Source organism: Cydia splendana, chromosome 27 (genome assembly GCF_910591565.1).
Source record: "Cydia splendana chromosome 27, ilCydSple1.2, whole genome shotgun sequence".
Classification (NCBI taxonomy): Eukaryota; Metazoa; Arthropoda; class Insecta; order Lepidoptera; family Tortricidae; genus Cydia; species Cydia splendana.
In genome coordinates this window covers 8,500,420-8,641,641 of record NC_085986.1, presented here as the reverse complement: position 1 = coordinate 8,641,641, position 141,222 = coordinate 8,500,420, and the positions used below count along the sequence as shown (strand labels likewise).

The following is a 141,222-nucleotide window of genomic DNA, read 5'->3' as shown; positions in this document are numbered from 1 at the left end:
AATACTAATAAAAACAGTAGGTATGAATAGTATAAATAGAGTTATTTTGAATTACCTAATAAAATCACTTGAAAAATCATCTAAATGGATTATTAAATTTATCCTTAAGTACATATATCATAGTTTTTGTACTAGTACCGGTTAAACTAAAAAAAAAAAAAAAAAAAAAAAAAATAAGTTTATTGCGCACAAAACAGGCAGTACAGTACATAAATTGTTGTGACATCGGGTGGGTGCATAGCATGGTTAAATATAGTACCGAATTTCCAGGGGTCCCCGCACTAGGCTAGGCCTGTACCGCGGGAGACCAAGTATGCATTTGTATGTCATGAGTGACAGTTGGAATAATAGAGAGAATAAATAAATTATAAACTAAAAGTACATTGTTTATAACATAGTACATTGGATTGAGGAGTAGCGCGTTGAGTGAGTGGTTCGTTTTTAGGTTATATTTCCTTAAATAAAACAACTTTCCTTGTTTACTAATCAGGTGGTGGTATATTTAAATATAATACTGTAGGTTAATCCTATAGGCGTTTAGATGGATGGTAACGAGAAGGAGAAGCCTCCAGACGAGGCTGATAATGACATGAACTGGGAGATAGTCTCACGTAAACGTAACTTGGATTTGTCACCGACCAAGCTGGAGCCTTCTCCTAAAAAAATTGTAATCGACCCGTCAGAGGTCGCCAATCAATCGGGTAATACAATTAATACAGTAGAGTCGAACAACAGTATTGTGGTTGAGTTAAACAAAAATGATCCAGCCGAGACAAGTCAAATTAATACAGTTGATTTAAACAAAAATAATTCAGATGAGTTCAACCCACATTTATACAAACACCCCAGTCTAGACAGCAAACACCGAGAGTACAATGCCGAAGATGATGGACCATTTATAGTTCATGTCTCTAGAGAGTCTGCACCATCTTCCAATGCCTCTCTAAAACCCATCAATGTAGGCCTTTTGCTTACTCAAGCAAATGTTCATAATATCCAGAAAGAAGGTGGTATTAAATCAGTAGGTCGCAACAGAGTAGCAGTAACTTTCTCCACAGCAGCTGATGCAAATAGTTTCCTAAAACACCCGCTACTAGACAAACATAAGTTTATAGCTGATATTCCTTCATACCATGTGTCGCGTATGGGAGTTGTGCGAGGAGTTCCTTCGGATTGGTCGATGGAGGAGTTAGTCAACGGCACAAACCTCAAAGAAGGTAAAGGAAAAATCCTTAAGGCTCGACGACTGCAACGAAGGGTGACAAAAGATGATGGCTCCTCATCCTGGGTACCAACCCAGTCAGTGGTGGTTACTTTTGAAGGGCAATCTTTACCATCAAAAATCTTCGCATACTACACCTCACTAGTTGTAGAAGTGTATCAACTGCCAATTATTCAATGTAGGAAGTGCCTTAGGTTCGGACATATTCAAACACAGTGCCGGTCTGATGCCAGATGCTATAAGTGTGCACAAAAACACCCCGGTGATGGATGCAATGTAGCTCCAGAACATGTGACATGTATATTTTGTTCCGGCAGACACTTTGCTACAGAAAAAGTATGCAATGAATATGGTCGACAAAAGGCCATTAAACTTGCCATGTCTGAACAGAATATCTCATACGCAGAAGCAGCAGCACAGTTCTCAGCGGTTCGCAGGCCATATTCAGATGTAGCAAGAGTCATGTTTGAGCCGGTTACAGACTCTTCACGATCTTCCCAGTCCCCATGCCACCCTGATACTTTCATGCCAACCCCTCCGCCCACCACTTCATATCGTAAGACCGTATATCGAGCGCCCCGGACGAGGGTCTCCCTCTCCCCCGGTTATGATAGAGTAGCTCACAACAATATTGTCCGAACTCCCCCACCTCAACTGCCCAATGGCCAAGCTCTGAAAGATTCTTCTGCTTACAATAGAATCACTCCTAATGAAGACCTAATGGAGCTCTGTCTAAAATTCTTGACAAACATAATCGCTAAGTGGAGCGATTGCCTACCAGACGACGTTGCACCCTTAATGATCACACTCGCGGAAAGACTTACATTCCATAACGGCCCCCCCGGTCACATTTCTTCAGTGGAATAGTCGAAGCATTATACCAAAGAAACCTGACCTTATTCAGCTCATCAACAATCATGCTGTGACTGTTGCGGCCATTTCGGAGACATGGTTACGCCCAGGCTCCTTTTTCAGAGTGCCGGGCTTCTCATGTCTCCGGGAAGACCGCAATGATGGACGCGCCGGATGTGCGTTGTTCATCAAACGCGGTTACCCTTTCGCCCAAATTTCTATTCCCCCTCATTCGGATGGGATTAATGCCGTAGCTGCCAAGGTTATGGGCATTAATTTCATCTCTATATACATTCCCCATCCTGAAGTAGTTGATATATATGAATTAAAATCTATTCTCAAATCGGTTCCACCTCCTCTTATGATTTTAGGGGACTTCAATTGTCACAATATGTCATGGGGGTCATACCATTCGGATGCATTTTCATCAGCCCTGTTGGATTTATTCGATGAAATCAATGTGGGAGTTATTAATGACGGTACTCCCACGCATCGGGTATACCCAGGACAGAACCCCCAGTCAGTCCTCGATCTATCTGTGTGTTCTCCTAGTTTGTCTTCTTTATTATCCTGGAGGGTATTACGCCAGTCGTTCGGCAGTGACCATTTCCCAATTATTATCACGAAGCCTTCTTCTATTCTTCCAATTCCGTCCCCTGAACCTCTTTTAAAACACAAAATTCAATCAGCAGACTGGCCCAATTACGCATTATTTGTAGAGGAAAGTATGAAAGAGTGGGACACGAGCGAAATGGGTCAAGATGAAAAATATTTAAAATTTAAAAATGTGTTAATAGAGTCCGCCGATAAATTTATACCAAAAAAGAAACCTGCTAGACTTAAAATCCCTTCACCCCCGTGGTGGAACGCAGACTGTACGGCAGCCGTTAAGGAAAGGGATGCCGCTGAAAAAACTTTTAACAATTCCGGAAATTTAGATGATTACATTTCTTTTAAAAAAATCTCGGCACGTACAAAGCGCTTCCTAGCAAAGGCTAAAAAGGGGGGATGGAAGGGATTCTGTGAGAGCTTATCTCCTAGAACCCCTCCATCACTTGTATGGCGGAACATAAAGAGGTTCAGGGGTTCATTTCATCCAGAGTCTATGCCCACCACAGATGCTCCTTGGCTGGCCGACTTTGCAGATAGACTTGCCCCGTCAACTGTCCCTGAAGCATCCTGCTTGTTACTTCCCCCGCTGTCAGGCACCTTGAGCTCACTGGACATGCCTTTCTCATATTCAGAACTCAGTCTAGTGCTTAGTGGATTGAGAAATACTACACCTGGAGAGGATGGCATACCATACTGTTTCCTGTCTAAGCTCAATTCATCTTCACAGGAGTATCTGCTCGGTATTCTAAACCATGCCTTTGACACGGGAGAGATCCCAGTTGACTGGAAGACCCAAGTTATTATCCCAATCCTAAAACCGTCTAAAAACCCAGACGAAGCTAGCTCATATCGCCCGATTGCTCTTTCCGCGACAATGGGAAAGATATTAGAGCATCTGGTTAAAAATAGATTGGAATGGTTTGTGGAAAACAAGGGTATTCTAGCTGACACGCAGTTTGGCTTCCGAAAGGGTCGTAGTACAATGGACAGCTTAAATATCTTAGCAACTGATATCCGACTAACCCTTTCAAAAAACGAATATCTGCTGGGATGTTTTCTAGATATCTCTGCGGCCTACGACAATGTCCTTCTTCCGGTGCTCAGGGCAAAAATGCTACATCTGAGCATTCCCGCGAAGATTGTACATATTGTCACCAAATTGTTCATGGGTAGGTCAATTAAAATTAGGAATGGTAATTCCTATTACCCACCTCGAACTTTGTGGCGTGGTCTCCCGCAAGGATCGGTACTCAGCCCCCTGCTTTACAGTATCTACACCTACGACTTGGAGCAATCTGTCCTATCCTTCTGTAATATCTTGCAGTATGCTGATGACCTAGTCTTATACACCTCAGCAAAGTCAATGGACAAAGCCACTGCTAGTCTTAATACAGCTTTGGGTTACCTCAAGGATTGGCTTGATGAACATGGTTTGACCCTATCGCCAACAAAAAGCTGTGTAGTGACTTTCAGTCGCAGAAGGACCATGCCTGACGCAGATGTCCGTTATGGTGGTGTGATGATTCCAAATAAAGAGTCAGTAAAATTTCTAGGTGTTATTTTAGATCATAAAATGTCTGGCACCTCACACCACAAATATGTACTGGGTAAATGTGAGAAAAATATTAATATTCTTCGAGCATTGTCGGGTGTCTGGTGGGGTTCCCATCCTTATTGCCAGAAGCTACTATACAATGCCATCATACGTAGCCATATAGACTATGGGGCATTTTTAATGGAACCCTGTAATAAGGATGGTCTAGATAAATTAGATCTTATACAGGCTAAATGTTTAAGGATCATACTAGGTGCTATGCTTCCCTCTCCCAAAAATGGCATGCAGGTGGAAGGTGTTGAACCGCCGTTGGCTCTACGCAGACAATACCTCGCCGACAGGTTCTTGATCAAAGCCAGCTCTTACAACAACCACTTGCTGCTCCCACGCTTGCAGGCGCTGGCACTGGAGGTCACTGAAAGTAGATATTGGACATATAAAGCCTTTCCCAGAATAGTAATTTCTTTTTCAAAATTAATTAATATCCACCCCACTTTATATCAATCTGGTGCTAACCCATTATTTGAAGTGGCGTTTGAGACCCTAATTTACTCACCAAAGGTCATATTAGACATAGGAATTTTCAAAGATGATCCAGGAGCAAACAATAAATTTAATAAATTTTTAGATAAATGGCAAGATTACTTACCGGTTTTTACTGACGCTTCTAAGGTGGATCCTGCAAGATGTGTGGGAGCAGCGGTGTGGATTCCACGGTACAATATCGTCCTTCCATTTAAATGTCCTCCTCAAGCGTCCATTTTCACAGGTGAGGCAGTTGCTATTCTTGAGGCTGTCAAATATGCAGACACACATAACATTAAAAAAACAATTATCTTTTCTGACAGTAGGAGTTGCCTGCAGGCAATAGTAGGCAATCAATTAAAATTTAAAGCCAAATTTCCTTTGATTCTTGAAATTAAAGCTGTGCTACGTAGGTGTGAATCGAGGGGCCTACATATTGTTCTCAGATGGGTTCCAAGCCACTGTGGTATTAGAGGCAATGAGGTGGCTGATATATGGGCAAAACGGGCGATTGAGATTGGTTCACTAAAACGGGAAACTTACAGTACTGACCTGTTGAGTTGTGCACTATCTGATATGTTTAATACATGGCAGAGGCAATGGGATATCTCTAGATTGGAGACTGGTAAACATTATGGCTGTGTACAACCTCGAATTACTCGAAAACCATGGTTCTATCGATTCCGTACTTCTCCAAAGTGGGTAATATCCACCATTTGCCGTTTACGCTTAGGCAAAGTATGTACTCCGTTATTTCTGGCTATGATTGGTGTCCGTGCGAACTCATTGTGTGAATGTGGGTTGGATGAGGGCAACTTGGACCACATCTTCTTTGCTTGTACAAAATGTAGCTACTCACTATACGATGTACTACCCGAAAATGTTCCACGACCTATATGCTTTAGCTCGCTTCTTTGCCACATGGATACTAAGCTAACTTCTATTCTAATTAAATATTTACAAACAAATAACATAAAACTCTAAATATTGTCTTATCTCTTCTAATTTAATGCGTATAATTCATGTCAATCTATACTCGTTTTATTCTAAACTCTATATTTCTATATTATATATATCGTTTTCTTCTCTTCCACTTCCTTCATGTTGGCACTACTAACGTTCTGTCATCCGCTTCCCGCTTTTTTGCTAATCGTTGTATTCGTCATGTGTTTGTCTGTGATGTTCATAACAATTATTTGTTTTTAGGTTTCCCCGACTACATCCTCCCAAAAATGCAAAATTATTATACCGAACATTCTCCTCACGTGTGAAAGTCAACACCGACATTGGCAAATCCACCCTGTGCAAAATTCCAGGGAGTAAGCCAGAAAAAAAAAAAAAAAAAAAAAAGTACATTGTTTGATTTGTTTGTTAGTGAAATAAATAACATTACATTACAGTTTTACAGAAACTACCTTCCTAGAGAACACAAAATTAGATAGACTACAGAGTTATTATATATAGAGTTGTATAGAGTTAACCTTAAACTACCCTTAAAAGTAGATTTTCAGTCTCCTGGTAGTCCAGTGATAATAACCATTTAAAAAGGAACCGTTTAGCCTCCGATACCGTGCAACGTATCTGACTGTTTCAATATTTTTGGTCGCTTTTAAGGGAGTTTACTAAAACACTAATCGACTTATAATTATTTATTAAATTACTCTATATATTTACACTACACTATTTATAGTGTTTTTATTAGTATTTAACTCTAACAAAATTTTGGTGGTAACTACCGGGAATTTTTATTCCCAGTAGTTACCAGTGGTAAAAGGTGGGAAAAAAATTCCCAGTAGTTACCACTGGTAACAACTTGGTGGTAACTAGTGGGAATAACCCGACGCCTTTGATGTTTGCGTACAGGCCGACACCGCACAAGAACACAGTAGGGTTGTCACAGACTTACATAACTGCCCAAAAAACTGCACATTTCAAATAAGACACGCGAGCCCTGTAAGTAGTACCGAGCTACTAACAATGGCGATGTATGCAGCTCGGGTGCGCTCGACCCACCCTGCACGATTGCCCTGCGACGACGGCTTTGTCGAATGACTATTGTTTTATAGACGTGCTTCTGCCCTTGGGATGATGATGATTGTTAAAAACTATCCTATGTCCTTCTGTGGGCCTCAAACTATTTCCTTACCAAATTTCATCTAAATCGGGTCAGCGGTTTAAGTTCAGTACAGTCACCGATAAAAACTTGTATCATAAACCGGACAATGCGAGTCGGACTCGCCCGTCGAGGGTTCCGTACTTTTTAGTATTTGTTATAGCGGCAACAGAAATACATCATCTGTGAAAATTACAACTGTCTAGCTATCATAGTTCATGAGATACAGCCTGGCAGACAGACTGACAGTGGAGTCTTAGTAATAGGGTTTTTACCATTTGGGTACGGAACCCTAAAAATGATATTTTTGACAAAGACCTTACTTCAAGATTATTTGTATGGACGAAAAGATGGCGCTTCAAAATCAAAAGATTACAAAAACATAAATAAAACAATTTTGTAAGATATGTGACCTTTAATCTCCGTGACTTAATACTCAATAAATTAGATCTATCAATTTAACACTTATACAAAAAATCTACAAGTAATATTCGATAGTTTCACTTTATGAATACATATTTACATTTCATCAAAAACAAGACAAATCCTTAGCAAATCGAGAATAATAAAATAGGAATACAAATGTATGTAATCGTATGTTAGATGCCACATTGTTTGCGTTACTTAACCCTCTAGACACTAAGACAGTAGTTGTACCCATAGCAACAAGTTGTAGCAGCGTTTGCTGTAAATGTAACCTTCATGCTTTAAAATAAGGTTCATATTGGCTCGCTTGTGTCCATGATGTTGGCATGTGAGTAACATTTTTATTTATGATATAGCCTGTAGCAGGCGTGGCTCACTCCGCGATTTCGTCCCTTTGCTACAGGTAGCTAAAAGTACATCCGTTCCACACCAATTTTGGGGAAAGCCATAAGCCGCGCGTGGCGCTGTCGCCACCTAGCGGCCATATCTGTGCTGATCGTAACAGACGCGTTTTGTTAGAGAGTGAGTCTTCTGTACCTAGTGCTATTATTTATTCTGTGCCTGTAGCAGAATTCATGCAGTACATCTAAACTATTTTACCCATGATTTATTGATTGAAAATGTATTATTATAAAAATATCAAATATCTTAGGGGTCATCCATTAATTACGTCACACGTTTAGGGGGAGGGAGGGGGTCAAGAAAATGTGACATATTGTGACATGGGGGAGGGGGGAGACACAAACTTTGTGACGTCACTTTAACTTCATCAGTAACCGAATTTTTTTTTTTAATTATTTTATTCGCTGTACATTTATATAACAAGTTTTTAAAACGATAATCGTTTTTATTCTTTTAATTTTCTTTCCTAAGCAGTTTTGGGTTATAAAATTACTAATATTTATATCGTCAAAAATATTTTGATAAAATATTAATAATACTTAGGTACTTACTTAATTCGATTTGGCGATTTCGTAGAAAAAATGTGACGTCACACTAGGGGGGAGGGGTTTGGCAAATGTGACCAAATTTGACAAGGGGGGGGGGGGGTCAAAAACCTAGAAATTCGTGTGACGTAATTAATGGATGACCCCTTAAGGCTATGTCTTTTATAAGAGTATAACAAAAAATAAAAAATATATTCAAATATACATAAAAATACAATGAAACAACAATTAACGCTATACAAATAGACCGTATTTTCACGATTATTAAACATTATTAAACTACACAACGGGACTTAATCGTGGTCTCACGGGGACAACGCCGTCCTCGAAACGTCGGAGGTAAATCTTAAAACTTAAATTCGCAATTAAGTCCCGTTGTGTAGTTTGATAAGACCGTATTTTCTTAGAAAAAGTTGAAATTTACTACATTTTCAAATACAACATTAATAATTAATAACTATGCTTCAAAAACGATTTTATATTACATTTCATACTACTTAGTTCTTACTTATGTCATTATTTAATAGTAAAAATTATGAAAACTGTGTTTTACATCCCAGATATACTAGAGTCGGACCAAAAAAAGTCTGCAGCGGATTTGATAGCCCACGCAGTGCAATTGTTATTTATACGTCATAATTTCATAGAAGTTGGACGTTTGAAATTACACTTGCACTGCGTGGGCTATCAAATCCGCTGCAGACTATTTTTGGTCTGACTCTAAGTAACTAGCGACGTAGCGACCCGGCCCGGCTTCGCGCGGGTTAGGGGCTGTCCATAAATTACGTCATCGATTTTTGACCCCCCCCCCCCCCTATAATCATCCAAAAATCATGCTTCAAATAACCCAATTCCTCCTACTTCATGCTACCATCATCCGATGTCCAGACCCCCCCCCCCCCCTAATTTGAAATGACGTAATTTATAAAACACAAATCCTTAACAAATTATACACCTAAACCTTCCTCAAGAATCACTCTATTGATAGGTGAAAACTGCATGAAAAGCCGTTAAGTAGTTTTTGAGTTTATCGCGAACATACATACAGACAGACGCGGCGGGGACTTTGCTTTATAAGGTGTAGTGAAATGTTAGTTTGGTCCGCCGATATCGAATAAGGTTAGCCTAATATGTCTGGTTTGTTACTAATATGACAGTGGTATAGGGGGTATTACTGCAATGTTCTGCCGCCAGAGTGCAGCACTAAGCTAGCTAGTAAACCATAGAGTAACTTATACATGCTATTGATACTGTGCCTTGAACTGTTTTTGACAAGTTTTCACAGACATTGATGCATGAAGGCGGTTTGTTAACAAGGGCATACCGGGAAACGCGAAAATCGAAATTTAGTTATCTGCCTCTTTGTCGCTCGAATACGCAAGAGTGATAGAGAGGTTAGATAACGAAATTTCGGTTTTCTTGTTTCGCGTAGTGGTAGTGGCGCCCCCTACGCAGAGTTTCGCGTAATATTCCCTATTAGTCCAGATTGGCCGATCAAACTGTCATTTTAGTATCGAGATTTAAAACAGAAATTAAATATTTTTTGTCTGTACACATGGTTATTTAATGTATGTACATAAAAATAATATTATAAATACATAAAGGCGGTCTTATCACTTAAAATAAATCTATCACATATAAAATAGGCTGAAGAATTAACAATAATTTTTTGTCATCGATTTAACGTTTTGGTTTTTTATACCACGACGGTGGCAAACGAGCGTACGGTCCGCTTTACGTAAAGCGGCTACTGCAGACTATTTTTGAGATTTCTTCATCATCTTCCTCGCGTTGTCCCGGCATATTGCCACGGCTCATGGGAGCCTGGGGTCCGCTTGACAACTAATCCCAAGAATTGACATAGGCACTAGTTTTTACGAAAGCGACTGCCATCTGACCTTCCAACCCAGAGGGGAAACTAGGCCTTATTAGGATTAGTCCGGTTTCCTCACGATGTTTTCCTTCACCGAAAAGCGACTGGTAAATATCAAATGATATTTCGTACATAAGTTCCGTACTCATTGGTACAAGCCGGGGTTTGAACCCGCGACCTCCGGATTGAAAGTCGCACGCTCTTACCGCTAGGCCACCAGCGCTTCAGCGCTTTTTTTTGAGATTTCTTATTATAAATTAATTCGTTTTACCTACCTTAAACTTACAGATTTCATAATATATATATTTACGTTATATTTATATACATCTTTCGGTCGGAGCCTAGCGCACTAAAATACTATACGAAATTGGATTACAATTTACTTGTAACGATCAATTTTAAAACAAAACATAATCATTACAATCAACTTTATATTCTACATTTCAGCAGACATTTTTCATGTATGCCGAGCCATGAGATGATAAACATAAAATAATACTTATATTTTCTAAATTTGAATTTATTTAATCTTACATGTCATCAACGTTTTCGTAACCACCGTTTTAAAATCGACTGTATATCGAATGGGGTTATTTATAACATCTGTCAAATCTCACAAGCTGCATCAGCAGCAACCATTCGGTCTTAACCATCATTTTAACATTTATTTTTACTAGCAAGAACCAAGCTTCAGACAAGAGTCTCTAAATTTTTATGGTCAACCATTTTAGCACGAAAACCTAGAAAACGACTAACACAACGAGTAATTACTTTTAACAGTGTTTTTTACCCAATTTCTCTCTTCCCTGTATGTTTCTGCAGCTCTTTAAGCACGCTGTACGCGGGCAGCGGGCACAGCGTACAGTTGCCATCAGATATATCGGAGCGGCCAAGGCGCTCATAAATATCTGAACACGCCTCTATTGTCAAGGCGCTAGAGTGCGTGTTCAGATATCTTTGAGCACCGCGGCCACTTCGACGTCTCTGATTGCGACTGTACTAACAAAGCTCTTAAGTCACCATTATGAACCTTATATTTTTGCAATAAGGCCTATTTTGCAAGTGTGCACTTGTGCGCGAACGCGGTGCCTCAGAGCACTGTGGTAACCGACTATTGCTCTTATTGCGACGAGATAAGGTCTATCGATGTTCAGCCAATATTGCACGAAAACCTCGAAAACGACTAACATGACACTTCTTATTAATTGCTGTCATATTAAAATATAGCCAGTTTGAAATGTGTTTTGTGATTACCCTATTTCTCCTCTATCTCTCTCCTCCTTATGCGTCTTCCCTATATGTCTCTGTAGCTCCTTAAGGGCAGTGTACTGTCTTGAACAGAGCTTGCACTTGTGAGGGTGTTAACTGACTATCCACCTTATTTAGCACGATAGGCCAAAAAACCTAGAAAACGACTAAAATGCCAAATGTAATAATGACTTTCACAGTGTCTTTTTTTACCCTATTTCTCCTCTATCTCTCTCCTCCTTATGCGTCTTCCCTATATGTCTCTGCAGCTCCTTCAGCGCGCTATACTGCCTCGGGCACAGCGCGCACTTGTGCGGGAAGGCGGACGCGTCGCCGTGCGCGCGCGCCGTGTGCCGCGCGCGAGTTGTGCTAGACGCGAAGCTGCGGTGGCATGTTTCGCAGGTATAGGGTTTTGAGGTGCTGTGAGACTGAAAATTAAGGGTTAATTAGGTCCTTATTATATCTCTCGGGTCAAATGATAGTCCCTATGACAGTTATTTAAGTCTCTTTAGGTGGGGCTTAGTTTAAAAAATAATTGTGGCATTTTCAACCAAAAGAGTACTTTATCATCGGTTGTCAATAAGACGCTATTTCCATATAGCTTCAATTTGAAATCAACCTTATCGAGAACCTACAATGTGGTGCCTTTTGGTTGAAAACGTCACAATAAAAGAAATGTTTTTTTTTTTCGTATTTTTATTACTTAAGTGTTTCTAAAAATTGACACAATGTAGTGCATGATTGTTTTCCATCGTACTTTCTCGGAAACGTTCGTATTTGTCATGCTACTTCAGTCAACCTCAGTACTTTTTGTACCGACTCACTGAAATAGCAAGACACGTTCGTACGTTTCCGTGAAAAAATTATGGAAAATAATTATGCACTACATCTGTACTCCATATTAGAATGAACTGTGATAGGGACCATCATTCGAGGCGCAAAAAGATAGTTTGGTCATCTTATTTTACAGTGCTTGCAGGCGTATGGTTGCCTGTGCATAATAAAATTAATAAACTTATACCAGGCGTGGCTCACTCCGCGATTTCGTCGCTTAGCAACAAGTAGCTACAAGTACATCCATTCCACACCAATTTTGGTGGCTAGCCATAAGCCGCGCGTGGCGCTGTCGCCGCCTAGCGGTCATATCTGTCCTGATCGTATCGTAACAGACGCGTTTTGTTAGAGAGTGAATCTTCTGTACCTAGTACTATTATATATATATATATATATATATATATACAGGGTGGAAAGGCACGACGATCCTTCCCGGAAGTATTAGGTCGTTTAAGTGATACAGAGACGATTGGTAATGGTAAGAATCGTTAATTGAGTAATAAATAAAAATAGCAAATTTACTACTTTTTAACTGTGGTGACAACCCTATAGCATGTGCACATCACGGCTATAGATTAAGGATCTCAGTCGGGAAAGCTCGGGACTTTACACTTTTTTCCGATCGTTGACAGAATCGCAATGATGTATGAATGACGCATAAATGTCAAATAAATCAAATGAATGCAAAAATATTACAAAAAAATTTATTACTTTCTTAGATAATTACTTTTTGCCAATATTTAACACTATCTTCTCTTCACATACGGTGTTCAAATGTACCTCCGTGTCTTACAACGCCGCCGCAGCCCGTGCCCGAGTATGTCGATGCACATGCGATAGTGTATGCTCTTCGTCATTTTTCCTCCGCAGAAAGCACCAATTAGCCTTTGTCTCATTTCGTCGCAGTTTCACATTCCGTTTGGTACACCATATCTTTTACACAGCCCCACAAATTTAAATAGCCACGAGCATCTAACAACGGCATTTTTATTTGAAGAATATGACATTAAAGTAAAGTTCAATGAAAATTTAATTTCAAACATCAGACGTCTTGTCTATTTCCTACCACGCAAGAAGGTTTGTTAGTTTGGTATTTAAGAAGTATTTATTCTTGATTTATTCTTAGTATTTCATTTTTGCAAGTTCATTTGGTGCATCTAACACAACCTACTTGTAATTTTTTATTATTTTAGATAGTTTCCAATTATTCGAAAATAATTTTGTGAAACGTGTTAAGAAACTAAAACCTTTTTATCAGTCAAGGAAATCATAGCTATTTATAAAACGATTGCATACTTTTGAGTGGTTCTCAATGTCACCATTTGAACTGTCGTTGTAAACAATGTTGTGGTTTATAATATTATTAATATTAGAATAAAATAACTACTTCATTCAAGTATTGACCAAGTGGAACCACTAAGAAAGCGAAAATCCTGTAACGATTCTTACCGTGTTGTAAGCAGACCTAAAAATGGTTAGATGGCAACAAATTAGCATAATTTCCTGTCGTATACTGATTATTTACAAGTAAGTTCAGTGACCCTGTCACCTGTTAGGGTTAGAACAAAGTAGTTTTTTGCATGGATGTTTAAAAGGCCATAATTTAGAAACGGTTTCCCATATTAACATAGTTTCTATGCAGAAAATATATAGCTTAGGCTAAACTATCTCCCATTTCCGGAAAGGATCGTCGTGCCTTTCCACCCTGTATATATATATACATATATATATAATTATATTATATGTAATATATGTTTAGTATTTATGTATGAAGCATGTATTTTATTTTATAATATTATTGATGTATTTTATTTACTTTTGGACATTTTGGTTAGTTTACTTTTAAAATGTTACTGTGCATTCCGTAAGTTTGTCTATCTAATTTGAATTCTCCCCTCATCTACTCGAAGGTTAGCTGGAAGAGATCCCTTACAGGGATAAGTTCGCCTTTGTACCTTTATTTCTGTAAATATTATGTAAACCTGTGTTGTGTACAATAATGTGATTACTACTACTACTACTACTATTACTATTATTCTGAGCTTGTACTCACAACTTTGAGGTGCCGCTTGAGACTAGAATTGGTCCCGAAGCTGGTCTTGCAAATGTCGCAAGTGAATGGGCGTTCGTTGCGATGTGTCCTCTCGTGCACCTGTCAAAAAATGTACTGGTAAATAATTGTGCATAGGGGCTATTCATAAATTACGTCATTTCAAATTAGGGGGGGGGGGGGGGGGGGTCTGGACATCGGATGACGGTAGCATGAAGTAGGAGGAAATGGGGCCATTTGAAGCATGATTTTTGGATGATTATAGGGGGGGGGTCAAAAATCGATGACGTAATTTCTGGACAGCCCCATATCAGACTACCTATTACGAGTAAGTAAGTTGCACATATGAGCAAAGAGAATTTATACTAGAGGAATATTGTCAAAGTAAATTAAACATCTAGTCAGTACATTTACTGCCATCTTTCGACACAAATGATTAACACTTTTAGAATGCCATTTGACTTTGATCTTTATTTTTTTACAGATATGTGTTAAATTTGTTAAATGTCAAACAGTATCGCCATCTACTCGACAATAGGCCAAAGGTATGGCGCCATGTGTTTGACGATCTTATTCTTAGTATTAAATTTGATCTGTATAATAATCCAATGTTACTATGGAATAATATTAACTTCAATAAATTGCTCTGATAATTAGATTAAGATAATATAATTATTATTATGTAAAACGTTCATAAGTGCTTGCTACTAGGCCTACATGAATAAAGTATTTACTTTTTATAGCGATACGATTTTGAACTTTAATCTATCTTATACCTTAAGACGATTTCGATGAAATTTGCTATATGGGGGTTTTCGGGGGCGAAAATGGATCTAGCTACGTCTTATCTCTGGGAAAACGCGCTTTTTAGAGTTTTTTATATGTTTTCCGAGCAAAGAAGTGTCCCAGATATTTACAGTAATTAGTAGAACAGTTTTGGTAAAATATGCATGTCGTTTTTTGCGACCGAATACTATACACCACTTTACAAAACAACACTTATGTAATTTAGAATTAAGTATTCATGCAAATAAAAAATCTTATAGTGTGTATCTTTAGGTATTTAAATAAAAATAAACAAAATCTTCCCCTCAAATGGTTCGTTAAGCCAGTTGAGGGTAGATGGAAACATTACATGATCAAATAATGTAGGTGTTCGATAGCGAAAATGGACTGTATTTAACGAAAAAAAAGGGGGGCGAAAGTAAGGTGAAATTTAGGGCCGATGGAGCAAGAAAGTTGGGATAAGTCGAGATAAATAGTATGAAAGTTAAACCTAAAGTGTGTATATGTGTAGACGGAGTTACCTTTGATCCGGAGACTGTGGGAGCCAAATCGTTGGTCACCGTTGAAGACCGCTGGTGGTGATTCTGGCTTTCTGTCGCAAGCTAGAGGAAGCGTAAAATCGTTACCTGCAGTCGCCCAACTTAGACCTCTGATTTTCCCTTCCACGGATGAGTTCGGCTTCCTCCGGTACACAACACTGATACTAATGAATTAATGTCCTAAATGGTAGTAGTGCTTTGAATAAAGTGCGAAAATAAGCGAGAGCAACGAGAGTAGATGTGAACTGGTGGTAGGTTTTTGACACACTGGCTCTGTCAACTGTATGACAGAGCAACAGTTTATTTTTTTAAATGTTTGAATTTTAACTGTGACAAAGTGTTGCCACAGTGAACGCAACAACTATTCTAAAGGTACGAATGGCATAATTGAACATTCCGCCCACCAAAATACACTAGTATTTTGACTAGACGAAAACAAAGACGATAGAAGTAAACTTAGAAAAAATAATACTAAGACTATACAAAAATAGACGACACAATGGTAGCGCTCGAAGAGCGATTAAACGGGTAAGGGGCACAGCTTGACCACGGGTCGTTTGTACAGTCCGGTAGCTGTGCGCACCGTCACCACACGACAAATCCCGTCGGACCCGGGATGAGTGTCGACAATGCGACCCAGAGGCCACTTCATGGGCCCTGTCTGCTCGCTGACTACGAGCACGAGAGTACCGATTTGGACGTCAGTTTGTTTGTCGTGCCACTTCATTCGCTGCTGCAGAGTATGCATGTATTCTTTTGACCACTTGGTCCAAAAGTCTTGGTGCATTTTCTGCAGCAACTTCCACCGTTGAAGTGGGCCCAGCCGAACATCCGAGAGATCTTCCTCGGGTACGACAGATAAGGGCTCCGTCGTGAGAAAATGGCCCGGAGTGAGGGCCGATAAGTCATTAGGATCGGTACTAAGAGGAGTCAGGGGTCTTGAATTAAGAAGAGCCTCAACCTGAGTCAAGATTGTTAGGAACTCCTCGTACGTCAACCTCTGGCTACCGATGACTCGAGCTAAATGTGTTTTGACAGCCTTGATACCGGCCTCAGCGAGACCTGAGAAGTGAGGGCTGCCTGGCGGATTAAACTCGAATTTAATCTCGCTATGCGTAGCAGCATCTCCTACGAGACGTTGCAGAATATTGCTCGCACCGACAAAATTCTTCCCCTGGTCGGACACCAACCGATTACACCGACCACGACGCGCGACGAAGCGGCGAAGCGCGGCGAGAAACGCGTCTGAGGACAGCTCAGTGACGAGCTCCGTGTGTACAGCCTTCGTCGAGGTGCACACGAAAACGCAAATGTAACCCTTGTAGGTCTTATTGCCTCGCCCGCGACCCAGAGCTATGTCAAAAGGTCCACCGAAGTCGACAGCAGCACTCAAGAACGCTTTGAGCTGGGCTACCCGATAAGACGGCAAGTCGCCCATGAACGGCGCAGGAGCACCGAGTGGTCGAACACGGAAGCATTTCATGCATTTTGACGTGACTGCGTGGATAGCTCGCTTTGGGGACAGTATCCAGAAATGCTGCGCCAGCAAATTATGAAGCGTTTGGACGCCTGGGTGCATGAAACGCTTATGGTACTCGTCGATCAAGAGGGAGGTAAGACGATCGTCGCGAGGTAGCAACAGGGGATGTTTAACATCGAATTCGAGAGAAGCTCGCGACAGGCGTCCGCCCACCCTCAAGAGACCCGCGTCATCGAGGAATGGAGACAATTTCTTAAATGCCTTCGGGAGAGAGTTCAAAAGATTGTTTTTCACTTTCTCGATCTCCGAAGCAAAGTGGTGTTGTTGAACAGAACGCACGAGGAACATGAGCGCCTGTTTAATCTCCAGGGGTGTTAAAGGGCCGTCCAACAAGTTGTTGGGCGTCTTTCGATTTCTCACGTTGTGCACGAAACGAAGACAATAGGCGAGGACACGTTGGAGTGTCGTCAGTGCCGAGAACTTAGTCATAAGGTTGTCTGTCCACGTCTCCTGCACTGAGACAGTGAGGACTGTCACCTTACGCTCTTCATGTAGAACATCCACGTCGACTAACAACGTTGACTTAGGCCAGTCAGGCTTGTCCAGCACGAGCCAAGATGGACCCTTCCACCAGTTACTATGGTGGACCAGGTCGTCCGGCAAGAGCCCCCGCGACCCACAGTCGGCTGGGTTGTCGCCAGTCCTCACGTGTCGCCAACAATCGGGAGGAATAATTTCCTGAATGTGGCTCACGCGGTTAGCCACGAAAGTTTTCCACTTTGAAGGGCAAGACTTTATCCAAGTCAACGCAACGCTAGAGTCAGACCACGCCTGTACCTTATCGATTTTGTGGAGAGGCTCCAGAGCTGTTGCGACCGACTCCACCAGGTCTGCAAGCAGTACCGCGGCCAGCAACTCCAGACGCGGTATCGACAACTTACGCAGGGGTGCCACTCTCGATTTACCACAGACCAACTGGACGTACTGCGTTCCGTCCTCGCCTGTCGTTCGGACGTAAACCACCGCGCAAAACCCTCGCTCTGAGGCATCGCAGAACCCGTGAACTTCGAGCGAAACGAAGTCCTTGACCATACGACGCGGGACCGACACAGACTTCAGAGAGGGCAGCTGCGCTTTGTACTCTCGCCATTCGGATGCAAGGTTCTCTGGCGCGTCGTCGTCCCATGAGACACCTGAGACCCACAGCAGCTGCATGAGGTACTTCGCGAAGAACGTCACAGGTGTGAGCAGGCCCAGAGGGTCAAAGATCCGAGCAATCTCTGAGAGGATGGTACGTTTAGTGCACCGACGATCTTCGACAGCGACTTGAAAGGTGAAGTCGTCCGCCTGAGGTAACCACGAGAGGCCAAGAATTTTTAGAGAGATGTCCCCAATGGAGTTGAACTCCCGAAAGTCCTCAGAATACAAGTCTGAGGAGGGGACACCGTCGAAGAACTCCTGGTGGTTCGACGTCCACTTCCGCAAATGGAAACCGCCAGAAGCTAATATCGTCGACAACTCCGAACGAAGCTTCCGTGCTTGTTCGACAGAATGCGCTCCAGATACCACGTCGTCGACATAGATGTCGCGGTCTAAAACTGCTGAACCAGAAGGATATTCTTCCCTCGATTCCCTCGCCAACTGGGCAATGGTGCGGAGAGCTTGGTAAGGAGCGGACGAAACGCCGTAAGTAACGGTCAGCAGCCGATAGTCCCGGACAGGCTCATTGACAGACGGACGCCACAGGATACGCTGATATTCAGCATCTTCCGGGGACACTAAAATTTGTCTATACATTTGCTTGACGTCGGCCGTGAATACAACATTATGCCACCGAAAACGAAGGAGCAAGTGGAAAATGTTGTTTTGCAGCTTCTGGCCTGGCAGTAGCGCATCATTTAGCGAGATGCCTCGGCTGTCCTTGGCACTGGCGTCAAAAACGACCCGGAGAGGAGTACTGGTTGACGAGGGCCTCAATACTCCATGGTGGGGAATGTAGAAGAACTTCCCCACATCCACCCCCGGAGGGTCACACTCCTCAAGGTGGCGACAGCTTTCGTAGTCCTTCATAAAGGCTACATAGTTTCTATAGAAGTCGGAGTTACTCAGTAACTTCCGCTCCAGCGACGAAAATCTCTTGAGAGCGATGGCTCGAGAGCCCGAAAAGGTGGGTTTATTGGAATGGTCAGCGAAAGGTAGAGGAACGACAAATCTACCTTCTTCTGTGCGACGAAAGTTAGCGAGAAAATATTCTTCGCACAGCTGATCCTCCTTCGACAAAATGACGGTGTTCGGAGAGCTGACATCTTCCAACTCCCAAAATCTCTTAATAGAGTCGTCAATCGATAACCTGCCCACGACCAGTTGACAATTGTTACCACGGAACCGAGGACGACAAATGTCCGTAGCACAGTCGCCTGCGTCACCCATCAAAATCCACCCGAAAATGGTGTTGAGGGCAGTCGCCTGGCCAGGGGCCCCATGGGTTAACCCAGGGCGCAACGAAGAAGCGAGAATGTTAACGTTCAGGAGCAAGTCAACAGGTCCTGGAATGTGCCAATGAGGGTCAGCCAACTCTAAGCCCCTGATATGGCGCCATGATGAGACATCAACATGATCCGTTGGCATTTCCGGACAAATTTTTGGCAACAAATAAGCCTCTACTGAAATAGCGGTATCAGAATTTCCAAGCCTGGACGAGACGGTACATGACAATGTGCCACCGGGCCTAGACACCACTTCACCAATACCAGTCACGACATGCTTTCCATATTCTGCCCGGAGACCAAGCTTCTTTGCACATGCCTCGCTTACAAAATTGCAAGCACTGGCACAGTCGAGCAAAGCCCTTACCTCTACCAAGCCGCCATGGGCATTCTTCACCAAAACCTTGGCAGTTGCAAACAAAGAAGAGGCCGCAACATTACTTGCCACCATTACCAGCGGATTAGATGTGTCAGACGGATGCTTCGAGCTATTTACATCCACAGCCGGGGAGGCAGGCACATTTGCATTATTGAAATGTAACAGCGTATGGTGGGAGAAACGACACTGCTCACACCGCTGCTTTGACTTGCAGGACTTGACAGAATGAGACCCCGACAAACATAGAATACACAACTTATTTTCTTTTACACATTTAAACCGATCAGCGGGGTCATATTTTAGAAAAGTTGGACAAGATACAAGGCTATGAGCCTGCTTACAGACTACACACGTTGGAGCAGTGACCACCAAGGCCATCTTTGGCTTACTAGAAGACTTACTACTACTAGGCTGAGGAGTACTAGCAACAAAGCCTGTTGACCCTGCAGCATCTAGCGCCCGGTATCTTTTTTCAACAAAATCCTGCAATTTACTGAACTCCGGGATATCATCTGAGTTATGCTCTAATTCAAACTGCTCCTTCGTGCCCCTATCCAGCTTTGACCACAGTAATTGAATGAGTAAGAAATTCTTATCCGGCAAGTCGAAACCTTTCAAAATGGACAGATTTTCAGTGAAAACCCGATGAACCCGCTGTAAGTCACTAGCCCGGGATGCCTTCACAGGTTCACACTGAACAAGCTTGTCATAATAAGTTGTAGCAATTAATCTAATTTTATTATATTGCTTGTACAGCGCCTCATATGCTACCTTATAATTGTCATCGGTGACAGGATAATTTTTTATAAGGTCATATGCCTCATTCTGCACACTCGACAGTAAATAGTGTAATTTTTCAACAGGGGCAATGTCTGTTCGCTTATCTACTAAAGAATTGAACAACTGTATGAATGTTACCCAGTTTTCAATTTTCCCATCGAAAGCTTTAATTTGTAACTTCGGCAACTTCGGCAAGACCGGCTGCGGCGTCCCCGACACCCCGGAAGCCGCAGCAAAAGCCTGCTTCCTATTCTGCAAACGCGATCTCACTGCCCTAACCTTCGAGTCGAACATCGCGGTATGGGAACAAATCTCGCGGTGCTCGCTTCGCGGAGCAGTACTTAAAAGCTTTATTTGAGCTTCATGAAAGTTTTTCGCAATTGTACACAATTCACTCTCGTCACACAAAGCTAATTCAGCATCCGACAACATTTGCAAATACTCTATTCTCATTACCTGATAATCACGAGCAATCATCACCGTGTCTACACCAGCATCATCTTTCTCTACAGACTTATCACCACCTCCCATATTAATAAACACAACACTACACAAAAATTGCAGTAATTACACAAAAAATGTTCAAAACAAACTGCAATTCACTTTCCACAACTTCAATGAGTTCAATGACAGACAGCTGACAGTTGACACTTGACAATTATGAAAAATGTTGCCAGCGCAATTAAATAAATGACCGAATGATTTTATTAAAGCACCACTACACGACCAACTTTCTTGCTTACCCTCAAACTTTTTATTAAGTCTACCCTAAATTTTGAATGTAAAAGATGACAACACAATTTCGACTAAGCAACTATGAGTACCAAAACGAGAAACGACAAACCATAGGTACTTTATCAAAATATGCGGATCGAAGGCCAAAATGTTCGATAGCGAAAATGGACTGTATTTAACGAAAAAAAAGGGGGCGAAAGTAAGGTGAAATTTAGGGCCGATGGAGCAAGAAAGTTGGGATAAGTCGAGATAAATAGTATGAAAGTTAAACCTAAAGTGTGTATATGTGTAGACGGAGTTACCTTTGATCCGGAGACTGTGGGAGCCAAATCGTTGGTCACCGTTGAAGACCGCTGGTGGTGATTCTGGCTTTCTGTCGCAAGCTAGAGGAAGCGTAAAATCGTTACCTGCAGTCGCCCAACTTAGACCTCTGATTTTCCCTTCCACGGATGAGTTCGGCTTCCTCCGGTACACAACACTGATACTAATGAATTAATGTCCTAAATGGTAGTAGTGCTTTGAATAAAGTGCGAAAATAAGCGAGAGCAACGAGAGTAGATGTGAACTGGTGGTAGGTTTTTGACACACTGGCTCTGTCAACTGTATGACAGAGCAACAGTTTATTTTTTTAAATGTTTGAATTTTAACTGTGACAAAGTGTTGCCACAGTGAACGCAACAACTATTCTAAAGGTACGAATGGCATAATTGAACAGTAGGTTAAAGTCAGGTAACCAATAAATGTTATAACTACAAAAAAAATACAAAAAATACAAAAATTTTATTTCGTTACCAGGTATAGATGTCACATAGGCTTAACAAAACAGTTTCACATAAAATATTACAATTTGGTTAGCAGTAGCCCTCACACTAGGTCAAGCCTGTGTCGTGAGGACTCTAGGAAATTCCAGTAGATTTATCAATAAGATGATGCGAAAAAAATACAGATAAAAAGCGAATTTACAAATATAAAACAGCTAATATAAATTAAACTATTTTTAAAAGCTAACAAACAATCTATGTTATTAACTTATTATTATAAACTTATGGTATAAGCTGTGCGACCGTGGTAGTGTGTGTGTGAGTGTGTTTGTGTGTGTGAGTGTGTACGTGAAAAAGAGATGTTGTGCTTACTGCAAAGGTTTCAATGTATCTTCTGTTGCCTGGTATGAGAGAGAGATTAACCACATACGAACAATGGTCTGAAATTCTTTGACTGTCATATCTTGTACATTGAAGCGTTTTGATATGTGGTTATAAATAAACGGGTGGAGGAATTGTGGGAAGCGTCTTGCATAAGGCGTTCTCGTCTTATTTTGAGGGACGCGGAAGATCCTTTTACTGCGGTACGATGCGAAACCGGGCGAATTTAATGTGTTTCGATGCATTATCGTGGCTCCGAAAATGTACAAATTGTTTGTTTACTTTTATTTAAATACCTAAAGATACAGACTTGTAGTAGGTATAGCACTGGTAGGTATAGTAGGTTTTTACCTGTAAATTGTAGCTCTCGAAGAAGCCTTTACCGCAGTAAGTGCACCTGTACGTGGCGCCCCTGGCGGCCCGCTCGTGGCATTTCATATGCATCTTCAATAACGCCTGCGACCCGAATTTTTTTGAGCATTGCTCGCAGCTTTGGGTTTTTTCCTGCAGAAAAAATGTAACCAAATGTTAACATGAAATTACATTTATACTTATACCTACTTATACCTACGAGTATTATATAGGGCATACGCGGTAAAGCGCTAGATTGGATGAAGTCATATCTCACGTCACGACAACAATATGTAGAAATAGAACACCTTGAAAACCAAACCAGAACATTACACAATATCCAATCCAATATACGATATATCGAGAACTCAATCCCACAAGGAAGTGTCATAGGGTGCATCCTATTCCTCATTTACATAAATGACCTTCCAAAATCCACTGAACACAAAGTTGTTATGTTTGCCGATGACATATCGATCTTATTCCAATGCCCAGATAACAATAGCAGCAGTTCCTACATACAACAAACTTTTAACTCAATAACTCATTGGCTCAACGATCACAACCTCATAATAAATAATGATAAATCAAAATTAATCCAATTCAGACCAAGACAAAAGCAACCGCTAAACCTCAACACTGTAATAAACAACCTAAATATTGAAGAAGTACCCGACTGCACCTTATTGGGCCTTACACTGGACAGCCATTTGACATGGAAAAAACATGTAGAAAAAATTATAAATAAACTTGCCCGATTTGTGTATGCACTTAGCGTATTGAAGTGTAGCACTACCTTAGAGTGTGCGCTGGCGGCGTATCACTCGCAAGCAGTCGCATGGCTACGCTACGGGCTTCTTTTGTGGGGCCACAGCACCGACATTCAAAACGTTTTCATCATGCAGAAAAAATGTATCAGGATCCTAGTAAATATACATCCACCCCACAGCTGTAGACCACACTTCAAAAATCTTAACTTACTGACCCTCCCCTCTCTGTACATTTTGGAAGTAGCTACATTTGTCGGAAAAAACTTACATTTATTCCAATTTTGTCAAAACCCTCGACGTCAACACTACATAAAACTCCCGGAGCCTAAACTAGAAATATACAAAAACGGACCATACTACAGAGCCATAAATGTTTATAATAAAATCCCCACATATTTAAAAACAGACTCAAACTTCATAAACCGCCTTAAAACTATGCTGATGGATAAATGTTACTACTCAATAGCCGAATTTATGGAGGATGATACTATGTAAATAAATAAATAGTAACTTGTACATATAATATAAATATAATGGTATTATATTATAACATATTTTATATTAATACAAACAGTAATAAGTACTTAAAACGTAATGTAGTAGTCCTTGTTTATAGGTAATAAGATTCAAGTATTCGTTAGAAGAGGCTGTTACAACTTAAAAGTGCAATTTAGAAAATGTATAAGTATTATAATATCGAAACCTAAGTATAAGTCAGTAGTAATAATAACCAAAACTGTGAAATTGTGAACCATAAATTTTTGCTACACCCTTTCTAGGGTCCATGTATATAACATCTGTACTATGGTACGCAAATAAAGATCTCTTATCTCTTAAATACCACTAACTGGCCACCGGCCAATAACTGGCCACCCTAAACTACAAATGAATTCTATTCAGCTATAAATAGAATTCATTTTAGTATAAGGTTTCAATAATTAGCCAGCCTTCAATAACTAGCCACCTTATACTGAAATGAATTCTGTTTATAGGTGAATGAATAGAATTCATTTTTAAATTAGGGTGGCCAGTTACTAACAGGTGGCCAGTTACAGGCGAATTACCCTATGTCTTCTGTCGCGCTCACTAGATTGTTACTTTTACAAGCTTTTTTTTTACTTGCAATGTACCTAACTATGTATGTACGGGTCAAATCTTGCAAGTTAAATTTGACCCACTTCCCGACTTCCAATGAAGCTGAAAAATTTCATAGGTACACATGTAAGTCGGGTGACAATGCAATATTATGATACCATCGAGCTGATCGGATGATGGAGACAGGAGGTGGCCATAGGAACTCTGTGATGTGATAAAACAACGCAACCAAATTGAGTTTGGGGTTATTAGAATAGGGTATTTTCCTACTAGTCAAATCAGTTACTTTTTAAGAACTGTCAAAACGATTTGCTAATATGGAATTTATATGAAACATTACATCGTGACGTCACCATCAACTCACCTACTTTTTATACTATATCCGATTTATTAAATAGAACTTGTGTTTAAAAATAACTCTTATCTGTGTTTTTCTAATAATTATCTGGTGCTTTATTTCATGCATGGTGTAAAATAATTTATTTTAAATACAGTATAATACCCTATTGTCTCGATGAGTATTAGTTGCCTGTGGAATGAAAAGTACAGTCAGCGACAAAAACTGGTACCATAAATGATTTTTTTGCCAAAAACTTATTATTTTTTGACTTACTAAGTGTGTGTCCCTGTGTTTGGCCAGAGAGTGCGCGTACTTGAACCGCTTGGGGCACTCGGGGCAGGCGAAGCCGGGCGCCGCGCCGGCCGCGTGCGCCGCCATGTGCGCGCGCAGCGCCATCCACCCCGTCACCGACGCTTTGCAGATCTTACACTCGCGGACTCTAGTCGGGTGGTATCTGGGGCAGAATAGATATAACTCCGTTGATGGATTCATGAATTTTTCAAGGATTGTCTGAGCTGCAAGTAGCTTATCATTCAAAACTGCACTTTGAAAATATAACTTTAAAGCTGGAAGCTATTCTATTAGCCTTTTTACTACTGGTAGTAGAGACAGCCATCTTGTCTGTGCGGGGTGTATAGTCTGTAGATTCGTAACAGACCCCGAACTGCTAATCCCTTGTCTATTGTTAAGTAAAACCGCACGTGCTACTTACCTGCAAAAAAGGGTCTTAATTATTCTAATTGGCACCTGAGCGTAGGCTAGCCCAACGCTAAAAAAAACCGGGCAAGTGCGAGTCGGACTCGCGCACGAAGGGTTCCGTACCATAATGCAAAAAAAAAACGAAAAAAAAAGCAAAATAAAAAACGGTCACCCATCCAAGTACTGACCACTCCCGACGTTGCTTAACTTTGGTCAAAAATCACGTTTGTTGTATGGGAGACCCATTTAAATCTTTATTTTATTCTGTTTTTAGTATTTGTTGTTATAGCGGCAACAGAAATACATCATCTGTGAAAATTTCAACTGTCTAGCTATCACGGTTCGTGAGATACAGCCTGGTGACAGACGGACGGACGGACGGACGGACAGCGAAGTCTTAGTAATAGGGTCCCGTTTTACCCTTTGGGTACGGAACCCTAAAAACCAGTGTAGGTGCGCCGATAACGCGCCTTTGTTACGCATCTGGATAGCACATTTTAGACTGGTTCGACTCGCCAGCACTCAGCAACCGTAAAGAATTACACGACCCTTTTTTTTACAGGTAGAGGCACGTGCGGTTTTACTTAACAATAGACTAAGGATTAGCGGCTCGGGGCCAGCTACAAATCTACAGACTATAACAGTCTATGAGGTTTCACATCCACAAAGCACTGGAATATGGTATTTTCCTACAAGTCAAATCAGTTACTTTTTTAGAACTGTCAAAACGATTTGCTAATATGGAATTTATATGAAACATTACATCGTGACGTCACGGTCAACTCGCCTACTTTTTATATTTCTATCCGATTTATTAAATAGAACTTGTGTTTAAAAATAACTTCTATCTGTGTTATTCTAATAATTATCTGGTGCTGTATTTCATGCATGGTGTAAAATAATTTATTTTAAATACAGTATAATACCCTATTCTTTGTAATTACCCTGACGTTCAGGGCTATTTTGTGATACATCAGGTACGGTCACGGAGCCATGACAAATCCTGAACTTAATTTATATCCCATCTGAACTAGAATTTGGCAACCATATAGAGCTCAATTCTTTTTCCGGGGAAGTCAACAACGACGCATACATATTCTTAATATTGAACTCAGCTCATTTCACATTTATGATTTTGATGGAATAAAGATAAGATAAAGATATTTTATTGTGTTAATAAAGGTGTTTAAACTACTTACATAATTTACTTAACTTACTAGTGTGAACTGTATCACGGTGGGTCAGGATTCGCCACTTTACTTTTACTTTTTTTTTTACTTAGGATATCATTACTTTTACAGAAATTATTAGTATTCATCATAGTTTATTTCGCAACTATTTTTTTTTCGCAAAGGCGATAGGCGCCTAGTGTATAAATCAAAACAGTTTTTTGGAAAATAATACAAATCACAAAATTAATGAACACTTACTTCTGCCGATGATTTTTGAGACTGTTCTTCACTGAGAACACCTTGTCGCAGTCCTTACACGGGTGCACTTCACCCTCTGCACCATCTTTCACTTCCTGGGCGTTCATTCTAAAAAATAATATTTTATTATACTCTGGCAACCCCAAATTGTCAGTAGAAAAAGGCGCAAAAAAAGGACAACCCTACGCGTCTATTTTTTTAATTTGCCGCCTTTTTATAGGGTAAATCGTCAATTACTGGCCACCAGCTAATAACTGGCCACCCTAAACTAAAAATGCATTCTCTCTCTCTCTGTGGCCGCTCCGTCATGACTGAAGATCGTGGCCATCGGTGGATGTGGATGAAAAATGAATTGTATTCATCTATAAACTGAATTCATTTTAGTATAAGGTTTCAATAACTTCAATAACTAGCCACCTTATACTAAAATGAATTCAGTTTATACTTATAGGTGAATAGAATTCATTTTTAGTTTAGGGTGGCCAGTCACTAAACAGTGGCCAGTTACTGACGAAATACCCTACTACACCGTGAACAGTTTTATGACAAGTTTACACAGATATTTTGTTACAAATAAATACGACATTGATGTAACAAAGGCTGTGTGTTTACTGTCTGTGGTAGCGGCGCCCCCTGATGATGATGATGATGATAAGCCTTGTTATTCTGAACTTCTCTTTTGTGTGAGTGCTAGACATGTTCTTGTTTGTTATAATATGTCACGAAGCTCAGTTTGCCTCTTGGCATAGGCCTCCTCTAACATTTTCCATTGTGACCTGTGGCGCCCCCTACGCATAGTTTAAAAGCACATAAATTACCTTTCAATAATCCTAGCTTCTCTCTTCATACTCTTCTTGAGCTCTCTCTCTTTCTCCATCCTGTGTCGCGTCTCACTGGTCAATCCGAATGTGTGCCATTTCGTGTGGACCAGGAACCGCTTCGGGTGTCTGAAGAGGAGGCTACAGTGGGAACATTCGAAGTAGGTCTTTGGATTTGAGCCTGGAATACAATAATTAATTTAATTAAAAAAACCGGCCAAGTGCGAGTCGGACTCGCGTTCCACGGGTTCCGTACATTAAGTCCGACTCACGCTTGACTGCACATTTCTAATAGGTTTTCCTCTCATCTATAGGTAAAGAACTATTTTGTGTATTTTTTTCAAAATTTTAGAGCCAGTAGTTTCGGAGATAAAGGGGGGCGAATGGTAAATTTTTGCCTATTTTCTAAAATAAATTCTAACCTATTTATTTATATTATAAAATATATATATATTTGAAATTGTCAAAATGAGCTCTTTCATTTGATTTATAACACGATATAGTTTGTAAAACTTTATTTTTTAACTTTCTCATTGTTCAATTATGCCATTCGTACCTTTAGAATAGTTGTTGCGTTCACTGTGGCAACACTTTGTCACAGTTAAAATTCAAACATTTAAAAAAAATAAACTGTTGCTCTGTCATACAGTTGACAGAGCGAGTGTGTCAAAAACCTACCACCAGTTCACATCTACTCTCGTTGATCTCGCTTATTTTCGCACTTTTATTCAAAGCACTACTACCATTTAGGACATTAATTCATTAGTATCAGTGTTGTGTACCGGAGGAAGCCGAACTCATCCGTGGAAGGGAAAATCAGAGGTCTAAGTTGGGCGACTGCAGGTAACGATTTTACGCTTCCTCTAGCTTGCGACAGAAAGCCAGAATCACCACCAGCGGTCTTCAACGGTGACCAACGATTTGGCTCCCACAGTCTCCGGATCAAAGGTAACTTCGTCTACACATATACACACTTTAGTTTTAACTTTCATACTATTTATCTCGACTTATCCCAACTTTCTTGCTCCATCGGCCCTAAATTTCACCTTACTTTCGCCCCTTTTTTCGTTAAATACAGTCCACCTTCGCTATCGAACATTTTGGCCTTCGATCCGCATATTTTGATAAAGTACCTATGGTTTGTCGTTTCTCGTTTTGGTACTCATAGTTGCTTAGTCGAAATTGTGTTGTCATCTTTTACATTCAAAATTTAGGGTAGACTTAATAAAAAGTTCGAGGGTAAGCAAGAAAGTTGGTCGTGTAGTGGTGCTTTAATAAAATCATTCGGTCATTTATTTAATTGCGCTGGCAACATTTTTCATAATTGTCAAGTGTCAACTGTCAGCTGTCTGTCATTGAACTCATTGAAGTTGTGGAAAGTGAATTGCAGTTTGTTTTGAACATTTTTTGTGTAATTACTGCAATTTTTGTGTAGTGTTGTGTTTATTAATATGGGAGGTGGTGATAAGTCTGTAGAGAAAGATGATGCTGGTGTAGACACGGTGATGATTGCTCGTGATTATCAGGTAATGAGAATAGAGTATTTGCAAATGTTGTCGGATGCTGAATTAGCTTTGTGTGACGAGAGTGAATTGTGTACAATTGCGAAAAACTTTCATGAAGCTCAAATAAAGCTTTTAAGTACTGCTCCGCGAAGCGAGCACCGCGAGATTTGTTCCCATACCGCGATGTTCGACTCGAAGGTTAGGGCAGTGAGATCGCGTTTGCAGAATAGGAAGCAGGCTTTTGCTGCGGCTTCCGGGGTGTCGGGGACGCCGCAGCCGGTCTTGCCGAAGTTGCCGAAGTTACAAATTAAAGCTTTCGATGGGAAAATTGAAAACTGGGTAACGTTCATACAGTTGTTCAATTCTTTAGTAGATAAGCGAACAGACATTGCCCCTGTTGAAAAATTACACTATTTACTGTCGAGTGTGCAGAATGAGGCATATGACCTTATAAAAAATTATCCTGTCACCGATGACAATTATAAGGTAGCATATGAGGCGCTGTACAAGCAATATAATAAAATTAGATTAATTGCTACAACTTATTATGACAAGCTTGTTCAGTGTGAACCTGTGAAGGCATCCCGGGCTAGTGACTTACAGCGGGTTCATCGGGTTTTCACTGAAAATCTGTCCATTTTGAAAGGTTTCGACTTACCGGATAAGAATTTCTTACTCATTCAATTACTGTGGTCAAAGCTGGATAGGGGCACGAAGGAGCAGTTTGAATTAGAGCATAACTCAGATGATATCCCGGAGTTCAGTAAATTGCAGGATTTTGTTGAAAAAAGATACCGGGCGCTAGATGCTGCAGGGTCAACAGGCTTTGTTGCTAGTACTCCTCAGCCTAGTAGTAGTAAGTCTTCTAGTAAGCCAAAGATGGCCTTGGTGGTCACTGCTCCAACGTGTGTAGTCTGTAAGCAGGCTCATAGCCTTGTATCTTGTCCAACTTTTCTAAAATATGACCCCGCTGATCGGTTTAAATGTGTAAAAGAAAATAAGTTGTGTATTCTATGTTTGTCGGGGTCTCATTCTGTCAAGTCCTGCAAGTCAAAGCAGCGGTGTGAGCAGTGTCGTTTCTCCCACCATACGCTGTTACATTTCAATAATGCAAATGTGCCTGCCTCCCCGGCTGTGGATGTAAATAGCTCGAAGCATCCGTCTGACACATCTAATCCGCTGGTAATGGTGGCAAGTAATGTTGCGGCCTCTTCTTTGTTTGCAACTGCCAAGGTTTTGGTGAAGAATGCCCATGGCGGCTTGGTAGAGGTAAGGGCTTTGCTCGACTGTGCCAGTGCTTGCAATTTTGTAAGCGAGGCATGTGCAAAGAAGCTTGGTCTCCGGGCAGAATATGGAAAGCATGTCGTGACTGGTATTGGTGAAGTGGTGTCTAGGCCCGGTGGCACATTGTCATGTGCCGTCTCGTCCAGGCTTGGAAATTCTGATACCGCTATTTCAGTAGAGGCTTATTTGTTGCCAAAAATTTGTCCGGAAATGCCAACGGATCATGTTGATGTCTCATCATGGCGCCATATCAGGGGCTTAGAGTTGGCTGACCCTCATTGGCACATTCCAGGACCTGTTGACTTGCTCCTGAACGTTAACATTCTCGCTTCTTCGTTGCGCCCTGGGTTAACCCATGGGGCCCCTGGCCAGGCGACTGCCCTCAACACCATTTTCGGGTGGATTTTGATGGGTGATGCAGGCGACTGTGCTACGGACATTTGTCGTCCTCGGTTCCGTGGTAACAATTGTCAACTGGTCGTGGGCAGGTTATCGATTGACGACTCTATTAAGAGGTTTTGGGAGTTGGAAGATGTCAGCTCTCCGAACACCGTCATTTTGTCGAAGGAGGATCAGCTGTGCGAAGAATATTTTCTCGCTAACTTTCGTCGCACAGAAGAAGGTAGATTTGTCGTTCCTCTACCTTTCGCTGACCATTCCAATAAACCCACCTTTTCGGGCTCTCGAGCCATCGCTCTCAAGAGATTTTCGTCGCTGGAGCGGAAGTTACTGAGTAACTCCGACTTCTATAGAAACTATGTAGCCTTTATGAAGGACTACGAAAGCTGTCGCCACCTTGAGGAGTGTGACCCTCCGGGGGTGGATGTGGGGAAGTTTTTCTACATTCCCCACCATGGAGTATTGAGGCCCTCGTCAACCAGTACTCCTCTCCGGGTCGTTTTTGACGCCAGTGCCAAGGACAGCCGAGGCATCTCGCTAAATGATGCGCTACTGCCAGGCCAGAAGCTGCAAAACAACATTTTCCACTTGCTCCTTCGTTTTCGGTGGCATAATGTTGTATTCACGGCCGACGTCAAGCAAATGTATAGACAAATTTTAGTGTCCCCGGAAGATGCTGAATATCAGCGTATCCTGTGGCGTCCGTCTGTCAATGAGCCTGTCCGGGACTATCGGCTGCTGACCGTTACTTACGGCGTTTCGTCCGCTCCTTACCAAGCTCTCCGCACCATTGCCCAGTTGGCGAGGGAATCGAGGGAAGAATATCCTTCTGGTTCAGCAGTTTTAGACCGCGACATCTATGTCGACGACGTGGTATCTGGAGCGCATTCTGTCGAACAAGCACGGAAGCTTCGTTCGGAGTTGTCGACGATATTAGCTTCTGGCGGTTTCCATTTGCGGAAGTGGACGTCGAACCACCAGGAGTTCTTCGACGGTGTCCCCTCCTCAGACTTGTATTCTGAGGACTTTCGGGAGTTCAACTCCATTGGGGACATCTCTCTAAAAATTCTTGGCCTCTCGTGGTTACCTCAGGCGGACGACTTCACCTTTCAAGTCGCTGTCGAAGATCGTCGGTGCACTAAACGTACCATCCTCTCAGAGATTGCTCGGATCTTTGACCCTCTGGGCCTGCTCTCACCTGTGACGTTCTTCGCGAAGTACCTCATGCAGCTGCTGTGGGTCTCAGGTGTCTCATGGGACGACGACGCGCCAGAGAACCTTGCATCCGAATGGCGAGAGTACAAAGCGCAGCTGCCCTCTCTGAAGTCTGTGTCGGTCCCGCGTCGTATGGTCAAGGACTTCGTTTCGCTCGAAGTTCACGGGTTCTGCGATGCCTCAGAGCGAGGGTTTTGCGCGGTGGTTTACGTCCGAACGACAGGCGAGGACGGAACGCAGTACGTCCAGTTGGTCTGTGGTAAATCGAGAGTGGCACCCCTGCGTAAGTTGTCGATACCGCGTCTGGAGTTGCTGGCCGCGGTACTGCTTGCAGACCTGGTGGAGTCGGTCGCAACAGCTCTGGAGCCTCTCCACAAAATCGATAAGGTACAGGCGTGGTCTGACTCTAGCGTTGCGTTGACTTGGATAAAGTCTTGCCCTTCAAAGTGGAAAACTTTCGTGGCTAACCGCGTGAGCCACATTCAGGAAATTATTCCTCCCGATTGTTGGCGACACGTGAGGACTGGCGACAACCCAGCCGACTGTGGGTCGCGGGGGCTCTTGCCGGACGACCTGGTCCACCATAGTAACTGGTGGAAGGGTCCATCTTGGCTCGTGCTGGACAAGCCTGACTGGCCTAAGTCAACGTTGTTAGTCGACGTGGATGTCCTACATGAAGAGCGTAAGGTGACAGTCCTCACTGTCTCAGTGCAGGAGACGTGGACAGACAACCTTATGACTAAGTTCTCGGCATTGACGACACTCCAACGTGTCCTCGCCTATTGTCTTCGTTTCGTGCACAACGTGAGAAATCGAAAGACGCCCAACAACTTGTTGGACGGCCCTTTAACACCCCTGGAGATTAAACAGGCGCTCATGTTCCTCGTGCGTTCTGTTCAACAACACCACTTTGCTTCGGAGATCGAGAAAGTGAAAAACAATCTTTTGAACTCTCTCCCGAAGGCATTTAAGAAATTGTCTCCATTCCTCGATGACGCGGGTCTCTTGAGGGTGGGCGGACGCCTGTCGCGAGCTTCTCTCGAATTCGATGTTAAACATCCCCTGTTGCTACCTCGCGACGACCGTCTTACCTCCCTCTTGATCGACGAGTACCATAAGCGTTTCATGCACCCAGGCGTCCAAACGCTTCATAATTTGCTGGCGCAGCATTTCTGGATACTGTCCCCAAAGCGAGCTATCCACGCAGTCACGTCAAAATGCATGAAATGCTTCCGTGTTCGACCACTCGGTGCTCCTGCGCCGTTCATGGGCGACTTGCCGTCTTATCGGGTAGCCCAGCTCAAAGCGTTCTTGAGTGCTGCTGTCGACTTCGGTGGACCTTTTGACATAGCTCTGGGTCGCGGGCGAGGCAACAAGACCTACAAGGGTTACATTTGCGTTTTCGTGTGCACCTCGACGAAGGCTGTACACACGGAGCTCGTCACTGAGCTGTCCTCAGACGCGTTTCTCGCCGCGCTTCGCCGCTTCGTCGCGCGTCGTGGTCGGTGTAATCGGTTGGTGTCCGACCAGGGGAAGAATTTTGTCGGTGCGAGCAATATTCTGCAACGTCTCGTAGGAGATGCTGCTACGCATAGCGAGATTAAATTCGAGTTTAATCCGCCAGGCAGCCCTCACTTCTCAGGTCTCGCTGAGGCCGGTATCAAGGCTGTCAAAACACATTTAGCTCGAGTCATCGGTAGCCAGAGGTTGACGTACGAGGAGTTCCTAACAATCTTGACTCAGGTTGAGGCTCTTCTTAATTCAAGACCCCTGACTCCTCTTAGTACCGATCCTAATGACTTATCGGCCCTCACTCCGGGCCATTTTCTCACGACGGAGCCCTTATCTGTCGTACCCGAGGAAGATCTCTCGGATGTTCGGCTGGGCCCACTTCAACGGTGGAAGTTGCTGCAGAAAATGCACCAAGACTTTTGGACCAAGTGGTCAAAAGAATACATGCATACTCTGCAGCAGCGAATGAAGTGGCACGACAAACAAACCGACGTCCAAATCGGTACTCTCGTGCTCGTAGTCAACGAGCAGACAGGGCCCATGAAGTGGCCTCTGGGTCGCATTGTCGACACTCATCCCGGGTCCGACGGGATTTGTCGTGTGGTGACGGTGCGCACAGCTACCGGACTGTACAAACGACCCGTGGTCAAGCTGTGCCCCTTACCCGTTTAATCGCTCTTCGAGCGCTACCATTGTGTCGTCTATTTTTGTATAGTCTTAGTATTATTTTTTCTAAGTTTACTTCTATCGTCTTTGTTTTCGTCTAGTCAAAATACTAGTGTATTTTGGTGGGCGGAATGTTCAATTATGCCATTCGTACCTTTAGAATAGTTGTTGCGTTCACTGTGGCAACACTTTGTCACAGTTAAAATTCAAACATTTAAAAAAAATAAACTGTTGCTCTGTCATACAGTTGACAGAGCGAGTGTGTCAAAAACCTACCACCAGTTCACATCTACTCTCGTTGATCTCGCTTATTTTCGCACTTTTATTCAAAGCACTACTACCATTTAGGACATTAATTCATTAGTATCAGTGTTGTGTACCGGAGGAAGCCGAACTCATCCGTGGAAGGGAAAATCAGAGGTCTAAGTTGGGCGACTGCAGGTAACGATTTTACGCTTCCTCTAGCTTGCGACAGAAAGCCAGAATCACCACCAGCGGTCTTCAACGGTGACCAACGATTTGGCTCCCACAGTCTCCGGATCAAAGGTAACTTCGTCTACACATATACACACTTTAGTTTTAACTTTCATACTATTTATCTCGACTTATCCCAACTTTCTTGCTCCATCGGCCCTAAATTTCACCTTACTTTCGCCCCTTTTTTCGTTAAATACAGTCCACCTTCGCTATCGAACACTCATTTACCCCCCAAAAGTGGCCCCAATGCTTAAAATTCATTTGTTTACGTTACATGTCCGTTTTTGGGTCACTAATTTACATATGTGTATCAAATTTCAACTTAATTGGTCCAGTAGTTTCCGAGAAAATAGGCTGTGACAGACGGACAGACGCACGAGTGATCCTATAAGGGTTTCGTTTTTTCTTTTTGAGTTACGGAACCCTAAAAAAAAATAAAGTAACCCCGCGTGTTCCTATCTCTCTCGCACGCGTATAATTATATTATTGTACCGCTCGCACAGTGGCATTGACCGCCGGCATCATGGGCGGGACAACAATATAATTACGCGCGTGCTGATAGTTCCACTACTTGACGTTAGATGTCGACTACGAACGAAATAACGCGCGCTTTGCTAAGAAAACTGATGTATGGAGTTACCACTCTTTCTTTACTTATATTACTCTATGCACACACGCGCGCACGCACGCAAGCCCGCACGCACGCACACACGCACGCACGCACCTACACTAATCTTACCCTTTTTCGCAGCTTCCTTTGCTACTGCAACATTATTCTCTTCAACTATAACAGCGTCCGCGTCTAAAACATCTCTTGGTATTGCGTTACTGTCTTTGAGGAACGGCGGACTCTCGCTTTCGTCGCATACCACCGGCTCCACCTTTAAGTAAGAAAATAACTAAGTGAATGTTTGAAATATTTATAGTTCATCTTTTCTAGTAGCAAGAAATTAAGAATTATAGAATTAGTAAAGTACAATATTTACGATTATAGAGATTATTTATAAATTCTTTGGGTAGTTTAGTGTTATTTACCAATATCTTTTTGACATTTTGCTGGGGCCAGCAGTGCAGCCCACCAACAACATCACCCAACGTTAAGGTACAAATAATGAATTTATATAAAAATTTTGCTTAACGCGTTAGTATTGCCATACAACGTGGCAATGCGGCCAGCCTTCTGGGCACACTGCCCATCGGCAGTGACTTGGGGGACGTTTTTTATTTATAGGCGTTTTATTTTAAGTTTATTTAGTTTAGAGATAGTTTGTATTATTATTTTTAAGCTAATTTAATGTTTTATATTTATTGAATCGTGTTGTAATAAATCTTTCTCCCCCATTTATAACGCGGTAGACACATTATTATCATTAAATATGTGTACACAGTTCGACACTTTAAAGCTCTTTAAAGTGTTTAAAGTAGGTGTGTGTTCTTTAAAGTGTTTGTGTTGTGTGAAATTGAATTGCTTAATTATGAGTAGCATAATTCGGCAGAAACTGGCCACTGTTAGTAATTGCCCACTGTTAGTAATTAGGCCTAAACTAAAAATGAATTCTATGCACCTATAAACAGAATTCATTTTAGTATAAGGTTTCAATAACTGGCCACCTTATACTAAAATGAATTCTGTTTATAGATGAATAGAATTCAGTTTTAGTTAAGGGTGGCCAATTACTAACAGTGGCTAGTTACTGGCGAATTACCCTATATTATTTGAAATAAACATATTTTCAAAAACTCATTCCAATTACAATTTTCTTATGTAAACAACACAAAAGCAAATTGAATAAGCTCAACAGTAAACTCAAGAAGGATAGTGTTGTAGTTACTTAAATAGGGTCATTGTGCTAGTTTTTGTCCACTTGACGAAAAAAATTGAATATAAACCTTCATTGTTGCACAAATTTGGACTTAATGCAATCCTTAATATCTAAACAATATCTACATAAAAAAATATATTTCGCAAGTAGCAAATTATAAATGAAATGTATTATTATACTGATTGTTATTAAACTGACACCGGACAGTAAACTGACACAATTACCCTACATTGTAGAAAACAAAATGCATGAAAAAGAGTACCTTTACTTGGATTACACCTTCAATAATCTCTTTCTTGATCTCAACTTCTGCTAGTAAGTCTTCTTTCTCTGAATCAGATCCATTGGACACTCTCCGTCTCTCCTCTTTTTCAGTCTGGTTATTATTCATAAGACTCCGTCTTAAAGGTGCACAATGAATTTCACTCTGTATTTTATGTAGTTCCGTTTCATTGTGTGTTTTACTTAAATCATCTGGCAATTCATTTATACCAGTTTTCTTTGTTTTAGTATGATCTTCCTCCAGATTTTGTAGTTTTGTATTTGAATCTATAGATTTTTTCGGGGAGATTTTGCTGGTCATTTTTAGACCATGGTCTGATTTCGTATCTTTCAGTTCCAATCGGGATCTTAGCAAAGTATTGGAATTAGTATCATGTGTGTTTATTTTATGACTTAAATTAATATTTGTGCTTTGTAAATCTTTACTATTATCTATTCCATGTGATTTCGTGTTTCTCATATCAAAACTTGATTTGTTTAATGCATTAATTAAAATAGATTCAGTATTTACATTTTTTAATTTTTTAGGTGTATTACTTATAAGTATATCCTCAATAAGTTTCACTGTATTCTCTAAGCTTTTTCGTCTATTACTGTCTATTATAGACTTTTCTGGTACTTTTGTTGAATCATGGCTGTAGAATGGATTTTCTTGTACTGTATTATACTGATCATGATTTGTATCCATTCCTAGATGTTTTTGGAAGGCTTTAGGATGTAATTGAGGTATATTTATTGGTACCTTCCGACTGAGACTCTCTCTGTAATGCAAGTTGTTTAAATCGAACTTTTTGCTTTCAGTATTATGGTAATTCATCAAACTAGGCCCGTGTTCGGTGTGTGTGTTTAAATTCATGGGCAGAATGTTATTTTCAAGACTGCCTGGTGTCGTATTATGTGGTAAATTAGGATTTGGATGGACATAGTTTGTTTGGTTCATTTGATGATAGTTTGGGAAAGGGCTCATGGGATGCCCCATATTTAAAGGCGAGTGACCGAATCGTCGATAATCCGGTATACCGTAGACCGGAGCAGCAGTTTCAGGCGCTTGTTGAGGCATTTTGGGCAAGTTACCCAAGTTATGCCCTAAATTCATTGGATTTGACATTTGAGTCATATTCACAGGGATTCCAATATTTATAGGTACATCGTTCGGCCCGAAAGGCCCACTGTTGTGTAACATAACTAGGTCAACACTCAAATAAACACACTATTTAGATTGAAACTCCATTTTGTGAGTTAAAATCGTAAAGTAAACACGACCGCAAACAGAGTAGAAAGCCATTTTGACATATTTCTCGTCCACCCAAAAACCGGTGATAAATAAGGGTTAAGGATTGACTTTGTACATATTATAGATTCCGGTTTATTAGAATCGATCGATTGGTTGGTTCGGCGTATTTCATAATTAAATATCATTCAAAAATGACTACGTGGATTGATTACTATGCTAAGCGTTATTTATGATGAAAACACAAAGTAAAAACTTGAACACATATAAATAACTTATGGGAATACGACATGACGTTTACCTCCAACCGGTAATGCATAGCACTGATGCGTCACTAGAACAATGTTGTTTTTTTTTTCCGGTTTTCATTTCAGTCATTGTCGCTTTGACATTTGTCAAAGATGGTCGTATTCGTAGTTTGTGTACTTTGAATTATTTACGCGTGATTCATTAACTGGATTACAAACATCCTTTAATTACCCAATTAAACTGATCAAAAATGGCGTTGAGCGCTAAAGCGGAAGATTACTTCCGTACAATGAACCCGCTGGCCGCAAAAATGTACGAAGACATTAGTGAAGCCAAAAATTCTTACGAAAACATCTGGGATACGCTTACTGAAAAGGAAAAGGTACGTTTATTTGCTTCCTTGTTTGCCATTTTCTATTATTTAACCTCTGTTTGCGTTCTTAAGTAACATTTATGTAAGAATATTGCACATTGCACCGATGCAGTATTTTCATATACATGAGGGCATTGCCCCGCGATTATAAATAACTCTACCTCGAGTGATAGTATGGAATTAAACTCACGTTAGTGAGCATTGAATAGCAGGGAAACACACGCCACTCAGTTTTAATTATCACTTATGATCTTAGAGATAACATTTTTTAAGCTTTTCTATTTTTGTCTACTTAATGAGTAGTAAGAGTTTAAAAATAAGTTTATGTCCGTTTTTCACGTTGTACAACATTAAAATAAACTGTGCTAATGTTGTCCTCTAGCTGATGACACAGAATAACAATAATGAACATAATTAAAAATAGTAAGAATCAGAATAATTTATTTTGCTAGAACATACACAGATGGTACAATTTGTCATGTCAGTAGATGGGTTACATGAATGCATGTTCTGCCACACTTGGCATGCAAAACTTACACTAAGTAATACATTTAGCCTAAGTTTACGATAACATTACATTTCTATAACTAATAATTTGATAATTCGGAAGCTAAGAAAATTATTATTATACAAATTTAAATAAAATTACAATTATGTATATGTACACATTATTAACCTTCTCAAATTGTTGTCTGATAGGTATAAACAGTTTAAAAAATGTTTCTTTTTTCAACAAGAAATAGTTTTTATTAGGGATGTACCGATTAGTCGGCGACTAGTCGGCAAAAATGGCCGATTAGTCGGCACATCATTAGTGAAAGAAAAACAGAAAAAAAAGAAATCAACTGCCAATATTTACTATATGTTTTACGTTTATTGTACTAAAATACCTATTCAGGGTGCATACGAAAACTTTTGTTCATATAATTGACCGTTTGATCGTTATCGTATGTTGGTGAGCTGGTGTTTTCCTCTACAGGTCGATCTCAACTGATTCTCGTGTAATTTCATGTGCAAGTTCTATACTATATATTTTTATGTCTTTCCCATCACGGAACAATGGTGTTCCGGACCTTTGGGAGGCGTGCGCGGAGCCGAAGCCAACACGTAGAGGCCCTTTTGACACGTTAATGAAATGTAAGGGGTACACCGAGCGGATGCTGCCCTTACCCGTGTCATGGGACGCACGCAGAGGCAGCACCCGCCAGGGTGTAAGGGCTATTGAGAGTTGATGGAATCTAAAATGAACTAGGTTATTGGGTGAAAGCGATGGACTAAGTACTGAGCTATGGGGTAAAAAACCGGACGCCTGCCTAATAAAACGGTATGCAATTTTATTTCCGGCAGACGGTGACTCGCCCTCACAAGATGGGCCCCCACAAAAAGCGACATCTAGGATGGCTCAAGGGCAACACCGGTGTGAGCGGCTCAGGGGTGTCGAGGTGTGCGCCGCTTTCTACCCAGTGGCTGTTAACAGCCACTGTGCCAACTCGCGTCTTATGCATATTTCACTTCCACCCCTGGAGCTTATAGCTCTAACGACTCCACTCTGGCCGGCTGGCTAAGGCAAGCCAGAGGCAGAGAATATTTTTTATTATTATTAAGTTTTTGTATTTTTTAAATGGTGGAGCCATGAGGAGTTCTATTAATGTTATTGCAAAATTTAGAGACTTAGTCAGGGCACGTTAAAAAAAAAAAAATTAAAAATTATTTATTCGTTATCTCAATTTAAATTACAATATTTGATCCGGTGCCTCTTTTTAAGTATTTTAAATACTTGTGTTAAGAGAACACCGCTCATGTTGTAGCTTAAAGTAGACGTTATATAATAAAAAGGTGGTTTATAGTAATTTTAAACATTTGGATTAGACGCGCTGAAGGCGTCAGTAAAAGGTTTACAACATAAAATAATAAGAAGAGGTAGAAAGGTAGAGGTACAGTAGGTACTCGTTGCTCGTAAAGACGCTGACCACAGGGGATAGGTTCTTAACTGGCGACTACGTACGGGAAATAAAGCCTTGGAAATACCTCCTACAAGCTGTACTGACGGTCTTCTCAGGTTCGCAAAATAAAAGAACTAAAGACAGAAATTGAACGAGGATTCTTGTGATAGGTCTTTGAACCTGTAGAGAATACCTTTTAGCCAAGCTAAATTATGATGATTAGCGCAACCAAAGGAGCAAAACTATTGTTTTTCACCTGAACTTATACGAAACTAATGATCTAGCCGACTAATCGGCCATTCGAGCGCCGATTAGTCGGCTAGTCGGCCAAATCAATAGTTGGTACATCACTAGTTTTTATTTAATTTTTTATCCGCCCGTAATGAGATCTAAGAAATAGTTGATTGATCCTTATATTTGTCTGCTTCTGTTTTAGTTATTATGATATACCTCGCTGAATATACCTTATTTGCCTGAAATAAAAACTATTGTTCCAGACTGAAATAATTAACGAATCAATCATAAAACCGGAAATCTCTCTCAAATACGCTCTACTTGACACGCTAGAGTTTGATTTAGACAACCCGCCGGTCCGCAAAGATGACCTCATGTCATTCTTCGGCCGAGACCACGGGCAGAGGATCATTCAGGATGAGAACACTTCGTATAGGGACGAGCATTCCGCTCCGTTCCTATATCAGACGAAGAGCCAGCTGAATCTTTGTGTATTGAGTGAACACAGGTACGTTTAATCACTACATCTTATAAAACAAAGTTACCCGGTGTCTGTCTATTTGTATGTTAGCAATTAACTCAAAAACTAGGTACTGAACATATTTTCATGCGGTTTTTCACCTATAGTACGTTTTTCACCTATAGTTCGTTTTTCACCTATAGTACGTTTTTCACCTATAGTTTGTTTTTCACCTATAGTACGTTTTTCACCTATAGTTCGTTTTTCACCTATAGTTCGTTTTTCACCTATAGTACGTTTTTCACCTATAGTTCGTTTTTCACCTATAGTACGTTTTTCACCTATAGTACGTTTTTCACCTATAGTACGTTTTTCACCTATAGTACGTTTTTCACCTATAGTACGTTTTTCACCTATAGTACGTTTTAGTTCGTTTTTTTAGCATTAGAAAAAAGGTAAACAATCTTGACTTGACGTGTCTTTTTATTGAAAAACACTTTTGAAAAATACCTAAGTCACGGCAAATATGTTACAATTATATGAATCATATACGATTATTTACATTATTTTGGTTTCATAAGTAATAGTTACTGATTTTTAAAAAGCGTTTTTCAATTAAGAGACACGTCAAGATCGCGTAGTCTTTATCTAAAGCTAAAAAAACGACCTATATCAATAGAGTGATTCTTGAGGAAGGTTTAAGTGTGTAATTTATTAAGGGTTAACCCGTGCGAAGCCAGGGCGGGTCGCTAGTTTTGAATAAAGTATAAACATCTTCAAAGGATATTACAAAGCTTGACATATATCTAAGGACGGGCCTGACGGTGACGGGCACTAAGAATGGTGCTAGTTCAGCGGTGTCACTCACGAATTCAAGCCGATCGTGCAGTCTAACGCAACTAGTTGCGACCAATCGCGCGCGTGATGCGAACTCGTCAACCAATCGCGTTGTGGCGTTAGACTTCACGATTGGCTCGAATTCGTGTGTGACACACCAGTGTACTGGCCCCCATACTTATTGCCTGAAAGGCCCGTCCTAGAGCGATATAGGTACTTAATCATTATCATTAATCAGCTCACAAACTAAACTGTTTCCTAACTTATTGTTATCTTTGCCAGGCCACCAAAAGAGCCCCCCACATCGCCGCCCCCCCTGATGTCAGAATTAGCGATGTCCCACTCCAAGGTCGTCAGCGAACTGAAAAACGCCCTGAAATCACACGACATTCTGAAGTATAAGGAGCCCCAAGAGAAAGACGCTTCACCTGGATTCATTACCAAATTTATGGGTAAGGCAGTTTCTATTTGCGTTTTGTCTTTATAAAGGACTTGTGGTTTTCGCAATCTCACATCAGTGTACGGAAGCCCTCAAGTCTCACGACATGTTAAAATATAAAAAAGTATCATGTGCATAACAAGCCAAAGGGAGTACCTTCGCAGCGCTCTCAAGTCTTTTTTCTGACATACCTATTGTATAATAATAATGTAAATTACGCATCTGTGACAATGTATGATCAATACAAATAAAGAATATGAATATAAGTAGGGATTTTTTTTGCGATAACACAAAAACGGCTTAACCGATCATGTTCGCTATAGTTTTCATTGAAAGTCTTTATGAAGCTTTACTTTCACGATTTTATGGACCCATGGTTCAAAAGCTACAGGGGGGGGCATAGGTATATTTTTTCTTTCAGAAAATAATTTTTAATATTTAGTATTTTTTTTATTTTACCACTTTGTCGGCATGATGAGTTATATTGCCAAATTGCAGCTTTCTAGTACTAACGATCACGGCCGCGGACGGACAGACAGACGAACAGACATGGCGAAACTATAAGGGTTCCTAGTAACTATATGTCAATTTCAGGTAACTTCAAACCCAAAGACGAGGAGCGCGAGTGCCTAGTGGGCGGCACCGCGGCGCAGATAGTGGCCTCCAGTGAGAACTTCTTCCGCACCAACTTCAAGAGTCCTCACTCGGAGAACAAGTTCGAGAACTATAGGAGTAGCATTGCGAAGAGCAGCAGCGGTAAGTACCCACTATATTTTATATACTCCTAAATCCCAATGTCCTTTTAAAAGGACAAATTCAAATCGAAATTTGAACTATATACCTAATGGAATAAATGGAATTTGGAATTTAAAAAATGTAAAAATGATTCTGGGACTTGAAAGGATAGTTGGCTTATATCCTTTAGGCATGAAACGCCACATATATACTACGATAGCCTCCTAAATCCCAATGTCCTTTTAAAAGGACAAATAAAAAAACTGCAAAAATGACTCCTGGGACTTATGGTAGTGGCGTCCAGTGAGAACTTCTTCCGGACCAACTTCAAGAGTCCGAACTCGGAGAACAAGTTCGAGAACTATTGGAGTAGCATTGCGAAGAGCAGCAGCGGTAAGTACCAACTATACTTATATCCTCCTAAATCCCAATTTAAAAGGACACAATCTAATCGAATTTTGGACTATAATAGAATAAAAGGTTCCAAATTCAAAACTGTAAAAATGACTGGGCCTTGGGAGAATAAGTAGCGTATTCCACCAGAGAAGGGTCCTTATGCACATGGAGCATAAGGACCCTTTAGGCATGGAACGCCACATATTTACTACGATAGCCTTCAAAGTCAAAATGTTCTTTTAAAAGGACAAAATCTAATTGAATTTTGAGCAGTAGTGAGTACAGTCAACAGCAGAAGTTGCTAAGCGGGTCATGTGTTCAAAATTACTTTAACACGCTCTTATTCTCTTAACAATAAAGTCGCGTCAAGATCATTTTGAACACCTCGCCCGCTTAGCAACTTCTGCTGCTGACTGTACCCACTATACTTATAAGAAGCATAGACGGATTCTAGTTTTGAATGCACATGCAATACGCACTACAACGTGTGTACTTCTTGGTAAAGATTTCAACATGCCACATTGAATACGAGTTGATATAACACGTACCTATGTTACTCATAACAAATGTTAGCATTGTGCACATGCGTTAGGTCATCTATGCAACTAAACTATGTAGGCTGGAAAGCCTTTATCATTTAACCCTTAAATGCATGATTTTTTCTTTTGGCCCGAAATTAATATATGTATCACATAATTGTTTGCCGATTGTAGGAAAAATAGTAAAAAATGATATAACTTCGATTTTCACTGCGAAATCAGTGTTAGAAGTTGAATTGGCTAAATCATATTTATGTAAATATGTAATTTTCAGGAATAGATATATGAAATGTTTACTACCATTAGAAAGGTACACTATTTGTGATATACCTATGATAAAGTTTTTAAATATAAAATAATTACAAATCCCGAAAACACCGTTCAAAATCACATACTAAAAATTATCAACTTCTGGATTTTTCCAAGCTTTCCGACTTTTCGTCTTATAACGAATGTAATTTTTATAAATTAAAAATATTGCGTAAATTTAACCCTTAAATCATCACCCTACTACTTGACGTTTGATATAAAGGTGCGTTCAAGGACGTAAGCCTTTTTTTTTAATCTGTGAGCTGTCTAATGCTTTGTAGACATTTGGCAACACTATGCATTTAAGGGTTAACCCTCAGTTCTCGAAATTTGTCAGTCACAAAACGACCTTTGACAATAAGCCCGCTCCACACTCGTGAGCGAATCGCGGCGCGAAGCCGCGAACGCGAGTATGGAGTCGATTTCGCAGGTCTGCGTTCAAAACTCCACACTCGTGTTCGCGGCTTCTCGCCGCGATTCGCGCATGAGTGTGGAGGGCGCTTTACAGGAATAGAGGTATACATTAGAGATGCAACGGATAGCTGTTTGGCTGGATACCGGATATCGGATGTTCGGTATTCGGCCAAAACCACTATTCGGGGCATCTCTAATTATGACTCAACACAGCCGTACATGCAGTAAAGTTTGTATAATTATAAATCTACTGGCCTATTCCTTTGTTAGTCGTATAACTCATTAGCTTATCTACGTGCTTAAATAGTTGTCTCATCCATACTAATTAGATAATGATATGAATCACAGGAATCCAAATACCTACCTACTGACTTATACCGCTGGTTTGTGCAGATCTTAAAATGTATATTAATGTTATTTTTGATTTGAACTCAGCAATTACGTACGTTTGTTAGTAAAAAAAAAACAATTCAATAGGTAACAATCATATCCGCTGAAATCTAATCCCGGGCACGCACGGCCGTCCGCTCGGTGCTCAGCGAACTGAGACTCAGCTCGCTGAGCTGAGTTCGGAAAAAAGCCTGGGGGTAGAGATGGGTAAATGGGTAGTGAGTAAATACTCACGGGTAAATACCGAGTAAATACTCAGTATTTACTCAATATACCCGTATTTACTCGTTTATATCCAAATTGGTGGGTATAAACTATTTAGAGTGCTGAAAGGGGCATATAAATTTGAAATATAGGTGTATTATGGAAGCCGCTACTGGATTAAGTACTCAAAATTATAAGAAATGTATTTTTAAGAGGGGCACTCCATACTCGTACATGTAACTAATTGTCACGAAAAAAAAATCAGAAGCCACCAACGTATTGCACATCATTAAAATGGTCTTTAAAAATAACTGCAATGTTTCTAAGAACATTTTTGTATAAAATGAATATTTTTGGAAAAAAACCGTTTCGAAAGGCCAAAATAATGTTTATCTCTCTATAACTTTAGAACCAAAGTTCAGAAAAAATATGAAAACATTTCGGGAGATTAGCCGTATAATAGAGTACAAAAAACAATATTTTGAACATCATCGGTTGAGCCATTTTTGAGTATTCTTTAAAAAAACCCTTAATAAAAGGTCGTAAGTGCCGCGTAAACACGCACTTTTGCGCGACATGCAGTTATCTAGAACATCAATAGAATTGAAGTACCATATTTTTAAAGTAAATACCTTCTTATTTTAAACAAAAATTTTAACTATGCATTATCACAATTTGCCTCTCACTAATAATTACCTTTTTTCCTAAATTACGCGTCCTATATGCTTTTTATTTTACAATACACGTTAGCACTCTTCAATAAAAGACAATTTTGTTCTTAAATCTCATTTTTTGAATATTTTGTAAGCAATCGTTTTTACCCACCTAAATGAGTAAATACGGGTATTTATCGGGTGCTTTGAGTAAATACCGAGTAAATACTCAGTATTTACTCACCCCTACCCATCTCTACCTGGGGGGCTAGCCAAGATGACAATCGTTTGCGCCGCAGCGACCGCCTCTCTCACTATCGCACTAATATGGAGGGGTGATAGAGAGACAGGAAACGCTGGTGGCCTAGCGGTAAGAGCGTGCGACTATCAATCCGGAGGACGCGGGTTCAAACCCAGCTCGGTATACCAATGAGTTTTTCGGCACTTACCTATGTACGAAATATCATTTGATATTTACCAGTCGCTTTTCGATGAAGGAAAACATCGCGAGGAAACCGGACTAACCTTTTAAGGCCTTTTCCCCTCTTGGTTGGGAGGTCAGATTTCGTAATAACTTAGTGCCTACGTCAATTCTTGGAATTATTTGTCAAGCGGACCCCAGGCTCCCATGAGCCGTGGCAAATGCCGGGACAACGCGAGGAAGATGAAGATGATGATAGAGAGATTGATAGCGTTTTGTTCGCTACGGCGCAAATGATTGTCACCTTGGCTAGGCCCCCTGAACTCATTGCACCTTAAGTATGGATTGATAACTCTATTTTTTTCAGATCTCTCGGAAGAGAATCGCGGCCTCCTCTCCTCGAGCCAAGCGTCGTCGGGCACCGACTTCCAATCCACCGAGACCTTGACTGACTCCGTGCCAAAGACGGGTTATGATTTCCTGGACAACTGGTAATAGCTGGCCGATTGGTTATAAGTCACCCAGGACAACTGGTAATAGCTGTCCCATTGGTTTTAAGTCTTCCTGGACAACTGGTAATAGCTGTCCGATTGGTTATAAGTCATCCAGGGCAACTGGTAATAGCTGTCCCATTGGTTATAAGTCATCCAGGACAACTGGTACTAGATGTCCGATTGGTTATAAATCTTCCTGGACAACTGGTAATAGCTGTCCGATTGGCTATAAGTCATCCAGGACAACTGGTACTAGATGTCCGATTGGTTATAAATCTTCCTGGACAACTGGTAATATATGACCCTCAATGGGTCTAAACGTTACGTTACGATTGCCTAAAGTAAGGACGCACAGCACGAGGAATGTCGTACATTTGACTCGCCTGTTTCTATCTCTATGGGCGCCATTCATATATTACGTTAGACGATTTAGGGGGGGGGGGGGGGTCGAACATGTCTTATTTTTTCTTCCAAGGTCGGGAGGGGGTTTTCAAAGTTCTTACGTAAGAACACAAAGAATTTTTTTTATTTGTATGAAATTATGACGTTCGAAATAATACTTCCACACTCTATGCTGTCAAATACGGTGCAGAGTTAGCTTAAACGGGCTCCAGTACCTTTGTAGGTACAAATTGACGACCGGTCTGGCCTAGTGGGTAGTGACCCTGCCTGTGAAGCCGATGGTCCTGGGTTCGAATCCCAGTAAGGGCATTTATTTGTGTGATGACACAGATATTTGTTCCTGAGTCATGTTTGTTTTCTATGTATTTAAGTATTTATATATTATATATATCGTCGTTGCGCTTTCCAAATCTGATATGTGCGAGGTTTCAATCAAATGAATTAATACCTTATGTGTTTCGTTGCTAGGTACCTATTTGTCAATCAAAACTCGAACACATATCAGATTTGGAAAGCGCAACGACGATATATGGTTGTCTGAGTACCCTCAACACAAGCCTTCTTGAGCTTACTGGGGGACTTGTCAATCTGTGTAAGAATGTCCTATAATATTTATTATTATTTATTAAATAAACATTCCACAAATGAGTTTTTGAAAAATACACACTAAAACAAACCAAACATGTAATCATTTTTTCTTTTAGATTCTTACGCAATATAAGGGGGAGCGGGTCAGCCTATATTGTTTCTTACATAGGGGAGGGAGGGGTCAAAAACTGGCAAAATCGTCTTACGTAATAAATGAATGGCGCCATTGTAGGCGCATAATTATATTGCTATCTCGATCGTACAGTGTCATTGTCGCCATCATCATGGGCGGGACAGCATAAATAGGAACAGACGTGTCAATGTACCGAATTCCCCGTGCTACGCGTCCTTTCTTTATTGTCACGTGTAGAAATACAATGAATCAACTATTTCTTGTCATCGGTGTTTACACTTGGTAGCAAAGTTTGTTCGCAACGCCTCTCCCTCTCGCAACGCTTAAGATTAGTTTACGAATCACTCGCTACGCTCGTGATTCAATTTTGGAGTGTTTTGCTCGGGTATCAATATAAGCATAAGGGGTTAAACAACTTTGCCCCTTAAAAAAAACAACTATTACTAGTATAAGTTTTAAAACATAAAAGAATCTCAAGCGGACAATGTTGTACCGAAACATTAGGGTTTTCTAAGTACATTTTATATTATTACATATATTGTTTGTGTTGCAAAATGAAAGACTAGGGTCTAGAGTATCAGCTGTTTTCCAAAATGATGTATATTCTGAAGAAAAAACTGTAGTCGGGTAAGTTTTATAATGCAATTAGCTATGTACACATGTAAAGTGTCATTCTATAGAACTTGCTAACTATGTAAACAAACCGCCATACCATGGTCGAATAAAACATGGTCTTCTATTCCCAGAGTGACACAGGCCTACGTCACAATAACATGGCCGCTATATATAGCGCTATCGCATATTATCATATAGCGCTGTCGCATGATGACGTAGGCTTGTGTCAGTTAGGTGACCTAGAAAAGACGGGAATAGAGTACCAGGCGGAGTATATTATTATACCATGCGCCATACTGAAATCATCATTCAGTGACAGTTTCAATATGGCGGTTTGTTTACATAGTTAGCAAGTTCTATAGAATGACACTTTTCCATAGTATTTTCTCGGAAACGTTCGTATTTGTCATGCTACTTCAGTCAACCTCAGCATTTTTTGTACCGAGACTGGCTGAAATAGCAAGACACGTTCGTACGTTGCCGTGAAAATACGATGGAAAATAATTATGCACTACATTCTGTAGTCGGGTTTAACAGTTTAAATGTTTTTTTGAAGTGAAAACTTCTTTAGCGGCGCTGTGCACTTTTTGTGATGGGGAAAAAATGTTAAACTCGCGACAGCGTAAGACGTAAGACGGACACGTAACTTGATCGAAAAACTGTTACAATGTCATTGATTTTTCACTTCTGCCGGCACTCCCGGAGTGCAAACCGTTTTTTTTTATGACAACTAGCTATAATGCTGACTTTTTTATACTTAATGTTAATATTATGGAAGATAACATATACTTATAGCTGGTCAAGCAAATCTTGACAGTAAAAAAACGCGCGAAATTCAAATTTTCTATGGGACAAGATCCCTTCGCGCCTACATTTTTCAAATTTGCCGCCTTTTTAGGGTTCCGTACCCAAAGGGTAAAACGGGACCCTATTACTAAGACTTCGCTGTCCGTCCGTCCGTCCGTCCGTCCGTCCGTCCGTCCGTCCGTCCGTCTGTCACCAGGCTGTATCTCACGAACCGTGATAGCTAGACAGTTGAAATTTTCACAGATGATGTATTTCTGTTGCCGCTATAACAACAAATACTAAAAACAGAATAAAATAAAGATTTAAATGGGGCTCCCATACAACAAACGTGATTTTTGACCAAAGTTAAGCAACGTCGGGAGTGGTCAGTATTTGGATGGGTGACCGTTTTTTTTTTGCTTTTTTTTTGTTTTTTTTTTTGCATTATGGTACGGAACCCTTCGTGCGCGAGTCCGACTCGCACTTGCCCGGTTTTTCTACTGACAAGATCTGCTTGACCAAGTATATTTTGCATCCATTGCGCTAGTATTATCGCTTGCCAAATATTAAAATTAGTTATACTAATCAGTGGTAGGCCTGTAGCTTATCATGCTTAATACAGATATAGTGCATAATTATTTTCCATCGTATTTCCACGGAAACGTACGAACGTGTCTTGCTACTTCAGTCAGTCTCGGTACAAAAGCACTGAGGTTGACTGAAGTAGCATGACAAATACGAACGTTTCCGAGAAAATACGATGGAAAACAATTATTCACTACATCTGTACCTAGTGTATGTGAGAATTAATTTCTCCTAGTCTCCGTTTTAGACTAGATGTCACTAGTGGTCGAGTTAGATACTCATATTTTATTTAATTACTACTTACGTAGAAGTATATTTGATGTAATATTATTTATTACTTTCTAGTATATTTAATGCTCTAAAATCGTCAAAATAGCAACTTTATCTGAGTGCATTAAGGTTGTTATTTCAATGACGAACTAGCGTTTCTGATTATATATTTTTGATTATGGGCCATCCTTAGAGCATTTAGTAACTGGAGACGCCTTCATTTTCTGTACAAAACAGTCTGCCGATTTTTGCGGGGGAGGGGCACGTCAAATCTATGGCTATTTCTACATGATTTGTACGGAACGTACAAATAGCCATGTCAGATAAAAGTTTGCATAATTGTGCAAGGTTTTCGGCAGAGGGGTAAGCTCTTAAACTCCAGTTATTAAATGCTCGAAGGGCCCATCACACACTAATTCATGATTTAAATGTCTATGGTTCACGAATAAAATTGTCTATAGCTAAGGAAATTTAATGTCTGTCAAGCTATTTCCGTCAGTAGAAAAAAGCGGGAAATTTAATAAATGTAAGCGCGAATGGTAATCGTTCCATGAAAATATTGAATTACGCGCCTTTTTCTATTGACAAAGTTGTTTTACCGGCTATATGAATTATAATTTACAATAATCGATAATCGGAGCCATAGACATCTAAAGGCCCCTGTACACAATGGGCCAGCGTTGGCCAGTCTGGGGGACGCATTTATGCGTTAGAGGGAGCAAGTGATATTGCTATCTCATTCTACCGCATGGCTTCCCTTGTCGTCCGCCGTCCCTTGGACTGGCCGGCGCTGGCCCATTGTGTACAGGAGCCTTAAAGGTATTCTTGAATAATATCCGTTTAGATCACATATTCATGCGTGTATAGGCGTGTACAGATGGGGACAATTTTTCGCCAATCTGATTAAATTTGTCCGATGAAATCAGGCCGTGCGGACGCAAACCCCAAATTGGCTCGCCGATTATGACCGATATTACCGATTAAATGGGGTGCGGACGCAAGAATACCAATTTGTGATGCTAGTATTCGCGCTTGGGGGGATTTTTTTAATTTAGAGCGCTGAAATATAACCATAAATTTAAAATTGGTGAAAGTGGCCAAACTGGCGTTTGCGTCCGCACCACCTGATTTGATCGGACAATTTAATCAGATTGGCGAAAAATTGTTCCCGTCTGGACAGGCCTTATGATAGCATTGATAGAGTTAGACCGAGAAAAGTCTGCAGCGATTTTGATAGCCCACGCAGTGTAAGTGTTATTTTAAACATCAAACTTCTATGAAATTATGACGTATAAATAACAGTTGCACTGCGTGGGCTATCAAAATCGCTGCAGACTTTTCTTGGTCTATCTCTAGCCCCAAAGCAGTCGAGGGTTAAGATTTTTTTTGCATTTACGAATCTCAGTAAAGTCTGATTTTATTATAATATTTATCATTTATGCTAGTTATGTATAAGAAATTGGTGTGCTCTCAAAATTGTTCTTTCATTTGTTGTGTATACAATGATTTTAAACGATATTTATTATGTTGTATATCCAAATATATGATAGTGCTTAATTGGTTGTTTTATTGTAATACCAGCCTGTAAAACAATACCGCACCAAGGTCGCGGTGCGGTAGTCTGTTACGGCTTTAAGAGAATTGTAGGTGTTACTAGCCTACAAAAAGGATACCTATAAAAAACAACGGTATATAGCTTTGCAAAAAAGAGTAGAAATTAAAAAGTGGCAACACTGTAGTGTCGTCCCGTTTTCTTATATCGGTTTGAAAGGGACGACACTACAGTGTTGCCACTTTTTAATTTCTACTCTTAGCCAAGCTGTAAAAGAAAACAAAAAAATATCTCGAAAACTTTTAATCTTAGCATTAATACTTAAAGTACCATTAAACTTAAAAATAGAATCAACATATCCATGTACTATTAAAGTAATTCAGTTACAATGAAACATCTTTTACAAATAATTTGTAATTATAAAAATTCTGCAAAACTGTCATCTCCATATAATGCTGACGATCAATGCCACTGTGCGAGCGAGACAGCACTGTAATTATTCGCGTGCGATAGAGATAGGAAATGGTCTGTCAGTGCACGATATTCTCCGTGCTTAGCATCCTAACTTTAGCTTAAAGAATTATAAATTACTATAGATACCATATTCCAAGTAGAATAATTTTACTTCTAAAGCTTTTTGTACACAAAATAGCTTAAGACATGTTAAAATTATCTTAAACGTAATTTTTAGCCCACGTCGCGCGCTCGCTAGAGACGGTGCAGTCTAAGCTCCTCTCGAAGATCCTCAAAATGGATCGAAATTCGAAACATCGACTAAAAATTACGTTTAAAATAATTTTAATAGTTTAGTGTCACGGGTATTTTATAGTTAAAAAAATCCCAACCCCATGACCGCATCTTAGGTTGGTATTCCACCTCAATTTCTTTGTCTAATGCACCTTGCGTCTCACTCTCTCATTAAGCAGAATATGAGACGCAAATACACATTGGAAAGATATACAAGATTTGTGGTACATAAAAAACGTGAATCACACACACCATTGAAATTCAATACAAAATTTACCTTATAGTAAGGACGCCAAGCATGAAGAATTTCGTACATCGACCCGCCTGTTCCTATCTCTTTCACACGCGCGTAGTTAGACCAAGACAACTCTGCAACGTTTTGACAGCAGACAGTGTTATTTATACGTTATAATTTCATAGAAGTTTGACGTTTAAAATAACACTTGCACAGTCTGGGCTATCAAAATCGCTGCAGACTTATCTTGGTCAAACTCTAATTATATTGCTGTCCTGCTCGTGATGCCAATGTGCGAGCAGGATAGCAATATAATAATGCGCGTGCGATAGAGACAGGAACAGGAGGGGTCAATGTACGATATTCTTCGTGCTTTGCGTCCTTACTTTAGTAAGCTACCTTTTAAAATTACTTTGGAGATGACAATGCGTTTTTCATGTTTTGTAGTAAACTTATTCTAGATGTCAAAGAAAATTTAACGTGTCAAAGGATGTTTGCAAGATTGCACTTAAAAGTGAGAAAATACACACAACGCCAGCATCAAATAGATAAAGTGAGACCAAGTTAACTGTGCACTTCAGTGACAGAGTGTAAAGCGTCACCATAAACGTAAAATTACTATGTAAGTATGAAGTTTACAATATCTCTTGCACACTTTGTCTGACAGTACAGACTTTTAAGATCTGAAATGCTATTACTAATTTGTTCTTGAAATTTTAATTAAGGGTGGAAACATGACAATAGGGTAATCCGCCAGTAACTGGCCACTTTTAGTAACTGGCCACCCTAAACTAAAAATGAATTCTATTCACCTATGAACAGAATTCATTTTAGTATAGGGTTTCAATAACTGGCCACCTTATACTAAAATGAATTCTATTTATAGGTGAATAGAATTCATTTTTGATTTGGGGTGGCCAGTTACTGGCAAATTACTAGTTTTTTGCAATGCAGTCGTTTTTTTAACTGGGCAAGATTTTTCACTAAAGAATATCAGTGACATTTATTCAGCGAAAGCCATTTATTCTACAAACACCCTTATAACTTTATTTTATATTATGATTCACAATATAAAATAACTTCTACTTATTAAAATAAAGGTCCCTATAATCCACAGTATTTCTACATTAGTATTAATGCTGCTTTACTAGGCATAGCACAAGTGCGCCGCGAACGTCGCGCGAGTGATAGACTACCTGTCTTTTTTAACTGTATTCATTAGAAAGGGGCGGGTGGTCTATATTGCAAGATACTGTCGTGGCGAAGCTCGAGTTAAGCATACTGTGATAAGATGATGATGATTTAGTTAAATTATGTTTTGACCCTTTCTTACAAATGCATAAGTCAAAATGACAGATAAGAACAAACGATTATTAGCTAATTGTTGTTTGTAGTGCGTTTATGAATAAGGGGGTTAGATATTTATTTGTATAGATAAAGCAGTGTAACTGTACATAATTAAGCATTAAAACTCGTATGACGTTATTATGAAACTCGCTTTCTGCTCGTTTCATAAACCCACTCTCGACTTTAATACCTTTCATTATGTAGCAGTCACATAAAGTACTATTAACAGAGATTACAGATGTAGTGCATAATTGTTTTCCATCGTATTTTCTTGGAAACGTTCGTATTTGTCACGCTACTTCAGTCAACGTCAGTACTTTTTGTACAGAGACTGACTGAAATAGCAAGACACGTTCGTACGTTTCCATGAAAATACGATGGAAAATAATTTTATTATGCACTACATCTAGTATTTATTTATCTCTGATATCTATCGCAATTGCAAATGTAATACTAATGCAAATCTAATGTAGATTATAGGGAGCATTGGTACTGGTTGTTATACAAATGATTATTTTAATACTTTGTCTCATACATTTCTATAGTATCACCAACTTTTTGGCGGCAAGCTCATGTGACACCCCTTTTCCAGGCATAGTACGATATATCAACCACATAAGCGCCAAACGAATTTCAACTTTAGCATTCCGATTTACGGTTAAAATTAAATTGCACTTTCGGGAAATGTGAATTGCCTTCAAATGAATCATCTAAGCTGGATTTTTTGGAAAACCTTGTAGATTGGTACGGCCTGGAAAAGGGTTAACTTATCTCAGATCATGCGTAATATAAAGACAAAGTAGTACAATAATCACAGTTTGAACGCTCTAGTCACCCTGTCCAGCAGCCTGGCGCAGCAGCACGTAGATTTTCTCTTTGATCCAATCCTTGTTGTACGGTGCGTACGTGTTGGTGGATTTTTGGTACACTAGACAGCTGAGATCGGCAAGCTGAAATGGATATAGCTTTTGTACTAAGGGGTCATCCATTAATTACGTCACACGTTTAGGGGGAGGGAGGGGGTCAAGAAAATGTGACATATTGTGACATGGGGGAGGGGGGAGACACAAACTTTGTGACGTCACTTTAACTTCATCAGTAACCGATTTTTTTTTTAATTATTTTATTCGCTGTACATTTAAATAACAAGTTTTTAAAACGATAATCGTTTTTATTCTTTTAATTTTCTTTCCTAAGAAGTTTTGGGTTATAAAATTAGTAATATTTATATCGTCAAAAATATTTTGATAAAATATTAATAATACTTAGGTACTTACTTAATTCTTAATTTTTTTTTTTTATTCGATTTGGCGATTTCGTAGAAAAAATGTGACGTCACACTAGGGGGGAGGGGTTTGCCAAATGTGACCAAATGTGACAAGGGGGGGGAGGGGTCAAAAAACCTAGAAATTCGTGTGACGTAATTAAGGGATGACCCCTAAGGAAAGACATTGGTCCTCTAGGACAGCGGTCGGCAACCTTTTAGCAGCCAAGGGCCACATAGTAGGTAATGAAGTTGATGCGGGCCGCACTTTGATAATGTTTATGACTTGATCACACCACTGCTCTAGGATAACTGTTCCCATACATGTTTTTCCTATGTATTCAAGTATCAATTTACCTTTCACCGTGTACCTATATTAATAAATATTATATGACATTACACCAATTGACCAAGTCCCACAGTAAGCTCAAGAAGGCTTGTGTTGTGGGACAACAATATATGTATAAATATAATGAAATAAAATAAAATAAAATTCTGATTTCTGATTTCTGAAAAACTTAAATACTCGAAAACATCCATAGCTCAGGAACAAATATCTGTGATGAACACACAAATAAATGCCTTAACCGGGATTTGAACCCGGGACTTCCTGTTTCGTAGGTCAATAACGACTAGGCTAGGTAGTCATTAAGACAATAAAATTTAATTAATAGAACCGTTTTTCCCCCGAAGGGTAAAAAACGGATATTTAGGTTCCTGCCGAAGCTTGAACCACATTATGAGATAACACCCTTGTAACTCAGCCCTAATCAACCGAATCCATTAACTAGTAGCGCCATCTATCGCGCTACCCAAGTACTAATGGCGCCCGGTTGCCAGCGCCCGGCTGCTTTCTCTTCAGTACCACATAAGCCGGCAAGGCCCTTAGGTGTGGTTCAAGCTTCGGCAGGAACCTAAATATCCGTTTTTTACCCTTCGGGGGAAAAACGGTTCTATTTAGGTGTCCGTGCCTTCGCTTGAACCACATTATGAGACGTGTTTAAACCTCTGCCGGCGCTGGCCCGGGCGTACTGTGACTGATAATATTTAAATTTATGCAAAAATCACATGATAAGAATATAGGCTTGAAATTTATTCCGTATTGATATACTAAAGGATTGTTTACGTCAAACCTTAACTAGATTTTCCTTATTTGTAATTAACGATAGATGAGACAATTGTTAGCACTGACTGGCAACATAAGTTATACATTGTGACTGTAAAACTACTTAACTTTTTATATAAAACAAAACTGTGTGACTATTAGTTGAAAGACTGTCCCTAAAATCATAATTAAAGACATAAGTAGGTACTTGTAGGTCGTACAAATTTAAGTGTAACCACTATCTGAAGTAGTAGCTCTGATGCGTGTAACGTGAACCTCATCGAGTGAGTTTTACATTAAGCCCGTCCAAACTACCTGATGCTTTCTTTACAATAGCCCACTAGGTGATAAAAAGGTTTTGTTATATGATGTAATGATATTACTACTACTTATCTACTGCTTAACACAAATTTAACACTGCCGGCCCATCCACTGTTTAAAATTTTTGCAACTAATTGTAAAAGCTTGGGTACTCTCTGTGTGACTATTAGTTGAAAGACTGTCCCTAAAATCATAATTAAAGACATAAGTAGGTACTTGTAGGTCGTACAAATTTAAGTGTAACCACTATCTGAAGTAGTAGCTCTGATGCGTGTAACGTGAACCTCATCGAGTGAGTTTTACATTAAACCCGTCCAAACTACCTGATGCTTTCTTTACAATAGCCCACTAGGTGATAAAAAGGTTTTGTTATATGATGTAATGATATTACTACTACTTATCTACTGCTTAACACAAATTTAACACTGCCGGCCCATCCACTGTTTAAAATTTTTGCAACTAATTGTAAAAGCTTGGGTACTCTCTGATTTATTGTATTTTCCAACAATTTAATGTAAATTGGTAAGTTGCATCATAGGCCAGATGTAATGTAATATGACTTTTAATGTGGACAAATAACCAAATGTTTGTATAGGTACCCACTACAATACGATATTGACATTATTTAGATATTAATACATAGTTATTGACTAGGTATACCAGGTTTATTTGTTAATGGGCTATCATTACATAAGGACAACATATTCCGTAAATGTGTTAAAAATTATAAACATGATGTTCTTATTTGTGGAAGCAATTGAGATTTATTTCGAATCAAGTACTCCTCTGCCTGAAAGTAGCGTCAGAAAGTGAAGAAGAAAATACAACACTTCATGATTTAATGTATGCGTTACTAACTAGTAACAACTCTCAACAACCTAGCAGTAGTTTCAACTGAGGCGATAATACATCCTTCCTTACAGATTAGTTTTCGGTGAGGGTTGCTTTAAAAACAACCATATTAATAGTAAGCCATGAATAGATATTAATTCTTGTATGAAATGGTAGGCTCCTACCTATTTTAAGTGTCAATTATGCTGCTAAATTTACTACTCCCCACAGATAACTGAAAACTTGCCAATTAGGCTGGTCCCGGGTCAACCAAGCTTATATTATATGCTTGTCAGTCAAACAAGCGAATGTAACGAATGAACAGAATCACTGACATGCACGAAGGTGACAATCGTATGGAGGCGATGATTATGAATTTAAAGTGATGCTGACAACTCCAGTTGTTGTGGATGGCATCTCACCATGATGTTGTGCGTAGACTGAAAATCCGTCTACCAAGTAGGATATTTTAGAAGATTTTTTAATCTTTAAATAATTCCAATGCCTTTACCTATAATTTTTAGGCTAATTATAATAAAGGCTTGTAATTGTAGGTTGTTTAATGTTCACTCTTTCTGGTGGCAAGCTGATTTCCAAACTGAAGATTTTTTGGTTCGCGCGCTGGTAATGGATTGTGCTTTATTATTAGACTTAGCACGATTTGTGAGTTTTTAATGCTTTCGTATACATACGATCTTCTAATAAGAGTGTAAAAACCTCTTGACTAACGATGAAAGACTCTTCGAGTAAGAGTAGAGGAGGTGGACCTATCCACTTTAAATTGTAGTGCAACCTTTTCAAACCAATCGCGGAACTTTCGTAACACCCAGACAAGTTAAAACATTATTATTATTTGTATATGGTCCGAACCAGTAAGTTCTTCGCATTATACCATTGCAGTGGCACAAACCACGGGTGTCTCATGATGTCATATAATCTCAAGTGCTGCGTCAGCACCTGCGCGCGCGGGCGATGCTGTGGCACAATTCCTGTCGAACCTTAACACGTGTAGACGCGTTCATTACCAAATATTAATTTCATTACTTAATTTGTTCATTTGAAGCCCCAATCCGCATTAGGCCAGCGTGGGGACTATAGCCCAAGCCCTCTCGCGAGTGAGAAGAGGCCTGTGCCCAGTAGTGGGACGTATATAGGCTGAATTATTATTATTAATAATTTGTAGGTACTTTTGATTAGAAATTTAGCAATACAAGGACGTTGTATGTTGTTTATTGGCTTTTGTGCAATCAAGTTGTGTATCATTTGATGATCTTGAGGGAACCCTAGGGTTAATTAGGCATCATGATGCCCACAAATAAACAATTATTTGATGATCTAGGCCTTTCTGCGACATATTATATTTATGTCACTACCTTGACGTAATCATAGAATAAATAATAGTATGTACTATTACGACAGATTATGACCGCAAGGTGGCGCAAGCGCGAGCAGGCGTCCATTCCATAGCGGTGCGTGGCAACTACTAGTGCTAGACACCAAAATTGGTGTGGGCCGCATGTACTTGTAGCGACGCGACGAAATCGCGGAGTGAGCTACGCCTGACGTAACGTTGATATATGTCTACTGACATCTCATATTTACTGTATTTAATGATATAAGCATATTATCATGAATATATAAATATATGAATTGTAGTTGTCTTCACAACTAATGCTGTAATTTGATTAGCAGCGCATCTGCCCTATAACCAAGACACGATGATTTTGTAGGGTACTACACCTGGAACTCTAATTGATTGCATTGACGATGACGTTTCCAATTACATGCCCTACGATACCTGTTACAACAGTATGCTGTAAACTCTGGGCTACTACCTTTCAGCTAAGCTTATCGTACTTAGATCTGGCAATGACAGCTGAACTAGTGTTGATTTTCAGAGTAAATTGCAGGCTCTATTTAACCGGCGAACATATTTGTAGTCATGTGTCAGTACTGGGATCATATTTCGCTTAGAACTTGCATTTTTCCTGAACCACCGTATGTTGTTATTCTTTTATAAAATCACGTGAGTACTTCCTTATCTGCAAAGGAAACCTCTCCTCTGGAAATCGAAAGAAGGATATTTCTGATCCGTATTCTTTCAGAATCCGGTATCTGCTATCGGTGACTGCCTGCAATTATTTTCTACACATTACGCATGTGTGTACGTTTACGTACGTTGTACGTTTGTATGTACGTTGGCTTGCCCCGCAGTCCACGTGGTTTCAAAGTTTCTGAAGTGACTTCATTTTAATTTGTCTATTTGAAGAAATTAAACAATCATCGTTTAGATGTAAAGTCGTGGACCGTGGCTATTGGTTCGACAGCTTAGTTCCCTTAGGCGGCTTCACCTCTAATTCAATTCGCGATTTTTCGAAACAGAATCAGTAACCCCACTCTAACTAAACTACCGAAAAATCTTTTCATAATTTCTTTATTTATTTACATAACTTGAAAAGGCGCTTCATCTTCTACATAGGCATAACATTTACCACTAAAGAAACTGATGTTTCACCTATTGAACAATCATGGGTAACTATGCGGATTGCCATACTAAATTAATATTTTACTAGTTGGTCCTTTTAGACATTTTGTGAAAGCACCTCCTACAAATACCGTCTGTTTCCGATAGTTATATTACCAGTAAGAGTTCATTTCCTTTGAAATTGAACTATGTAACGTTTATGGTCAACGTTTTATGATGCATGATTGTTATACCAACGGCAGGTCGATTGACAACCCGCTGCTTAGATAATCTTCCGAAGTGGATCTTGTTACTTACAGCATTTGAACCTAATTTCACAAGTTTCTACCTGACTGATGTGAATAGAGCACTAATTACATTATAAATGCCTTTGTCAGTTCGGTCTGTCGGACGGAATGCGATGGAAGGAACTTGCTGTTTTCTACGTGTTACTCTTAGTCTCTGTTTCACAGCTACATACATAGTAGACGATTTAAAGTAAGTAAAAGGTTTCTCTTTGTAACAGGCCGCAATTTTTTAGCTAATGGTCAATATTTAGAGTGTAGACAGGAGATGCTTCAGTATTCCCAAACACACTATCAACCTGACTAGTCATTCATCATTCAAAAGAGGGATTTAGTGCGAAGATTTTTCACTAATATACTTATATGAGTATCATAAACTCTATTCTTTTCAGGTTTAGAGCCGCAATAAAGAGATATCTCTTGTTAGCCTATTACTGAGCCGTAAATGAATTGGCATTATACTTGTATTGGTATTCCTATTCAGAAGAGAGAATTTTAGTTTTCTTTCCTTCTTTAAGGCTAACGTCAATTTTCTTGCCTCCCCCTCTCTCTTTTTGGTATAGGATCTAGTTGGGCAAAGTATAACACAAGGTTTTTCACTTTGTACTTTTCCCTTTTCACAGTTTCTTAACTGCTATTTTTCATGGCCAGTTAGTCATACAGTTAGGATCCTCAGAATGTATATTTTTGGTTTGTTTGGTATCTCACGGCAATTGTTTGTTATCGACCCAGACCAACATTTGTACACGACCAAGACGGAAACCTTCCTTTTTCGTGGCCGGTTGAGACAATTACTGTAACTGCATTTCGTTATCAATTTCGCGCCAAACCCGCTAATAGAAATTGTGCTGCTCGTCGTTCTAAAAGGTGACACACCATTTGGTTGGCTACAATGATGATGACGCCCACTAACTAAGTCGTGCATTGGTTCATGACCATGCAGATCTTAAATGCGAGGCCCACAGCCGACATACATGCAGACATCGAACGATAAAGCGACCAATAAGACGTCCACTACCGTATTAATGGTAGACCATGAGACAACGGTTTTTGTTTAACAAGACAACGTCATTTCAATGTCATTTCAGAGGACGATGCGATATCGTCTCATAGGACGACGCATTAATGTCTCACGATACGACAAAATGTAGCCTTATGGAACAATGCAATGTAGTCCTATGGGACGCAATATCCTCTCACGGGACGATACCACAGGATGGCGCAATGTCTTCTCACACGATGACGTAACTCATCGAGATGCCTGTCGTATCGTTTTACAGGACGACGCCTGATGTCCCACAGGACGATGTCATGTCATCTCACGGGACTACGATATGTCGCAACGACGCTTGTCGTCCAACGGGACGACGCCGTGTGCCATTTATACCCGTTGGTATTCTTTTTATGGTGATGGCTATAAGAGCTCACTTAGTCTCATCGCTGGGCCACGGGCACTGAGCGGAATGTCACAAGGTCTTTTAACGAGACGATGCTCGTCGTCTTACAAGACGCTGCCATGTCGTCTGTCAGGACAATACCATGTCGTCTGTCAGGACGATACCACGGGACGACGCCATGTCGTCTCACGGGACGACGCCTTGTCGTCTCCCGGGACGACGCCTTGTCGTCTCACGGGACGACGCCTCGTCGTCTCACGGGTCGACACCATGTCGTCTCACGGGACGACACCATGTCATTTCACGGTACCCGTGTACTTTTTGTGACGGTGCCTGTAGGAAGGTCACTGCGTCTCGTCGCTGGGCCATGGGCACCGAGCGGAATGTCGCGAAGTCGGAGATTTTCAAAATATTTTTACCAATTTAAATTTCTTGATCTTTTTAAACTTGCTTTGTAAACGTGTTGCTTGGCTGAGTTACAAAAGCGTACTGAAGAGAAAGCAGCCGGGCGCTGGCAACCGGGCGCCATTAGTACTTGGGTAGCGCGATAGATGGCGCTACTAGTTAATGGATTCGGTTGATTAGGGCTGAGTTACAAGGGTGTTATCTCATAATGTGGTTCAAGCGAAGGCACGGACACCTAAATAAAACAAAAAGTTATCATTCCAACAACGAGCGCCACAAGCACCATTCTACTAACCCGGGGTTAACCTGTTAAACCATTAACCCAGTGTCAAATTGTACTGGTAACCGTGGTAAATCCAGGTTTAACCGGTTAACCCCGGGTTAGTGGAACGGTGCAAGTGGCGTTGAGATATTAAGTATGACATCTTCAGGTTTATTAAAGTATAACACATTAAAAAACAGTCAACCAAAAGAGGTGCACTGATTAAATTACTCTGAACTAAACAATATTTTTCATAAAATCAAAGACCACAACTTAAAACAGCTCTAAAATGTTTGTATTGCTTTTACCTGATCAACAAAGTCGAACAGTTGCGAAATGTCGTAAGTGATAGTCGGCGTATTAGGGTTTCGTCGTTTTAAGTGCTCTTCATAGATCTTGCACACGCCCTCCATGCAGTCATTTACGCTCTCGTAGTCTGAGTATGTCCTGGTCTCAGGCCTGGGCCCCGGTTGAACCAGCAATATTGTGTGAGACTGAAATGAGAAACATAACCTCACTTACCGCCATTTTTTCCGTTGAAATATTTTATTTTATCTGTAAAAAGTAAGCGTTACTTACCATTTCTGAGTTGTATTATATCTAGAGCTATATAATGCTGTTGAAGCTTATCCCGCAAGTGGTTTTTGGAGATGAAATTGGTTTGTGCTCGCTTTCCAGAAAAAAATGTTTGCTCAAAATCGTGTACTTCTTTGAGGTTCGTTCAGAAATTGTAAAAACTCAAGTACAATAAAAATAATGATGAAACATCATACTCATAAAATTTAATATTTAATTACAAATTATGAATATTGATGAATGTTTGTAAGATTTACTTTTTCCTTGCAATTCTTAATTATTATTAAAGATATAGCTGAATCTAGAATAAAAAGAAATTAGTGTTCGCATTTCCAATGCATTATTTCTAAACGAAATAAACGCAATCCATTCTACGCATACTTATTTTTAAAGGCCAAAGCGATCAGATTTGCGTTAAGGGTGTTTATCAAAGAATATAATACTCACTAGGAGGTGTTTATCTTTAAATTATAGCCGGTTTAGACTCTCGGCTCGCGGCTCGTCTCGCGGCGCGTCTCGTGGCTCGCCTCGAGTGGCCTTGAGCGCATGAGCTCGTCGAGCTAATGATTACACTCTCGCCTAGTGGCTCGGCTCGAGGCTCGTCTCATAGCTCGTAAGCTCATCGAGCTAATATATTTTAAACACTAACGGCATGGCATAAGGTTTATAATCGAATGACAAGTGAAACGCGAGTGTAAACGCAAGCGCGCGTCCCGCGCGAGCCCCTTTGTCTCGTGCCCAAAAAACCGCTCCTCCACGCGAACCAGGCGAGCGCGAGCCGAGCCGCGAGACGAATCACGAGCCTACCGTTCACACTCGCGTCTCGTGGCGCGGCTCGCGGCTCGTCTCGTGGCTCGCGCGAGAGTCTAAACCGACTATTATACAAAAAGCAGTAATAAAAGTCTTGAATATTTATAATTTACTGGGTTAAACGATTCAAACCAGTAATAAGATTAGCTATTCAAAACCAGCTATCATGAATAGGAACGTTATAAATCTAAAAATTCTAAATGGCGGGATCAATTCTTCTAATTCTTCAATTGACATACGCTTACCCAATCATCGCAAGCAAAATCGAAAAACCTCATCTTCTATTGGTTGTTTTGCGAAATTATACTGCGTCAAGCAAATCTTGTCAGTAGAAAAAGGCGGCAAATTTGAAAAATCGCGGGCTAGCAACACTGTGTTCGAATAATTCCAAAATCGCGTATCATCTGTGTTTTATCTGTGGCCAACTTGTTTGTTGACATTCTGAATCGTTTTTATTTCAAGAGATATTTCTGCTGTGACCTGTGATATTTTCTGATATTTAATAAGATTGTGCATTACCTTAAGCAAAGCTAAGCCTGCAATGTATAATCATACTCGTTGATAGTAAACATTACTAAAATTTTAGGTTATGACAAGTACTGGAAGAACATGGGAAGAACTCGGGCACTTTTAAGATTATGTGCATTTTTTTTTGTTTTAGGGTTAAAAGGCATAAATAAAATTAAAACGTATGCCTAAATCTATCCAATAAGACCACACATTGTGTCCTGGAAACCGTCCATAGGCCCACATATCTTAATATTTTCAGCGACTGATTCGACTACATAATTTACAAAGGTAATTTTTTAAAACAGTATTAAGAAATTTGATTATATCGCCGTTCTTTCGCAACATTACCTAATCCTTACATATGTTTGTTGCAGGATTAAATCTCGCTCAATATGAGGCGTTCGTAGTAGGTAGTTTCTCTTCAGAAGTTCAGTCAGACAATACTTACCTACGGCGGTTTATATACGTGTACAGCGCAACCAAGACGAAAAATAAATTTATAATTTAAAAATGTAACAAAAATATTGAGAGCTTAAATATTGATGGAATAGATTATTCTTGTATAAGTTGTCCTTATGTTAGTCATCAAGAAAATATATTATTTAGGCTAATTTGTTTCATGCTCTCAGCTACTGCACATATATACCTATGGGAAATCCTAGTTTATACTTGCTGAAACAGGTACAGTCAGCAGCAAAAGTTACTAAGCGGGCCAGGTGTTCAAAATGATCTTGACGCGACTTTATTATTAAGAGAATAAGAGTGTGTCAAGGTAATTTTGAATACCTGGCCCGCTTAGCAACTTTTGCTACTGACTGTGTATCTTTTTAAAAGAAGTTTTAAGTCGCTTTACATACCTGTTTGTTCAATAAAAGAAAATAATGTAGTCAGCATTCATATGGAGCACTAGACGCAGTGTAGGTATAATTTTAGAAAAGTATTTTCACATTTCCAAAATGACAAGTCTTGAATAGCCTAATGTGCAAGTTAATAAAATTTCATAACAGTATTCTCCTGATATGTAAATGCCTTGTTTAATTATCAGCATACCAAATATAATTTAGCCGATATGTGTAACATTTTTAGCCCATACACAAAACAGCAGCATGAGCAAAATGTTACCAAACTAGCATGTAAAGAGTATCCCTGAACTATAATTATACATACCATACACAACATAACAATATTATAATTGTGTTATATTTCTCAAACATATTTCCTAAAATTTAGCCTGGCAAACACAACTAGCCAGTTAGTCAGATCCAAGAAAATTATACTCATAGCTTTAGCATAAGACAAAGAGTATGATTCCCTCTGTCTTTAGACAGTCAGTCCTGGGCCAAACTACATAAAGAATCTATTTTATGCCTGCCACAGAACCCTACAAATTATAAATTGAATAGAAGAATAGAATTTCTTAGCACCATGAAATAAAATAGGTACCAAGGGTTAAATTAGACAAATTACTGTTAAACTAAACTAAAAATATTTAGTTTACCCAAGAAATGTTTATTGTAAGTTAATTAAAGTTATATAGGGAAGATAAAAGGAGTTAACTCCTTATGTTTGGAAACTTAAATTACACATTTTGTAACAAATCTTTTTTATGCTTAAGATGCAATAGATGACTACAGAGTATTATGATGCTTGGTTGAAGTGACCAGGTAACCTTGGTAACTTCATATTTTTTCAATGAATGCCCTGAATTAAAGTGTAGGTAAGTTAAAGTGACCCTTATCTTCTCTTCCATTTAAATTAAATAAGCACCCAAATATCATTTGTTTTATTTTTATTATGTATATTGTACAATATATACCAATCAAAATATTACACAGGTAGGTATGTGATATTGATCCAGAAAAGTACACTAATTTACATGAACAAGTGGCATATTATATTGTAAGTATCAAATATTCCAGAATTTCCATTTTGCTATTTGAATTGAATTCCAACTGAGAAATCTAATAAAATATTAAAATCCAGTAGGACATCTACCTGCGGAAGCAATGATTTTATTCATACATTCTAGTTTAATGGCATCTCTTCTTCTTTGTCGTTCCCTCATGACTGAGGATCGTGACCAATAACTATGTCCCTCCATTTATCGCGAACAAGGGCTACGTGGGTTGCCCTCTGCATGGAACCACATGCTTGTTTTATGGAATCCGACCATCTTGCAGGGGCTCTTCCTCTAGCGCGCTTGCCTTCAACTTGCCCCAGTATGATGTCACGTTCGAGGCTGTGGTGTGGCGACAGCATTCTGTGCCCAAAGAATCTAAGAGCCCTCTCCTGGCAGATTGTTGAGAGTCGTTTGGTGATTTTGAGTTCTCTCAGAATGGTTTAATGGCATAGTCCGCTTCTAATTGTAATTTGATATCTTCAAATTTGTTAATCATTTTGACTAACATGGCTTTTAAATTGTCCGTCCATACTAAATAACAACTTCTAAAATTTTCAATAAGCCGCAAGTGACAATTTGAATTGACGTGCGTAGGGCGCGCTCAGCGGAAAAAAAATCATATTCTTTTTGGTTCGACGTACATTGCTGCTTTTCTTAGCGCAATACTGCTCTTTGAGTGTTGCCCTACTTTAGTTTGCTTTACATTGCTACTGACAAGATTTGCTTGACGCACTATATGTCAAAGTCCTAAGTTTTTTTTATAAGAAATGTCAAAAAGTCAAAACAATGCTGGATACCAAGATTTCCCAGTTATTATTCCCAAATATTAGAATAAATAGGAAGTAGTTTTGTTTTAAAGTAACAAAAGTGATATTTTGATTTAAATGCATGCATGCACATTTATTTTTTCCACTGTATAAGCAACCATACTCCGTTTACATAAATAACTTTAAACACTGCCAATAATGGATGAAATCTCGCAAAATATTAACAAATTTGAATCCTTACTCAAGAACCGTTTAACTAATAAGCCCCTAGCACTGTACGCTGGCACTGAACACAAAATTACAACTGAAACTAGTAAACTATGTGCCAAAGAAGTATTATCAAGTGTAACAAGACAGGTAAAACTTATGCAGAATGCCGACACAGCGGGCTGCAGGCGAGTTGGTAATACACTTAATAAGTACAAGAAGAGAGAATTCTTGCCTGTTAACAAGATACCAGTTTACACAGAGGTAAGTACCTACTAAAATCTTAACAAATATACCTAAGATTAATGTGGAGAAGACCATCTGACAGGTACACATACTCTGCCTACAGGTTTGTAGAGCCTTTCTGACTGATTTTCTATGAAAAGAATCACAACAAAGTCACTGTAAATTTCCTTACAGTACATATGGTCCTATTTTGTTCACATATTGTTTTGTCAAATATTGTTCACAGATACAAGACACTTATATAAGTTGTGGTTACCTATAATTAGATAAGCATCAGTCATGATTATTATATAGATTTAAGAGCATGTAAGATGTATTATCTGTTGGTAATCCTAAACATCGAAATAAAAAAAAATTAAAATATTTTCCCGCACTAGTGCATAAAATAGCACTTTTCGTGCGTATGTCAAAAGTTTAAAGGGCCATATGTACTGTGAAACTTTGCACGATACAAGTGCGAATAGGTAATTTGCAACTCGTGTTGATTTAAAACACTCCCTTTAGTTGTGTTTTAATTTATCGCCACTTGTTTCGAATTTCCTCTTTTCCGCACTTGTATCGTAAATAACTATATCAGGATCCAAGGCTTGGGATGGGGTTTTTCTTCATACAAAAAATATGGGTATTATTATGTTCTTAATTATTCTTCGGTTTATTATTTTAGTTTTAATGGGACAATCTAACAATATGAAGTTGCTACCTAAATGCATAATTCAGTCCTACATAAAGAGCATAAAATAATTAAAAATAATGGGCTACTTAGGGTTTTCCAAAAGAACCGGTTCCAAGCCTTGTCAAGATCATTCTAACTAAATGAACTACATCTTTTAGGTACCCCAAAAACTCCCTACAAGATTTGAAACACAATGTGTCTCTGACACGCAACTGATCGATGTTGTAGAAAATGCTGAAATCATTGACAAACACAGAGGCGTTACTCAGGAATTTGACAAAACATTCTGTCAAAAAAGTGACAATGATACTGATGATTGCAGGTTAAAATCTAAAACAATAATAGATGGAAAAATATGTGAAAGCGGAATTGATATTAGTAAAGACAAAAGAGAGGTTGCTAACAAACTTTGTGGGTTAAACACTCAAGATAGTAAAATGTTTGACAATACCGATCTTACTTGTGCCATGGACACTGTAACATGTTGCGAAAATGATGCGCCAATTGATTTAAATGATGATGTTAATTTAAATACAAGTCAAGAGACCCAAGGCTTTAATGAATGTGTAGAAATTTTTGATGTCTCTGAAGTCGATGCAGAAAGGTCTGCAAGCCCTGTACTAAATACTATTAAAAGAAGTGCTACACCACCGTTAGTTGTGGATTTGTATACTTTTGAAAAATTTGAAGATTTAGCCCTTCCCATTATAGAAGAATACGGAGACCTTAAATTAGCTAAAAATATGATAAATTCTCAAATTATAGGCAGAGAGATATCAATAACTGATCATTTTAATGAACAAGTTGGCAGGGATAGTCCAGTTTTAAGTAAAATTGAATGTGTAACTACAAATATTAATAAAGAAGAAGTTGAAAATATATGTACATGTAGCAATAAATGTGTGGATAGAGATGTACAGTATACAAATGAATTAAATGACGAAAATGACAATTTGGGTAGTGGCAACAAGAAAATAGAGTCAAAAATTAAAACAGAAATTAAGGATGAGATCCTGTTTAGTAGTGATGAGGAATATGAATATCTACACAAAAATGTCCAGGAATTGCCATTGACATGTGCCTTAGAAACATCTTTTTATGATAGATCAGATGTATTAGATAAAACTATGTATGTAGGATTTCAAACTGCCAGCAACAAGTCTATTCAAATAAATACAGATTCGTTTACAAAAGCCAAAAGCATATTAAGTGATATTGATAATGAAGAAACAGGCAAGTCTCTCAGTGATTTAGTAGAGATATTTGATACTGGTAAAACTGTAAGCGCAAATGAAGAATGTGATAAGTTATATAGTAATAAGCTAGAACATAATACTTACAAAGTCGAAGAAGACGAAAATAAGGATTTAACAACGCCATCTTCAAGTGCTAATGATTTTATGAAAAGCAAAGACGACACGCAAACATTTTTATCTTTTGAACGAGACGAGGAAGTTAAAGATGATATTGTTATGAGTCAAATTATACAATGCAAAAATATATCAAGATGTGGTAAAATGAGTGATATAATGACTTCATCCCCATTAGAATCAAATAAAGAAATTGATGACAATATCATCATGAGTCAAGTCATACAATTTAAAAGTATATCAAGAACTCCTAACATACATAATTTTAATACTGCAAGTATTAGTCAAGAATCTTTACTTCCAAATGCAGGTATTGCAAAACGAAAATTGGAAGGTTTTAAAACAGCCAGTAATAAAAAGATCAAACTATCAGATAAAGCATTAGCTCGATGTAAAAAAGTATTTCAAGATATTGATTTAGGAGATTCTGAATACGTAAGCTGTAAATCCGACATTGTCGAAACAGAAGAGAATTTTCTTGATGATCTCAAGTCTCAGGATTTTAGTGTTTCATATGATGATGGCTTAAAAACAAAATTTGAAATAGATCCAACAAGAATAGCACATTTATGTGAAAACGTATCTGATGTTGCTACTAAAAAAAATAATCCAGATGTAAATAATGGTGATTTTAAAATAGACTTAAGTATTAAAGAAGAACAGCTTGCCAATAAGGAAGTGGATTTGCAAATAAACGATAAAATTATATTACAAGAATTTGAAGACAACGAAATGCCCTTTGAAGAAACTAATAACAACACCTTCGTAGGTTTTAAAACTGCTAGTATTAAAAACAGCGATGTTTCTGTTGACGCTGTGGCAATTACTAAACATATATTTCAAGACATTATAACTGTCCCTACGGCAAATGATCGTAACAGTGCAAGCAAAGCAACTGAAAATATAATTGATGATAGTGATAAAAACGATCACGTATTCAAAAAGCCTGCAGATTTTTGGAAATTAACTACAAAGCAAACAAAATCATCGATTGACTCTTTGGACAAACTAAAAAATAACGATCGTGAAAGATGTGCAAAGCCTGTGTCTAATGAATTTATTGGTTTTAAAACGGCTTCCCATAAAGAAATTATGGTATCAGAACAAGCTATGGAAAAAACGAAAGATATCTTTAAAGATATTGATGAAGAGGTAATAAGAAATGCCGATAATAAGGACAAATTGAATTTAAACACCGAGAAGAAACCTATTGATAAAGACGAATTTAATTGCGGAATAGACACGCAAGATTTTCTCGCAGAAGAATTGACTCGTATTGAAAATTTATTTAAAGACAATATTATAGAAAACCGAAAATTGATTAGTCCTACATTCCGAGGTTTTCAGACAGCAAATCACAAACCTATAGATATTTCCGATAAAGCTTTGGAAAAGAGCAAAAAACTATTAGAAGATATCACTAAAACAGAAATCGACGTTAAATGTCATTCAATAGAAAACAAAGTTGATATAGACCAAAATGCAATCGAGAAAAGCAGAGTTACGTGTTTTGATAATGCGAACAATGATACAGGTAAATTCAATGGTACAAAAAATAAAGCACCAATTTTTACAGGCTTTCTTACTGCCAGTAACAAAAAAGTCGTGGTATCGAATAAAGCAATAGAAGCTAGCAAAACATTATTTAAAGATATAGTATTGTCTCAACAGGAAAACATAGGACAAAACGAAGAAGCAACTGAGATTTCTGATTCTGAAATTACCAACAATAAAATTAAAAATATGGAATCAAAACTATCAGAATCTGATAGTAAAGCAATTCAAATATCAGAAACAGCTTTACAGAACCGAACAAAATTTACTGATGGTTCAACAGACACTCATACAGAACCTCCTACTTTTGTAGGATTTCGAACAGCTAGTGCTAAACCTATAACCATATCTGCTCATGCTATGGAGAAAACGAAAAGGTTACTCAGTGAATTTGACATTAAAGATAGCGACATAACGTTCGACGAAGTCTACGGGCAAACAGATGCATCCAGTATACTTGTTGGTTTACAAACTTCCCGCGATAAGAAAATTACTATATCTGCCAAAGCTCAGGCTAAAAGTAAACAAATACTAAACGACGTTAATTTGAGAGACAACTTTAATAATGACAATGACTGTCACGATGAAAATATAGCTAATTCTGTGAATACTGAAGCTAAAAACAATCCACAAGGAAATGACATAACTAACAATCCTTACCAAAATTCAACTAGTAAATTTATTGGTTTCCAAACGGCAAGTAATAAAGAAGTCAAAATTTCAAAAGAAGCTTTAGCTAGAAGCAAACAAATGTTTCTAGATGTTGGTTTTGATGCTAAAGAAAGTGACTTTGTTGAAAAATATTCTCGACAAGAAGGAAAGACAAGTCCAGTACTTGACGACTTTAAAACGGCTAGCAACCAGATAGTAAATATGTCAGAGAAGCCATTGGAGAAAAGAAAAGAACTTTTCCACGATATGAATAAACCTAAAACAAACGTAGATGCTCTAGTGTTCAAAGGATTTCAAACCGCGAGTAATAAGAAAGTAGAAATATCAGAAAGAGCGCTAGCGAAAAGTAAAAAGTTGTTTGAAGATCTAAATTTGAGTCAGATAGACAAAGTTCCGAAATCAATTTTAGATATGCATGAAAATAATTCTGGTGGATTCGAAACAGGTAACAAGTTAATCGAAATATCGGAACAAAAGTCAGTAAGAAATAAAGATATATTTAAGAATGGACATGATGAACATGAAGACGATAGTTATACAACTGACAGGTTCCCAGCATTTAAAGGGTTCCAAACCGCAAGTAAAAAGAAGGTATCAATATCAGAAGTATCACTAGCGAAAAGCAAAAGATTGTTTGAAGATATGAATCTCAGTCAGCTGGATAAAGATGTAAAAATACCGGAAGATAAACACAATTTTGTAGGTTATGAGTTAGCTAACAACAAAAGAGTCAAGGTATCAGAACAAGCATTGGCAAAAACTAAAGATATATTTAAGGATATACATCTTGAAAAGGAGAAAGAAAATCGAACGGAAGATACTACTCCAGTTTTTAAAGGGTTTCAAACAGCAAGTAATAAAAAAGTGGATATATCAGAAAAAGCGCTAGCTAGAAGTAAAAAGCTTTTTGAGGATATGGATTTAAGTCAGCTAGATAAGGAGTCAAAAATGACAGCAAATGAGAATTATTTTGAAGGCTTTCAAACAGCTAGTAACAAAAAAGTCGCAGTATCAGCCCAAGCATTAGCAAAACCCAAAGAAATATCTGGAGAAATTTTAGAAAACGATAATGATACTACTAATTCAACTACAAATGTAAAAAATGAAGCAGTGTTTAAAGGTTTTCAAACTGCAAGTAATAAGAAAGTGGTTATATCAGAAAATGCCCTGTCTAAATGTAAACAGCTGTTTGAAGACATGAATTTGAGTCAGCTTAATGACAATCCGAAAACTACATTAGATTCATATAAACTACTAAGTACAATAGCTAATGAAGTAAATGCACCAGTTAATGATCATAAAATTAATATCGTTAATTCTCAAACTGTTAGTAATAAGAGAGTCAAAGTATCTGAACAGACTGTAAAAAGTAAAAATGTATTCAAAGATATACAAAATGAAAACAATGTACAATATAATAAAGAAATCAGGACTCCAGAAAACAAAATGTCTACAAACAAAAATGTTAATAATGATGTAATAGACACACAAGTATTAAATGATTTTCAAGAAACTTTGAACACGGAAGATTTTTGCAAAAGCACACCAACTTCCAAAAGATCTGGAAGTCCTATTCTTTCTTGTCCCAGAGCTAAAAAAAGAAAATTTGAAACACCATATACAAGTAAGAAAATGGAACCTAAAAACCCTTTTGTACCACCAAAGTTAGCTAAAACATATAATTTCGATGACAATTATAAGAAAGAAAAGAAATTCGCACTGAAAGATATAGTAAATCTTGAAATGGAATATACAAAATCAAAAATAGATCCATATATACGGGAATTTAACTTTGAAAATTTACTTAATTTTACATTTAAGGATGAAAGAAATGATTACACTGCTGACAAAATTACTACAGATGACCTTAAAAGAATCTTTCTTGGTTCAGTGAACAAGAAAATTGTACCAGATGGCTGGTTAGATAACCATATAAAATTGATTATATGGAAACTGCTTTCATATGAAGTGAAATTTCCGAATGTCATGGAAAACACGTGTTCGGTAAAAAATGTTTTGGAACAGTTAAAATATAGATACGATAGAGAATTATATCATGTGCAAAGACCAGTTTTAAGAAAGATTCTGGAGAAAGATGAAGTGGCTTCGAAAACTATGGTGCTGTGTGTTGCGGCGATATATGTGGACAACGTTTGTGTTGCCAGGTATTTGTTTTATCCTTTTTACAAGCTTTTATGTGACTTAAAATGTTCGAACTGTCAAAACGATTTTGATACTATGGAATTTATATGAAACACTAGCATGTGACGTCACAATCAAATTACCTACTCTTTATAGTTTTATACGGGTTTAAAATAGAAATTGTGTCTAAAAATAACTGCTGTCTGCGTTTCTTTATTAATCTTCTGGTGCTTTATTTCATGTATGATGTAAAATAATTTATTTTAAATACAGTCAAATACCCTATTTGCTATTATGTAATGTATGTTTGTAAGGGTCAAATCTTGTAAGTCAAATTTGACCCACTTCCCAACTTCGTACGGTTACGGGTTACGTATACGGTTAGTGGAACGGATGTACTTTTAGCTACCCGTAGCAAAACGACGAAATCGCGGAGTGAGCCACGCCTGCCATCGAGCTGATCTGATGATGGAGATACGAGGTAGCCTATGGAACTCTGTCATAAAACAACGCAACCTAATTGTGTTTGGAGTTTCTAGGATTGTCTCGATGAGTATTACTTGCCTGTGGAAAGAATAGTACAGTCAGCGATAAAAGCTTGTACATTTTTTTTTTAACTTATTTGTATTTCAGTGTGAACCAAACATCACAAAATGTGGAATTGCTACTCACTGACGGATGGTACTGTGTCAAGGCCTGCTTGGATCGTATGCTGGCGAGAATGGTGACCACTGGCGCTATTGTGGTGGGCACTAAGGTAAGTAACTTCTTTATACAGGTAGAGTCTGTTGGGAAATAGGCCAATCAAATTAGATCCAAAAAAGCCTTTGGAGAAAGTCTCAGTAACCGAAATTAATTCCCAGCAAGCTAGAAATCATTTTAATACCTTCATTAGGTCCTAAATTCGTATAATCTGAGTTTGCTCCATCCCAGGAGGTGTGGATAAATGTTGGGGTTCGATGTAGAAGGAACCCACCGACAAAATCAATGCTACTACCAGCAGGGTTATTGTGGATCTGGTAAAAAAAAAATCGGATTTTGACACGATTTTACAAAAAAAAAAGAAATCAAAGTGGCTGTCATTTTTTACAATCTTTGACTACGAATTCACTCTTAAGGTATCTTACGGATCCTCAGATGTCAATTTTTATCATGATTAGAGCAAATTTTCCGTCGGACGTACCGTTTTTGAACTAGGTACCTACAAGCAAAAAACTGAAAAAGAGCAAAATTTTTTACACGTCTCCTGGAATGGAGCAAACTCGAATTACGCTAATTTAGAACGAAATGAAGGTATTAAGACGAATTCCAGCTTGCTGGGAATTAATTCCTGGAAAAAATCTAATTTGATTGGCCTTAAAGAGACCTATAAGTTGAAAATTGTTGAGCATTAGAGTTTTCGTTCACCGAGACATCTATTATCAACTAGCAGTACTAATAAATTCCGCTACATGACGCTAGATGTCGACTACGAAACAACACGCGTTTTGGTAAGAAAACTGATGTATGGAGTCACCACTCTTCCTTTTCTTATATTACTCTATGACTCAAACAGCAACAGCAAACTAATTGCAAATAATTGATATCGTTACTTTCTTGTCAACAGATGGCAGTGTGCGGCACTGAGTTGTTGAACTGCGAGCAAGGCGTAGCACCCTGGGAGGTAACTTTTTGTGACGTTTTCAACCAACCACATTGTCGGTGGTCCATAAAGGTTGATTTCAAACTGAAGCTATATGGAGATCCTGCCTTATTTTTTAAAATTATTATTTACAATTATTTATTTACAAACAAGATATATACAGTGGTATTACTAAACGAAATTAATAACTAGCTTAGATCTAAAATAGGCCCTGTATATATATTGTATGTAAATAAATGATAATGTGTTTTGATTAGTAATTGTCACTTGTCAATTGAAAATTAGATTTTCCGCAAATAGGCCCTTGAGGCATTGTACCAAGGATGCTGGCGGCATTTCCTCGCTGTGTCGCAATGCTGATACGTTGTGCGAGGTAGCCGCCAGCTGTTCGGTCACCAGTTACGTCAACCAGACGCTTCGCGCGATTTCTGCGAACAACTTATGTCCATGGGCGACGATGACCGCTTCCCATCAGGCGGCTCGTCTGCTCGCTTGCTAACTATAACATAAAAAAAAAAAAAAAAAACTTATGCGCGCTGAGACCCCATGGACCTAGAGTTTCAACTCCAAATGGTACAAAATGGTACTCTCTACCTCTTATGGCACATTTTTATAACTAGTCTCGCTTTGACCTTGTCCGCATATCATTTAACTATCTATATATTTTCAGGACACATCGTCTGTCCGTCTAAAACTCCACGGCAACAGCACCCGCCGAGCCCGCTGGCTCGCCCGCCTGGGTCCACGCACCGACCTCATCCAGTGTCCTCTAGGTAAGCTGTGACCAAGCGGGCGCGAAGCGCGAGCCGAATGCTTTCGTATAGAGATGCACCGGATATTCGGTTACTATCCGGTATTCACCCTATCCGGCCATTATTTTAATATCCGGCCGGATACCGGTGACCTACTATCCGGCTGGATACCAGATAGTAACATTGCTTGATTTCGGAGTAAACAAATTGGATCTAAGAAACAGTCACGGTCATAATCGTACTTGTTTATTATTTTAAAACAATTTAAACATTCCACTGACTTGCACGCGCACTCATTTAGATATGTGTCCGCGCGAACGTTCACTAGGAAACAGGTCAAAATACCGAAATGTAGGTATAGTTCCGCCGGCCGAATATTCGGCGGCCGGATACCGAATATTCGGCCGATGGTCAGGCCGACCGCTATCCGGCCAAAACAACAATCCGTTGCATCTCTACTTTCGTATGTCCGACTGCTCTCCTCTCCAATGTATTTACCTCCACGTTTTTTTGCAATAATTGACTGTTTATCTCTCTCTAGGTGCAGCTAAAGCAGACGGCGGTAAAATGGCCGCCACAAGAGTGGCGGTGACGAGGGTGTACCCCCCGCTGTACGTTGAGAAAATGGATGATGGGAGTACGGGTAAGATATCCTTACCTTTTTTTAGGGTTCCGTACCCAAAGGGTAAAACGGGACCCTATTACTAAGACTTCGCTGTCCATCCGTCCGTCCGTCTGTCCGTCCGTCTGTCACCAGGCCCCAATTTCACCACGGTGACAGGTGCGACAATTGTAAAATCACTGTTGCTGACGTCACAGGCATCCATGGGCTACGGTTACTACTTACCATCGGGCGGGCCGTATTCCTGTTTGCCACCATCATTGTTTTATTAAAATAAACTTTATTATATCGGAAAAAACAGATATTTCTTTTGCGAAGTTTCTGACAATTGTCAAGATTTAGAAAAATTGTAGGTAATTCTTGACAGGTAATGAGTTATATGTCGGAATTTCGTGACAATTGTAGTGTTTTTGTGACAATTGTCATAAACTTAGCAAGAGAAATATCTGTTTTTTTGCGATATAATAAAGTTTTTTTTAATAAAACAATGATGGTGGCAAACAGGAATACGGCCCGCCCGATGGTAAGCGGTAACCGTAGCCCATGGATGCCTGTGACGTCAGCAACAGTGATGTTTTACAATTGTCGCACCTGTCACCGTGGTGAAATTGGAGCCAGGCTGTATCTCACGAACCGTGATAGCTAGACAGTTGAAATTTTCACAGATGATGTATTTCTGTTGCCGCTATAACAACAAATACTAAAAACAGAATAAAATAAAGATTTAAATGGGGCTCCCATACAACAAACGTGATTTTTGACCAAAGTTAAGCAACGTCGGGAGTGGTCAGTACTTGGATGGGTGACCGTTTTTTTTTGCTTTTTTTTTTGTTTTTTTTTTTATATGGTACGGAACCCTTCGTGCGCGAGTCCGACTCGCACTTGCCCGAATTTTTGTCACATCATAAGCTGCATTGTACAGATTATTATAGGTTTTGAGGGTGATTTTGGGAAAATGATACCTTACCTCGACTGAAATGGGAATCGCACACTACAACAAGCATTATGCCTACACATACGCACAAACATATATTATCGGTCCGACAGCTGACGGGGGGCTCCGACATGGCTGAATTTATTGGAAACGCTTTCCGATATCGGATGTCGGAAGGCGCCTATGACAAAAACAGCTGCAGGAGAGTGCCATTGGCATTAGGTCCACCTTTATTTGCGTTATTTATCGTTTTTTAGTAATAATGATTTATTAAATGCATAAATAAGTACAGAGAAACACATATTCGTACATTTTACTTCCTTCCGACATCCGATATCGGATCGGACAGTGTGAAAAGTGAAAACGCTCTTACGCGTCCCTTTAATAGTGATTTAAACAAGTATTCCATGTTTAGTGAAAGAAAGTTTTTTCTAGCAATTAAGGTAATGTTTTTTGTTTATTTTGACAGTAACACTATCGGAGCGATTAGAGCAGATTCGTCAAATGAAATACGAGTCGGAGCGGCAAATTATTATGGAGAAACTATATGAAGAAGTGGAGAAGGAGATGTCAGATCAGGTAACATACGAAAATTTCATTTTTGGTACAAGCTTTTGTCGCTGACAGTACTTTTCTTTCCACAGGCAACTAATACTCATCGAGACAATTCTAAAACCCCAAACACAATTAGGTTGCGTTGTTTTATCACAGAGTCCCTAAAGCCATCTCCTGTTTCTATTATCAGATCAGAAATTTCTCTTGAAATAGCAACGATTCAGAATGTAAACAAACAAGATGGCTGCCATCCACGATCCACATTCCACAGATAAAGCACAGATGACACGCGATTTTGGAATTATTCTAAAACAGTGTTGCTAACCCGCGATTTTTCAAATTTGCCGCCTTTTACTACTGACAAGATTTGCTTGGCCAGCTATATGTATGCAACTTTGGGGTCATCCATTAATGACATCACACGTTTAGGGGGAGGGAGGGGGTCAAGAAAATGTGACATGTTGTGACAAGGGGGAGGAGTCACAAACTTTGTGACGTCACTTTAACTTCATCAGTAACCGAAAATTTATTTAAATTATTTTATACGCCAATATACATTTAAATAACAAGTTTTAGAAACGATAATCGTTTTTATTCGTTTAATTTTATTTCTTAATCAGTTTTGGGTTATAAAATTACTAATATTTCTTTTGTCAAAAATATTTTGATAAAATATTAAATAAATATTTGCCGATTTCGTTGATGTGACGTCACACCAGGGTGGAGGGGCTTGCCAAATGTGACCAAGTGTGACAAGGAGGGGGGGAGGGGTAAAAAAACCTAGAAATTCGTGTGACGTAATTAATGGATGACCCCTTTTCAGCGTCATTGGAAGTTGGGAAGCGGGTCAAATAAATTACAGGATTTGATTACATACAGACAACAACAGGTGAAATTTAATAAAAACTTGTAATGCAATTGGATAATCTTATTAAAACTTACCTAGTCCCACAGTGCAGAGCTCAATAAAGGCTTATATTATGGGTTTATTATACATATTATAGGATGATTTTGTTTTTCCCAGACATTTGATTTTAGGGGCAAAATTTAATGATGGAGTTCCTATATCGATATACTTATTATTTCAGGAATCTCAAGACTCTGAAGGCTATTCGAACGAGAAATGTTTGGATAGCGGCTCGCAAATATCCAGAAATATGAAGAGAAGCAAAGACCCCGACGAATACAGAGTAAGGATTCTTATTTTTCTTCAATTCTAAGCATTGTGCTATCGTTTGAGGGCGTTTCTGCTTAATACAAAATTCAATAAATTCAAGTTCAAGAACTGGGTACTTTCCTATACTTAAAATAAATTGTTTCACACTGTGCACTAAATAAAACACCAGATAATTACTAGATAAACAAAGATAACAGTTATTTTTAACCACAATTTCTCTTTAATAAATCGGATTGAAATATAAAAAGTAGGTGAGTTGACCGTGAGGTCTATTATAGAATCCTTCGCGTCAGTCAGGATTCAATGTACGCCCTCGCCGTAAATATGTAATTTTGCTCCCTTATGACCATAGAGTAGAAGTATGACCATAAAGATGTCGACTACGAAATAACGCGCGTTTTGGTAAGAAAACTGATGTATGGAGTTACCACATTACTCTATGTTTTTGACACAATCTATTATTTCCAGTCCCACCTAACCAAATCTCAAAACCGCCTGCTAGAAGAGCACGACGCGAGACAGAGAGAGAAGCTGATAGAGCGAGTGAGAGAGAAGTTCCATCAGAAGTTAGAGAAGCATGGCTTGAAGAGTGACAGAAATGTGGTGCCGCTGGTCAAAGCGAGATTAGCTGGTGTGACGGAAAAGGCGGGGAAAGTTGAAATAAGTAAAGGTAAATTATATTCTATGTATATAATATTTATTTAATCATCATCATATCACTGCTGGACATAGGCGTCCCCCAAAGAGTGCCACAATCCGGTCGGTGTGCGGGGCACATTGCCCGTATAACCGATGGCTAGTGGGGCGGGCGGTTCTCGAGTGGCGACCACGTACCGGAAGGCGCAGCGTGGGTAGACCCCCACAAGGTGGACTGACGACCTGGTAAAGGTCGCGGGAGTCCGCTGGATGCGGGTGGCGCAAGACCGGTCATTTCTTTAATATATAATTGCGTATATTTCTTTGATTTTCAATCGTAGGAAAAACCTTTTGCTTTTGATTGCTGAAACTAAACGCACTCGCTGCTTTGTCGACGAAATTACCAATGTTCGTTGTTTGAGAAAAACGCTAGTGGACGGAATAGACCCTATGACGGAATTAGCCACATTGAACTTACTTAATTTTTGTTCTGTCAAAAAGAAATCATATTTATTCGAGCTTTTATCGCTGACTGTACTTTTTTTTCAACATGTATCTAATACTCGTCGAGACAATTCTAACAAACCCAAACACTGCTAATATTTACAACAGCTTTGCGGTAAAGGAAAAACATCGTGAGGAAACCTACATACATATGCGAAGAAATTCAAGATGTGAAGTCCCCAATCCGCATTGGGCCAGCGTGGGGACTATAGCCCAAACCCTCTCGCGCGTGAGAACCATATGCCCAGCAGTGGGACGTATATAGCCTGATTTTTTTTTTCTGATTTTAGGTTACCTGTCAATTTGGAAACCATCAGCTGCCGTCTTAGAGTTGTTGACCGAGGGTGCCTGGATCGAGATCCTGAACGTCATCCCTACTGGGACAAGGTATATCTTCTTCTTCCTCGCGTTGTCCCGGCATTTTACCACGGCTCATGGGAGCCTGGGGTCCGCTTGGCAACTAATCCCAAGAATCTAGGCACTAGTTTTTACGAAAGCGACTGCCATCTAATCTTCCAACCCAGAGGGTAAACTAGGCCTTATTGGGATTAGTCCGGTTTCCTCACGATGTTTTTCTTCACCGAAAAGCGACTGGTAAATATCAAATGATATTTCGTACATAAGTTCCGTACTCATTGGTACAAGCCGGGGTTTGAACCCGCGACCTCCGTATTGAAAGTCGCACGCTCTTACCGCTAGGCTACCAAGGCTTGATTATACTGGGATAAGGTATATGTCGCAGCTAAAATGAAAATAGAAAAATATTTGTATGGTGGGCCTTAAGACTCTTACGAGGCAGTATGTAGAAACAGCAACACTAATAACTATACTCTGTATCTTTAGGTATTTATAAAAAGTAAAAAAAAAAAAAATACATTTTCGGGTAGTTATAACATTTATTGTTTAACCAACCAAATACAAAACCACCTGGATCAGTCACTGAACGGCCTGACTTTAACCTACATTATTCGATCATGCAATGTTTTCATCTACCCTCAACTGGCTTAAGAAGCCATTAGAGGGTAGATTTTGTTTACTCTTTTTTAAATACCTAAAGATACAGACTATAGAGATGCGCAAAACACTTCACTGAATTGAAAATATCGATTCATCTTTCGCTCGCGGTGATATATATCACTCATTCATTTCGCTCACTTCACTCAGTGGATCTGTAGATTATATTGACTGTAGAATATATTGTTCACTAGTGAGTAGAGATGTCAATCAATCAGATACACACAGACATGTGCGATCAGGATGATCACGCAATACATCCCGCCACGTTTTCCCGACACCCTCCGAATTCTTCCGAACCGCTCCGAAACCTATTCGCATCGTCGCACTCGCTCACTCGCTCGTCACGCTCGGCCGGCTCATTCGAATAGTGAGTGGGAAAGACCGAGCAAGATACACTGAGCGGCTGAGTTATTGAGCGAGATAATTCATCAGTGAGTTGAAGAGTGATTGAATCAAAAGATATAGTCTTCGAGCAACACCGGCTTCCGACACATCGGAAGGGAGGGGCCCAAGCGATATCTCACCATACAAATCTTTCTGCCATTTTTCGCGGGGGGAAAGGTGCACACAGTCGCACTTCTCACACACTTACATACAAAATCCAATCTGTAATGACGACACAAATACATAGAAAATGACACACGTCAAAGACAAATCTTGCAAACCTCGATCTCTTTTTGTGTACGGACGAGTGACAAGTGTCACAACACGCACACTAACACATTTTCGTTGAAGTATGTTATTGTATTCTGAGAGATGAGAAGTCGGATTTGTCGCTCGACCGATCCGCAATTTGTACTGAGCGAGCAAAATCGATAAATCCAACAATTACATGAGACTAAAATATAATAATTGTGTTTGAATGTAATTAAACATATGATATGTAAAAAAAAAATACATGTGAAATGTAACACTTTCTTTTTGTAAATTTGATGTCCCCGACCTCTTTTTATAACAAAAAACCGAGCAAACAGGCATTTTTGTGCAGCAGTGTTCACGCGCGCGTCTGGACTCGGTCTAGTGAAAAATCCAAGTGCAACTAGTTTTATTACCCGCGCTAGATTAGATTGACGCGCTAATCTTGTACCTCGGCAGAGGGGAAATAGTGCGAATGCCGCCTCCCTTCCGTGTTGCTCGAAGGATATAGTTCATTTAAATAACTCACTCGTGAACGACATGTCTACTTCTATCAGTACAACGGTGGACCTTATTACAAAATGCATAAGGTCCACCTATGTTCAGTTAGCAGTGTGGGCGATGGTAGGCTTTGAAACCCTGGCAGGAAGTTCATTCCGTGGCCATAAACTTATACAGGGGTCTCCCAACTACGACCCGTGGGAAGGAAGGAGGGAAAAAGTTTGGAGACCTCCAAACAAATGATGTTTATTATTGTGTATTTTTTTCTCCATCGTTTTGGGAATAAAATGTAATTCTTGTTTGTTACAGGAATTCAGAAATTCAGCTTTCAGCGGGCAGACAAACAGTATTCAACCCATACAAACAGACAAACGACAAATTTAAACAATACACAAATACATTACAGCGAAAGTGCTATGAAATCAAAGAAATAACCCATAATCCTTCAATGGCCACAGATAATAACGAAATAGACACCGTCGGTATGATATTCTGCATAGAACCATCGACTAAAGACTTTAAGGAGCAAAGCTTCCAAAATGTATACCTAGCAGATGCAGAAAAAAATATTATCTGTGTCAATTTCTGGGGCGGATTAAAAAAATTCGGCTTCGAAAATATCCTAGACACAGGACAGATTATAACTTGCGTCAATTTACAGAAAAGAGCTGGTAACACCAGGAAAAGTATACCACAGTATAGGGTGACAGAGTTTAGCTATTTCACAAAAACGCCTAAGAACAAAAAGGCATTGGAAATCACGAATGAACTGACAAGCAAACTGTCAAAAGTTAAAGACAAATTCTGTGAGGATTGTCTTGTTTTAAAAAACAATTATTCCATTTTCAAAAGGAGGGACAGTGAAAATGTATCGCCGTATAGGTTTGACTATAACTTACCTAAAAATATGGTCTCTCCGCTGAAGAATTGTGATACAAATTTAAATCTTACCGGCTTGGATTTTGAGTCTAGTTTCAATTCGCAAGAAATTTCTCCACAAATGTTGCTTAGGAAAAAGAAAGTCAACGAGAAAATTGAAAAAATAAGATTGAACTATGGCGAGCCGCCTCCTTTGAGCTCTATACATATTATCAACAAATCGAAAAACGCCTCTGCGACGTACAAAAGTCCGTTAATTTCAAATTTGGAACGTTCAAAAATGGAAAGTCCCGGCTTACAAAATGTTGCCAGTCCTGTCACAGTTAACAGAACTTTTGTGAAAACTGTGAATCCTGTGAAATTAAATTTTTCTAATGAAAATTTGGATGAAAGTGTAGATCATTTTGCGGATGATTTTGACGCTAGTCCGCCATTGAGCCTTGATTCTGATATTTTGGATTAATTGTATTTATATAAATAATGTAACAGTAAAGTTAATATCTTATCACAGAGGTCGCTATTGCTTATAGGTATAGAACTTTGACGGGGTGTCGTGAAAACTGTTAAAGAAATATTTTTTAAATTTATCTCTTTAAAAATTAAGGGTGTGTGAAACGTGTTCAATGTACCTACATTGAAAACCAAAATCTATAATTGTATTTTTTTTACTTTGAGACAAACAAGTAATTTGCCGTTTTTATTCTACTACAGAATATTATGGCTAAATAATAGTGGCGCCCTCTATGATGAGTTTTTTCTTGTGGCATCTCAGTTGTAAAGCTCTTTTAACTTATAAAAAATAATGTGATACAATAAAATCAGAGTCCCTAGACTCAATATATTGTAAGTATTGAGTCATTTTGTTAGTAATTGTAGGTTATTTTTAAAGTAGAGATAGTGATATTTAAGGTATTGAGATTTCTAGATTTTATGTCAAAGTGCCTTCAAGTTACCAGTATTCACTATTTCTTTTGTTATAAAAACAGTTTGTATAGCGTCAAATGTTATTAAAGTATGTTATTGTTGAATTTGCGTTTTATTTCATAATATACAGCTTGGCAAAGAGTAGAAATTAAAAAGTGGCAACACTGTAGTGTCGTCTCTTTCAAACCATATTATATAAGAAAACGGGACGACACTACAGTGTTGCCACTTTTTAATTTCTACTCTTTTTTGCCAAGCTGTATACTAGTTAACCTCATTTAATTAATTTTGTGGATATTTAAAAATACAACGCAGTAAACATACTAATTACTTATAAATTAAAATAAACCTAAGAATAAGTTAAATGACGGAACAAATACAAAAAAGTTAATCTCTTAAGCTTTATATGTATAGTGCTAACCTACGAACTATACTCATGGACAAATTTAGAGGAACTCATAAAAGGTTTATTACTACATTACAACACCTAAAGTAATTTCAAAATTAGTAGTTTAACTTTTTTTTTGCGTATCTCTAAAATTGAATGTAGAATGACTATAGAAGTCTGACTGTACTGTCCTCATGTTGACAATGCCGCGCATAATGTCATTACTTGCTCCAGTTTCCTAGCAACATGTGCCGTGTGTATGGTAAAGATGGTCAAGCAAATCTTGTCAGTAGAAAAAGGCGCGAAATTCAAATTTTCTATGAGACGATATCCCTTCGCGCCTACTTTTTTCAAATTTGCCGCCTTTTTCTACTGAAAACTTCGAGCAACACCGGCTTCCGACACATCGACTGACAAGATCTACTTGACCATCTATAGGTACCGAGCGCAAGCGCCATTTATTAAAAACAATCTAAATGTAAAGTTAAGGAGTATGAAAAACGCCCCAACGCTGTCACATCAAGGTGACCTTCAAGTAAAACCAGTTTGACGTTTGCTAACCTATAAAAACTATTTTCATTTGGATATTCTACCCGCGAAGTCATATATCCCGCACCCGAATTTACGTAAATAAATTCCGTAATACCTCTTACAGTGCCAACTCGCTTCCCACCACGTTTTACTTAGTGTTTTAAGTGATAAAACTGTGTAGTAACTCTTCTTGCTGTCGGTGGTAACTTGCGTGTTTTTAATAGGTAAGTGCAGATATATATGAGATGTAATGCCTCACAACGACGCTGCTTTTCATTCACGCGGCGTGGTTAAAAATAGTTTTAAATATCTTCCGGTTTCACGACGTAATTTGTATAACAAAACATTGCTTCGATTTACATTACTATGTATTCTGTAGGTCAATATAAGAGATAACGTATTTTTTTACGTGCGTAATATTTATCAGACTTGTTTCCGCGTTCTATATTCTCGACAGAATTTATTTTATTGTTCAATTATTATATAATTTATTATCAGTTTTAGTTGGCTGGCTGTTGGGCTGTTTTGCTGCCGATTTTTTTTCTATATTTCGACAAAATTTGGTGGACAGATATAATGCCCTATTTTGTACAATATAAGCTCCGTTTTGTATGTCCTAAAAATACAAAAACATATGGATTTTCATAATACAACAGAAAATAATAGTTGCTGAATTTATTCAATAAAAAGCTGTATTAATTAGTCTTGCAGAAAAGAGAAAGTCAATAAAAAAGACATTCTCCTCAGATCGTTAATTCTTGTTCCTGTAAATAAAAACCTTGCTAATCTTGGATATAAAATATGCAACGAGATGTTCTTGCTGTGCTCTGTTTGAGAAACTTAAGGGTTCCATACCCAAATAAAGTGTAAAAAGGGGACCCTCTTACTGTGACTCTGTCGGTCCGTTCGTCTGTCTGTCTGTCACCAGGCTATAACTCATGAACGGTGATAGTGATTTCTGTTGCTGCTATAATAAACAAATACTACAAGTTTAAAGTCTGTTTATCTAACTCTGCATTAACTAAGTGTGGCAGTGCTACTATGAATTCACAGAAACTTATCATGTCATATATTCACAGAAACTTATCAACCCTAGAAAACACTTCTTGCAGAAAGTGTGGTAAATGTGTGGAACTCCCTACCAGAAACTGTTAGTGCACGGTCGGTCAACACTTTCAAAAATAGACTGGACACATTTTACAACTTTAAAAAGTGCAAAATAAAACATAAGATAAGAAGATAAGCATCAAGAGCTGCTAGTGTATCAAATAAAATAATAAATAGTAAATAAAATAATAATTTGATTTATAATGGCACATTAGACACTGTCACTGCAAAGTTTGTGCAGTCATGGCTTGGTCAGACTCTATAATGATTTTTCTTATAACAGCAAACTGGGTACAAATATGAAATTTTTAGGTCCTGTCTTGGTATACAATACTGCCCTTCTAAGCCAAAGAGCGCTATCTCAAAAGAAAATTCATTGCTAACTTATACTTTAGTTTCCTATTACTGAGAATTCCATTTTCAAAATCTTTTGTTTTTGAGATAGCGCTATTCAGCAGGAGGGCAGAATATTTAATCTTGGTTATAGACATCGGTTACACGCTAATTCTGGCGTCAGTTCAGTCCATCAGTCTTTTCAGACTGACGGGAGAGTTATCGTGTAACATGCAGACTGATGGACTGATGGTCTGGACTGATGAAAATTTAAATTTTTTGAAAATATTTGTCAGTCCATTTTGAATGACAGAAAACTGATAGGAGACTGATCGTGTAACCTCTTTGTGTTATTCTCGCGTCAGTCACCGTCCATGCAACAATGGAATGATGGACTGAACTGACGCCAGAATTAGCGTGTAATCAATGTCTCTATAACAACCATAATCCATCAGTCCCTTCAATGTCATTTTAAACGGACTGTACATGATAACGGTTTGGAAATTTAACAAGTATGAAAACTTTATTCATTTAGAAAAAAAACTGGCCAAGTGCGAGTCGGACTCGCGCACGAAGGGTTCCTTACGCAAAATAAATCACGTTTGTTATATGCGAGCCCCTCTTAAATATTTATTTTATTCTGTTTTTAGTATTTGTTCTTATAGCGGCAACAGAAATACATCATCTGTGAAAATTTCAACTGTCTAGACAGACAGACGGACAGAGGAGTCTTAGTAATAGGGTCCCGTTTTTATTACTCTTTGGGTATGGAACCCTAAAAACTATGAGTATTTATCCTCCTTGCAAATATGTGTGGCTTTGGATAACTATAGTTATACTGTTTATCACATTAATAACGGCAGATAAGGCCGAGTTATATGCCGTTACATAATCAAAAACAAGATAATGGAATTGAGAGTGAATAGAGTATCGATAACATAACATTTACAATAAAAGTGAGGAAAGGTTAATCAACTTTGGATGCTTACTATTTTCAAAGTACTCTCTTGAATAAACAAATAAATAAATACAGATCTCTTCTTCCTCGCGTTATCCCGGCATTTTGCCACGGCGCATGGGAGCCTGCGGTCCGCTTGACAACTAATCCCATGATTTGACGTAGACACTAGTTTTTACGAAAGCTATACTGCCATCTGACCTTCCAAACCAGAGGAAAAGTTTCCTTACGATGTTTTCCTTCACCGAAAAGCAACTGGTAAATATCAAATGATATTTAGTACATAAGTTCCGAAAAACTCATTGGTACGAGCCGGGGTTTGAACCCGCGACCTCCGGATTGAAAGTCGCACGCTCTTACCGTTAGGCTACCAGCGCTCTTAAAAAGTAAATAAATAAATAAATAAATACAGATATAGTGCATAATTGTTTTCCATCGTATTTTCTCGGAAACGTTCGTATTTGTCATGCTACTTCATTCAACCTCAGTACTTTTTGTACCGAGACTGACTGAATTAGCAAGACACGTTCGTACGTTTCCGTGAAAATACGATGGAAAATAATTATGCACTTCTGTAAATACAGTAGGACAATCTTACACATATCAACCTAGCCCCACAGTAAGCTCAAAAAGTCTTGTGTTGTGGGTACTAGACGATAGCAGTTAGCGAAGTGGTCGCGGGCCGCACTTTGTTAATATTTATGACTTTACCAGGGGTCTCTATTGTTTCCCAAATAGTTTTAAGTCATAATGTATTGTTTGTCCGAATTTTCGTTAGTCATAATTGGTTTTTCTCAGAAACGCGTAACCTTTCAGGATTGCCATAAAACAAACCTAACCTAACCTATCTATAGAATAACCTTACGAAAATCCTGAAAAGTTAACGGTTTCAGTTTTATGACTAACGATAATATGACAAACAATACATTATGACTTAAAACTTTATGGGAAACAAAGGGACCCCCTTTACCAGACATTGTCGTTTGTCAATATTACATACAAAATAGCCAGGGAGACTCGCGGGCCGCAAGTAAGAGGTTGCCGACCGCTGATATAGATAAACTGGTGACCCGCCCCGGCTCCGCACGGGCAAACTATACTTAATCCACCCTCAAGAATCACTCTATTGGTAGGTGAAAACCGCATGAAAATCCGTTCAGTAGTTTTTTGAGTTTATCGGGAACATACAGACAGACGCGGCGGGGGACTTTATTTTATAAGGTGTAGTGATAAAATATCGCCTATAAAATTCTATTTAATCATCAATGCAGAGTGCCTACCGCGAACCACGTTCGACTTGTTGCCTCTCTGTCGCTCTTGTGAATTCGAACGTAAGTGTGACAGCAAGGCAACACGTTGAACGTCGTTCGCGGTAGACCCTCTGTTCACAAGAATCAGAGAATTGCGACTGGTTAGAGGAGAACATCCGACGAAAGCATTTTTGCCCAAGCAAAAACGGATTCGCTAACTTAGGTCAATAAAATATTACTTACAAATAATTACTAAATATTTTTTATACTTACCTGACTTACCTACAGTCAGCAGCAGAAGTTGCTAAGCGGGCGAGGTGTTCAAAATTACCTTGACACGCTCTTATTCCCTTAACAATAAAGTCCGACTCGCACTTACTGCTGTGGCGCAACGACCCGAAGTGGATCTTGGCCTCCGACACCAAAGACCGCCATGTTTCTGTCCAAAGCCGTCTGGACGCCCTAGGTACAGCCTGGAGAGACGAAGTGCAGAAAGACCTCGATCTCGGCGTCGTCAACTGGACAGAATCGGCTTTGAACAGAGTAGTTATAGCATGGCCGACTCGCACTTGTCCGGTTTTTATTTAACCTACTTATGCTATTAGCATTAGCACAGAATAAATAATAGTACTAGGTACAAAACACTCACTCTCTAACAAAACGCGTCTGTTACGATCAGCACAGATATGGCCGCTAGGTGGCGACAGCGCCACGTGCGGCTTATGGCTTTCCCCAAAATTGGTGTGAAACGGATGTACTTTTAGCTACCTGTAGCAAAGTGACGAAATCGCGGAGTGAGCCACGCCTGCTATTAGTAAACTCCCTAGTACCTATTCGTGCTACAATGGTTGGTTTTTATACTATCATGCGATCATCGGCCACGCACGGTTTACCGCCGCGATAAACCAACAGACGCAAATTATATGATATTACCGTGATAAAGCGAGAGACGTAAATGATAAGATATTGTACACAGATACATTTAGTTTACGTCAACATTCACGTCGTCGTCCGTCGTCGACGTATTTTCTGAAAAAGGCTTCTATTTCCGCTATAACAACAAATACTAAAAACAAAATAAAATAAATATTTAAATGGAGCTCCCATGCAACAAACGTGATATTATTATAACACTTTAAACTCTCGCGTTTTGTACACATATTTAATTACACGAAGGTTATTCAAGGTAAAAACAATGAAATTATATCGCGGTAGACCCGTTTGTGTAATTAAATACTTGATATTATTGCCGTGTTTTGTTTGCGTAACGGTACGGAACCCTTAGTGCGCGAGTCCGACTCGCACTTGCCCGTTTTTTGCTGACAGACGCACGTAAATGGATTATAATTTTACACTTGACTTCATAGATAGTCATCTCAAACTGTCTTATCACCAATAGACCGTATAGAAAATGCAAATAACATTGAGGTGTAGGTGAGCTAAAGTCCATGAAGTTAACATACATAAAAAATGACTTAAGTAAATAATGAGACTGCAAATCTTACATTGTATTGGCGCGAGGCGTAAATGTGTCGTTTATACTTCCGATGTAGCCCACAAGATGGCAGAACCTATGTGCAGTTGTACACATATGTTTCCGATTAAGGTCACAAGATGGCAGACCCTCCAACACGCACGGTCCCTATATATCTAAATCCTAGGAATCGTAGGAAAGCGATATATTTAGTCAGATGTTTGATAGAAATTTACCGTTCTATCAAGCCAGTTACCCATTCAGTTATTTCATTCCGCCATTGATAAAATATTCGAACGATTCGCGCAAAGAGTATAAAATAATATATAAGATTCGCGAGTGCGATCCTATATGCATGCGTGTACGCGTGTTTATACGAATGTCACAGGCATAATAAGTAGTTTGTTTATATAAATACCTAATCGTATAGGCGCCGTGTGTGATATTCAGTGATATGATAAGAAACCATGCCTGTAAGACATTTCATAACCACGCATGCGTAACTATATCTATAAGGAGCTTATCTATAATTATATACCTACATCAACACGATATTTGGTGTTACTCAACAACTTTTTTACAAGGTTTAATCATCTGGTTATCTTATACTCATGTCATGTATTCGTACGAGACATTGTAATGTATTATGAATGTATAGGATGTGTTGGAGGTGTGTCTCATATCTGTCATATCATAGTGAAGTTAAGAGGAAAGGATGCCTCCATACAAATGTAGTCCCAATTTTCCTTTCTGGATACTATTAACATTATAGTATGTAGGTAACCTACAAGTAGCGCATAATTATTTTCCATCGTATTTTCACGGAAACGTACGAACGTGTCTTGCTAAGACCTATTACTAAGACTCCGCTGTCCGTCTGTCTGTTTGTCAACAGGCTGTATCTCATGAACTGTGATAGCTAGACAGTTGAAATTTTCACCTGATGATGTATTTCTGTTGCCGCTATAACAATAAATACTCAAAACGAAATAAAATAAATATTCAAGTGGGGGTCCCATACAACATACGTGATTTTTTTGCCGTTTTTTGCGTAATGGTCGCACTTAGTCGGTTTTTTTTCTGTATTGACGTAGTGGACGTTAATAACCAGATTTTGGATATTCGCCAGATCTTGCACTGTTATGATTTATACATATTTACTTGCACGTACAACCGCACTTTCAACCCCCATTTCATCCCTTGAGGGGATGAAATCCGGGATAAAAAGTAGCCTACGTCTTATTCCAGGATGTTAAATATATGTGTGCCGAATTTCATCTAAATCCGTTTAGGCATAATTGAGTAACAAGTAACAATCATGTAAACATTTCCTAACCAGAGATATATTTACTTACTTACCTAACATTTTGTTTCTGTATTAACTTCTTCTCATATTTGAACTTAAGTTAACTGCCAAATCTTATACCTTTAAACAAGCAATTCTTTTATATTTATTTATAATTTATATATATTTCGGGGATCTCGGAAACGGCTCTAACGATTTCGATGAAATTTGCTATATAGGGTTTTCGGGGGCGAAAAATGGATCTAGCCAGGTCTTATCTCTGGGAAAAAGTTTGCACGCATTTTTGAGTTATTATTGTTTTCCGTGCAAAGCTCGGTCTCCCAGATATTTTGATGGCAACACTTTACATGAAATGTTTTTGGTGGGATTATGTTTTCCGTGCAAAGCTCGGTCTCCCAGATATTTTGATAAATTATTGCATGAAGAATACTCGACTTATGGTCATGTCTAGCAAGTATTGTCCTAACAAAATAAAACCCTAAAATCTAACAAAAATCTAAATCCAGGCCACGGAATGGACCGTGGCCTAACGGGGCTTCTACAGAATAAAACTGAATCTAATTCCTTCTCCCACAGAGCACAATGTCGCGCGACAGGACCTCTCGCCGCTTCTACCGCTCGGAGTCTACGCACGACCTGCTTTCCTACTTGGACAAGGGGCAGGCGGCCAGCGATGAGAACCGGTGGACTTTTGAGACGGCGTGGGAGGCCGCCAACAAAGGTACCTACCTACCTGTTAGCATAGACAGAATAAATAATAATACTAAGGTACAGAAGTTTCAATGTCTAACAAAACGCGTCTGTTACGATTAGGACAGATATGACCGCTAGGTGGCGCAAGCGCCACGCGCGGCTTATGGCTAGCCACCAAAATTAGTGTGGGACGGATGTACTTGTAGCTACTTGTTGCGACGCGGCGAAATCGCGGAGTGAGCCACACCTGGCATAGAGAAAGTGAAGTAAGGAACGAGTGGTAACTCCAAACGTTAGTTTTCTTACCAAAACGCGAGTTATTTCGTAGTCGACATCTAGCGTCAAGTAGTGGATTTATCAGTACCGCTACTTGACACCAGGCGGTCAGTTGTAAGTTGCGTTCTCGCGCGCGAGTCCATACCAGTTAGACATGTGTCGTTCGCGAGCGAGTGATTCAAATGAACTGTATCTTTTGATTGAACTAGCTCACTCTTCAACTCAGTACAGATTTGACTAGCTCATTTCGCTCAGTAACTCTTTTATATCGGTGTTACTTGCTCGCTCTTTCCCACTCATGATCGAATGAGCGGGCCCAGCCAAACGAGTGAGACGATGCGGAGTGACGGTTTCGGAGCGTTTCGGATGAATTCGGAGGGTGCCGGGAAAACATGGCGGGATCCGTACCGTGTGATTTGCTTTCTTCGTCGCACTTATGGCTGTGCGTATTATATAACCATCCCATTTACGCACTTTTATGTACAGAGTACTGTTGGATGTCGAGAGAGCAGACTACGGCTGTCGTTTGTTGACCAATTTTAGTTTAAGATTTAATTGACGGGCTTAGGTAGTGTAATTAATGTAATGATAGTCTAATATTTTTATGAAATGTACACTATATAGTATCAGATTTTCATCATAATTGCCAATCTAGATTAGAGGGGTTTATGTTTAATATGAGGTACGTTTAGGAGAAACTTTGTTTTTCCCTCGTTTTATTATTAACCTAAAAAATCTAGATTGACAGTCCTAAGCCTGTCCAAGTATGAAGGAAAATCTGCTTAATATGTATATTGTAGTAAATGTATGTATAGTATAGCTTATATAACACTAATAATGCATATTTTTTAACGATCAAGTGCGTAGGTAATACAAATCAAACCAAACAATTCAATCAATCTGATTGATTGACATCTCTCTCTACTCACTATTTAATCTACAGATCTACTGAGCGAAATGAGCTAAATGAGCTAAATGAGTGATATATATCACCGCGAGCGAAAGATATGAATCACTCTTTTCAACTCAGTGAACGATTATGCGCATCTCTAATACCAGTGTTGGCCGAAAGTTAATCCAAATTGAAAATGTTGGCCATTAACCATTATAAATTGAAACCGTAACGGACGCTTACAGTTTACGATTCAATTTATAATGGTTAATGGCCAACATTTTCAATTTGCATTAACTTTCGTTGCTTTCGGCCAACACTGGTCCATACTTGAAGTCGCGCCAGATGTATTGAGTCGCGCGCGAGAACGCAACTCATGCTAGACCGACAGATGTCAGAAGTATTGCTACTGACGAAAAATGTACTCCTAAAACAATTTACAACTAATATTATAAGCAGAAAGATTTGAAAATAGAGTTCCGATTAATGCGGTTATAATATTAGGTGAAAATTGTTGAGCATTAGAGTTTTCATTCGCCGCGACATTTATTGTCAAGTAGCAGTACTGATAAATTCCACTACTTGACGCTAGATGTCGACTACGAAATAACTCGCGTTTTGGTAAGAAAACTGATGTATGGAGTTACCATTCTTTCTTAACTTTTTTTTTTCTATGATTCTATTGATTCATAACAAGCATCCCTCGCCACGCATCTTCGCACATCGCCACGGCCGTCTTAAACTATGCTGGGGCCCTTGGGCACATAAGAATTTGGGGCCCTATTGGAAAGTAAAGAAAGCTAATTTAACTAACATTTTACTACTATGATCTTCTATTTATTATGGGTAATAGAATATACTGTTACTGTCTGTCCTTCGGGGCCCCCTGAAGATGGGGGCCCTGGGCACTATGGGCCCCGTGTGCCCTTATGGTAAAGACGGTACTGCACATAGCTGGTGGAAACGCAGCCTACCTATTTAGCTGACTACATTTCCTTACCCTCGTTTGTACCTGTTACGTTCTAATACCTTCATGAGACATCTCAGTAACATAATACGGGCATTGTACTTGCTCAAGACCCTTTACGAAGACAGGGGGATAACCAGTTTAGGATTGTCTTACGACTTGTTTCGGAAACTGGGTAATATATTACCAAAGAAAATAGAGTGTCAAAGTAAATTATGATGTAGCCACTGTAAATTTACTGCCATCTTTCGACAAAAGATGGAAACTGTTAGAACGCCATTTGACTTTGATCCTTATTCTTTCACTGATATGTGTTAATCTGTTAAATATTGAAATTAACGCCATCTACCCGACTGTAGGCCAAAGGTTATGGCGCCATCGCTCGAAAAGATTACACCTAGGGTTGCCAACTTTTTTTTGGTGGAATATAGTATTTTCCAGAATAAGGCACAAAAATATAGTACATTTCAAAAAAAATATAGTACTTTTAGATAAAATACTAAACATGAGTGTAATATACGTTTAATCGGATATATAGTATTTTAGCGTACTATATATTATATAGTATTTTTCCAAAAGTATATAGTACAGAGAGCCAAAATATAGTACAATACTATATAATATAGTACGGTTGGCAACCCTAATTGCACCATACCTTTGGACTACTCTTGAGTTGATGGCCTTAATATTAATATTTAACAAGTTAACACATATCAGTGAAAGAATAAGGATCAAAGTCAAATGGCGTTCTAACAGTTTTAATCGTCTGTCGAAAGATTGCGAAGTCAGCTGCCACGTTACAGGCTACACTAGTGTGGGGCCACAGGATACCTAATGATATTTGTAAACAAGGTTATTTTCAAATAAATATTATTCTTATTCTTATTAGATGGCAGTAAATGTACTGTAGCTACATAATTTACCGTGACAGTAACTCTCTATCTATAACTGGGCTATGTGATTAAAAACCGGACTAATACTAATTACTAATACCTTAATTATCTTTGTTACAGTTGGTGGCATCTACACTGTGATTCGGTCGAAAGCCTATGTGTCTGTCGAAGAGATGGGAGAGAACTATTGTTTGCTTGGTACGTATACACGATACCACAGGTCTGTGAGTGGAAATTACTGAAAATCTGATACAATACTCTGTATCTTTAGGTATTTAAATAAAAGTAAACAAAATCTGCCCTCAAATGGCTCCTTAAGCCAGTTGAGGGTAGATGAAAAGGTTACTCGATCAAATAATGTAGGTTAAAGTCAGGTCGTTCAGTGACAGATCCAGGCGGTTTTGTAGTTGGTCAGTTAACCAATAAATGTTATAACTACCCGAAAATGTACAAATTGTTTGTTTATTTTTATTTAAATACCTAAAGATACAGACTATAGAAGAGATAAGTTGCATTAGGGCGTCCGCTAGCTGGCGCTTTGCACGGAGCGAGTTAACGAAAAATAGTATGAGCATTGTTAACTGGCGCGGACGCGTGCGACGAATTTTACCTACAATGGCGCTGATGGAGGCGCACAAAAAGCAACATCTGAACATTGTAGAGGGGCGGGGTACCAAAGAATAAATACAAATACAAATGCATTTATTTCATTACTTTTTTTACATCTGTTCTTATGAAATGAAATGAAATGAAATGAAATAATTTATTAATAACAATAGTTACATGTCAGATATTACCATGTTTGGTATTATACATAATTTATACATCAATACATGTTCGCAACACTTTGGCTTATATTAGAATAGGTAGGTTAAAGAATTCTTCATAACTATAAAATACGTGAGTCTCGAGCCACATTTTTAATTTATTCTTAAAGCCCGCGGTGGTAGCTGCTTTTCTTATACTATCAGGCAAGCGATTATACACGCTAGGTCCCACAATATGGATCAATTTCGCTGATTTGGCGAGTCGGTGTGTTTCGACTACCAGCCTATTTTTATGTATGTTACTGCGGAGGCTGTACCTGTCGTTAGTACCTTTACATTTAAACCTGGCAATATTTTCTCGCGTGAACACCGCAATCTGATGTATGAACAGACATGGGAGGGGAAGGATCTTAATGTCCCGAAAGAGGTCACGTGCGGGGGCATCCGCTGCCTTGCTGGCCATAGCGCGGACAGCTCTTTTTTGCATGGCGAACACGCGTTTCCAGTCAGCTGCGCGGCCCCACAGTTCCACGCCGTATGTCAGAAGCGAGTGCACTGTGGCAAAGTAGCACTCTCGTACCGCAGGTCTTCCGGCGGTGAGCGTAAGCCTCCGCAGCGCGAAGCACGCGCGCCCCAGCTTGCCGCACAGCTCGTCGATATGCGCTTCCCATGTTAAAGCGTTGTCCAGCTGAAACCCGAGGAGACGTGTGCAGGTCACCTGCTGTATAGGGGCACCGCCCGCACACACTCTCAGGGGTGAGCTGGCGTGGCCGTTCAGTTTGATCGTCATGAAGGACGTCTTTTCCTTATTAAGTGCCAAGCCGTTTGTTCGGAACCACTCGTGCAGCTGATTCATTACGTTATTTAGTGCTCTCTCCAACTCCCGTCCAGATGTCGTGCTTACTACCGCCGTTACGTCGTCGGCGTACATAAAAATTTGAGCGCCTTTTATGGTTTTCGGTAAGTCGTTTAGCAGAATACTGAACAATGTGTTGGAGAGGCACGACCCCTGCGGGACACCCATTAGGTTTTTTACTTCTGAGGACTTGACTTTCCCGCCATCACCGACAACGATTTGGGCTCTCTCGTTCATGAATGACAGTAATAGTCGGGAAGCCGGTCCTCGTATGCCATAGTGGGCGAGTTTGTCGGCAACGAGGGCGTGATCCGCCGTGTCGAAAGCGCGAGACAGGTCGCAGCAGATCACCGCCACGCTGTGTCCCGCTTCGCGATCCAGCATAACGCAGCGCACCACGTCTCGCACCAGGTCAGTGGTAGATCGACCCTGGCGGTAGGCATATTGACTGTCAGTGAATACATTCCTAGGGGACCAGAAATCGAGTAGTCTTTTATTTAATCCTACTTCGAGACACTTACTTGGGCATGGGACTAGAGATATGGGACGGTAAGATTTAATAGCTGACTTCTGGCCTTTACCTTTATACAGTGGGCTTATCTTGACCTTTTTAAAGCTCTCCGGGTACACACCTACTCTCATGCAGCAGTTAAATAGCTGAGACAAAGCATAGGAGATCGCTGGGCTGGCTTGCCTGAGCAGATTGGCGGATAAGCCGTACACGTCAGTACTGTTTTTTGGTGCTATAGATGTTCTAAAGATCTGAACGACTTCGTCTGGTGTGAAAGGTTTGAGCCTTATTGAGCAGTCGATGGCGGCGCGCTCGTGTGATAAGGTGGTGATGGAGATGGCGCGGTCGGCGGAGGGCGCGCCGCACACGGCGGCGGCCATCACGAACTCGCGGTTGAGCGCGTCCACCGCGAGCTGTTTCGTGGCGTACGGGTTGCCGGCGCAGTCCACCAGCAGGTCCGTGTAGTCAACTCGCTCACGGGGGTTCCGTCCCAGCTCGGTGTTAATAGCGTTCCACATTGCTTTGCTTTTGTTTGTGTTATTGCTAATTAAGTTGTTAAAGTAAACTGTACGTTTAGCTTTGAGTTTAAGGTTGTATAAATTTAGAATTTTATTTGAAGAATCGGTTAAGGACAGATTGGTGGGGTATTTATTTGAAAGATTTATAAAATCGAATGCTAATAGTTTTAGATCTATAATTTCGGAATCTATCCAGGGACAACTTTTAGCGTGTAGGGTTATGTTTTTAATAGGAATGTGTATATCAAGCAAATAGCTCATTATATTAATAACTTTAGTTGCGAATAGTTTACAGTCGTCGTGGTATTCATTAACTATCTCATACCAGTCTATCGATTCGAGCGCATTGACAAAAGACGCTGTGTTTTTGTTGCTAAATACTCGTTTCCTTATCAGTACCGGTGTCTGGTGTCGAGGGGAGCGGGGCGCAGCGAAGCGCTGCGCCGTGTGGTCGCTTAGATTAGTGTTTACACAGACCGCGGACACTCGCCCGTGACGAATGTTTGAGTACGCATGATCCAGCAGAGTCGCACTTTCGCCATCCCGCCTGGTGATGTCCTGGATGTACTGAGTGAAACCATGTGCCAATAAGATGTCTAGCAACTGCCGTTTTATAGAAGTGTTATTGCAGAGGTCGATATTGATATCTCCCATTATAATTGCTGTCATGTTGTCGTTATTTATTTTTGTCAACAGGCCTTCGAACAGTTTCAAGTACTCTGAATTACTAGTGAGGTTTGAGTGATAAATTCCTACGACGAGGATATCATCATCTACCAGGTATATTGCGCAGGTGTCAAATATCTGTTCGCGAGATAGGTCGCAGTAATCCGGTCTGCTTATAGCCCTGATGTTTGACTTTACGTAAATGCAGCTACCGCCGCGTTCAATTGTGGGTCTACAGTAGTAAGACATAAGGTCGTAGTTATTTAGTGTTACAGATTGTATTTCGTTATTATGAAGAAAGTGCTCGGTGAGAATTAGTACATCACAAGTTAGTTCGTCACACAACAATACTTCTAAATGCCTAGTTTTTCCATTTAAGCCCCTAATGTTTTGATGACAAGCTATCAGAGTAGCTTGTGTGGCTGCTCCGTGTTGATCGTAGGTCGTCGACGGCCCCGGCGGAGCCCTGGCGTGCTGGGCGGGAGCGGCGGCGCGGAGGGTGAGCGCGCCCGGCACGCCCGGCGCCTCCGCGAAACCACTCGCTTACCTCTATACCGGACGGCCAGTTTTCGGCGGACATGAGCTTTTCAAAACTACTCTGTGGGACTGTTAACGCAAATGATGCATAGTATTGGTGTTTTAGTTGCAACCTATCGACTGTACAGTCGGTCCTACCAGTCTTTTTAGAGATATATGACAGAATGGCTTCTGGAGTGGTGTCGGACTTGAAGAAACACGCATGTATTTTTCTTACGCGCTCGGTGGTTTTTAGTTCGCAGTCTTCAGGTCCGGTGCCCGTGACTGCAACTCGCGGTGATCTCTGTCTCATGCGGCCCTTAACATAAGTTGCAGTTTGCCATGTCATATTATTATTATCGTCGTCGTCGTCGGCTCGTTTAGCAATATTATTGGATATTGCGTCATTGATTCTTGACGTCGTGGGGACTACATTATTAGGTAAAGTGTCATTTTTGTGTTTTGGCATTGAAGTTTCACCAATTTTGTCTATTTTCGCAGGCAAAGAGATGCGTCTCGTTTCGCAAACGGCGACTTTGGCGGGTAGCGCTGCTGGGTGACGTTTAGGTCTGCGCTCAATCACTGCCGCGGGATTTTCTACGCGTGTCTTCGGCGCCGTCGATTCACTAGGTGGAGAATCGCTTGCAGCTTGCGGATTACACTTTTTGCACTGTTGCTGAGTCACTTCGAAGTTGCATATTTTTCCTTCTAGTCGTTTAATGTCCGTCAAAATACACCCAATTTTGGCTTCAATTGGCTCCAAAAACTTTTTTAATACTTTTTCTAAAGCTTCCACAGTAGCTTTCGACATATTTAAATTTTAATAATTTATTCACTACGCACACACTTTTAACGGATGCTTCCCGGCCGAGCGCGACGTAAGACTTAAGACTTAGGTATAATATAAGGGTTAGGTAGGCAATTAGTCCATATTAGGTATAAAGAGTAACATCCCGCACCTGGATATAGAGGCCAACGACGCCGTTATTCTGGGGTTCATGGTCGCACAGTTTATTACTAAATGGGTTTTAAATGGGGCATTATCTATGAAAAGGGACCTTATTGTCGATGGCGCTTACGCCACATAGCGTCGTGCGGCATTGTATTTATATCGGAGCATCGATAATAATGGCGTAAGCGCCATCGACAATAAGGCCCCTTTTCTTAGATAACGTCACAAATATGTATGTATATAGATTAAATATGTATTTGATTGCGTACAGGTCCGTACAAGGAGCATTGTGCTCGTCAAGAGGTGGAGGAGCAGGACTTCCCCCCCAACTCCCCCCTCGCTATCGCCGTCAACGCCATGAGGAGCCAGGGCTACAAGGTAAACAATAATTACTACATCATCATCATCATAACTTAAGAGCTTTGCTCTTGTCGGTGGAGTAATCGCCAATAATTTCTGTCTTGTGCCAGTCTTTTAATTTCCTCATACGACGCATTATTTTTTATTTGGCTGAGATAAGTAATTCTAGGTCTCCCTTCTTTTGTCTTTTCAATCCTGCGTTCAAGGATGTTTAGGAAAAAGTTGTCATGCCGTATAAGGTGGCCTAACATCATGCCTCTCCTATTTCTTATTGCATTTAACAAGCATCGCTTTTCTCCTATCATACTCTCCTGAGTCCTCCTCCTCCTGAGTCTTATAGTCCTGTCCTATAGTCCTGCGATAGCTGGACTGAAAGGAAAACGAAGTCCAGCTACTATATTACAATTACTGCATGTCTTCTGTATACTGCGATTACCAGGGAGCGAAACTTTGGTGCCGATGACAACCATATGACGTCAAGCTATACGCTGTATCTTTAGGTATTCAAATAAAAGTAAACAAACAATTTTTACATTTTCGGGTAGTTATAACATTTATTGGTTAACCAACCAAATACAAAACCGCCTTGATCTGTCACTGAATGACCTGACTTTAACCTACATTATTTGATCGTGTAATGTTTTCATCTATCCTCAACTGGCTTAAGGAGCCATTTGAAGGTAAGTGTTGTTTACTTTTATTTAAATACCTAAGGATACAGAGTATAAATACAAAGTTTTTATGTAAAACAAAATCTCAATAATAAAATATTTTATTCGTATCGTCTTCATAATTTTGACTGGTAAAGAATTTTGAATAAAGAGAGCCTTTACGAGCTGATGTAGTGAAATATTTTTTTCACATCACCTATTCGAAAAAGGGCTTTTTCTGCCCCGCTAGGAGGGATTTAAGTGGCACTTTTCTTCCCTGCTAGGAGGGATCAAAGTTGTACTTTTCTGTTCTAGGACACGATTTTTTCTTTCTTGCATACTTTTTTTTTGGTCAAATAATACATATTTTGGAACATAACAATTTCCTCATAGTTGATGTGAAAAGCAGTATTGTGTCACACGGTATCAAAATTATTTCGTCTTGGGCGTTAACACTTGAATCCCTCATTACGCTCAGTATTCTACTTTAGAATCCCTCATTACGTTCGGGATTCTATTGTAGAATCCATCGCTTCATTCAGGATGCAATGTACGCCCTTGACGGAAGTATATCATTTTGATCCCTTGTAACACAAACTACTATTTCTTTCAGCTCCACACAGGTACTTGGCTAGTGGACGGGAACCCCCAAATCATCCTCTTCGACATCGGATCGGGCGCCTGGCAGCTGGACGGCTACAAGCAGGAGCTGTGGGACACTTGCTCTCTGGGCATCCCGCACCTGGATATAGAGGCCAACGACGCTATTATACTGGGGTTCATGGTCGCGCAGTTCATTACTGAGGTAAGTGTAATAATAATAATTCAGGTTACAAGCAGGAACTGTGGGACACTTGCTCTCTGGGCATCCCGCACCTGGACATAGAGGCCAACGACGCCGTCATACTGGGGTTCATGGTCGCGCAATTTATTACTGAGGTACGACAAATACATGAGACCGATGCCCTTTTACTCCTCCTCCACTCTACATACTATTGCGTCGCGCTCTAGTCTCTTCTCTATATGCGCTTCGCACATATAGTTAAGATTGACAGAGCTAGCGCTAGTGCATCGCGCTCGTAATGCATCGTAGATAGATTGGGACAGACATTTATTTATTTATTTATTTCAAGGCGAGGTAACAAAATGTAAATTGGATACATGCGTCTTAATATTATGTCAAACTTATAGTACTAAATTTACATTTCAATAACTACCAAGCACAACATTCATTAGAAATTATAATATTTAATACTTAACAATTAATTTAACAATCTTAAAATTAAGGTGAGATCATGTACTTAACTAGGTATGTGATAATTTTGTTACACTGTTTCTAAATCTATTACAACTTAAATGAAAAATGTCTACATCATTACAAATCTTGTTATAAGAAGTGCATATACGAGCCAGGGGACTATGTTGTGAAACATTATTTGAAGCAGCTGGAACTAAAAACTGAGTTGGGTTACGGCATGGTTTATGGTACACCCGGAATTGTATGTTACTAATAAGGTCAGAATCTATTTTATTGTGAATAATTTTATGTAGAAGTAATAATTCGTTAATATGTCTTTGATTTTGCAAACTATTAATTTTGAAATGGTGCAGTCTATTGTTATATGTGGGTAGTTTATTTTTAAGGCGCAATTTAAATACTAGATGGCGTAAAAATTTTCTTTGAACAGACTCGATGCGATCTATGTGGGTGTTGTAGTGCGGTGACCATACTGCGGAACAGTATTCTAAAGAGCTTCTAATTAGGGCGCGGTAAATTATTAAAATACTTTTGGCATTCTTAAAAGGTTTTATGGGTCTAAAAATAAATCCTAATAGTCTAAATGCTTTTTCGACTATATAGTTGTAGTGAGCTGTAAAGGAGAGCTTTGAGTCGAACCAAATACCGAGGTCTTTTATAACTGATACACGATTTAGAGATGTATGATCTATAGTGTAGTCGAACACAATTGGGGTTTTATTTTTAGTAAATGTAATAGCATTGCACTTTTTTACATTTAGTGTCATGTTATTTTCAGAGCACCACTCGTTCAACATAGTAATATCTTTTTGAAGTAATTGACAATCTTGAATACTATTTACTTTACTGAATAACTTTAGATCATCGGCGTATGCTAATGTGTTACATGTAATGTTATCTAACAAATCATTGATAAATATAAGAAACAAAAGAGGGCCTAGATTGGATCCCTGTGGTACACCAGAACTAGCCGGGAACGGAATAGAATAATAGCCACGGACTTTAACGAGTTGTGAGCGATTTCGAAGGTAACATTTTAGCCATCTAAGTAGTGATCCGTGCAGTCCAATGTGTTCGGCTTTAGTGTAAAGAATATTGTGATCTACTTTATCAAATGCTTTAGCAAAGTCTGTGTAAATGGAATCTATTTGGGTACGTGTATTAAATGCGGAGCTAAGATATTCAGTGTAGCTTATAAGATTAGTGCTAGTTGATCGATTTTGCATAAAACCATGTTGTTTGGGACTGGCTATAAGTTTAAATGCTATGTATCACGCTCTTGCTGCTATAACCGCAAAGCGCATATATTTAGATTGAGACTACATCAGTGTAGTCTCAATCTAAGACTCACTGTGTTGTTTATCATTTATTAATTATGTTTGAAACTCTGTTGCAGTTCAGGAAGGCCGCGGAAGGCTACAGCGACACCCCGCCTCGAGTTGTGGCTCACTTCCACGAGTGGCAGGCCGGTGTCGGACTCATAGTACTTAGGTAAGTAAATGTACTGGTAACATACTGTTACCTATTTGTAAACATTAAGAAGGGGGGAAATCAAGGGCTGGTGGGGGTTTCTTAGCCTAGAAATACCACTACAAGTCGAACTGTCATCTAATATGTGCGGCATACGCGTTCTAGAGATCCTGGTAACTGATATAGTGATGAATTATAACTGTAAAGTGTATTCATCCTTACGTGATTTATCATGTAAACAAACGTGACGTCAAAGTGTCATTCCAACAATACGATTCATAGACAATCGTAAAATACACAGATGTTGAGGTGATCCGTTCGTTACTGGCGTTACTGCGATTATTGATGAAAATCTTATTAGAAATGATATTTTTCAGTGGTTATTTGGTTGATTTCAATATTTTGTGAGTTTCTTTATGTATACAATAACATTTTAAGTGATGATTATTGTGTAATTTCAGAGAAAAGTGTGATAATGTCTTCGAGAAGTGTTTGTTTACATGATAGGACAAGTACAGTGTCATTCTACGGAACTTGCTGACTATGTAAACAAACCGCCATATTGAAATTGTCTCTGAATGATGAATTTACTAGTGACTTTTGTCAGTGGGGAGACACTCCTGACTTCGGTCGAACTCGGCTCCGTTCGGCTCAGCATTGCTCCGAGCAATTATTAGGGTTGGCACCACTTGACTTCCTTGTGCGTGCACGACCACAATTAAGATAATCACTTGAATTTTGACAACCCTAAATAGCCGAAAGGGATAGTGCCATATATTAGAAAGGGATAGCATGATTCGACCCTGAATCGCTGTCAAAGTTCGGGTTTGTAGGAAGTGTCCTTTCTGTACGGTAGTACTATTATTTCTTCTGTGCTTTTGTTTACATAGCAAGTTCCATAGAATGACACTTTAAAGATGAATACACTTTGTTTGTTTACATGATAGGACAAGTAAGGATGAATACACTTTGTTTGTTTACATGATAGGACAAGTAAGGATGAATACACGTTATGTTTGTTTACATGATATGACAAGTAAGGATGAATACACTTTGTTTGTTTACATGATAGAACAAGTAAGGATGAATACACGTTATGTTTGTTTACATGAAAGGACAAGTAAGGATGAATACACTTTGTTTCTTTACATGATAGGACAAGTAAGGATGACTACACTTTATGTTTGTTTACATGATAGGACAAGTAAGGATGAATACACTTTATGTTTGTTTACATGATGGGACAAGTAAGGATGAATACACTTTGTTTGTTTACATGATAGGACAAGTAAGGATGAATACACTGTATGTTTGTTTACAGAGTACGTCACGTAGACGTAGCCACGGTGTTCACGACACACGCCACTCTACTGGGCCGCTACCTGTGCGCCGGCAACACAGACTTCTACAACAACTTGGACAAGGTATGCCATTATTGTTAATAAATCAATAAAGTCTGTGCGGAAAGAGAAGAGTCGTGGAATAATCAACTCGTGGTCAGCAAACCTTCCTCGCGTTATTCCGGTATTTTGCCACGGCTTCAAAAAAACTTCAAAACTTCAACATTTATTCAGCAAATAGGCTACAAGGGCACTTTTACACGTCAACATTGAATTTACATACAAGCAAAAATAATAACCAATTTTATAAAATACAACTAACGGCTCATGTCCCATGGTCCTGGGGTCCGCTCGTGGACAGAAAATATTACCACCAAATGCGCCTGAAGGAGGCGACCAGTAGCGATGCCATAAAACTTAGAAATAAATTAAAAGTGGAAAAATTCACTGGGTTGGGTGAGACTCGAACTCGCAACTGAGTATCCTACATTTTGGCTGGTCAGATATTGACATTTTCTATGGGGGAGCCATTTTGTTAACATTAAAACCATTTTGCCAAAGTTGCTAAGTATGTTCTATATATTCACATCGTAAAATATTGCAGGTAATTACAAAAATAACTAACAAAACCTTTTTACATTTTTAGGGTTCCGTACCCAAAGGGTAAAAACGGGACCCTATCCACTGTCCGTCTGTGTGTCTGTCTATATATCTGTCTGTATTTCATGAACCGTGATAGCAGTTGAAATTTTCACAGATTATGTATTTTTGTTTCGGAACCCTCGGTGGGCGAGTTCGACTCGCACTTGTCCGGTTTTTTGCCTAATGCTAAAAAACGAGGTATAGGTTAAGGTACGAAGCAAAATTTATTGTTCGATATTCGAAGTAATGATTGCCGTCTCTTTCAGTTCTCAGTGGACGAGGAGGCGGGAAAGAGACAGATATACCACCGCTATTGCATGGAGAGAGCGGCGGCACACATGACACATATATTCACGACAGTGTCAGACATTACAGGTACAGTTTAACACGGAAAATTAGCCTTGAAAATATACTAAATTATTAAAGTAAGCACTCTAAGAACGAAGAATTTCGAACATTGATCTGCCATTTCCTATCTCGCACGTTCATAATTGGGTCGATCAACTATTTCTTGTTGTTATTCTGTCCCATAAGCCAGGAGACAATAGTAGCATAGTTTCTTAGAAGAGCTGCTGTAACATTATGGAATGGCCTTATAACTACCAAAAAATCATGTTTGGTTCATTTAAATACGAAAAAATAGTATTTTAAGAGTGACCCAGGAGACCGTAACCATGGCAACTAGTGGCAAGACAAAGTCGATTCACCCATGCTGTCCCGCTCCGCCGCTTGACCGCCGTAATCATGGGCGAGATGGCAATATAATTAAATTACATATTAGGTATGTATACTTAGTCTAATTTATGTGTTTACGTCTTCGGTGCAGGGATGCATCTCGTGCCTTTGAGTCCCTCGCTTCGCTCATGATTCTAAATTAGAATCACTCGTTAAGCTCATTGTTTATTTAAAGAATTTTTACTTTAGCTTGTTCGGAACTGCAGAAACAATCAATGTGGCCGTGGCCTAAAGTTTCACAAATAACTTTGCATTGTGACATAATTTTAAAAATTTACATTTTCTTACTTAAGGATGTCTCATGCTAGACCGGGCCGGGCCCGTGCCGAGGCGTCGACATGTTATTTTATATGACGGCTGATCGGTGACCGAAAGCTCAGGCCCGGCTCCGGTCTGGTCTAGCATGAGTCATCCTTTAATCTTAAAATAAATATTTGTTTAAGGCTACGAAGCCGAACATCTCCTTAAACGCAAGGCCGACATCATTACACCAAACGGCTTGAACGTGAAGAAGTTCTCAGCACTCCACGAGTTCCAAAATCTCCACGCGTTAGCCAAGGACAAGATACACGAGTTTGTCAGGGGACATTTCTACGGGTGAGTCTCTTGTAATTACTTAACGACCATCATAACACCAAACGGCTTGAACGTGAAGAACTCAGCACTGCACGAGTTCCAAAATCTCCACGCGTAGGCAAGGACAAGATACACGAGTTTGTCAGGGGACATTTCTATGGGTGAGTCTCTTGTGGTCACTTAACGACCATCATAACACCAAACGGCTTGAACGTGAAGAAGTTCTCAGCGCTCCACGAGTTCCAAAACCTCCACGCGTTAGCCAAGGATAAGATACACGAGTTTGTCAGGGGACATTTCTATGGGTGAGTCTCTTGTGGTCACTTAATGACATCATCACACCAAACGGCTTGAACGTGAAGAAGTTCTCAGCACTCCATGAGTTCCAAAACCTCCACGCGTTAGCCAAGGAGAAGATACACGAGTTTGTCAGGGGAAATTTCTATGGGTGAGTCTCTTGTGGTCACTTAATGACATCATCACACCAAACGGAGTTCTCAGCACTCCACGAGTTCCAAAACCTCCACGCGTTAGCCAAGGACAAGATACACGAGTTTGTCAGGGGACATTTCTATGGGTGAATCTCTTGTGATCACTTAATGACATCATCACACCGAACGGCTTAAACGTGAAGAAGTTCTCAGCGCTGCACGAGTTTCAGAACCACGCGTTAGCCAAGGACAAGATACACGAGTTTGTCAGGGGACATTTCTACGGATGTGACTCTTGTGACATACCTCTCGCGTCGAATGATCGTCGCTATAAAAAAAATATCGATATTACGGAATGGTACGGAACCATCGGAACACTTCGTGCGCGAGTCCGACTCGCCCTTGTTTTTCACTTTATTTCTAATTAACAAGCTTTTATTTAGGTCGACCTGTATGTAACTAACTGTAATGGAATCTAAGGTAACTAATTTAACCATCTTCCAAGGATCGTAACGTCATGAAATTGGCAGCTGTATGATGTAGTTCTGATGACAATACAATAATATGGTACTGTCGAACTGATCTGATGATGGAGACAGGAGGTGGCCATAGGAACTCCATGATGAAACAACGCAACCTAATTGTGTTAGGGGTTTTTAGAATTGTCTCGATGAGTATTAATTGTCTGTCGTAAGAAAAGTACAGTCAGCGATAAAAGCTTGTACCAAAAATGAAATTTTTGCCAAAAACTTATTTTAATATAAATTTTAGTCATTACCTAAATGTACCATTTTTTTCGCAGCCATTTCAACTTCGACCTGGAAAAGACGTTGTATTTCTTCATCGCTGGTCGCTACGAGTTCGGGAACAAGGGGGCGGACGTCTTCATAGAGGCTCTAGCCAGACTGAACCATTATTTGAAGGTTTGTGTTACTATAATTAGGGTCATTGCGCTAGTTTCCGTCCAGGCTGTCGTTTACGTCCAGTTGACCATAGAGTGATATAAGTAAAATAAGAGTTGTAACTCCATACATCAGTTTTCTTACCAAAACGCGAGTTATTTCGTAGTCGACATCTAACGTCAAGTAGTGGAATTATCAGTACTGCTATTTTACAATTCGATACAATAGACCAGCGGTCGGCAACCTTTTAGCAGGCAACGGCCACATAGTAGTTAACGAAGTTGACGCGGGCCGCACTTTGGTAATATTTGTGACTTTAGCAGACATTGTCGTTTGTCAATATTACATACAAAATAGCCACGCTTGTTGCCGACCGCTGCAATAGACAATAGATCGAGCTTTGCTCGGAAAACATAAAAACTCAAAACTGTGCGTTTTCCCAGAGATAAGGCCTAGCAAGATCGATTTCTCGGTCCCGAAAACCCCCATATAGCAAATTTCAAGGAAATCGTTAGAGCCGTTTCGGAGATCCCCGAAATATATAAATATTTATATATATAAGTATGTATATCAAGCTGTTCGACTTTGGAACTCTCTGCCTCTTGACCTAAGGTGCGCTCAGTCTCCTAACTCTTTTAAGAGACTACTTAAACTCAATTTCTTATCTCTTCCTTAATACTTTTATCTGGTTACTCTTTCTCTATGGCTGGCACTGCTATATTATATTATGTTATATATATGTATTTATTTATGTATGTATATAAAGTATGTATATGTATTGTTTATGATTTTTATTTTGATTATTTTTATTTGCATGGTAATTTGTCTGTTTTCGATGTATTTAGTGATAGGTTTCTTTCATTGCATTTGCAACACCTACTGACATATGTACATTTATTAATTTCCGCTACCCAAAGGTTGTCTGGAAGAGATCGCTTTTTAGCGATAAGATCGCCTGTTGTTTACCTCTGCTTGTATTTCTGTTTTCTTTTGTATTGTCTTCTTTTATTGAGGTGTGCAATAAAGAGTATTTGTATTGTATTGTATTGTATATCGTCGCCTAGCACCCATAGTACAAGCTTTGCTTAGTTTGGGGCTAGGTTGAACTGTGTAAGATGCCCCCTAATATTTATTTAATTATGTATTCTTTTTTTTTCACAGGGGACACTATTAGATTTTTTCTGTCGATTCTTTTTTTTTAAATATGTTCAAAATGGCGGAATTGGCATAAAGGACTTAAGCGCCAAAATGTCCAAAATGCCGAAGTTTTACATTTATTTAGTTTTAAGCTATGCTCGCGAGGTCTCACAACTCTCACAGTGCCACTAGGTTAATAATTATGTTGTTTTAATTTTTTTTAAGGTTATGTACAGTCGCCATCAGATATATCGGAGCGGCCAAGGTGCTCACAAATATCGGAACACGCCTCTATTGTCAGGGCGTTAGAGCGCGTGTTCAGATATTGTGAACACCTTGGCCGCTCCGATATATCTGATGGCGACTGTACAGTAAACGAAGAGGGGAGGCCTTTGCCTGGCAGTGGGACACAAACATAGGCTAATAAAAAAAATAAAAAATTGTACAGTAAGCAGCATTAGTTAGTTGCGGGCGAGGTGTTCAAAATGATCTTGACGCGACTTTGTTAAGAGAATAAGAGCGCGTCAAGGTAATTTTGAACACCTCGCCCGCTTAGCAACTTCTGCTGACTGTATGTATACTCTGTATCTTTAAGTATTTAAAAACAAAATCTACCCTCAAATGGCATCTTAAGCCAGTTGAGGGTAGATGGAAACATTACACGATCAAGTAATGTAGGTTAGAGTCAGGTCGTTCAGTGACAGATCCAGGTGGTTTTGCATTTGGTTGGTTAATCAATAAATGTTATAACTACCCGAAAATTTACAAATTATTTGTTTACTTATTTAAGTAACTAAAGATACAGAGTTATAGGTAGACAAATTTAGAATAGGTATTTTTTTTCACAGGCCGCCGGCTCAGACATGACCGTAGTAGCGTTCCTCATATTTCCCGCCAAAACCAACAACTTTAACGTGGAGAGCTTGCGCGGCCACGCCGTCACGAAGGCTCTGAGGGACACCATCAGTGAAATACAGCAGAAGGTCGGCAAACGGATGTACGACATCTGTCTGAGGTCAGTACTACAATACAATAAAATGCAATAAAATATAATAAAATACAACACAATACAATAAAACATAATAAAATACAAAAGATACAATAAAATACAATAAAATGCAATAAAATACAAAAAATACAATAAAATACAAGAAAATACAATAAAATACAATAAAATACAATAAATTACAATAAAATACAATGAAATACAATACAATAAAATAAAATACAATACTCTTTATTGTAAACTATGGGAATCGTTTACAATACAATAAATGTACAGTAACATATACAAAGACAATTGGATAGAGGTAACAACAGGCGGCCTTATCGCTTATGAGCTATCTCTTCCAGACAATCTTTGGGTAGCGGGACAATAGAATTAGAATATACGGTAGGTGACGCGAAGAAAAGATATTAGCACTGACGTGCCGTTAGTTTCCAAAATTGCTTTTTTTCCACATGGAAAAATTTCAGAAACTTCACATTTTTTTTTGTATGGGGATCGAAGTTTTCCGTGTTTTCCATTTCCAAAATTAAAGTTCCCTTTATTTCTTGTGAAATTTTCCTAATGTTTCCGAGAACTTTTGGAAACTTGTTGCAATTTGTACATCTATAATCAGTAGACCCTATATTATGGTCATGATTATAAAGTAGACGCCATTTTGAATTTCTGCATTTTTGGCCCGATCGCGTTGAGATATTTTGGAGCGCAAGAGGTCACTCAGACTAAGGCGCGGGACACTATTAATACTGTACAGCAGAAGGTCGGCAAATGGATGTACGACATCTGTCTGAGGTCAGTAGAATATCAGTAGAGACCCTTGGTCCGTGGGGCCCTGGCGCTCTGGGTCTCTTCAAAGACCTGTCAAAGACACTCAGAGACGCCAGGAGACCGAAGAGCTGGCAGCTGCCTCGCTCAGCGTATTAGTTAAACAATTCAGCGAGGAAATGCTGTCTTTCTCAGATTTAATATAGTAGTTTTATTTATGATTCATTAAAGTCTTGTTTTAGTTTAGCTTTTAATTATAGTTTTATTCAGTAGAATATTATGGCCATGATTGTAATAAGCGGAGAAAAAAAAACAAAGAAAGGAGCTTACAAGTTTTTAAAGGATCGGCAACGCGCATGTGACACCTCTGGAGTTGCATCGGCTTACCATCAGGCGGGCCGTGTTTGCCACAGACTTGTTATTAAAAAAGTGGAAGCCCTTTTGATTTTTTGTATTTTTGTCACGATCGTGTTGAAGATATATTTTCTAAAACAATTCCTTAACTTTGAGTTATAACTTTGTTAACAGGGGCCATCTACCTGAGCCGTCAGATCTGCTGCACAAAGATGACACGGTGCGACTAAAGAGGTGTATATACGCGTTACAACGAGACGGTCTACCTCCTGTCACTACACATAACGTGGTAAGTTTATATACCTCCTGTCACTACACATAACGTGGTAAGTGTATATATACCTCCTGTCACTACACGTAACGTGGTAAGTGTATATATACCTCCTGTCACTACACATAACGTGGTAAGTGTATATATACCTCCTGTCACTACACATAACGTGGTAAGTGTATATATACCTCCTGTCACTACACATAACGTGTTAAGTGTATATATACCTCCTGTCACTACACATAACGTGGTAAGTGTATATATACCTCCTGTCACTACACATAACGTGGTAAGTGTATATATACCTCCTGTCACTACACATAACGTGGTAAGTGTATATATACCTCCTGTCACTACACATAACGTGGTAAGTGTATATATACCTCCTGTCACTACACATAACGTGGTAAGTGTATATATACCTCCTGTCACTACACATTACGTGGTAAGTGTGCTTATATTAAGCCGTGTCCAGACGGGAACAATTTTTCGCCAATCTGATTAAATTGTCCGATCAAATCAGGCCGTGCGGACGTAAACGCCTTTGGGTCGCCTCCGCGAATTCAACCGCCGATTATGACCGATATTACCGATAAAATGGGGTGCGGACGCAAGAATGCCGATTTGTGACCCTAGTATTCGTGTTTGGGGGCATTTTGTTATTTAGAGCGCTTAAATATCACCATAAATTTAAAATTGGTGAAAATGGTCAAATTGGCGTTTGCGTCCGCACGACCTGATTTGATCGGACAATTTAATCAGATTGGCGAAAAATTGTTCTCGTCTGGACAGGCCTTTATCATTCACCACGCATAACGTATGTTTATGGATATTTTTGTAAATATTATTCACAACGACGGGGCTTAATCGCGTAAAATTAAGTATCAAATTTACCTCCGACGTTTCGAGGACGGCGTTGTCCCCGTGGTCTCGGAGAGGACTGGCTCAAGTTGATATCAACATCTTCTAGGCGTGCGAGTTTTTCGAACTACCCGCACTTGGTCTTGTTTATATTGTGTGTTGTAGGGCTTGGTTTGTGTAATATGTCTATACAGCGAGGAAATGCCGCCAGCATCCTTGGTACAATGCCTCAAGGGCCTATTTTAGATTTAAGCTAGTTATTAATTTCGTTTATATACCACTGTATATATCTTGTATGTAAATAAATAATTAAAAATTATGTCGTACGTTTTGCGATATACTGTGAATAATTATTGTCATTTTTTTCTGTTTTTAGGTGGACGATTGGAGCGACCCGGTCTTAAACGCAGTGCGACGTTGCCAAATGTTCAACACTGTCAATGATAATGTTAAAGTAAGTAGGTACAGTCACCTGCAATAATATGTTACACAACGAAGACCGCAAAAATATCTGACACGATCTTATTTATGAAGCTATAAGAGCCTGTCACATATTTGTGCGGCCTTCGAAGAGTAACGTATTATTGCTGGTGACTGTACATAAATAATGGGATGGGAGGCACCTATTACATCGGGGGTGCCTAGCCAAGATGATACTTAGTAACTTTATTTTTATTAATTAATTACAGTGAGACGCCCCATCCTGCTCTCGTATGTTTCTTTTCTCTTAATGAATGTGTTAATTATACAGGATATTGACTCTTGGAGACCCTATACATCTCTAAGGATAATTTGATAAACTATACTGGGTCAAGCAGATCTTGACAGTAGAAAAAGGCGGCAAATTTGAAAAATGTAGGCACGAAGGGATATCGTCCCATAGAAAATTTGAATTTCGCGCCTTTTTCTACTGACAAGATTTGCTTGACCATCTATATATAATCTTATAGTTCTGACACCTAGAGACATTTACTTTGTATATATACATAATTATAGTAGGATATAGGTTTACCTAATTTGTAGGATATTAAATATTTTGTCTTTATGCCGTCTAGTACAGCTTTTATGTCTACCGTTCTCCAATTCTCCCTCAATTGCTCAAGGGTTAACTGGAAGAGATCCCTGAAAGCGATAAGTTCGCCTTTGTACTAATAATTTGTGTTCTTTCATGTTTTATGTTTCTTTTTGTACAATAAAGTATTTTACTACTACTACTACATTTACACCTCTAAATATTATAGATTTTTTTGTGTTTTGGATCAGTATTTTTTTATGTAATTCGACATTAAGAGACCATATACATCTCCAAGTAATTGTAATACGTTAGTTTGAATTGTTAGTTGTATTTTATAAAATTGTTGATGTATTGTTATTATTTTTGCTTGTATGTAAATTCAATGTTGACGTGTAAAAGTGCCCTTGTGGCCTATTTGCTGAATAAATGTTGATGTTTGATGTTTGTTTGATGATATTCGTACATCGACAACCGCCAAACGTAAATAAACATGTATCAGGGTGACAGATGCTATGAACAGTCACTTGACTATTCCCATATTTTATTTAGATTCCGATTGGCGTTTCTATTAACAATTGTCATCTTGGCTAGGCACCCAGGCACACTGAATAACGTACAGTTTTTATTGAATATAATATAACAGTCTATAAAACACACAGACAGGGCAATAGGCCTGATGACAAATTTTGAAATCCCTTTTATTATTGTCGGTACACTTGTATTGGTTCCGTAAAACACAATATTTCAGCTATACTCATAAGATTTAACATAAATAATTGCATTTTATTATAGCTAGTTTAAAACTCGCGCGAAAACGCCTCGCACGACATTTGTGACGTCACTATTTAGTTGGTGGTAGGGTGGTAGACATTGTTTACATACTTACAGTTACGAATTTCCCTTAAATCCGAATGATATTGTTATTTCAGCACCATATATTACGATTAGGGATGATAAATACATTACAAAAATTTATCACAATAACTCATTTTAGACAAAAACTCTCACACGGTTGCAATTTAAGATGAATTATTTAGATACAAGTAAATTTTGAGTGAAAATCACCGAGCGCCGGTTTTACTTTTTAATTTTTCATTTTTTCTAGTTACGACAGCCAACATGGCAATGATAGTTCCATTCAGCCAAATAATTAAAAAAGTTTGTTTGTGAAATATCGTATTATTTAGCATTTTATTTAGATAATAACAAATAGATAATCTCCTTTATATCGTGTAATAATATTTTTTGGACGTAATAAATGTTTAGTGGCGAAATAACATTTTTTTTGCACCTTCGAACTCTTTGGTGAGAACGTATGGATTTCGGTCAATGAGGTTGTCTATGTTGCTCGAAGAAATATGTTATAGATTGATGACGTCACTGTTTGGAACGCTTCTGATTGGCGTTTCAGTAATAATGGCCGATTGGAGAATTTTGCAGTTTTATTTTATTGAATATATTAATAATCCTTCAGTTTATACTGAGATTGGGCCATTTTTTAGAATCATATTAACATATATGTTTCTTTGAAACCATTATTTCCGTGATTCTTTGCTACTTGCAACAGGCCTATTGTGCGGGATGCGCGGGACGAGGGATGGGTCGCACCCGAGCTGCATACATCGCCATTGTTACTAGCTGGGTACTACTTACAGGGCTAGTCTTATTTTAAATGTTAGTCATTTTTGGGCAGTTATGTAAAAGTCAGTGACAACCCTACTGTGTTCTTGTGCGGTGTCGGCATTTACGCAAACATCAAAGGCGTCGGTCCACTGTTACTTTTTACACTGTGATAATATCGGCAAATGACTGGTGAATAGGGAGTATTACTGCAATGTTCTGCCGCCAGAGTGCAGCACTAATTTGTTTAGTAAACCATGGAGTAAATTATACATACTAGGCCTTAAACAGTTTTTTGTCAATTTTTCACTATGACGTTGATGCACCAAGGCGGTTTGTTTACAGGTGGCCTACCGCGAAACGCGACAATCGGGATTTCTTTATCTGCCTCTCTATCGATCGAATAAACAAGAGTGATAGAGAGGCAGAAATCGAATGTGTCATTGATGATGTCAATGACGTTTGTTTACTGTATGTGCTAGTAGTGCCACCTACGCAGAGCTTTGCCTAATATTCCCTATTCACTAAATTACTACCTGAATTTATATTTCCCAGGTAATCTTCCACCCCGAGTTCCTAACCTCCACCAACCCCCTCTTCGGCCTCGACTACGAGGAGTTCGTGCGAGGCTGCCATCTCGGCGTCTTCCCCTCGTACTACGAGCCGTGGGGCTACACGCCGGCCGAGTGCACCGTCATGGGCATACCTAGCATCACCACCAACCTGTCAGGTAAATATCTATACTCTGTATCTTTAGGTACTTAGATAAAAGTAAACAAATAATTTGTACATTTTCGGGTAGTTATAACATTCATTGATTAACCAACCAAATACAAAACCACCTGAAACTGTCACTGAACGGCCTGACTTTAACCTACGTTATTTGATCATGTAATGTTTTCATCTACCCTCAACTGGCTTAAGAAGCCATTTGAGGGCAGATTTTGTTTACTCTGTTTTAAATACCTAAAGATACAGATACATACTCTCAACTGCCTCTAAAAACCCTCAACTGCTGTTACCAAAGATAATTGATTGTAATAGAGTGGTAAAGCGTAAGAAAAAACGTGAAGTTTGACATCCAATACAGATGGCGCTGTACTGCGCCATCTGTTTTGCGGTCACTGAATTGTCAAACGTCAAAAAGTCGTCGTGTAAAAAAGTACATAATATAAAATAAGATAATCTTTATTGTTACAATACATGTACACGTCAGATAGATACAATTTTGCACAATAATCATACAAATTCCACATTACAGAGTATTTCAACTGTACAAGTAAGGAAAGAGTGTTAACTCCATACATCAGTTTTATTACCAAAACGCGAGTTCGTAGTCGACATCTAAAGTCAAGTAGCGAATTTATTATATACCTAAGTTTAGTATACTAAACTGCCATTTCTAAGGCTCTGTCCTGTTCTGAGGCTCCGTTGATCAGTTGAATGAAGCGATTGGACCGGTGTTCCAATGGTCGCAAGTTCGAGCCTTATCCTCCTAAGACTAAATGTACATTACAATGTACATATTCGTGCAACCTAATTTGAACCTTTCGTGAACCAAATAAAGTAGCATTTCTTTTGTGTCATTGCTTTTTAGAACAAACGAAACGTCGTTCTAATTTACTTATAGAATAAGGTTCAAATTAAAAAATATATAACTTTATATGGTGGGTCTTACGAGGTTATATAAATATTTGTAGTATCGCTAGCAAAAGTTTCTACTTGGTATTAATTAGTCTAAAATTATTTTTACCGTCTTAATAATAAAGTCCAAATTGGCAGGTTTCGGCTGTTTCATGCAGGAGCACATCGCGGACCCGATGTCGTATGGCATATACGTGGTGGACAGACGGTACATCTCGTTGGAGGGATCCATACAGCAACTGGCACAATACATGTTTGACTTCACCAAGTAAGTACAATGGGCTGGGGTTCACCCACCTATTACGTCACAGCAACAGGGAGGGGGGAACGGGACTTTACATTTAAAAAAATTGTTTCACGACTGATTTTCGTGAAATTTGGTCAACAGGTTCAAGAACTACATAAATAAATAAATATTACGGGACATCTTACACAGATCAACCTAGCCCCAAACTAAGCAAAGCTTGTACTATGGGTGTATAGGCGACGATATACATACTTATATATATTGTAATGCCTGTGTCATAAGTCATATCATCACATTACATGACCCTAGTAACGCCATCTAGTCGTAATTTGCGAACATGAGCGGGTATACATACAAATACATACTTATACTTATACATAGATTATATATATATATTTTGGTGGATATTTATATAATATTTGTAACTTGTTTGACAGGATGACGAGACGGCAGCGTATTATTCAAAGAAATCGCACGGAGCGATTGTCCGACCTTATGGATTGGAGAAATCTTGGAATTGTAAGTAAATGTTCCCATTATAAATGTTTAGTAAAAACAGTATTTTATACAATCGTGATATAATAGAGAGCTTTTCCAGTCGAGTAAGTAAGGTACCTACGAGATTGAAATGCTTGATTTGACTATATTACTAATACTTTTTCTGCGAGTCAACTATAATAATATTTTTTCTACTATAACACCTAATGACGTCCGTCCGAGAACGCTTTAAGGGAAATAACTCGGTGCACACTACGAGTTTGTAGCCTTTGGCGTCGAGACACTAGGTCCGTGGGGTAGGGGGGCTCGGGAGCTCCACAAGGCGCTCAGCGAACGCCTAAGGGAGGCCACAGGTGACCCTCACGCAGGCAGCTTTCTCGCGCAAAGATTGGCCATAGCAATCCACCGCGGGAACGCTGCCTGCGTGATGGCCACCCTACCAAGGGCGTAGAATTTTGATAGGTATTATTAATTTTTTAGCTTGAGTTATTTTAATTTAAGTTTTATGTTCATTTTATAACACTTATTATATAATAAATGAGTTTTTTCTCCTAAATAATAAAACAAAATTAGCTAAGTATCTCAGTAGATAAAAAGACATCAACGCACTTCTCATTCTTTAAATAGTAGCGCGTTGATGTCTTTTGTAATATCCTTTGGTTTATTCCTCTTGACCGCAGCGAGACGTGATTGGTTGAATTCATTACAGTTGATTAAAGCCGTTTCGTTGAGTAGGGAGCCCATTGTGAAAAGTATGCGATTACAGTTTGGTATACGACGTCTTAAATTCAAATATTAAAGTCGACGAGTAGAAAAAAAAACTGTTTGATCCACTCTAACCCTTATTCATAAAACTTTATGGGCCTGATTTAGTTAAATATGTTACATTCTTTTTTTACAAATATATAAGTCAAAATGACAGAAAAAGACAAACGATTCATAGCTAATTCGGGCCAGTAATGCGTTTATGAATAACGCCATCTCTATAGTCTATATCTTTAGGTATTTAATTAAACAATTAATTTGTTCATTTTCGGGTAGTTATAACATTTATTGGTTAACCAACCAAATACAAAACCGTCTGGAGCTGTTACTGAACGACCTGACTTTAACCAACATTATTTGATCGTGTAATGTTTTCATCTACCCTCAACTGACTTAACAAGCCATTTTGAGGGTAGATTTTGTTTACTTTTATTTAAATACCTAAAGATACAGAGTATAAATCTCTGTTATTTTTCAGTACTACCGGCAGGCGCGGGCGCAGGCGCTGCAGACCGTGTACCCGGACTACGTGGACCGCATGTACGTGGAGCTCGGCAAGAGCTTCAACTACCCGCGCCCCATCTCCGAGCCCCCCAGCCCCACGCACTCCAGTAAGTGTACATACACTTTTATCCTCATATGCAATACCGTCTTTACCATAAGGGCACACGGGGCCCGTGCCCAGGACCCCCATCCCCAGGGGGCCCCGAAGGACAGACAGTAACAGTATATTTGACTACCCATAATAAATAGAAGATCATAGTAGAAAAATGTTAGTTTAATTCGCTTTCTTTGCTTTCCAAAAGGGCCCCAAATTCTTATGTGCCCAAGGGCCCCAGCATAGTTTAAGACGACCCTGCTCATAAGGCGCACCATACTAAATTGTGTCGCTTAACTTGAATCTCGGGTAAATCCATTCGACCCTCTCAGCAAATATCTACCCTATTATAGTTGTTCGATTTGTAGCTGGCCCCGAACGGCTAATCCTTTGTCTATTGTTAAGTAAAACTGCACGTGCCATTATTAAAAAAGGGTCGTATTAATTCTATTTGGCACCTGAGCGCGGGCTAGTAGTAAAAAAACCAGTGTAGGTGCGCTCTCCGATAACGCGCCTTTGGGGCTATTCATAAATTACGTCATTTCAAATTAGGGGGGGGGGGGGTCTGGACATCGGATGACGGTAGCAATGAAGTAGGAGGAAATGGGGGCTTTTGAAGCATGACTTTTGGATGATTATAGGGGGGGGGGGGGTCAAAAATCGTCAAAAATCGATGACGTAATTTATGGACAGCCCCTTTGTTACGCATCTCGTACATTTTAGACTGGTTCTGTAGCGCTCGACTCGCCGGCACTCAGTAACCGTAGAGGGACCACACAAGAAGTGGCAAATTATATTTCCATTTGTTCATATTGAATCTTATTGCAATTTCCATAGGAGTTGTTATTCTATAACCGGTTAAAGTGACCGATGCAGGTAGCACGCGCCGTTTTACTTAACAATAGACAAAGGATTGGCCGTTCGGGGCCAGCTACGAATCGAACGACTATACCTTTTCTTTATACCAAAATCGCATAATCTGACAGATGGATTTACTTGATATTGAAGTTAAGCGACACAATTGTCCTATCTGTGACAATCCATATCAAAAGGGACCCTATGGCTGTCGGCGCGTACGACATTATTACTTATTAGCGGCGCGCCAATACTAATGCGGTACTGCGTGACGTAAGCGCCGACCGCCATAAGGTCCCTTTTGATATGGATTGTCACATTTTAAATTAAACCTAGTGTTGTAACTGTTGTAAGTGAATCAGGATGAATTTCAAATAATTTGGGATTTATTTGAAAACGGAATAAAGCAAAAGAAATACTATGGTTCGAATATGCACAGTATCCATCAGATATATCGGGCCTATCGGGGCGGCCAAGGTGCTCAATAGTATCTGAACACGCACTCTAACGCCGTGACAATAGAGGCGTGTTCAGATATTTGTGAGCGCCACAGTCGTTCCGATATATCTAATCGCGACTGTACACTTGTACAGTCAGCAGCAGAAATTGCTAAGCGGGCGAGGTGTTCAAAATGATCTTGACGTTGACACGACTTTCTTTTTAAGAGAATAAGATCGTGTCAAAGTACATAATTTTGAACACCTCGCCCGCTTAGCAACTTCTGCTGCTGATTGTACATTATACAGTTAGCTGCAGGGATAATTTCGATGGATGGATGGATTTGATGGATTTCTATAAACGATTCTGACTTGACTAAGCCCCCTGAGAACTGTATTTTATTTTATTTTACTTGTATTATTTCAGACACTTCCCAAAAATTTATGTTCCCAAGTGGTAGACCGAGTGGTAGGTCGAAAAATGTTTATTGTAAACATAACATAGCATGTTTTGGATCAAAACATATTGATAATGACAACATTTTGTTCACAACAAATACCATTTTTCCATTGAGTATGAATATGACTGAATATTATAGTAATTTAACTGTCATGGTAGACATTTACACTGTAAGTGTGCCTGGCCTTTACATCGGGGCCTGTTTACACATCGGGGCCTGTATACACAATGGGGCCTGTTTACACACTGGGGCCTGTTTACACATTGAGACCTGTTTACACATTGAGGCCTGTTTATACATTGATTAGCAGACATAGAAGTTTTTGTTGCATAAACGAGTGTTTGAGAAAATGAAACATCGATAAATCTGTAATCGATAAGTCATAGATTAATATTTAAAATATGTAAATTCTACCTGCTGTTGGTAAGTTACCGAGAAATTTGAATAATGAAAATTAATTACATAGCGCTACATAATCATATGTATATAAAGTACTTAAAAATTAAAACGTAAACTGTAGTATACAGTGCTAAAAGAATAGAAAACTACCAATACATCAAAAGAGAAGAAGATATCGAACGTGTTGTGTATTTAAGGTAACATCGATAACAGACATGTCGATATTTCATTTTGTCAATCACTTTATTTTGCCACGCAAGTACGTTGAGTGGCAAATGTATGAACTTGCAATAAACTAATCAATGTGTACACGGGTCTCAATGTGTAAACATGCCCTAATGTGTAAACAGGCCCCAATTTGTAAACAGGACCCCATGTGAAGGCCATCCACACTTACCCGTATTGGCCATACTTAAAAAAAAACTGAGTATTTTTCCTTGTAGTATTTTAAATTTTCAATAATCCAAAGGTTTAGTCACTAATGTAACCTTATTACGTAATGAAAAGTGGTCAAAAACTATGAAATAAATAAAATGAAATGATTTCTGTCATTTTGTTTCTGTTTTTCTAACGGTGTCTGACATTATTATATAATAATCAACATTATATTATATTTTTTGCGTAAAAGAAAAACTTATCGTACAGAAGGCGGACTTAATGCCAATTTATTTTGACATCAGTACGCAACCTGCGGCCGGTCTACACAAGCACAAAAGACACTCAAACCGAAAAACCTACTCTAAACCTTCAACAATCGCTCGAACTCCTCGACATCAAAAACGCACCTTCCACCGACGGCATAGAGCTCAATTTCGAGAAGCCATTCAATGAGTCAGAGAACGAAAACTATAGGACTCCGGAGAACTTTCTGGAGCCTCTGAGCGAAGCTGTGGTGGAACAGATAGACGAACTCATATCGAAGCTGAATGACTGTGCGGATACATAGGGTATTATGGTACGGCAGCGATGGTACAGTCATATGGTATAGTCATATGTGGTAGGTGGTAGTGTCGTCACCTGCAATAAGGGGTCATCCATTAATTACATCACACGTTTACGGGGAGGGGGGAGATGGTCAAGAAAATGTGACATGTTGTGACTTGTGACAAAAAAAAATTAATGAATGACCCCTAATATGTATGTTACTTTTAGAAGGCCTCAAAAATATGTCACACGCTCTTACTGCCCTACAAATAAGATCGTGTCAGATATTATTGCGGCCTTCGTTGTGTAACATATTATTGCAGGTGACTGTAAGGTCGCAGACTTTAGTTGTGGCGCTTTTCGACCCTATCAGCAAATATCTACCCTATTAGAGCGTTTTCACATTGTCCGATCCTATAATCGGATGTCGGAAAGAAGTAAAATGTAAGATGTATGTGTTTCTCTGTATTTATTTATGCATTTAATTAATCATTATTACTAAAAAACGACAAATAACAGCTGCTTTTCTTATAGGCGCCTTCCGACATCCGATATCAGAAAGCGCTTCCGATAAATTCAGCCATGTCGGAGGCCCCCGTCAGCTGTCGGATGGTATTTGTTTGTGTGCGTATGTGTAGGCATAATAAGAATAAGAATAATTTATTGATAATAATTGGGAACACGGAGTTTGCGCTTGAGACACAAGGGAAGGTCGCCCTTCAAAGGAGATGGCGGGACGACTTGGACGCATTCTACCCCAAATGGTGGGAAAATGCCGATGACAGGGTCGAGTGGAGAAAACGAGGGGAGGCCTTTGCCCAGCAGTGGGACACCAAAATAGGCTAGGAAAAAAAAATTGGGAACACAGTACATGCACAGGAGGTGTCTGGTAAGCCCTAATCTAGGCTGAGCCTGTATCTTGGGGCTTACCAAAAAGAGTATGTAACAGTTGGATAAATTAAATCTAGATAACATAAAAATCAAGTGGGATTGGGCGGGACATATCTGTCGGATGCACCCGGACAGATGGGCCAAAATAGCGACCGAATGGGCACCACAGATCACCCGAGGCAGAGGCAGACCAAAAATGAGATGGCGAAACGAAGACAGGGGAGGCCTTTGCCCAGCAGTGGGACACAATATGGGCTACTAAAAAAAAACTTAAAAATTATGTGTGAGTGGGTGATAAGGTTGCGCGCGCCCATGTATGTGTGTGTGATGCTTGTTGTAGTGTGCGTGACCGCAAGACGGTGCCCAGGCGCGCCACCGCGGCCTGACTACGGGGATATAGGATTCTACGTCCGATATCGGACCGGACAATGTGAAAACGCTCTTACACTCCGGCTTTGTTTGGGGTCAGGGGTTCAATTTTTGCGTGTTCCACGGATAATAGCACCTTTATCTATAGTCGGTTTATTAATTAAAAAACATGTATAATAATTACACGTTTAAAACACTTTTAGTTAGATTAGCATAGCCGCATATTTTAATAAATTAATATTTATAAAGTGTCATTATATGGAACTTGCTAACTATGTAAACAAGTCACTAGTAAATTCATCACTCAAGAGACAATTTCAATATGGCGGTTTGTTTACATAGTTAGCAAGTTCCATAGAATGTCACCATACATAATTATTTTGTTGTGCATAATTATTTTTCATCGTATTTTCACGGAAACGTACGAACGTGTCTTGCTATTTCAGTCAGTCTCGGTACAACAAGTGCTGACGTTGACTGAAGTAGCATGACAAATACGAACGTTTGCGAGAAAATACGGTGAAAACAATTATGCACTACATCTGTATGATATTTTTCACTGTCGCGCGTTTTATTATTATTACTTTTCGTAGTTTTTGTTTAAGGTTTTTAGTTTAGTTTTAGGTTGTGTTGTAAGCACTTATAGAGATAGTATTAATTAGAATAAGTATTTGTGACGTTATTTATGAAAAGGGACCTTATTGTCGATGGCGCTTACGCCATTATTATCGATGCTCCAATATAAATACAATGCCGCGCGACGCTGTGCGGCGTAAGCGCCATCGACAATAAGGTTTCATAGATAATGCCCCATTTGTTGAGTAGACTCACAAAACATTGAAATTGGAACTTTGAACTTTACTAGCCAACGTTCCATAAATCTATTTATACCAGTATTTACACGGCTTTATAATAAGTGCCCTAAAGGCGTGTAAATATATTTTTGAAATGTAAAATATTATTACCTTGCTCCAATGCAATTCAATTTCGAATTATGAAGCAAAGTACAGATGTAATGCATAATTGTTTTCCATCGTATTTTCTCGGAAACGTTCGTATTTGTCATGCCACTTCAGTCAACCTCAGTACTTTTTGTACCGAGACTGACTGAAATAGCAAGACACGTTCGTACGTTTCCGTGAAAATACGATGGAAAGTAATTATGTACTAACCCCCTCATTCATAAACACGCTACAGACCTCAAGTAGCTTATAATCGTTTGTCTTTATCTGTCATTTTGACTTATGTATTTGTAAGAAAGGGATAACACATAATCTAAATCAGGCCCGTAAAGTTTTATGAATATGGGGGTACATCTGTATAGGCACATTTAATAAGGTAGTGGGTATAATATAATAACTATGTAATATTTTTGTAGGAACAACGACCCCCGCTGCATCCGTACACGGCTCAGACGACGAAGACGAGGTAGATGAAGAAAAAGAACTGGCCGAATTGAGGATCAGTGACAAATAAATATATGTATATATATCTTCTAATATGCACCTTATCGGCTAAGATATAGAGTATATTTTAGAAGAAACTGTAATATTATATGCTTTTGCAAACTACATACAGCGACATCTCCTAATATCGTATCCAGAAAAAAGTGTAAAGTGGCGTTTAGGTTTACTAGCGCGTTCTTATTGGTTATTCCCACTAAAGTTGAGTTCAATAGAAACGACTAATAATGTAAACAAACCAATTTACCTTAATTTCTTCGTAAACTTGCACTTCGTAAACAGGCCTAGAAATTTTTCATTTTGCGTACGTTTTTTTTTCAGCTCTATGCCAGTTTTTCGTAAATTTTTACTTGCGTAGTAGTAAAAAAACCATGGCCAATTTTGTTTTTCTAGGCATGAGAAGATAGCATATGACTCAACCTATCTGCCGCTTTAATTTGGCAAACGATGTACCAAACACCCTGTATACTTAAATCGTTTATTTATATTTTACATACTTATAAAAAGAGCGAGCTCATCGCCAACAAACTGCCCCGCAGTTTGGCGAATCTTTGTATTGTGGTACACATATGTTATATTTCCATGTTACTTTCTATAAAAAAAATATATCAATTACTAGTTAAAATAATTGTATTTAATAATATTTCAATGAATCCATCGTAAAATTATTAGGTTATATGTCTAATGCTAACAAAATTTGCCATATTTGTTTACATTATTTATTATTTCTATTGAACTCAACTTTAGTTACCATGGGATTTCTTTTCTCACCTGTACCCAGTGGTAACAATTGAGAAAAAAAGTCCCAGTAGTTACTACCAACTCACTTTTTATTTGGGTTTCGTAGTTAACAAGTTAGATAAAATGTATACTCTTCTTTTATGACTAGTGCAATATCAGAATATCACATATAAAATAAAAAAGAGACGGTCTTTAGGAAATTGGACCTTATTGTCGATGGCGCTTACGTCATTATTAACGATGCTCCGATATAAATACAATGCCGCGCGACGCTGTGCGGCGTAAGCGCCATCGACAATAAGGTATTTCATAGATAATGCCCCATATAATATATTTTTCTATTGTTATTTTTGTTAAGAAAATAAACTTGCCTTTTTATCTACATCTATGATGTACATCTTATTACTTATAGTATATGAATTTATTTTTATAAGTTTTTGAAGACTTAACTGATTTTAATTGTCAACTACTATCATATATTAGCTAGAAGAGATCCTTATTATTAATAAGTTTATATATATTACCTATATTATGAAATCATGACAGGTATTTAACCTAAACGGCAATATTAAATACACAAAAGTTTTTCGAAATTCTCTATTAAAATTTTTTTTTTATCAAATTTTCGGTAAAAGGGTTTTATTTTTATGGATTTTAGAATTGTTATATCTTTTTACGAAATTTTAGATAGAAAATTATGTATTTCTTATATTTTAGAATGTTCCATCTGCAATGGGATGAAAATGCTTCTAGTATTTTAAATATATTTTATATTGTAACAATCAACATGAGAATATTTATATAGAAAAAATCTGCATAATTCCACTAGGTTCATCTCAATTGCCTAACGGTCGAAGTAATTTTTTTTCTAATATACGGGATGGCTGAAAAATAACTGCATTCCCGTTGCCAGGGAGGTTTTGGGATTATATACTGAGCAACTTTTACTATGGGACCAACGCCGAAACCGCGATAAAAAATTTGGCAGTTTCGTACATTTTGGCTGGTCCATTTTCTATGGGCTTATTATTATAAGCAATAATGTGAAATGCAATTGTGTATGGAGGCTACTAATATTATATGTCATATGTGACATTCCACGGGAAAAGGTACCTTATGGCCATAGTCTAATAAAACATGGTCTTCTCTTCCCAGAGTGACACAAGCCTACGTCACAATAACATTGCCACTTTATATAGCATCGCATGATGACGTAGGCTTGTGTCAGTCACGTGACCACGAAAAGACGGGAAGAGAGTACCAGGCGGAGTATATTATTATACCATGCCTTATGGCGGTGGCGCTTACGTCACCTAGCACCGCATTACTCGAGCGCCGTTAATAATAGTGTAAGTGCCAACCGCCATAGGGTACCTTTACCTCAGGAACGTCACATTTTCTCTGTTGATTGCTACATATTATAAAGAAAGACATTGGCTAAGATTTTAACTCCTTGATCGTTTTTATCGATGTCAGAATAAAATAGTCTTTTTAACTGCCATTTTAGTTTTAAGAGTTGCAAATCGAAATGAAAGTAATTGTTAAACTATACAGGGTGGAATATCCAAGTTAATTAGTACGAAAATAATCTAAAGTAAGGGCATTTTCATTTAACTCGTACTTTAAAGCGCGACTTAAGTCGTGTTTCAGTAACGTCTAACCGTTACATTTCTTACAAAATGTATGGGATTTGACATCGACCGTCAGTTTTGTAACGATTGCTAACCGGCCGTTAAAGGTGTTCAATTAAGTGAAAATGACTGTAAATATCACTTTTTTACGAAAGTGTCTTGTTATGTTATTTCAGTCAGTCTCGGTACAAAAAGTACTGACGTTGACTGAAGTAGCGTGACAAATACGAACGTTTCCGAGAAAATACGGTGGGAAACAATCATGCACTACATATATATATTTAATGAAATAAAAATAAGACATTCTAGAGGTCTTGTAGCCACTCCGCGACGGATCACCTGGTTAAAATTTGAGTTGCCTTTTTCTTCAGAAGTTCGAGAAAAAAGTACGTTAGACCAAGATAATTCTGCAACAATTTTGACAGCACTGACTGTGCAAGTATCATTCATACGCCATAATTTTTATAGAAGTTTGACGTTTAAAATAACACTTGCACAGTGGGCTATCAAAATCGCTACAGACTTTCGGTCTAACTCTCTATTCTCAAGGTTAATCCAAAATTTACCCATTACGATTACCCACCCTGTATTCAAATATACCTCTATGGTATCGGTTTGGAAATAAGTTGACGTAATTCCTAGCAATTTTGTTTAAATAACTTAATAGGTTTCGTCATTTCATGTGGAGTTTTCCATATAAATAAGAATGTAGGTCAAAGAGCATTGAACTTGAATGATTAAGTAATTAATTAATTAGTTAATCGATTTGTTAATCAAAGTGCCATATGATCCAGTGGTTTTAATAAAATATGTTTTTAATTTTATTACAATTTGTTTTATTATCGCATATGGAAAATGCCTAGAGATATGGGCATTTTTACTTTAAAATGTACCATTTACATTTTTTCGAAAATCCATCAACTTTTGGGTTATTTCTATTCAGAATCACGAGGACTACCCATTTAAAAAGAAATAAAATGTCAGTTTTGTAACGCATTTTCACATAAGTACATTTTGTATGGACCGTTACAATACTGACACCCTTTGTATGAAAAAATGAGGACACTTTTTTTCTTTGTCTCATTCAATAGTACTCGTGCTTGTGAGTCTAAATAACTTAAAAGTTGATGGTTTTTCGAAAAAAAGTAAATGGTACCATTTTTTTCTGAAAACCCCCATATAATGTCTGATACTAAATTATTAACATAAATAGTTTACGTAAATAACAGGATAGGTGTATCTAAAAAATAGTTAGCCTCTATACTCTGTATCTTTAGGTATTTAAAAAAAAGTAAACAAAATCTACCCTCAAATGGCTTCTTAAGCCAGTTGAGGGTAGATGAAAACATTACATGATTAAAATAATGTAGGTTAAAGTCAGGTCGTTCAGTGATAGATCCAGGTGGTTTTGTATTTGGTTGGTTAATCAATAAATGTTATAACTACCCGAGAATGAAAAAAATCATTTGTTTAATTTAATTTAAGTACCTAAAGATACGGAGTTGTAGGTTTTAAGGTATGATTCTTGAGATAGTCGAGTTAGGTACATTTTTGTAGTAAAAATTAAGGATTTATATAACTTTTTACTAGTTTATTGTCTTCTTTTGAATTCACATAAATCACATAACAATACTTTTTTGTAGCACGTACAAAAAATTTAATTTAATTTTAATTTACATACAGTTACAAATAGTTACAAAATTTAAATAAAATTATATACCTAATGCTTAGAAACATTCAACTTAAATGACTACAAACAAAAAATTATAAATTGTAGAAGAGGTGTATAGAAAACATGTTGTACAGAGACATCTACTTCAGCTGACAAATTCTAGTCAGTTTTCTTATACTATTAGAACCTTTTTCTTACTTAAAAGCAAATTCGTACGAGTAGTTTTCTAATTTGATTCGCTTTCACTAGGTTCTAACGTTGACTCGTCTCCGCGTTTTGATTCTTTTATGTCACTCGCGGATTCTTCTTTATTAGGTTCCTTTGCATCTTTATTTGACTCTTCGTTAGCTTCGCCTTCAATTGATTCGTTTTCATTTAATTCTTCGATATCACCCTCACTTTCTTTGATAACTTCTTCATTATTAAGTTCTTCAGGTTCACTGTTATTTGATTCGTTTATGTTATCTTCGTTCGGTTCTTCCTTGTTAACCTCACCTTCGTATGTTTCTTCATTATTACCTTCTTCTTTATTTACTTCACTTGTGTTAGATTCAGTATTTCCTAAATTTGATTCTGATTGGTCAACAACTTCTGTAGACTTCTTATTTTCGTTTTCTTTTATGTTATCGTCAATTACCAAGTCAACTTCAGATTCGCTATCTGGTTTCAAATTCTCTACAATCTCATCAGCTTTGTCAGCGGTAAATATAAAAACATTAGTTACTTTCTCATTTCCTACCGAATTACCATAGATTGTAGATGCTTCTATCTTATTTTCATTTTTATTTTTCTTATCATTATCCCATTTATTGTTTTGATGTCTCTTTAGGTCTTTGTCTAAATTATCCGTGTTTGTTATATCTATTTCTTTACCGTCTACAATGATCTTCCCATCTTTGATTATAACTCCATTATTATCATCATCTTCAGGTTTGTCTTCCAGGAGGCACATCTGTTCACCAGATTTCTCGCGGTTGCATATTTCTTGGATTGCTATTTTCCTTATATGCTGTGTAAGAATTAGAAAGTTAGTAGTCATCTTCAGAAGTGAATCTACACTTGTAGGTATCAGAATCATTAAAAAAGTAGTTATTAAAATATTCAGTGCTTTTTTATAAGTCAACGGTGACAGCATGGTTGCATTTTTATCGCCTGTCACTATGCCTGTCACTTTCGCACTTACATATTTGTTAGAACGTGACAGGCGATAAAAATGAGACCGTGCTACCGCCGCAGAAGGACAAACTTAATTAAAAATCCCTCAAAGGGATAAGTTCGCCTTTGTACTTCTTACTAATTGTATGTTATTTTTAATATGTCTTTTTGTACAATAAAGAGTTTACTACTACTACTACTACTACTAAAAATAAAGAATGAAACGTACCTTTTCTAAAAGTTCCATGTAGGTCGCGGTCCATTCTCCTAACCATTTCCAAAATTGTTCCTGTAATGAAATAAATAAAATTTTGATAAATGTAGAATGTAGATACGCGTTTTGCACTTAACATTTTTTTTGTTATAATTTTTACCATACACTGTTACTTATATCACAATGTATATAAACAATGTTAAGGGTTTTCTTTAAACATTGGTGGGCCGAATGATTCAGCCACTCAAGATAACATAATAAGGTAATCATTTTTATAACAAAATGAAATAAAATTGTATTTTATCTTCAAATCTAAAAAAACGCAAAATACAATTATAAATTTCCAGAATTACTCTTAACGTTTATAATCCTTGTGGTTTTAAGATACTTACGCTCTTAAGCAGTTCGCTCATAATATCCGGTTTATCTTTTTCTTCATTAGCTTCTTCAGCTGGTTCTTCGCTGGTTTCTTCTGTGTCTTCGTTTCCTGGCTCTGGTACCAATTCAGGATTTCCTGGTTCTTCATTTCCTGGTTCGGGATTTTCTGGTTCTTCATTTCCTGGGTCAGGTATAGGTTCAGGATTTTCTGGTTCTTCGTTTCCTGGTTCGGGTACAAGTTCGGGATTTTCTGACTCGTTTCCTGGTTCAAGTATAGGTTCAGGATTTTCTTGTTCATCGTTTCCTGGTTCCGGAACTTCTGGATTTTCAGGTTCAGGTTCTACTTGTCCTGTCGGTTCAGCCGGTTCTTCAATTGGTTTATTGTCATTTCCTGGAGCTGGAGGTTCATTGTTTTCCTCGCTGGGGTTAGCAATAGGTTCTTCTGGATCTTTCTCTAGCTCTGCAGGCTCTTGAACGGGCTTATCTTCCTGTTCGTATGTCTCTGGTTCTTGGTTGGGCTCTTCTGTATTAGGCATAGGTTCTTCTTTTTCTGGTTTGGTTGGTTCAGTTTCTGGTTGTTCGGATACCGGTGCTGGGAGCTGTTCTTTATGTTCCTAGAAAGTAAATGTCAAATTAATAAATAATATCTTTTCATTTATGAAAAGCAACATCATAGTAATTGGCCATTCTTAACAATAAGGCTTCAATTGTCTTGTTTCTTTCTGATTTGTTCAGAAAGAAGACTCGTGGATTTTTATTTACCTCTTCCGATTGGCTAGGGGATCCAACATCATAAGAAACTGGTGGATTTACCATGTCCTGTAACGGAAGAATTTTTACATCATATTTTTGATGCCACGTTGGCGGCAAACAAGCATACAACCCCCCTGATGTAAATCTATCACAGCAGCCTATGGACGCCTGCTATCGAGAGGTGCAGGCGTGTTGCTGGTCTCCGCTCATTGTAACCATTTAAGTTCCAAACACTATACTATAAAATTCCCTACAAATGTGCATAATTGTCTTCCATCATATTTTCTCGGAAACATTCGTATTTGTCATGCTACTTCAGTCAACCTCAGTACTTTATGAACCGTGACTGACCGAAATAGCAAGACACGTTTGTAAAAATACGATGGAAAATAATTATGCATTACATCTGTACTTACATTCCAAACATGCCCGCCATCCGAAGTCAGATTCATGCCATACGTCTTAGGAATGTCTTCCACTGGCGGCATGGTGGCGAATATGCCCTCCATCTGGTCTTGCAACACTTGTTTGTCTTCCGGCTTCGGTTGGGGGTTGGTGTATGGGTTGTCGGTCTGTTCGTAGGATGCCTGGGGATTAGAGAGAGTAATGGCGTTATAAACGTTTGTTAACTCGTTTGCAAACCGTTGATACCTCATCGTTTGGCTCTATCCGTCATTTTGATACAGATGTTGTGCATAATTATTTTCCATCGTATTTTCACGGAAACGTACCAACGTGTCTTGCTAATTCAGTCAGTCTCGGTACTACAAAAGCTACTGACGTTGACTGAAGTAGCATGACAAATACGAACGTTCCCGAGAAAATACGATGGAAAACAATTATGCACTACATCTGTATGTTTGTTTGTAAGGCCGGTACAGACGGACTGCAACCCGACTGCAACTTGTATGGGAACTGCACGCCGACGTTACAGTTGGCGTGCAGTCGGCGTGCAGTTCACATCAGGATACAAATTGCAGTCCCATACAAATTGTCGGCCCTTCGAAAGAGACAGAGCAGAGGTCTGTAAGAGGTTGCTAAATTTAGAATATTGTATGTAAAAATTACCGGTTTTTCCGAAGATGAAATGGCGTCTCTGATGTAGTCTGGCAGGCCGTCGTAGTTTAGCGGTGGAAGTGTAGGGGCCACTGGCATTTCCTGAAACAGTAAGATTATTATACATATTTTTGACAATTTGTCATAGAAAAAGAAAGTCCAGTACCTAAAAATCTTCTTAAAAATTCGCGTTGCACAGGACAACGGTAGACAATTTATGGAATGTTCCAAATGATTTCTTACTCTCTTTATACCTAATTGAATTTTCTTAAATTATCGGTGCAGACATTTCGAGCTCTGTTATTTTAAACTTACCTTAATTTGGCCTCCTTCCGAGCTTTCTTCAGTGGAACTCTCCTTAGTTTCACCTGGTTGCCCGTAACCATAACCAGGATTTTCACTTGACTCCCCAATTGGACTTCCGCTTATTGGGTACTCCTTCCCTCCAGGTTGTGGAACACTTGGTCCAGCAGTTTCTGGCTGTACTGGCAGTTCTGGGTTTTCGTACTCAGGTCTATTAGTAAAACCTTCATTTTCTGGTTTGGGGTTTGAATTATCGTCACCGTTGATTGGTTCAACGGGGTATTTTGCTCCACTGTCACTTGGTTCTGGGTTTTCATTTATTGGTGCTGAATAATTATCATTTACTAGTTCTGGATTATCATTAATCGGTCCTGGATTATCATTAATTGCTTCTGGATTATCATTAATTGGTCCTGGGTTATCATTAATTGCTTCTGGATTTTCATTAATCAGTCCTGGATTCTCATCAATTGGTTCTAGACTTTCATTACTAGGTTCAGGATTTGTCTCTGGTACAGTTTCTAACGGCTGTGCGCTAGGTCTGTTAGTTACAATGTATATATCTTCAGAGCTTTCTGATTCGTTGGGTATAGCGGGGGGAATGTAGGCGTTTTCACTGGATGGTGGCGTGTTTTCTTGACTTTGTGGACCAGATGATCCCTATTAAAATGTTCAGTTCAGTACCGTAGACCGGGGTGACTTTGGAAAATTTGGGGTTACTTTGATAGATTTAAAACGGCCATAGATTTACCATTATTCATTATTTACTGAAAATGTTCCTGTAACTAGTTAGATTACTATATATTCATATTCACCTACTGTAAAAAATCTCGCATAAATATATATTATGGCTTAAAAACTAGAATTATAAAGTCGCCCCTGCATTTGAAAGTTACCCCGGTCAATGGTACTTAGTTTGCAGAAAAAATACTTCGGCGATTCTCAAAAAATATGTCTGCGGTCTAATTGCCGCTACCCATACAAAATGTATAAAAAGAGTCGTGGCATTTACACGCAACCACAGAAATATTCTCAGAGAATAACGAAACTTAAGCTTAACGTAAACATTTTCCATACAAATTTTTAAAGCGACTTATAATAATTAAAAATTCGAAAAGAAAATCAAACTAAAAACAACTGTAGTTAATCTATCTAATACCTTTAATCGAGCAATTCTTCTTATATTTCGGGGATCTCGGAAACGGCTCTAACGATTTCGATGAAATTTGCTATATGGGGGTTTTCGGGGCCGAAAAATCGATCCAGCTAAGTCACATCTCTGGGAAAATGCGCATTTTTGAGTTTTTATAATTATGTTTTAAACTTAGTTGTTTTAAACCCAGATATTAAACATTAAACTGTGTTAAAGTAGCTAACACACTATCGCACCGCACCAAAAATCATTGTGGGACGCACCCATAAGTAAGAGGGAGAAAGCGATATCTCTTTCTCCCTCTTACTTATGGGTGCGTCCCACAATGACCTTGGTGCGGTGCGATAGTGTGTTAGCTACTTAAAATATTTTCAGCAATGTTAATATTAATATTACGTTTGAAAAGGCAAAGGCGGTTTTTCAGGTCGGTCGTCAACGTGCTCAATATCTAAATCCCCCAGTCAATGCTATTATACTGACTGCCTATTATATGTTAGGTCTTGTAGGTATTCTTTTTAGGGTTCCGTACCCAAAGGGTAAAAACTGGACCCTATTATTAAGACTCCACTGTCCGTCTGTCTGTCACCGGGCTGTACCTAATGAACCGTGATAGCTAGACAGTTGAAATTTTCACAGATGATGTATTTCTATTGCCGCTATAACAACAGATACTTAAAAGGTCGGAACCGTCGGTGGGCGAGTCCGACTCGCAATGATTCGGTTTTATTAAGTAGGTAGGTACTTAATTAATTGACGTACCTCATTAGGGTTTCCGTCCGACGATCCGAGCTCGTAGTATGTTGGAGGATTGTTCAAATTCTGCAAATATTATTTTAATATCATATTACAGTGAAATCTCGATAATCCGGCACTTCAATGGTCCGGTATACCCAGTAAAGGATGACTCACGTTAGACCGGGCCGTGTCCGAGCCGGAGCTTCCGGCGCGTACTTTTCTATGAGAGATGAACGGTGATCACGTGATGCTTTCCATAGAAAAATATGCGCCGGAAGCTCCGGCCCGGACACGGCCCGGTCTAGCGTGAGTCAACCTTAATCCGGCACTAAAATTGGGATACAAATGATCATTCTATGTCCTAATTTATCATGTGCGCTTAAATTTTCGCCCTTCAATTTCTTTATAAATGGGTAGCTAACTTAAAGAGAAGAGTAGAATTTGGTATTTTAGTAAAATATATTTCTACGAAATACTAAAAAACACATTAATAATGACCCGGACCCGGGTATGTCCTTAAACTACGTCCAAGACCACCGGTGGACGGGCAGCAGCGTCCCTCAAATTCGGTGTACTCGACTGCGATCGCCAACCCGCCTGCCAAGCGTGGCGATTATGGCATACACCCCCCAAAGGGGGAGGCCTATGTTCAGCAGTGGACGTCTTATGGCTGAGATGATGATGATGATGACATTAATAATGATAATTATCGACGTGGATTGTAGTAATCGTACTTAAGTGTACACGAAAACGTTGGCGTTTCTACCAGAGATGTGCGAGGATGCGTAGCGAGGGTTGTGTTGATGAACCAATATGATGACTTCACTTACCTATCCTTGCTCAGCCCAGCTCTAGTCGGCAATTTTCTATTGGTTCTAAATAAACTCGTCCCTCGCTTAGCATCCCCGCACATGTGGAAACGCAGCCTTAAGAATTAGCTAAAATTGGTCTTCCTCTTCTTTCCATCCTGTTACCCCCTGCTAGGGCGTAGGGCTCGATTCTTTTTCTTCCACTGACTCCGGTCCTGGGCAGCTTGGGTAGCCTCCTCCCACCCCATCCCCAATACACCCAGCTCTTCATCACAGAACGGCGCCAAGTAGATTTAGGGCCACCATGTTTCCGTTTGCCGGGCATCTAGTCTTAGAAGAGAAGGGTACGTACGTTCCAAACGTAGCCTTCATCACCATTGAGGTTCATTCCATAAGTGTTCGGCTGCATGTAGGCCGCTTTGCTGTCGACATCTGATGTGAAGCTTGGTGCGTCGGGAACCGGCTGAAATCGAAATACATACATAGGCTGTTTGTGTTTCTATACAGGTTGATTCAGGAGACGTGAGCAGGACTAACACTGCGCATATCGTTAATTATAAGCAACTGTTTCGTATCAATATTAGTGAGTTTAACGTTAATTTTCTAGTCGTGTTGAAAAAAAAAGTTATCATGTTTTTTACGACATGCATGGTCACCGCGTCATCGACAAGGAGACGTGGTGGTGGAATGACTCAGTGCAGGAGGCAGTTCGGGAGAAGAAGACACTTTTTAAAAAGTGGCAAGAGACTGAGTCTCCTGAAGACCGCGAATCTTATAAAGCAGCCAAATGTGCCGCAAAACGAGCCGTTGCCAAAGCCCGACAAGACCAATTGTCACCATTGTATGACACATTGGAAACCAAAGAGGGCCAAAAATCCATCTTTCGTCTGGCAAAGGCTCGGGAGAAGTCAACACAAGACATAACCAAATGTTTGTGTATCACAGACTCCCACGGCACTTTGGTTTGCGACGTATTCCGAGTGAAGGAGAGGTGGCGTAGCTACTTCAACGAGTTGCTGAACACGCAACACGCAAATGTGTCTCCTCCGGAACTGCCCCCTAATCTTGGACTTGTTGCCCCTATTACGCCAGACGAGGTGCGAAATTGCCTTCGCAACATGAAAAACCGAAAGACCGTGGGTCCTGACGACATACCGATTGAAGCGTGGAAATCGATGGGTCCTCATGGTGTGATCATACTTACTGACCTTTTTAACCGCATCCTCACCAGCCGCAAAATGCCCAACTTATGGAGATCGAGCATTATAACGCCAATTTATAAAGGCAAGGGTAGTGTACAGGACTGTGGAAGCTACCGAGGTATTAAGGTCATGTGTCACACCATGAAACTCTTCGAGCGCGTTATCGACTCAAGGCTCCGGCAAGAGTGCACGGTCTCGGAATGTCAGTATGGGTTTCGTCCTGGCTGTGGCACTATAGATCCCATCTTTGCCCTAAGAATGCTAGTCGAGGCCTACAGGGAAAAGAAAACGCCCTTGCATATGGCTTTTCTGGACCTACAGAAGGCTTTCGACTGCGTACCGCGCCAGGTAATCTGGTGGGCTTTGAAGGAGAAGAATGTGCCACAAACCTATATTGACATTATCCGAGACATGTACCACAACTCGGAATCCATAGTAAGGACCGCCGTTGGCGATACTCACCCATTCCCGATCACAGTTGGTGTTCACCAAGGCTCAGCCCTGAGTCCTTTTCTGTTCAGCGTAGTGCTAGACGTAGTTTCAGCAAAAGTTCACGAACCATCTCCATGGCTTATGATGTACGCTGACGACATTGCACTGACAGATGAGGACAAACAGAAACTGGAGCATAAAGTGAACCAATGGAAGGGTGCGCTAGAGAACGGCGGTCTGAAACTAAATGTTGCGAAGACCGAGTACATGGCATGTGGCGGCACGGACCCCGACCCCATAAAGGTAGGAGACGATTATGTCGTGAAAACGAATAAATTCAAATACCTTGGGTCCGTGCTGCACGAATCGGGTGAAATCGATCACGACGTCCAAGCCCGAATTAGCGCTGCTTGGGCAAAATGGCGAGAAGTAACCGGTGTCCTCTGCGACCCCAGGATACCGGTGAAGCTAAAGGGCCTTGTGTACAAGAGCATCATCCGACCAGTCCTACTATATGGTAGCGAGACCTGGCCTGTCCTCGGAAGGCATGTCCAGCAGCTTCACGTCACGGAGATGAAGATGTTGCGATGGATGTGTGGCGTTACGCGACTAGATCGCATACGTAACGAACACATCCGTGGCAGCCTCGGAATCCGTGATGTAGCGGATAAGCTGCAGGAAAGTCGCCTCCGATGGTATGGCCATATACGCCGCAGACCGGTAGACTACGTCGGAAATAGATGCCTCAATCTCACTGTCCAAGGCCCTAGATCACGCGGTAGGCCTAAGAAACGCTGGCTGGACGTCGTGACAGCGGACATGGGGGAGAACAATCTCACACCCGAGGATGCCGAAGACCGGGCAAAGTGGAGAAGACTGAGCAGGAAAGCGGACCCTGGCGCCAGGCCGGGAAAACGCTAGGTCGAAGAAGAAGAAGATGCATGGTCACCCTAAAATTGGAATACTAAACTACCGATATTCTGTGTCAAATTGAATGTCATTACTGTCATCACGGTCTGGTTAATTTTGAAAACTCGTATCTCACTCAAGTTTGCCAGTTTATTTTCTTCGTAATCAAAATGCCAATACGGTTAAAGAGGTTTTATGTTTATCCTGTAGGGTGACCATGATTGTTGAGAATTAAATTTGCCCTCACCAAAAAGTAAAAAAATAGGAAAAAGTGTGGTTGTTTCTCCTAAATACGACGGTGATCGATCAATTATCAGTTACTGAGTGTGCAGGATTAGTCCTGCTCACGTCTCATGAATCATCCTGTATATGTTATGGAGCAGATACAAATATCTGAGGTTATAAGGAAGACCTACTTAACGAACCAGAAAAAAAGATAAAAACGGTATTGCAAAATAAACTGGTTAAAAAATATATTAAATATGATAGAGTGAAACCAAGAAAAGTCTGCAGCGATTTTGATAGCCCACGCAGTGCAAGTGTTATTTAAACGTCAAACTTCTATGAAATTATGACGTATAAGTAACACGCACTGCGTGGGCTATCAAAATCGCTGCAGGCTTTTCTTGCTCTCACTCTAGTTAACCCGTTTTGATAACGGGTCACTCACGTATTTTAAGTCGAAAATCGCTCCGAATTTTAACCATGATTGTGGTTGGTCAGTGCCTCCTAGCTGGAAATACTATATTAACTATTAGAGGGTCCTGTACCCGTACCACGAGGACGAGGAGGAGTGACTTGTGGTAAGGGTACTGAACTAGAGCAGATCAAATAAGTTAAACGAATAGCGATATTTACCTCCATTTCAGCTTGTCTTTTTCTTCGACTTAAAGAAGATTCAGGCACAGCCTGTGGAACAATAATAAAACATTACATGTAAGTATAATATTAAAATTAATTACCTACATATTCGTACCATGCTATAGTACATTGTGTAACGTGGGGGGTAAGCGAGATTTTTTAAACGAGGTCTATAACTCCCGACAGCCGTAGGCTGGAGGGAGTTAAAGACTCGAGTTTAGAATATGCTTACCCCCGGAGTTACACACAATGTTTTTCATCACAGTTGCGAAGAAAAAACTAAATTTTAAGCGAAATAATTCTTAAATACGGTGACATTTCAAACATTCGTCCGCCATATTGTCTTGTTTTGGCAGGTTAGGATTCGAAGGCACAGACCCACCCGGATTCAGCCATAATCGAAAATTGTGTAAAAAATAATTTAAACGGCTATTAAATTAATCAAATTAAATATTTTTAAACATACACTTAAAAAATAATTTATAAACGTCAGTATTTTCAATGTAAAACTCATTTAAAACTACTTTTTTCGTATAAATTAGTGACATAATTAAAAAAAAAGCCATAACTCACTCGTGAGTTATAGCTTTTTTTTCAGAATCTATAACTCCCGCGGGAACAATATAGGCCTTTGTCCTTCAGTACACCTGCATGAAATAAGATCTTTTTCGAGCAAGTGTGATGAAAATTATTTTTGTTTATTACTATACCCTCCTAAGGCCCACCATACAAATAAGAAATTTGAACCTATAGTGTAGGAAATAGAGTTGATTTTGCGTTGTTGGAAAATTTTACGAAACAAAGCAAAAGCGACTTTGTTCCAATTGAATAGGATATCAATTTCATCGAACTGAAGAGGTGCAGGTAGGACCTTGGGCCTTAGGAGGTTAAAACTAAAAAAAAAACCGGACAAGTGCGAGTCAGATTCGCCCACCGAGGGTTCCGTACTTTTTAGTATTTGTTGCTACAGCGGCAACAGAAATACATCATCTGTGAAAATTTCAACGGTCTAGCTATCACGGTTCGTGA

At 39.2% G+C, this 141,222-nt stretch overlaps 7 protein-coding genes and 1 long non-coding RNA gene across 9 annotated transcripts; 3 read left to right on the top strand and 5 right to left on the bottom strand.

Moving 5' to 3' along the window:
* Window positions 1–1,894: 1,894 nt before the first annotated feature.
* Window positions 1,895–5,619, bottom strand: LOC134803696 (uncharacterized). Its single transcript, XR_010146013.1, has 4 exons — window positions 5,319–5,619; window positions 4,891–5,034; window positions 3,358–4,656; window positions 1,895–2,738 (listed from the first exon to the last, which is right to left on the bottom strand). It is a non-coding gene; the product is annotated as an uncharacterized LOC134803696 (long non-coding RNA).
* A 5,583-nt stretch (window positions 5,620–11,202) lies between these two features.
* LOC134803714 (zinc finger protein 16-like) lies at window positions 11,203–38,547 on the bottom strand. Its single transcript, XM_063776520.1, has 8 exons — window positions 37,231–38,547; window positions 35,885–36,026; window positions 28,088–28,268; window positions 27,270–27,377; window positions 25,414–25,594; window positions 22,936–23,088; window positions 14,261–14,359; window positions 11,203–11,801 (listed from the first exon to the last, which is right to left on the bottom strand). The coding sequence occupies exons 1-8, from the start codon at window positions 38,431–38,433 to the stop codon at window positions 11,583–11,585; spliced, it is 2,286 nt and encodes a 761-aa protein (XP_063632590.1). The 5' UTR covers window positions 38,434–38,547; the 3' UTR covers window positions 11,203–11,582.
* A 324-nt stretch (window positions 38,548–38,871) lies between these two features.
* LOC134803762 (uncharacterized protein C1orf198 homolog) lies at window positions 38,872–47,602 on the top strand. Its single transcript, XM_063776598.1, has 5 exons — window positions 38,872–39,112; window positions 41,544–41,788; window positions 42,860–43,029; window positions 43,611–43,772; window positions 47,445–47,602. Exons 1-5 carry the CDS (start codon window positions 38,981–38,983, stop codon window positions 47,570–47,572), a joined length of 837 nt encoding a protein of 278 aa, XP_063632668.1. The 5' UTR covers window positions 38,872–38,980; the 3' UTR covers window positions 47,573–47,602.
* An 8,014-nt stretch (window positions 47,603–55,616) lies between these two features.
* LOC134803786 (enhancer of rudimentary homolog) lies at window positions 55,617–63,905 on the bottom strand. Its single transcript, XM_063776622.1, has 3 exons — window positions 63,765–63,905; window positions 63,494–63,679; window positions 55,617–55,781 (listed from the first exon to the last, which is right to left on the bottom strand). Exons 1-3 carry the CDS (start codon window positions 63,765–63,767, stop codon window positions 55,659–55,661), a joined length of 312 nt encoding a protein of 103 aa, XP_063632692.1. The 5' UTR covers window positions 63,768–63,905; the 3' UTR covers window positions 55,617–55,658.
* Window positions 63,906–69,287: 5,382 nt separating this feature from the next.
* LOC134803698 (breast cancer type 2 susceptibility protein) lies at window positions 69,288–85,190 on the top strand. 2 transcript variants are annotated; one of them, XM_063776492.1, is made up of 11 exons: window positions 69,288–72,915; window positions 73,186–74,635; window positions 75,246–75,369; window positions 76,219–76,275; window positions 76,925–77,027; window positions 77,548–77,649; window positions 79,032–79,141; window positions 80,206–80,307; window positions 80,763–80,964; window positions 81,725–81,821; window positions 83,898–85,190. In XM_063776492.1, the coding sequence occupies exons 1-11, from the start codon at window positions 69,312–69,314 to the stop codon at window positions 84,928–84,930; spliced, it is 6,984 nt and encodes a 2,327-aa protein (XP_063632562.1). In that variant the 5' UTR covers window positions 69,288–69,311; the 3' UTR covers window positions 84,931–85,190. The 2 variants fall into 2 exon arrangements, with proteins under 2 accessions (XP_063632562.1, XP_063632561.1); XM_063776491.1 differs by having other exon boundaries at window positions 69,288–74,635.
* A 1,074-nt stretch (window positions 85,191–86,264) lies between these two features.
* On the top strand, window positions 86,265–129,385 carry LOC134803803 (glycogen [starch] synthase). The gene is made up of 18 exons (XM_063776639.1): window positions 86,265–86,534; window positions 93,315–93,459; window positions 96,580–96,657; window positions 101,517–101,623; window positions 102,869–103,060; window positions 104,910–105,004; window positions 106,305–106,407; window positions 107,232–107,340; window positions 108,144–108,297; window positions 109,510–109,630; window positions 111,595–111,761; window positions 113,046–113,160; window positions 114,380–114,457; window positions 117,194–117,368; window positions 118,421–118,550; window positions 118,967–119,048; window positions 120,271–120,403; window positions 126,105–129,385. Exons 2-18 carry the CDS (start codon window positions 93,321–93,323, stop codon window positions 126,200–126,202), a joined length of 2,076 nt encoding a protein of 691 aa, XP_063632709.1. The 5' UTR covers window positions 86,265–86,534; window positions 93,315–93,320; the 3' UTR covers window positions 126,203–129,385.
* A 1,056-nt stretch (window positions 129,386–130,441) lies between these two features.
* LOC134803671 (protein IWS1 homolog) lies at window positions 130,442–132,796 on the bottom strand. The gene is made up of 4 exons (XM_063776461.1): window positions 132,743–132,796; window positions 131,995–132,594; window positions 131,618–131,677; window positions 130,442–131,242 (listed from the first exon to the last, which is right to left on the bottom strand). The coding sequence occupies exons 1-4, from the start codon at window positions 132,794–132,796 to the stop codon at window positions 130,460–130,462; spliced, it is 1,497 nt and encodes a 498-aa protein (XP_063632531.1). The 3' UTR covers window positions 130,442–130,459.
* Window positions 132,797–134,089: 1,293 nt separating this feature from the next.
* On the bottom strand, window positions 134,090–137,335 carry LOC134803670 (sporozoite surface protein 2-like). Its single transcript, XM_063776460.1, has 4 exons — window positions 137,327–137,335; window positions 137,142–137,252; window positions 136,005–136,064; window positions 134,090–134,752 (listed from the first exon to the last, which is right to left on the bottom strand). Exons 1-4 carry the CDS (start codon window positions 137,333–137,335, stop codon window positions 134,090–134,092), a joined length of 843 nt encoding a protein of 280 aa, XP_063632530.1.
* Between the last annotated feature and the right edge of the window lie 3,887 nt (window positions 137,336–141,222).

Bases quoted from the DNA above. Each gene is read 5' to 3' on its own strand.
- LOC134803714 (XM_063776520.1), bottom strand. From the start codon at position 38,433: ATGTTACACAACAGTGGGCCTTTCGGGCCGAACGATGTACCTATAAAT. The intron at 27,378-28,087 runs GTAATTTATGTG...ATTATTTTTTAG, and splicing joins GAAGCTAGGATTATTGAAAG to AATGAACGCCCAGGAAGTGA. The intron at 14,360-22,935 runs GTAAAAACCTAC...ATTTTTTGACAG, and splicing joins TCGAGAGCTACAATTTACAG to GTGCACGAGAGGACACATCG.
- LOC134803762 (XM_063776598.1), top strand. From the start codon at position 38,981: ATGGCGTTGAGCGCTAAAGCGGAAGATTACTTCCGTACAATGAACCCG. The intron at 43,030-43,610 runs GTAAGGCAGTTT...TGTCAATTTCAG, and splicing joins ATTCATTACCAAATTTATGG to GTAACTTCAAACCCAAAGAC. The intron at 43,773-47,444 runs GTAAGTACCCAC...TATTTTTTTCAG, and splicing joins CATTGCGAAGAGCAGCAGCG to ATCTCTCGGAAGAGAATCGC.
- LOC134803786 (XM_063776622.1), bottom strand. The intron at 55,782-63,493 runs GTAAAAGCAATA...TATCCATTTCAG, and splicing joins TGTTCGACTTTGTTGATCAG to CTTGCCGATCTCAGCTGTCT.
- LOC134803698 (XM_063776491.1), top strand. From the start codon at position 69,312: ATGTTTGACAATACCGATCTTACTTGTGCCATGGACACTGTAACATGT. The intron at 77,650-79,031 runs GTAAGATATCCT...TTATTTTGACAG, and splicing joins AATGGATGATGGGAGTACGG to TAACACTATCGGAGCGATTA. The intron at 79,142-80,205 runs GTAACATACGAA...TTATTATTTCAG, and splicing joins AGAAGGAGATGTCAGATCAG to GAATCTCAAGACTCTGAAGG.
- LOC134803803 (XM_063776639.1), top strand. From the start codon at position 93,321: ATGTCGCGCGACAGGACCTCTCGCCGCTTCTACCGCTCGGAGTCTACG. The intron at 93,460-96,579 runs GTACCTACCTAC...TCTTTGTTACAG, and splicing joins GTGGGAGGCCGCCAACAAAG to TTGGTGGCATCTACACTGTG. The intron at 119,049-120,270 runs GTAAGTAAATGT...GTTATTTTTCAG, and splicing joins ATTGGAGAAATCTTGGAATT to TACTACCGGCAGGCGCGGGC.
- LOC134803671 (XM_063776461.1), bottom strand. From the start codon at position 132,796: ATGGTAAATCCACCAGTTTCTTATGATGTTGGATCCCCTAGCCAATCG. The intron at 132,595-132,742 runs GTAAATAAAAAT...TTTACTTTCTAG, and splicing joins CCCCTAGCCAATCGGAAGAG to GAACATAAAGAACAGCTCCC. The intron at 131,243-131,617 runs GTACGTTTCATT...ATTCTTACACAG, and splicing joins ACATGGAACTTTTAGAAAAG to CATATAAGGAAAATAGCAAT.
- LOC134803670 (XM_063776460.1), bottom strand. The intron at 136,065-137,141 runs GTACGTACCCTT...TAATATTTGCAG, and splicing joins ATGAAGGCTACGTTTGGAAC to AATTTGAACAATCCTCCAAC. The intron at 134,753-136,004 runs GTACGTCAATTA...ACATTTTAATAG, and splicing joins CGGACGGAAACCCTAATGAG to GGATCATCTGGTCCACAAAG.